The sequence below is a fragment of the Ruditapes philippinarum genome, unplaced genomic scaffold (genome assembly GCF_026571515.1).
Source record: "Ruditapes philippinarum isolate M1 unplaced genomic scaffold, ASM2657151v2 ctg183_1_1_1_1, whole genome shotgun sequence".
Lineage (NCBI taxonomy): Eukaryota > Metazoa > Mollusca > Bivalvia > Venerida > Veneridae > Ruditapes > Ruditapes philippinarum.
In genome coordinates this window covers 1-111752 of record NW_026859131.1, presented here as the reverse complement: position 1 = coordinate 111752, position 111752 = coordinate 1, and the positions used below count along the sequence as shown (strand labels likewise).

At 32.4% G+C, this 111752-nt stretch overlaps 6 protein-coding genes across 8 annotated transcripts; 2 read left to right on the top strand and 4 right to left on the bottom strand.

The window, feature by feature from the left end:
• Window positions 1-324: 324 nt before the first annotated feature.
• LOC132755360 (cingulin-like) lies at window positions 325-5643 on the bottom strand. Of its 3 annotated transcripts, none has more exons than XM_060746229.1 (11): window positions 5497-5643; window positions 5151-5296; window positions 4724-4831; window positions 4441-4535; window positions 3650-3835; window positions 3318-3413; window positions 2547-2714; window positions 2191-2380; window positions 1520-1615; window positions 1297-1386; window positions 325-747 (listed from the first exon to the last, which is right to left on the bottom strand). In XM_060746229.1, the coding sequence occupies exons 2-11, from the start codon at window positions 5274-5276 to the stop codon at window positions 454-456; spliced, it is 1449 nt and encodes a 482-aa protein (XP_060602212.1). In that variant the 5' UTR covers window positions 5277-5296; window positions 5497-5643; the 3' UTR covers window positions 325-453. The 3 variants fall into 3 exon arrangements, with proteins under 3 accessions (XP_060602212.1, XP_060602213.1, XP_060602214.1); XM_060746230.1 differs by having other exon boundaries at window positions 5151-5287; window positions 5497-5588; XM_060746231.1 differs by having other exon boundaries at window positions 5151-5280; window positions 5497-5556.
• Window positions 5644-7579: 1936 nt separating this feature from the next.
• On the top strand, window positions 7580-10792 carry LOC132755358 (uncharacterized). Its single transcript, XM_060746228.1, has 2 exons — window positions 7580-8205; window positions 9896-10792. The coding sequence occupies exons 1-2, from the start codon at window positions 8184-8186 to the stop codon at window positions 10258-10260; spliced, it is 387 nt and encodes a 128-aa protein (XP_060602211.1). The 5' UTR covers window positions 7580-8183; the 3' UTR covers window positions 10261-10792.
• Window positions 10793-22912: 12120 nt separating this feature from the next.
• Window positions 22913-32711, top strand: LOC132755368 (uncharacterized). The gene is made up of 16 exons (XM_060746240.1): window positions 22913-23250; window positions 23568-23724; window positions 24032-24144; window positions 24489-24617; window positions 24991-25164; window positions 25992-26107; window positions 26396-26510; window positions 26808-26816; window positions 27102-27265; window positions 27759-27914; window positions 28769-28819; window positions 29039-29216; window positions 29456-29631; window positions 29939-30070; window positions 31061-31397; window positions 31551-32711. Exons 1-16 carry the CDS (start codon window positions 23190-23192, stop codon window positions 32150-32152), a joined length of 2670 nt encoding a protein of 889 aa, XP_060602223.1. The 5' UTR covers window positions 22913-23189; the 3' UTR covers window positions 32153-32711.
• Window positions 32712-56647: 23936 nt separating this feature from the next.
• On the bottom strand, window positions 56648-78439 carry LOC132755367 (uncharacterized). The gene is made up of 24 exons (XM_060746239.1): window positions 78082-78439; window positions 77580-77680; window positions 77229-77357; window positions 76862-77026; window positions 74721-74833; window positions 74196-74313; window positions 73350-73693; window positions 72210-73172; window positions 69448-70313; window positions 67972-68146; window positions 67604-67678; window positions 66836-67330; window positions 65069-65256; window positions 64691-64794; window positions 64249-64383; window positions 63082-63264; window positions 62725-62840; window positions 62283-62400; window positions 61974-61982; window positions 60498-61459; window positions 59456-59549; window positions 58234-58355; window positions 57820-57975; window positions 56648-57436 (listed from the first exon to the last, which is right to left on the bottom strand). The coding sequence occupies exons 1-24, from the start codon at window positions 78300-78302 to the stop codon at window positions 57239-57241; spliced, it is 6150 nt and encodes a 2049-aa protein (XP_060602222.1). The 5' UTR covers window positions 78303-78439; the 3' UTR covers window positions 56648-57238.
• Window positions 66069-68786, bottom strand: LOC132755357 (uncharacterized). The gene is made up of 4 exons (XM_060746227.1): window positions 68635-68786; window positions 67972-68146; window positions 67604-67678; window positions 66069-67330 (listed from the first exon to the last, which is right to left on the bottom strand). Exons 2-4 carry the CDS (start codon window positions 68140-68142, stop codon window positions 66758-66760), a joined length of 819 nt encoding a protein of 272 aa, XP_060602210.1. The 5' UTR covers window positions 68143-68146; window positions 68635-68786; the 3' UTR covers window positions 66069-66757.
• A 5320-nt stretch (window positions 78440-83759) lies between the features above and the next one.
• LOC132755356 (uncharacterized) lies at window positions 83760-101982 on the bottom strand. The gene is made up of 9 exons (XM_060746226.1): window positions 101518-101982; window positions 89737-89917; window positions 89513-89616; window positions 88994-89119; window positions 88236-88424; window positions 87809-87927; window positions 85435-85555; window positions 84997-85023; window positions 83760-84728 (listed from the first exon to the last, which is right to left on the bottom strand). The coding sequence occupies exons 1-9, from the start codon at window positions 101573-101575 to the stop codon at window positions 84244-84246; spliced, it is 1410 nt and encodes a 469-aa protein (XP_060602209.1). The 5' UTR covers window positions 101576-101982; the 3' UTR covers window positions 83760-84243.
• Window positions 101983-111752: the final 9770 nt, after the last annotated feature.

The following is a 111752-nucleotide window of genomic DNA, read 5'->3' as shown; positions in this document are numbered from 1 at the left end:
ATGATTATAATACATGTGTGATGCAATTTGTGATGTAATTACTTATGTGCAATAATTGATATAAGAATATAAGCAACTTGTGAGTGCAATATTTGATAATAGTAATTAATTTGACTTTCTGGTGTCATATGATAAATTCTAAGGACCACAATGGAAATAAGTCGGCTTTATGCCTTCTTTTTGTGTCATCCTTGGTATTGAATATATGGCAAAGTAGTTTTATAAAGTAATTCTCTTCATAAAGATACTGATGTCTTACTGCACTGTGAAGTATCAAGTAAATCCTCTACATACTTGTGACATGACGTGAAATTTGAGAGGCAAAATAAATCTACGTTAAAGCAATAAAATCAATAACACATTTTATCAAAGTCGAGGCATATTAATAATATGCAGCAGTAGAAGTTGTGGATATAGGTTTAAACTAACTACACACATACAGAATGTGATAGGTTATTTCGTTTTGATACATCCTTTGGACATTAGTTGCCCGTCTTGAGATCTATATAATGGTGGCCACATCACAATGTCAACTTTAACTCCTTTTCCGGAAGTTATTTCATATTTGGTTTTATCAACAGCGATGTCTTGCAAGGCGTTATCCTCGAAGCCTATATGCATAGGTGGTGTTTGAACATTAAGAAACCAACATATCTCTACAGAACTCTCTATATAAGGCATACAGACTGTCAGTTCATCGAACGTATATGTTTCTCCATTAGCAGATTCCAGTTTTGTCACAAATGACTGAAACACAATAAATTCATAAGCATGTTTTACTATTATATCACTTTCTTACTGAGGTAAAGTTATCAATCTAGTGTCATTTTTTGTTTTGGTTTTACGTTGCAGCAACACAGTATAGTTTATATGGAGACTTTTCAGCTTTACTGATTGAGGAAGACCTTTATACATTATTTCAGGCATTGACCAGCACCTAAATAGAACCACCGACTCTCCGTGAGCTAGCTGGATAGCTTTCTCACATGAAAGAATCCGAATATGTTAGCGGGGCTCGAACCTACAGCGGTAAGAGGCAAGTGGTTTGGAGTGAACAACCTTGACCACCTAGTCACAGACGCCCCTTATCTACTGTCTTAGCAGCTGATATAAAATTAACAGTTGTCAATTAAATTTGTATGTTCTTTACGAGTTGATTAAAACATTTTATTTTTGGAAATAAATGATAGAATCTCCTTAGAAATGTCTTCAATTTGCAGGGTTATTAAACGCTACTGGCTACATTTAACAGAAAATGCCGAACGTCATCAACAACATGTACATGTACACACTTACATTTTTCACAAATTCACATGACAATCGGCATGTCTGTTTACGTAAATTATGCATCTGTTTTACATCTGACTCTTCCACTTTCGACAAATCCTAAAAGAACAATTCTCCGTAAATACATGTTTTGTATAAGAATGCAAGAATCTTCTAAAAGGTTTACAAAAGCAAACATTACATTGTAGGAGTAAAATTGATGTTAATTAATCAATAATTTGAAATAGCTTACATGCATTGCTTCAGGAGTGTCGCCAGGATAAATAAATTCACTCATTACTTTCTGCATTTGATTGACACTGAATTCCGTGCAAAATAAACAAGCGTCCTGTAAAAGAAAAGTCTATTGAAATTATCTCGAATGCCAGATATTTCCACATCATTTAAAACTATATATGAGCCGTGTCATGACAAAACCAACATAGTGCGTTTGCGACCAGCATGGATCCAGACCAGCCTGCGCATCCGCGCAGTCTGATCAGGATCCATGCTGTTCGCTTACAAACCCTATAGTAAGTAGAGAAACTGATAGCGAACAGCATGGATCCTGATCAGACTGCGCGGATGCGCAGGCTGGTCTGGATCCATGCTGGTCGCAAACCCATTATGTTGGTTTTGTCGTGACACGGCTCATATATACATTTGTATATATATATTCTTTTAATCTGATGGTAAGAATTCCTTCAACATTGAGATCAGCAAATCTAAAAGCATTTCTCGATTCTACCTTCCTATCTGTACTGAATTCTTATCACCCTTCTTTAAGATTATTTCAGTTCCTTAGTTGTGTTTGCTTGACATCAATATCATTAAGCAGTTTCAAGTAGTAGATGGATACAGAAATACATGTACAAATGTATTCATTAAAATGTCCTTTCAATTTTTAATAGGGTAATATATTACGTAAAGAATTTGGAGAAGTCTTCCAGCGGCATCCTTCTCGGTTTTCTTCAGTTTTGTTTTGTAAAACTCAAAAGATTCTTTGTATGCTGTGTTGAATAGATCTTTGAATTGTTCAGCTAGTTTTTCTGGAGGAAATGGATTATATAAATCTGCCAGTTCTGACCCTTTTTCGTCCATTATTTCGTTTATCCTTAAATACAAAAAGTAATTAAGATTTAGACTCACGAATACCAATGCGCTTAAACAAAATATAACCGTTTTTCGAATATTAACTTAGTAAGGTACATTCAATGTATTTACTTTCCAAAACGGCATGAGCAAATCAATAAAACTGCAAGAAAGAATTTCATCAATACCTTTTCTTTAAGTTTTCATTTTCTTGTTTAAGTTCGTACATTTCTGTATCTTTAAGCAAAACCTGACGTTCCAGACTTTTTACTTTCAGCTGTTCTTTCATATTGTCCTGTTTACTTTCCTTGATGCTACTGTGCTTTTTCTCTAGAAGGTCTACAGTTTGTGTCATTCTGTTGTCATATAGAAAAGCGAGGCAACTTTATCGTTAGCAAATTGAATGAAAAACGAAATAAAATAAAAAAAAATAATAAAAAAGCAAATTTTATGTCAACTCAAAGAGTATGCAAACTGGTTTATGACTATCTAAAAAACCTTACTATAAGTTCAATACAACATGATGAATATCGCTTCGTCACTGTAATTTTCTTTAACATTAACTCTCTCCTGCATACTCGAAAACTACTGCGAAAGTAAAAATTAAATGCATATTTGATAAAAGGTTTTGTGGGAGGATGTATTTTAAACAGAACTTATATATCTTAGCAATGTAACTAGACAGTTAAAGAACTATCCTGTTCATTTTATTTTAGAACTATCCTTAATTTTTTTTAAATGGCAAGAACGGTAGTATTTTAGAATGGCCAATGAGATTTTGAGATTTCGAGATTTCATTTTGTAATTTCAAAAATGATCAATGTAAATTTTTTCTTATATTCAGTTCTGAAAAATTTACATGAAGGCATTTGGCCGAAAAAAATAATGTTTGAAACATTGAAATTGTTAACTTAAAATGTAGGAATTGATTTTGGAAGTACAATTATAATGGAATTTACTGATTTATTTCTTTTTCTTTTTCGTCTATTTTCTTTTCCATTTCTTTATGACGTGTTTCTATGGACTCGATTCGTTTCTTCAACTGCTCGTTTTCTCTGAAAAAGATGTCACAATGTGTAACATAGATAAATTCAAATCAAAGATGGATTATTATAACCTTTGGTAACTAATAAGGTTTTCCTCATTCTATTTGCATCAATAATGTCATTACGTAGACACAAAGTGTCATTACTTAAAATCTTAGGCTAAAAACTAGCTAGTAAAGTACGTTTCTTAAAAAGTAGGTGTTTAACATGTACATAGTTACATTTAGGAAGTTCGTTGTTGATACCTTAAAGTCTTTTTGCATTTCTCACAAATGAAAATGAGTGATCTGTAGCTATCTTTTATGTTTTCATTTGCACCCGAAGGGACATTAATTTTTCCAGGAACATCATTGTCTTTCTCTAGCGCGTCTTTTACTATCTTTAAACATGCACATAGGCCATCACTATCTTCTCTTGCATTTTTAAGGTCGCTGAAAAAAAGAGTTTAATTACTGATTTCGGTTTGATACAACTTCATTACGATAACAATAAATTATGTAAACTTCCCACATATTTTTGTTCGTATTATTATTACAGGATACTAAAATATTTTGATATTTTTATATCAACATTGTTCTACTATCTACTAGTATTGGGTTTATTACCTATGGTATTTCCAGTCTTATAGCGCCCTTAGTCAGTTCTTCAAATGTGACGATTTGTATTTCAAGTACTGGCCTGTTCTCAGTCCAGAAATTTAAAAAAACCAAAGTACAGTGAAAAGCGAAATATCACAGTGGAAGGCGAAATATCACTGATAAAATTTATAAGGATTTCAAACTCAATGTATCCGGGGTTTGCAAACTTACTTATCCATTAATTAAGTTGACTTAATAACTAAAACATTCTAGTAATGGAAAAATGAAGATAATATTTTGAACGACTTGTCTACAAAAGATCAATATGCCAACATAAATGTGTTTCTTTGCATGTTTCCATGAAACTACACTAGCTACAGTTGTATATTTCTTTGGGAGGAATGCAAAGGTCAGTGGCAAAGGTTTAAAAAAAAACTCAAGAAGAATGAAGTTCTGACTTTGCTATCTGCAACGATTCTCGTTTGTCGTCTCTTGGAGTATCTTTTGCACTGTGGAAGTCATTTTCCTCTACCATTTCATCTGGTGTCTTAATCTGAAAGTGAGATGATTAGTTATTACTGAGTTCTCATTTGGTAAACGTATTTTTATTTCGTTTCAGAAAATTGAGATGTGAGAATAAATTCAAACGTTTGTTATACTATAAGAGATATCAAATGTTACTTTCTTTAGGTAAATTAAAACGACTGCGGAAATATATAATGTGTCGAACGTCAAACTTACCGCTGATTTAAGTTTACTGAATGTACCTGTCATTGACTTTAACATATTGATCTTTTGTAGATTGTCAGATAACTCCTTTAAAACGTTTTCCGCATCTTTCCATTCTCTCTATAAATGCGGAAAAAAATCATTTTGTAGATCTGTTACAGATAATTGTAACCTACATTTGTTATCACCGTGTATTTATGAGTCCATTCAATTAGTTTAAATCGGCAAATCATCATCACTGAATTTAATCAGTGTGGTTATTAATGGTGGAACGCTGTTTATTAATTTGAAAAAAGACTGTTTCCATATTTTCACAAGCAGAATAATTCCACCTTTATAGAAATGAAAGCAATCACCAACTTGATTATTTGAAATTACAAATTAATACAAATAATTAATTTACATGCACGCCATATAAATATATGATATATGAAGTTACCACGTCGATGTTTTGTCTAAGTCTCTGCCATGCATCTTTAACAGCGACATTTCGAAGCGCACCATTTGAGTCGAGTTTGTCCTCAACACTAATGGTTACCAAGTCTATCAATTTTTTCTTTCCCATTGATCTGAAGTCTGAAACTTCTAGAATAAAATTGTTTAAACCTAAACAAATAACTGTTACCTAGTTTTAAATCATATGTTGTTTATAAGATTTAAATGAAAATGTTTAACTTATGACATATTACTTCGGAATCATTAAATAATACTTAATACAGTGTATGTATATAAACAATATAACATTGATATCAATGAAAATAGTTCAAATACTGGTACAAACTTACCAACTAGTTTAAATTCCTTTATGTGTACAAATACAATGAAATATACGAAATCAGAAGTAATATACCATTTCCCTCAATGTTAACTGAGCCTTTTCATAATCGTTGTTCCGCACAGGGGAAAACAATACAACTATAGACGGTACTATTGATTTTTATATACAAAAATAATGATATATCCGTGATTATTTTGTAAGCAAATGGAAGATAAAATTACGTCTAATATTTATTGATACACTTTTCTTTTTTAACCAAGGAGGGAGATAGACAGAAAGTAGTCCGAACTCCTTGAAGCGGTTACTTCCCTTAATAAGTACACTTACGCCGAAAAATTAAGGGGAGATCACTGCTTAAAGATTGTCAAATGGCAGGCGCATTAATTTTCTAGCCTTTTCGGGGAAGAAAAAATAGTTCTCGATTTCTAATATTGTGTTTTCAGGGCGGATGGACCCTCATTAGGCCTAGAATACATACATACAATTTAGAATAATGTGGTTTTCTTCAATATGTTATCTTATCATTTCCCCGTGGTCGAGGGGTTACACGCTCGTTTAGGAAGCGAGATGTCTGGAGTTCAAAACCCAGGCAACTCATGTACTTTTTATTTTTCATTTTCATTTTTTAAAAATTGTTTCAGCCAAATAAACATTGAATTAAATATCAGTGTTGCAATTAGCCTTATAGCCAATTTACTACATTTATAACACTGGAAACAGCATTCCTGGCACTATACAAAAACAAATTGGTTTATAATCTCACAACCTTCACTTTTCTGACATTCTGAAACAGCGCCTTCTGTGCTTTGATTTTTAGTAGCAACCACTGACTTCTTTAGTAACTAAAGTAGTTACTTAGTAATAGCAGTATTTCATAATTCTTGTCTGTAAAGTTTCGGAAAAATACGTTTTTATGCTTTATTAAATTTTGATATTTCTTCAAATATTTTCTTTTTGTGATGATATATGTTCATTGATTATTTTTGAAAACAAGATCGCTTTGATTGTTTTGCCACTATGAAAGTATTAAAAGGATATGACGTAAACATTACGGGAATATTACACAATTACGTAGTTTAAAAAAATAACACGTGTTTAAATGTGCATTATTTCATATGCAAATATGAACTTTGTGAGACTAGTTCAAGATTGAGACTTTGCATGTATGTATGTATCTGTTTTTCGTTTATAGTTATAATACGATAATACTTGGTCCTTGCCATTAAAAGCAAATATAATCAGGTGAGCGATTTTAGGGTCATTATGGCCATCTTGTTTAATTTCAAAGTAACCAAAAGCAGCATATTATTTTCATTAGATTTTATCAATACACGTGTCACCACTATCGACTGATGATATTGATTGTCTTGTCCATGTTACATCAATATAATTGTAATTGAATTGATATGATTCATCTGTGTCTAATGTCATCCAGAAAATTATCTCATAAAAAGAAGTTTGTTGATGCTTATTAATCAAGGAAATATCAATATTAATAATAAATCAATAAGATAGCTGAAAGTCTTGGTAAAAGTATAAAATCTAATTCTATATCGAACGATATTTTTTCTGATCGGTCATGTACTGTAATTTGTATAAGATACGCAGAATTGTTTGTATTATCATAATAATTGATGCAATCAATACAAAATGCGAGACATCATGAAAACCGGAAATTACAATCAATCCGCAAATTTAATAATTAAAATTTATAAGCATTTTTTTTTCTGTAACATCAATTTGCTATTATAATAGTTCATTATAATAGTTGTCTTTTCTCGAATTTAAGGATTGACTTATTTTCTAAATCTAAAACGATATTATTCAGTAAATTTTACACAAATCTAATGATAAATTTGTGTTTGACTTTATACTTCTTGAATTGTCTGTAAAGTTTCGGAAAAAACACGACTTCTTGATGTTTTATCAAATTTTGATATTTCTTTAAATATTTTCTTTTCATGATGATATATATTCATTAAACAGGATCGCTTTTGATTTTTTTGGCATTATGAAAGTATATAAAAGGATATGACGTATACATAACGGGCATATTAACACAATTACGTAGTTTAAACAAATAACACTGTATACATACAGGGACATTTTTATGAATATTTCAGGGAATAACTAATTATAAATCGTATTGAAATGTCACACATCACTTCAACTGAAGTAGGCTGCTCTTTCTTATCTACTTTATTATAATCATGAAAGGACCTTTATTCTTCTTGGTGTAGTTTATATGACAATATTTGTCATCAATGTTGACAAATACACCAACATTTTGCGGATCGAATGCTCGAGCAAATATCTTTTGAAGAGGTGTACAAACTCCATTGAAAGTGTTTTCGTCGATAAAACGTTGTGCTGTCAATTTTAAATGAGAAATTAACGAAGCGCCAGGACGGTTCTATTTGTGCTTAATTGATTAAATTTAGATATCAGTAGTGGTGATTGAACGTATCGTAGTAACAGAATCTGGCGGATAGTTATTTATCATCATGTTACCATCTGTTAGGATAATATTATTCTTAGCTTCATATATGCGACATTAAATAATTAGAGTAGGAACTAGAATACTTGATTTCTCATTACACTATGGTTTTTAAATGTGGTAGACTAAGTGGCACCAACGGAATAATATTGAGGAATTTTTGAACAGCTTCATGTGATAAATATGCTTTTACCGGAATGACAACAACGACTGATTCAAGTATGTTCTCTCTATATACATGTATATATCTTTATTAATCTTATACACTGTTGAAGAGTTAAAAACAGATGGTGTCACAACTTATTTACACTAATCAATGTATTAAAATATATTCAAAAGAAGTCAAATTTTCTTTAAAAGTGGGTTAAACATTTGATAAATAAAAACCTTTTATTAGAAGCAACGAAGTTACTTCTTGTGTTAAGGAACTTTATATTATGTTTTGTTTGATAAACGCTTGAATTTAATTAAAAACAAGATTAAGTTAAACGCTCTCTACAAATGAAAGCTTTACGGTCGATTTGATTACAATCACATGTTATAATCGTTATTAACAAATTTGCTGTTCATTTGATCGGTTAAACGTGGTATAAATATGGTGGCTGATTTGTGCCATTCGTGTTTTCGCCCCGCGACCACGCCAAACGAAAAATTGAGAATTTACAAGTTAAAATGGCGGGGACGCGGAGCGAAAACACGCTAATAAGCGAGGGCGCGGGGCAAAGTTAGATAAATAAAACTTCGTCCTGCGGGGACGCGGAGCGAGATTTAAGAAATAAAAGGCGGGGTTGCTGGACGAATATATGCTGATTTGCGCGGGCGCGAGGCGAATTTTAATAGAATAAACCTTCGCCGTGCGCCCCCGCTAATTAGCGTGTTTTCGTCCCGCAACCCCGCCAAGCGAAAAGTCGTTAATTAACAAGTTAAGGGCGCGAAGCGAAAACACGCTTATTAGCGGGACGCTATAATGAGCGTGTTTTCGTCCCGCGATCCCGCCGTTTTAACTTGTTAATTCTCGACTTTTTACTTGGCGGGGTCGCGGGGCGAAAACACGAATGGCACATATCAGCCACCATGTATAAGCGAATTGAAACTATCAATATTTTTTTCTCTTCATAAAAGCAGTAAAAAAGATGGTTAATTTTATTTATCCTTTTAAAATAAGTAATAGAAAGAGCATCGAAACACAAGGCTATCTGATTTGTACGAGGGGGGCGTAGCCCCCGAGTATTAATCAGATTGCCGAGTGTTTTGATGTTCTTTCTCTTTTGTATCATAGTCAAACATATAAACAGGTTTCCTGTTGTCACAATATGAAACCCCGGAAAAAGAAACCAATGAACGAGCATCTGAATATGATATTTCTGTCGCTTTCCCTTTATCTTCCGCCACAATAAGTTAACCCCAGCAAAAATGAGCCAATCAATCGGCATGCTCTGGAGGGTAACTAATACATGCACTCCAGTTAACGCACTGTGCACGTATATGTATACGATTTAACTTTGACATATTTTCAACAGAAAGGTCCTCAAACTATGATACAATTACTTTTTTTCATGATAGTCAATTTATCAATATCTTCTTAAAAATAGTCAACATTACTAACTTATTATTTCTTAAATGTCTAAATTAAATTTCCATTTTAATAGAGAGAGCCTATGGCTTGAATAAATATTTTTCATACACATGTTGAATTGATATCGGAAAATAATTTAATTTAACAATAATAATAATAATAATAATAATAATAATAATAATAATAATTATTATTATTATTATTATTATTATTATTATTATTATTATTATTATTATTTTATTATTATAATAAATAATAATAATAATAATGATAATCAATTAATACGCAATTTTGTAAAAATAATAAGTCTATTTATTCCATTTTTTATTTCAGCAATTGAGATCGTTAAACCGATCGAGTTTGGAGCGATAAATTACGTACTGACGTTTTTAAGTGGGATTCTAGGTGTGGCATTCCTTATTGGTGTCGTTGCACTTATCTATAAGGAATATTTACGTTCTGTTGAGGCTAGAGTAGCGGACTTTAAACAAAAGTTGAACATCAGACGTAAAGGTTTTAGTGGTAAATCTATGCAAAATGGAACATCAAGTGAAAGTATCACAACGTCAGAGGCAACGTCATATATACAACTTACAGAGACGCCGACGTCAATACGATGTAACTCAGCATGGACGCCAAGTCCGGTGACAAGGAATTCTTTCAGCGAAACACCGAACTCAGCAGACTTTAATTTCTAGCAATCGGGTTTAAGTTCAAATTCGGTGGTCAAATATATTAGTTAAAACATTATTATTTTTAATATGTTATATATAAAGTATTTACATTTAAACTGTGTTTAAAGAAGTGATCATTCAAAAATATACACTCCCATATTCAAGGATGAAAGCCAAACATTGCTGTCAGACAATACTGAATTTTATGCATAGGTAGCTAAATTTTTGTGTGACGTATTATGCAAAAATGTATCCACATGCAAAAATATTTATGGCATAGTAGAGTTCTGAAGTATATTATTGGGGAGTAAACTATAAACTTGTTTATTGTCTGAAGTTTTATAATGTTTTTCATACAGACTGACATGAACAGTATGCAACATTGTTAAGCGCCTAATACCTCATTTTGTTCTAGTGCCATTTGATTTTATTGTCAATATTTGAAATGTTTTTGAAAGTGATATATAAGGGATAGACACGCAGTGACAACATGATGACAGTGAACAATGTCTGATTGATAGTTCATTGAGTAAAATATATTAAACGTTAAAATGAGCGAGTGATTTATAGTTTCATTCGATTCTTGTTATTTTCTCGAGTTATGGTATTTGGCACCATATAAATGCAGCATTGTATTATAAAAATGTTCTTCTTTTCTTATTTACTTGATTTAGTATTTGTTTAAGATAATGGATAGCACATTATAATCACATGTACAAAGAAACCAAGTTCTAAGTGCCTCTTAACAGTAAAGTGACCGCAATCATTTGATGTAGTGGACTTACTGGAGCGTCACTACAATGCTGAGGTCCACGGTTGTTTCTTGTATTATACTGTACGATCGATACTGTAATTGTTCCCCAGGGAGAGAAATCATGTTGCTGTTAAATAAAATGTACTGAAAACTTTCAACAGTGAGCTTCATCACTAATTTACTAAGTACATACGAGATAGCTAAGTCGTGGCCACGAGATAGCTAAGTCGTGGCCACGAGTAACAATGTGGTGGCCACAAGATAGCTAAGTCGTGGCCACGAGATACTTTGTCGTGGCCACGAGTTACTAAGTCGTGGCCACGAGATATCTAAGTAGTGGCCACGAGATACTATGTCGTGGCCACGAGTTACTAACTCGTGGTCACGAGATAGTTTAGTCGTGGCCACGAGATAAATAACCAATCAGATTACACCATTTATATGAATTTCCCTAATTAACAAGACATGTGCAATAGTACAAGGATGCCCCTACTTCACCAGCCTCTAAAAGTGCCATTTATACAACTTATTGCTTGGTCAATAATTTTACATTTTGCGTCACTGTGACCCTGAATTGTGACCCAATGACCTCGAAATTATTAGATGTCATCTACTGATCAGGTGCAATGATCTTTCTGGGTTATATAAACCATGGCTTATCCCTTCTAAATTATTCATCAGACAAGGATTTTATCTTATAGGCTATCTACTGTCCATGGGCAATGTCCCTTCCAAATAAACAAGGTTTACAGGCCGTAGTACATAAGAACTGACCAATTCGATCACAAAATTGTCCTAACAAAGAGCTATAGTCATAATTAATGTCTGATGGGCCTTGAAAGGTGACTTTCAAATATGATCCTAAAGACAAGATCAAAGTGAATATCTTCAGTATTTTCAAAGATTAATGTTGCTAGTAAAAGTAAGTTGTTAAGTTTAAAAAAAATCATAATATATATAGTGTATTTTGATTGGTTAATTATCTCGTGGCCACGACATAGTATCTCGTGACCACGACTTAGCTATCTCGTGACCAAGACATAATATCTCGTGGCCACGACTTAGCTATTTCGTGGCCACGACTTAGTAACTCGTAGCCACGACATAGTATCTCGTGGCCACGACTTAGTGTGACTTTTCTATGTCACCAGAAGTTTTAGTAATTGTCATTTTCTAACCAAAATCGAAATTAACGATATTTTGTGCATTCTTGCAAAATCACAACTTCATTATCATCACAATAAGTACATCTTAATCATCATCAGGGCATCATCGTCACTAATATATCAGCACCATCATCGGTACTATAATCATTATTATCATCACCAGAACACCGACACGACAATGATAATCATCATCATCGTCTTCATCTCCCCGCCATCATCTTTATTATCATCCTCATTACTATTAATTCAAAATATTAAAAAGCATTCCCTCCTGGGGTCTCATATTTCAGTAATTCATGTAAAACATATTAATGTCATTTTATTACAATTAAAACACAATAAAACGGACATCAGACTTCATATAATTTAGCGATGATAACGATAATGATGATGGAGATGTTGATAAACATTATTTCAATTATGGTAATTTTGATAATTGATGCGATTATAATAATGAATTTAATGATGTAAGTGATGATGATGATATAGTTGACAAGTTTGAGCTTGGTGATGATGGATGTGATAAATATTTAATGATGATATTGGGAATGTTATAGGTGATGTTAATTATAATTTGCAAGATGGGTGTGATGATGATTTTGATGAAGAATTTCACGATGATGTACGTAATGATATTATGATAAATATGATTATTATGATATGATGACGATGATGGTGATCATGATTTTAATAAAGATCACCATGGAGGTGTTTTTTGAAGTTTATGGACGTGACGATGATTAATTTTATAATGCTGATGAAGGTGATGATGATTTTGATGAAGATGATGATAGACGTAATGATGATTTTGATGATGATTACGGGGATGATAAAAGTGATGATTATTATCATCACGATCAAAATGATGATAATGGTGATAAAAATTGTGAATTTGATGATAAGTATGATGAAGATGATGATGATGATGATTAAGGTGATGATGATTTTCATGTCGATGGACGTTATACAGAATTTAACTATGGTGATGATTGTTATGACTTTGATGATTATAATGGTGGTGACATTGTTTTTTAATTGATCAGCTTGAAGACAGGGAGTTTTGATCTATTCGATTTCTTGACCTGCGAAATTGATAAGATAATCATAAAAACATGTTAATCTGGGACCTACCCATTAATTCTTTTACGTTTTTGTTTAACAGTTATTTTGTTGTTGTTTTTGTTGTTGTTTTGGTGATATAATCAATAGACGTAAATAATTACAGTACAGTGATTTAGATGATATGTCAGTATAAACATTGTCAACATGTCTGATAAATTACATTTAAAAAACCTCTATGATATAGATATACATGTATAATTGAAAAAATATTAGTGAATATGTTAATCGACTATACTGACCAAGGTTTCTGCACATAACAAGAATATCGCTTTCCGAACCTGTACATTTATCAATGTGTTTAATGCATTGCTTTAGTAAATAAGCAATGGCAGTTTGAGTAAAAGTGTAAAAGTCTTTTTAAGCACCAATGACTTGACCCCAATAAAAGAAAGTTAGGGGACAACCAAAGGTATGCTACAAAATATAAAACTCGCTCAAGGGCCTACATAAAAGAAAAGCCCTACGGTTTGAAATAGGGGTTGGACTTAATCGGGCCCGGGGTTTGATTCCCAGCACGCGGTCCTTTTTGTATTATCTTAAGCTTTTCACCTTTCCCCTGTGCTTTGGGGTTTTGAAGTTTAGCGGGTGGGGGGGGGGGGGGGGGGGGGGGGGGGGGGGGGGGGGGGGGGGGGGGGGTAAAACTGTAAGCTGCTCAATGAGTAAAATTGAAAATTGCTATTTAGCTGACAGTGATGACGCTTCTAGCAAAGTGATCCATCTGTATTTGAAACTAAGCGTTGACCCCCAAGGTTTGTCCTCAAATTGAAGCAAACTATACTGGTATGTACGCTGCATTTAATTGCTTCTGGAAATTAATGGGCTTATTCTGATAAGTAAAACGCATTGGCTCTAAGAGCTATGAATTTTGTTGTGAATGAATGGACTGTTGAAGTAATTAGACATTGAATTGCCAAAACAAATTCTGAACTTGAAAGTTTTTGTATGATAATGTTAAAGCAGTATTGTCATTTTTTTCCCGAAATCTTTCTCCAACTTTATATAGAATTTATATTTTACATTGCTTTGTATATATAAGTATTTTACTTTTGAAAATGAATACTATTTTGTAAACTGTTCTAATAGAAGAATAATGTGGGGAATTCATTTTTCACAAGTAACTTCATTCATGTACTAAGATAAACACATTTATTATGAATTCATAAAACTTAATTAAGAAAAGAACATAGTTGTGTATATAAACAAAAAACTCAAAAAATGTCCGGTATAAGTTCATGTATGTATACTATTTGAAATATAGAGTATACAATACAAACACAAAGATGATGAATCTCATGACTTGGTGTAACAACAAATACAGGTGCACTCACTCACACAAAATATACAATCAAACATGTGTCCTCCTCTGAATAGTGACCATCTTACTCTAAAAAACTGTAACATATATTCCGGATGGCCACTTTAATTTCTGCTTTATGCTAACCGTTGAACAAAAAAATGATTTTTTGTTCGAATTGGTTGTCGTAAATGTTATACGGCTTTGACAACACCTATGTATCTAAACTGAGTACCTCTATTGAACGTTAGCAATGCTGTAATTGGTGCAACTCTATTTCCGATAACTTTTTTGAAAATTCACTGTACAGTTTTTACAACATCCTGTTTCAGATCATAGGAAGTGTTTAGTGTTAGTATCTTAAACATTTGATTTATAAAGTCAAGTATATAAATAATTGATTTTTCAGGCAAAACTGTGCATTAAACAAACATAATTTTAAGTATATAATTCATCATATTTATAAAAGGTTTCAGTAAAAATATTATAAGGCGACATTCATCATCTAACTACAACTTTAAAATGTCTTTTGGGCCCGTATTATATAAAAAATTTAAAAGTTTTTTTAACTTTTATGTTTTTTTTTATTGTCCCAATGATTTTTAAAGATCTTTGCTTTCAATAAAAAATTGATTTATGTGAAACCCTTTACAAACCCGTCCAAATTTAAGGGGAAAAACTTACATTTTCAATAAATGAAAAAATGAACATTTCTGAAAATGGAAGGGGACGTCCGCGATTCACTATAAAGTGCCATTTTTTTATTTTAAACCAATTTTTTAAAGGGTTACGTCATTTACTTCACCATTTTCTCTTGGTGAATGAACTTCTCCATTTGGCCTGTTTTCCGGGGTTTGAAGTGGTGAAACTCGTGTTTCTTCAGGAATGTTCATAGTGGCACGTGTCATTGTAAATGGCGTCGGATCAGCAATATTGACCTCAGAAATTTCACTCATCCTAGTATGAACCTCGCTAAGCCTCGTAGGTTCCGGTGTGTCTCCACCAACTTCACTGTACATAGGTAAACTAGCTTGCGACTCCCTCTCAACATCTTTCCCGTACATCGTTCTCCTTCCGTCTGTAAACCCTGGAGTAGTTGCTTCAAGAGTCATGCCACCATCGTCGTCGTCAATTTCCGATGGACCAAATCGACCGACAGCCAATTCACTGACCGTTGGATACGGTGAGAATGGTGAAACTCTACCGTCTAGATTTTTCTCTTTTGTGTCTAATGGTGGAGATTTGGAAGGTATCATGTCTGGGTTGACCTTTTTGAACCTATATACTTTAATATAATACCAGATACCGACGACGATGGCGGCACCAATGAGAATTAGAAGTGCGAGAACAATGGCTGTTGCAGCACCAGCACTCAATGTTGTCGATGTTTCGTCGTCATTTGTCTTACAAGTTGCTGTTTAAAACACAAAATACACATAATTTAGCGATAAATACATGTTATGACATATAATTCATTTGTTTATGTATAAAATATGCATTTTCACTTGGCATAAAGTTATAACATACAATTTTATTTTTAAAAAGGCAAAGTTTTTCCCCTACTTTTTTTATTCAAAATATAAAGTGAATAAGCTAATATTAATATGTTTTCCTACAAAAAGTAAATATTTTTCTTTTTAAATTCCTTTTTTGGAAAAGAAATCGTGAAAAAGAATTTCGTCAACAAAATTTTAAAAAAAATTTTAAAAAGAAATTTTTAATTTGAGAAAATAAAATCGGGGACCTTAAATTAAAGGCCCGTATACAAAAAAAGTCCCTTACAGTTGCCCCATAAAAAATCCCTTTTCCAGGCGGCCAATGAGGTGACGTTCTGTTTGGGTTAAAACGCTTGCGGAAAGTTTCACTTGTCCCAGCTGACTCTATTGATGCCTGAAACAATTGATTGTAGTTGTTTAAAATGTTTTTTTAAAATTTTAAAAAGTATTAAATTTGAAAAGGTTTTCCTTTCAGGAAATTGAAATAGTTTCAGTTAGCGAATGTTAATTTCTGCAAAACTAACTGTTTAATACTTTTTGAAATTTGGTTTTTTATAAAAATACCCAAAGAAAAAAAAATTTTTAAAAAATAAAATTTTTTCGAAAAAAAGAAGTAAGAAAATCGTGAAAAAGTAAATCACTTGGGGGGTAGTTTTTACCCCTGCAAAAAAATCTATAAGTAGAACTTTCGTTGTTTGCCATCTTGATTATAGATAGTGTAGGTTACACAACCTGATCCGTGTTGTTCATACACAGAGTGACCTACAGCTAAAACACAATGTAAAATCCATGATTACAACTTTTAACGCAATAATTAATATATAACGGTAATTTTGAAATAATATCACACTTTATGAACAATGTATACAATCATATTGACAAGGAATGCAAATAAAAATGTTGATATATAAATAAAATCTATGAATAGAAAAAGTAGGATCTTAGAGTAAATGTCATTTATTTTGACATATACTAGAGGGGTTTAGGAAATTATTTTAAACGTAGCTAGTGGCGAGCCATATAACATTACTTGGATGAGTATAATGTAAGTCAATGTTGTTACGATGGTAAGAAACGTCAAAAATGAAAAAAAAACCGTTTCCCAAGCCTATTTGAATAATTAACAAATAAAGAAATAGGTTAATGTTTTTACATTTCCTGTATAATCATTCTCATATTCGCTTGACTATTTTAATTGATCATTTCCATTTCTTCCGTTTGCAAATACAAAATGATATACATATCGTTCTACATGTATATACAGATAGTTAAAACCTTTTAGTAGTAAAAGAATAAAATGTTTCAAATAAACTGTCAACTCACACGAATATGCCATAACATCAGGACATAGTGTATAGTTAAATACAAGTTCACTTTTGTCTGAGCATCCATCAAGGTATGTCGTTGTGCACGAGCTTGAACTCGCATTGTACGTGTATATACCAGATATTGCGTTACCACAGTCTAACGCAGACTCATTGGCATGACCTGAAATAAGTCATGTACTGAGCATAATTATGATTATAAGTAATGAATCCTTACCACACCAAATATCTTTAGACTTTTTAGTAGTTCAAACACAACAATCTTGACAAGGCAGGTTTAATAACGTGCCTGTCTATATTCTGTTTTTCAGTTTTACCGCCCGGTAAGGCACAAAAGTAGTAAGAGACTTCCGGTCTAAGGTCGGTCTAAAATCTATTTGAATTCCTGTAAAATTTGCAGGGATGAACTGAATATAAGAAGAATAATCATTTGGCATTTCAAAATTACAAATTGACATCTGAGAATCTCAATGGCCTTTCTAAAATAAAATGTAAAGAATAGTTCTTGCCATTCTAAAATAATGTTTTAAGGATAGTTCTTTCAATTATAAATAAAATGTTAAGGACAGTACTAAAATAAATGTACGGGCTACTTCTTTAAATCTCTAGTTAATTTGCTAAGATATTTAAGTTCTGTTTAACTTTAGTCTTACAACAAAACATTTTACACTGTGTTTAGATCTCATTACATTTTCTAGTACTTAAAAACTTAGTGAGTTTATTTCTTACAAAAACTTATTGGGTTATAAATTTTGACCACCAATAATGTTGTTCACAATCCTGTAAGTTTACTCATGCATATGAAAATATCGAAAAACACAAAACAAGAAGTATTTTTTTAAAAAGATACTCGGCCGAGGTAAATCTGCCTTTTCTTTAAAATGTTATTAGGGAATTTTGTATTCATAGATTATGTTAGCAGTGCCTGTTTGATAATGTAAAAAGTAAAGGTATTTCTTGTGTAATTCAGGACTTCATTAAGGTTAGTTCGGTAGTCCAATAAACTGTACTACGAGCTGATGTGTTATTTTATGTATGGACAACATTGACCTAGAATGTTGAAATATTTTAACTACATGTACGAAAAGAAGGTTCTGAATCACACGAGTAATTACTCTTTGACCAAAGTTTTCATGAGGTAAATCAGTTTTGTTTTTTTCATAGATACATGGATCTCAGCAGTCATCGGTTTTTGTTATACATGTATATTTTGATATACCGTAATGCTTTACTTTTGAAAGTAATAGAATGATAATTATAAAACTATTATTTGTATTTTGAAACCATATTAACGTATCAAAAATAAGGATACGAATAATCGCACACAATTCCACTATTATACCAAAGATGCAACCACGTATAAAACTTACACTGATTCTAATAAGTTTTTTCGTTTCAATTCGTTTTTTACCCTCGTGTATGTCGGTTTAGATTGGAACAGAAATTATTTAGCAATATGTATGCTTCTGAATTTCAAATTTAAAGAGAATCAATTAAGCAATTAAATTTTAATCAATTCAAACTTTAATATCAAGTGTATTCCCGACAAAAATACCGAAAGACATTTAAAATCCGGAGGAATATAAACATTCTAAGTAATCTGTGTCATCTAAAAAAACTTTTGGAAACCTTTTACAATGACAAATCATCGGTGGCGGTTATATAAATATTTTAGAATTATGCAAACAAAATAAACTACATGTATATATCAATTGAACACATCAATCACTTATTGGACATAAATAACTGAGAGTTTCGAATAAATTCGTGTGTTGTGTGTTTTTCGATGTTTTCATGCATGATCGTCAACGTTATTGGTGGTCAAAAATTATAACTCAATAATGATGTAAAATAATTTGTAAGAGGAAACATGGTTTAACAGAACTTACTCCACATCCCCTCATCACATTTAAACTATTACTAATTTGGAGCAGAAAGTAGGTGACTATTTAGAGGTTTATAAACACCTAAACGTATAACGACGATAAGATGAGGAAGCCCTTTATTGAAATCGACAGCTAGCCCTCATGATATAAGTTAAATGTCCCAAGCTCTTCAAATCTTCCACCGATGTCACTGGCCTCTCAATGACGTACACGTACCGAGTGGAAGAGAGAGAGCAGGTTTAAGGTGACATTGCATAGTAGGGGGAAATTATTAAAAACATGTTATAATGGTGTCGGAATAAAAACTATACGTGTGTGTAAAGATACCTGATTTAACAAGAAGTCTGATTTGGTCCACATCAAAGGACACATCGTTACAGGTTTCTGTCCGACTGAAGGAATGAGTAGCTTGATTGAATGTTACTCTGTTTATGTTTGTATTTGCTAAAATAGCTGAAATGTTTTAAAAGAATATAAGCATGTTCATTTTTGATTGAAGCCACCAACACTTTAGAAACACTTACATTGCGGTATATACTTGCGTATGAACACTCAAAGATGTCGTTATGTAATCCTTGCTAGTTGTCGGTACTTTCAATGCTTTGTTTATTAACAATGTGGTAAATGGGGCATATAAATATATATCAAAAGTTCTTGTTATTGCCTAATCGTGTAAAAACTAAAGCTATTTTAAAATAGTAAGATATATAAGCATAAATTATGTAGATGTATATTTTTTTAATTTCTAGTATGTCTCTAAATCTAATAGATATATTACTAAGATAAATGTAACGTACTAGTTTGAGGATAATATATATATTTCGTAGACGACTGTCTGCTAAGCTCGAAACATAATGCAACTTTAAATGGATCTGTTATTCCCAGATATTGGAAGGAATTCGATCTGTAAAAAATAGAAACCGAAATTGCTTTTATATGGATATTATGAAATAATTATGCTTAATATTAAAAAAATTGAGCGTTCTGTTGCGCAGTTCTGTAATATATGTCTAGATTAATGTGACTATTACCTATAAATGGCATATAAGCATAAATCAGTTGCAACAAGTATCAAACAGTACTACAAGAAGGATAAAGCAAAGATTTACTTACTGTAAAAATGTATTTAGTTGCCTGTCATATGCCCGCATTATGAAAGACTTTTTTGGGGGCAATTTATAAAGTGTTATTTAAATATGAAGTGTATATGATATAGTACTTACAAGCTGTAGTACCTCCCACTGCCCAGTGAAACACATTCGAAAGTTAGAGACCCAAAATCAACAATCCCTGAAACTGTGAAGTGGGTCGAGTTGAATGTAACAGTTCCCATATCACTAGAGTGCCACGTGCCATCTTGGAGTTCAGATGGGTATGTGCAGGAACTTCCTATTGAAATTGAAGGAGACAGGAATTTCTTTGAAGCAGTTATTACTGATTTTGTGTTGAATAAAAACACATAGGTTGAATAGATGTACTTCTATATTCTAAGATTTATTTCTTCCTTCTTTATCATTCATCCATTGGCAAAGTGAGTCCTTCATTTTTAAAAAGATCCTATTTTAGTTTCGCCAGTATAAAGCACCACATTTACTACAGTATATAAAAAACGGAACAACAAAAAACGTGGACATGAAGGCAAGAGATAATATTTGTTTCATTTGTTTACAGAGTCTGTCCTTATTTCAAGATCTCCAAATTGTTTCACTAGAAGTCGCCACTATGGACGATTTGTTCCATCTTTTTAAAACTCCATCACGAAAAAAAATAATATGATTGAAATCTATTATTCGTAAATCATATTAAAGAGAATTAAAAAAGGATTTACATACCTGATAAATGAAATCCAAAATAAGCCAAAATCAAAAGATTTAAGACATGTTTAGCCGATGTTTTCATCTTCAAAGCGTATTCTTGCTCGCTAGTTTCTTTTATGTAATAGCTGCATCTTTTTGCTTAAACCATCCTTATGTGCTAATTTAAGCGTTCCTCCATTTTCTTTTGTTCCATTCACAGACGCTATGGAGATTAATCCTTGACCGGAAGTGCCGCTTTGATCTTTTATTTTTTTACAAAGTTTTTTTTATAGATATGATAGTAACAAAATAGAATTTGTAGAAGAAATATTGCAGTGTTCGTAAAATTGTTTTATAGATGCATTTTTCAATTAAAGTTTTTAACTGTATAAATTTAATTTATAACTTAGATTTCAAACTTTTAAGAAGTACATGTATTAATTTAATCCTTAATATTACAGGTTATAACCCTTTAACCAGATTTGCTAGATTTACGTACTAATGGTATACAGTTATAACATGACGGAAAGTACAATAACATTCTGAACTCTGAATACGTTCACTTGTTTTAGACATATGTTAATATCTCTTTTTAGTATAATCTTTAGCAGCATGCAAACACACGGGTCATTGTTAGTTTATTGAAATATTCTTGAATGGGGAGTTTTTTCGAGAAATATAAAAGGAAACAGAAACAGAATTGTAATGATTCATTAAGCCTCAAACTACTACTTTTATTTATTTTGTGTGTCCTGTGACAGTTTCCTGTAACTCATTTGCCATATAGCTTAATTATATTTTGCTTTTTTGCGTTTGACATTTAGTATAGTTATAGTGATTTATTATTTTGTGTGGAAGCCAAAATACCAAGTTGTTTACATATTGCTACCTCTCTAACAAAGTATCTCACATTTAATGCTAATTTCTTAAAGATCCTGTATGTTTAGTGATTGATATTGTTACTGTGTGTTATACCACTTGTAATTACATATGTTTAATTAGGTCCTTTCAACTCGTAAGGACAAAAATGTGTTCCTGCAAGTACGGCCCAGGATATTAATCAAAATTAATGCCCTTATTGGAAATTGTAATTATAGAAATAAAGTGCTATACCTATTTGATTGGAATTCGTAATTCATGAATAAGCCAACTAAAATGCAAATGTTAAGAATTTTTATTAAATAAATAAAACATGGTAGGATCAATTGAGAACTCCATGTTTTTGTCATTCATTTACTTAGAAAAATTTTCTGTCTAAAAAGATAATGAGAAGGGCTAGGAACGGTTTAAGTTTTCCTGACGTTCGTGTATCGTGCGACATTTTAATCTTTGCATCAGTATTTGAACTTTTGTCCTGTGTTTTTGTTCGGGGTATCATAGTGTTTTATTTTCATTTGTGTATAAGTCATGTTATCGTATAAAAAACAATATTCTTCAGTAACGTCGCTAATTAATGACTTGTTTTTGGTGCTTAATGTATCAGTGAAATGTAAATTAATCAGTCTAAACAACCCTTATAATATTCAAAAGTACTAGTATTTCATGATTATCAGTTGTGCAAGTACGACATTTCTTAAAAACTAAATGCGTTCCTCTCAAACTAATCCTTTGATCTATCACGACTTCCTAATTTATTGGTAACTTTACATATTCAAAATTATTCAACATACAGACATGTATAGATTTAAATGACCCTACGTAACGGGGATCAAATTCATAACAATGTCGGCTGTTGCAGCTAAACAAAACTTTAACAGTGATTAATATGCCGCTAATCCTATAAGTTTTATATATTTGAACTCGGATTAGCGAATGTCAATTTTTAATCGCTAAGTTACTGCAATTTATTTTCAATATAGTAAACGCGTTCGAAAATTAAATTTATTTCTTAACAACAATATTTTAAATATCACTTTAAATAATAAAAAAAGAGAAAATGGTATCTAAATGTTAATGAAAATTAGGAATTTTGATTTGAATTTTTCTTGCAGCAATCGGTATATATTTAAAACCTACTTCCGGCGATTGATGTATCCATAGTTACATTAAACCGAAAATGGCGGATCTACATTTGGTTCAATAAGAAATGGCTTCTAGTGTCGTCTTGGCTGAAGATGGCAAGCTTTTTTATCACTAGGAGTGTTTTTTTCTGCTGCATTATTGCTTTTTGTTCAGGTAAACAGTTACTTTTATTTATGTTCTTTCATATTTGATAAACTTTTCAAGGCATTGTCTATCTTAAATATAGGCAGGTTTTCAACATTTAAATATAGTCAGTGAGATTTTACTTTTAAAAATTTAAATTGTCGTAAGATGATTGATAGTTTGCCTTTCTTCAACTTATAACCGAGCACATTGAACATTACTGCTTGTAAGTATCATACTTAAAGTTAGTAAAGTTCACAGTAGTGTTAAAATTATTGTCTATGTTAGTCTTCATTTCATCGTACTCGACTTTTACGTTAAAACATTTAGCTATTTGCCTTATATAGGCTGTACGTTTCCTACATACTTGCGTGGGTCGTGGCTTAGCAGTGAAAAAGATGCCCTCGTGTTTGCTGATTCATCCCTATCGGGTTTCAAGGTGGCAACATTTTCCACTGACAGTTTTACGTGCATTGAGGAATACTCTGGCAAATATGTATTGAAGTGTGTATATTATTTCGTTTTAGTACTTTTATGTATTGTAAGAAAGGCTTTTATTTAGTTTATACGAATTTATTTGATCTCGATTGTGCTGGAAGCTACACACTTATTGAAACTCTCTCGAATCCGTTTGATTGATGTTTTTGTTTTGTTTTCATGTTTTGATGACAAGTTATCACGGAAACTTTAAAATATCTTTATATTATTTTATTATATGTCTCTCTAACACGTTCTGAAAGTATTTTATTTGTTTTGTCTTTTTATGAAACCAAGGTATATTAATTATAGTAATTTTCATATGTTTTTCCAGATCTGAATCATTTAAGCGTTTTGGTTTATCATTCTATGCCTACCTTTGCATTGACCTTCAGCAAGTTACTGACATCACCACAGGCGATCTGTATAAATATTATAGAGCTACACGTAAGTTAAATTTCTAAAACGTTGACAATAATAATCAAATGACAATAACAACACAAAGCAAAAGACACCGGGTATCTTCCTGTTCTAGGCTGTCATTTCAAGTTTCCTAACGCTTCTGTAATTCACTATAAAAAAACATTCTATAAGATAAATATTAAGTTCATTAGACAAAGAGCTTTTAATTAAATGATTTAACCTAATGATAATGATATCGGTAAAAATCAAATTTTGTACATATCTATCTAATAATGCATGTGATCGGTAGTGGACGGATCATAACTCGTAGAATGCACGATTAATATTGTATGAGCGCGTTGTTTCATCTGTTTATATACTTATTACAGCTCAACAGTCAGATGCAAATAATGAGCGGGTTTTGTTTAAATTGGCTTCCTTCCCTCAAGCTACTGGCTCTGAAGTGTGTACAGTCACAGACTACACCGACGTACCATACAGTGTCTTGATGAAAAATGGTTAACTCAGTGTTTAAACTTCTAAGCAGAAGTGTTTTGTGTTATATTTATGTTTTCAATAGACAGTTACAGAAAACCCAGAATAAGTATCGTATAAAATAACAAGTAACAACATATGCATAGTACCTCAACGCACATATTTCGTAATTTAATGGATATAATGAAAAGATTCGTTATCCAATACAAATTGTCAACACATTTTCCCCTTTAATTAGCTTCAATAGTAATGAAAAAAATAAACACGCACAAAACTAAAAATGGCGGTAACAAGTCAGAGATATCGAAATGTTTTCATGTCAATACTTTTTGAATTACAGCTTGTTTTGTCCTCCAGAAAGAAAGTAATAAAGTTATTTCGACTAACATGTTTCAGGTACGATAGAAAATGTGAAGAGTAATTGCGGAATCCCATTTCTGGGAAACTTTGCGTACACTTACGATACCGGCTCCGGTAACTTGTGCAATAACTCCGCAGTGACAGTTTGCACGGATAAAACCACGATGACCTGGGACTACACACAATGTTCACAAATTCAAGCTTACTCAGGTTCGGTTTTTAGTTCATGAATAAAATAATTTTGGCAGTTAGGTGAACGCTGTTCATAAATCTGACAGAAGGGAAAAAATCAAAATATTTGATTTGTTGTTTACCTTTACCGACCATGAACGTTGCTGCCCTTTTCGTCATAATTATATTGAGAAATTTTATCAAAGATGTAAATTATTAGAATGAGTATAATTTTCGTTGAATAACTAATAGTTATTTTATCTTTTCGCAGTTAAGGCGTTTAACTAAAATATATTAAAAAAGATAATAAAATAGAAGATGAAAAACACTTTTTAGTCCAATGTCCCTTTTACAACAACATCAGAGTAGACATTTTTAGTGAACAATTTATGAATGAAGATTTTATGAACATGAACGATGATATGAAAATGAAATATCTTGTTGTAAGTTTTCCACGAAAAGTAGCTAAATACCTTGTTAATGCTTATCTTAAAAGAAAGAAATCCTTGTTTAATCGTTGAAATATTTATCCTGTAATAATTATGATGTGTACAGTATAATAATTTCATGTGAACTATTTATAATGTATATATGTTTCAGGTGACTTATTGGTCCATTGGGCCGGGTGTTATGTTAAATTATTTAATTTCGTTATTTGTAAACTGTCATACACATGTCACTATAATAAAATATTTACTTACTTACTTACTTACTTATATTAGTGTATGCCAAATGTATAAAATTGTTAGATATATACAGAAAGAGAGATATCAAAAACGAGAATATCATATCAGAATAAACAGAATTGTTTCAAATAACCTAACTTTAAAAAAAATATTGTCAATGAAATTTTAAATTTATTCTAGCTGGTGGCGTAACAAACTGCATATACTCAACGGAGGTTAACAGTGTTTATACTATACATGTATATAACCAAGATACGACAACTGATCAAAGTACTACGTACAGATTTACATGCTATGTAAGTAGTTAAATAATATATCTAAACGTTTACATATAAACTATTTTTTTTTAAAAAAACAAATGAAGGGTCGTTCAAATGAAAAATTCTCTATATTAAGTTTGAAAATCTGATTTTGTAAAGTCTTCTACTTTAATTTTTTTTTGTTAATTTGTATTTAAAGTTGAATTATTATTATATTTTATGTGTTTATATATCATTGTGTGAGCATTGCCAAATGGTAATAACATTAAACTGATTCAATTTATAAAATATCAATGATAAATTTCATTTTTCGTTGTTATACAGAGGGCAAGGGGTTATGGTACAGTTTATGCTACCCAGTATCCAGGTGACTGTCCATCCACTATGAATGAAACTAATGTCGCATCTCCTGGGGCTACCCTGGTTATGACCTCTAGTCGTATGTTTACATTTAAAATTACTTATATATTCCAGATACTATATAAAAGACATATATTACTACAGCCAGTCATAATATTTTTTGTCTGATTCAAAGAGTATACATATATATCTCGGACAAAGATTCATAATAAAATATTTAAGTTTCAGTTAAAAAATAAAATTCGAGTATGTAAAATATAATTGGTTTCTTATCTAAAGTGTTAAGACGTTAATGATGTATAACTTACATGTATATTCTCGTATTTCGATTAAATCAGAATGATAAACATTTCATTTTTTATATTTTCTTTTTCAGTTCTTTGCGGTAAGTATATCAACTCCTTTAAACAATGAGTTCAATTGGTCAAGTGAGCGATTTAGAGCCATCTTGGCCATCTTGTTTATAATAAGTTGTTAAATTGCCTTTAAGATTTTACAGAAGAGATGTCTTTCTCCATGGTATTTACTTTCCTGGTACAGGGAAAACAAGTCTGCGGGAAAAGTCGTAGTATTTCATATCCCCTATCAATTTTGTAATGATGTGTAATTGATCCAAATGATTTATTTTATGTGCTCTTATAACTTTTATTACGTTTACTTTATATATTAGCTTATGATGAATCAAGTTCTTCGGCGTTGTCAGCTGGTGTAATAGCAGCTATTGTTATTATTGTTGTGCTAATATTGGCGCTGATAGCTGCCGGAATCATCTACTATCTGTATCAGAAGAGGAAGAAGAAAAAACAAGCTGAATGGGAAGCTGCAAATAGAAAGGTACCTGGGTTTTTATTGTAGAATCATCCTAATACATTACCTTGACTTGACAAATTTTCAAATAGGCTACAAATACTCAAAAGTACATTGAAACTGAGGGTCGTAGATTCAGATCCCATTAGGGTCAACTCTATATGTCCCAGCTTTAGTTCAGAAATATGTCCATAAGTTATATTTTTTTAATTTTGTATATAGCTGTCTTTTATGGTATACAGTCAAATTTTTCAGTTCCTTATAATGCCGAGCGCAGACATATCACAATAGCTAATAAAAAGGATTTTCAATTTAGTCTTGCTACTGGTTGAATTTTCTTCACTGTTCTTCCATTTCATTACTGTTCTACAGTATTACTAATATTCACACATGAGGCGTATTTAAAAGTATGACCGGTGCCTACTTTCAGGATAGTAAATGTTTATAGGAGAGCTGTGATTTAATATTATAAAGTCAACAAGAATACTGCAAATTTACATATTTTCATATAAAATGACAGGTTGATCCAGATGAATTGTCGCCGAATATGCGGCTTGGTTTACCTGACGAGACAAGATATGACCTTGACCGCTTGATGTACTCTCCCGACAACATGAAAAATGGTCTCATCAAGAGGTCACAAAGAAAAGATATGATGGGTTTGGAGGGTCTCGAAGTATGTACACGTCTTTTCATTCAATCTTTTCTTCATAATTTAAATAGAGGATATTTGTTTGTTTCAGTGTAAGATCGAAAAATATTTCACCGAGTGAACACCAGATGCAATATTTTCCACGAGTGGCGTAGCCACGAGTGAAAATATAATAGCTGGGGTTCACGAGTGAAATATTATTTGATCTTACATGTAAAACAAACAAATTTTCTGTTTATTTCATGATTTTTTAACGATTTTTACACCATTTTACTGATTTTTGCCGCGTAACGTCATGCTCATCAAATAATGACGTCACAATGTTGAAGCAAAATATAATTCCATGATTATTTTTAGATTTTAGAAGTTTTTCAGCACAACGTTCGTAAATATTTACGAACTACAGTTATCACGTACATTTTTTGTTATGATTGACTACATTTCCGCTGAAAAAAACATTCATTAATTATAAATATTTTATTTTTACGCCAAATATAGTTCGGCTACTGTGAAATTATATTTGGTAATCATTACTGTGAAATTATCAGAATATAATTAACCGTTATAATTCAGTAATCTACTGCAAAACATGTAATAAGAAACGTTTAATAAGAGATTTAAGGATAGATAACACTCATAAGTATTTTTGTTTAAACTCGCTATTCTCTTGTAATTTCGATAGATTGCTCACTAACAAAGAAATTAACTTTAAATCCAAAATTTGAAAGTTAAAAAGGTTCGTCTTGCAAGGAGGCATGTACAATGGTGAATATATATATATTATCAATTAATTTTCGGAAATCATTTTGATAGTAAAACTTTATTATTTCTTATTGATAAATAGGCTTAGTTTATTATTATTATTATATATTTTCTAGGGTTACAATGAAGGTCAGCTGTACATGGATGAGGATCAAAGGCAGACTGCAGTAAGTAATGATTAGAAAAAGCTGAAATTTGAAATGGAATGTTGACATATGAAAAGGAAACAAAATTACAAGTGCAATTTAATGATTTTCATCAGGATAATGTTAGTTTAACGTTCAAAATGTTTTTGTTAAATAGTTAGTCAATTTGGAATAGGTCTGAGACGTGACTTAATGTCACATCTTTAATTAAACGAGTAATTCATGGAAGATTTTTTTCAGCTTGAAGCTCATATGTATGCGGAGAAAAGGAAAAGAAAAGATAATAAAGACGAGTTCAAGGCAGCAGAGAAAACAAACAAAGTCTTCTCTGACAGAATCAAAGATCTTGCTAAAGGACGAAAGAGGCCGTTAAAAGCACTTGCATTAGCCAAGCTCAAATTTCGACCAAAGGCAAAACGTTAGTGTTGTCATTTACATCTTTGAATATTAAGAACTCAGTATATTGTATATTATTATTATTTCTTAGAAATAAATATATACAAAATGTAGTATAATCATTTTCTACATTTTAGTTTGAATCTAAGTCAATGATTATTTCAGAAGAGAATTTTTTTTATGTAATGTTGGTTAAATATTAAGTAAAAAATATTAATTTAAATTACAACCCCACCAATATTCGTCTTAATGAAAATACAGCAAAGGCAGACACTGGTTCCGAAGATGGCAGAGGAACAACTGCAAAGGATATAGTAATACAAGTTGAAGAAGCTGATAAACTAGGGCCAGCAGAAAGTAAAAGAAAGACAAGGTTTGCAGACGAAGACCAGGATAAGAAACTTGGTGAAGATAAAACAGATTCAAAGAAGGCAAAGGTTAGAATTGTAAATGTTTCTGCTGTCAAAAAATAAAGTGAAAATTGTGTATTGTTAGTCTTAACTAAATTGTAATTTTGTTTTATTGAAATCAGTTGAAAGCTGTGTATGAGTGCTCTGTGTTTGTCTTGTGATAACTTTTAGATAAATTTTTGACAGCTAGAATTTCTAACTATAATTATGATTTATGTATACAATGACTTGCTTCTGTCGTTCTGATAGTTTTTAAGCAACCACAGAGCATTTAGAGCAGGCTTTAATTCATTATATGACACCTTCAGATTCAAGCATTTTTTGTATTTCATAGAAATTGGAAGATGTAGAAACTCTAAGTGATATTGCTGACAATGAAAATGCAGTTGATGATTTGTCAGATGACGAAACCAAAGAGCCACGACTCATTTTGCCTAACCTAAATCCTAAAAAGGATAAACGCAAAGTAAGTCCAAAAGCAAAGATTACATATGACTTTCTGTAAACTGAATGCTCTGTGGTAACTTGTTACATTATGAATTGAATTATGATTTAAGGGGTAACGTTCCAGCTGAATTATACTTTAAAAATTATTTTCACACTTGAGTATGACGTTACCACAGACATACACTTTTCAGGGAAAAGTCATATTTTAATTAGTTTTATTTTGTTAAATATTTGCACAATTTCAGAGAAGGAATAATAATATTGGAAAGCAAAAGAGAAAGAAACTCGTTGTTTCTAGATATATACCATACCAAAATACTCCATTTGTAAGAAAAGTTGTTCTTTTTCGGCCTACATCTGGTTCCCCGAAAAAGAAGAAAACATCATGGCATACACCACCAAAACTTAGACCAAGATCAAAGCCGTGGTCGGCAATGATCCGACGATTACGCAATGCTAGGGCAAACACAGTTTCACCAATGCCGTCTGTGCCAACACTAAGACATAAACTTCATGGTAATAATTCGAGAAGAGGGTTACTTACATGATTGAATTATAATTAAAGGCTCCTGTCATTGTTTATCACTGTAACAGTCATGTATCAACCACATTATATGAATTGCTGTTCTGTCAAATATTGTCTCATTCTATTACAACAAACTTGAAATGATATAATACTTTACAGAATATGTTTATGATTTTTTTGTTTTAAGCTATAAACAAACCTTTCTTTTAGCACATCAATCAATACCTAAGAATCACTTCGCAATGATTAATGTAAAGCACTCTACATAATTATGATATTGTTAAATTAACTTTATATTAGAATTGTGTAATAATCAATCAATACTTAGATGAAAAAATATATTATCTTACAATTTTATGAACGAATTAAAGTATAATGTAAATACAACCCAATTTTGAATCATTTTTTCATTTGCAATGTGTATCTCTGTATACCTCAATGTTCTATGCGGATTCTTACAGTCAAATTTGTTGTAAATTTCAGCGTCCGAAAGATCGGTTCTCACTTGGGCCGAACCCGCAAACACCCGGTATGCCTCACAACACGAGGTACATGCCACCTAAATCAAGACAAAAATCACCGCAAGAATTCACCGAACCACTAGTTATATCAAGAAATGCTAACCATGCTTCGCTACCCCCTCTTGCACGTATTCATAGGAAAGATAACCCACGTGCTTGGAAGGAAGCGTTCGGGGATAAAACTAATGGGATGGAGAGTATTGATATTGAATCACTGAAGAAACGACTTCCAGAGAACAGATGGAAAAAGTTGCTCGAAGAACTGTACAGAGACAAGAAATACTTCGACTACGTAAAAAGTAAGTTTTGATTATTCATATATGTAAAGGAAATATTTAAGCAAACAAATTTACGAAAGGTTGTCTTATAAAACGATTTCGCTTAAACATACATTGTGTGTATGTACAAATGTGCTTGTATATTTCAATCTAACTGGTGTCTTAAACTTTTAGAATCAACAACAACGTCTGAGAAAGACTTGATGAGTTCTGCTGATGAGAGTCTTCAGTATTTATATGGAAGGGCTTTATTTTGGGAATTACAAGAACCTATTCCGGCACGACCTCCATCTCATGTAAAAAGAATGTATTCAAGATACGAATCTCCTAAAACTAGCGGATTACAGCGCAGTTCTACAACACTTTCAAGAAGTGGGCATAAACGTGTACCCCGAACACCTTCAACCCAAGTAAGCAGATTAAAGAAACGGGACAATTTGAACAAAAAGAAGAAAGACAATTTGAACAAATTAGAATCCCAGAAATCGCCATTACCCGAATTTTTTGAGGACGGCACGCAGACTGATTTCTCTCCAATTCCAATGACACCAGTTATGATATCAGATATAAACAACATCGACAATGATGATAGTAGACTATCCTTACAAGGTTCCGTAGCTCTAGAACGTTTTGAAACACCTGTTATACCGTTTACAAAAGAAGTTACAAAGAGTGATATAAAATTAGAAGAGTTTGATACAAATATGTTTGACGAAGAGGATCCAAACTATATGTATCAACCGTACCAAGAAGAAGAGGTGAAAGTTGCTGTATAACAATTAATTTACATACAAATTTTGAAACATCAGAAACGTTGCATTATATCTATGTTTCCTGGTTTTCAGAACTACAAGTGTGTCTTTTCGGTTCACTCATCACTTTTGATGTCATGTGCAACATCAGTTATATGTATAATTGATTTATGTTTTGTTTTTCGGTATAAACAATCTTTAAAATATATGGAAGATAGGGTGACAATTTAGACAATCGCTGCGATGATAGTTTCATGATATAATTATTGGTTTGGCAAATATCATTTCATTACTCAAAATCGCTAATAATATATATATATGTATAATGTCTTAACGAAAGCTGATAAGTCTTATTTACCAGTTGTATATAATGTATACATAGATACATTTATTAAACTTAGCGTGAAAGAATAGTTATATACATGTATGTTTGCTTGATAGAATGCATAAATGAATATATATGAATGATTAAAGTTAGGGATTGACTCCCTTTCAACTCAATTTCTTCCAGATTTTATTGTTCATTTGTTTATAATATGTTATAGCTCACATGCTATGATAACTTACTCACACTCACTCAGGCATTTAACCGTTGAAAATGGAATACAATACTTTAACGTAGTATTCTCCCCTGTGTTGTTTTGTGAGTTAACTGACTCTCTAATATGTTTTTGCGACGGACGCGCCCTCAGGCGCGTTCAGAGCTAAGTCATCTTCATGGGAATTCGTTGGCTACAATCGCGCAGTGTGTCCTAAACCGATTAACATCCCAAAAAATAGTACATGAATTTGATCCTTCAAAACTCCCATACTTTGTCTTGATATCTTAAAATCTTCCATATTTAGCCTTTTCAATTTCAAATTAAGTTATCCAAGTTAAAATATGAACGTATATTATTGATAAAAACGTTGTAGTCCCGTAGTATTATTGCGCAATATGCAAATTACTGCCGAAACGATTTACCGCTGTCGAAAAAGTAGGACAGCAAATTATACTACAATAAAGGTGTAACCTCTGAGTTCCAAGACATTATTAGTAGGAAATAAATATTTCTTCATTATACAAAACATTATTATTAACAAATCGAAAGTTAATCAAAAGTTTTTCGTGACTCTAGGATAACTCGCGCAATAATAAAAGAAGAACTATTTTCATGACTCATACCGCGGGTTTAGCTGAATATTCAGCAGTTATTAATATCTTAGATACAGTACAATGGTTAGTATAAATATCTATTTTTGAAAATGCATGTAAGGAGAGAGTTTTTCAACACTTGACCGCCATGTAGTCTTTCATGGTAAGGAAGTTATAATATCAGTTCTACTTCCGATTCTTGTGGTTTGTTAATATATTTTTCTAGGTCATGATATGAGTTAACCTTCGCTATTCTAAAAATAGATTCTGCTTCGCCTGTTCTGATTTTTGGACAGGCGATTAGGGAGTACACATTATACATGTAATAAACCAATACTTTTAGAAATTCTATACAATTGTAAGAAGCAAACAAGTTGAAAATGGAATTTAGTGTGAAATTGAAAAGGACAACTAAACACTGTAGTGCTTAAGTGACATTTAAAATAAAATAAAAACGATGTGCTCTGGCCTCTACATCTTTACCTTGTAAATAAAAAAAATCTAAAAAATACACTATTAATTGCTGATGATTTTAACCAAATTGTTTTTTAATGGGACATAAAAAAATACAAATGACTTATATTTTATTGTCTATATGCTCACTATGATATAACACGAAGCAATTCTAAATAGCATTCTCAAATGTATAATGTACTAATTTATGTTTGAAGTTTATTTGCCTGGTTTTATTTTAGAAATATTTCGTTGACGGTTTTTTTTCTATTTACATATCATTTCATGGAATAAATCGATAAGGACACTGATTTACAAGTTTGACCAGAGTTTTTAGGCATAAATTTCATTCTGTATTTAAGTGCTCGAGAGTAGAAAATCTGAATTATATCAGTTTGGGACACAAAATATATTGCTCTACAAATCTCGAATGGAACGAATTTCTCTTTTATATTTTTTATGTTTTGTTTTTGCTATGTTTTTTCTAAAAGAAGCCTTAATGTCTCTCCGGTTGCATGTCCGTCGCATTCAGTGCTGCAGCACTTTGATTTTATTTGTGCAAGTAATAAACAAAATACACTCGCAATAGCGTTTGCCTGAAATAAAAGAAATATACGCCAAATAATGTTCATTCACGTAAAGCTGCAAATAATATGTGAAATACACCCAACCATACCAAGAATAAGATGCGAAAAGATGCTGTATAATAATGAATTTACATCATAAACTTTGCATTATATCTATGTTTCCTTGTTTTCAGAACCACAATTAATTAATCATAGTTCAGACGCAAGTTATCAATTAACGCACTCCCCTGTTAACATGCAACTTTTATATATTATATATACCGTGCATCAATCAACAAGTTGCGGCCTTATAGTAAAAAGAATCTAAAAAAAAATAAACCTGATATATTTGCTCTTAATGGAGAATAATTTTTATTAACAAGTTCAAGAAATAACAAGTTTGCAAGTAAAATACTGTCAAACTAGAACAAATGACTAATTTCTTTCTTACGACATGGCTGAATTTATTTGCTGGGCCATATCAAATAGAGAACTCAAACAAAACGAAAGTACTATCAAAGATTTACCGTTCTTGTTTGGGGTTTCCCTTTCAAATGTATTTATAAAAGTAATTTCTTAAAAAGGTTTTACATAAAGATGTTTAAATCTATTTACATAGAATAATTTGTATAAAAGTTTAATCCATACATGTTATTTTTTGGAACTTATTAAAAATAATTTTAATAAATATTATTATCCTCGAATTAAAATCCAGTGACGTCACGGAATGGAGTCGGCGACAAACTCAGATCGCGGGAAAAAATCAGAAAATGTTGAATTATTCCTACACAGCTACGCGATTTCAAAAAGTTATCGGTGGTATTTGATACATTTATTTATTGTTTATCGAAATTGCCGGATAGATTATTTTGATCAGTTGTTTTGTTGATTTGTTCGGCGTAAATTATGTTGGCGTTTCATTCCTTGTGTTTATTTATACTGTATAGGGGGTATATTTTGGATATTATCATTAATATTGATAGAATTTCAAGTTCCTGTGGTTCAACGCTAACATTTAGCGCGTCTTTACATTATGTTTGTATAACGCTAATGACGTCACGTCAAAATATATGCACGGCCGTGCAATACCATATTTACGGAGTCGCAAAATCGGCACGGGTGTGTGATAAATTTCAATCTTACATGCAAAACAAACAAATTCCCTCTATATACTGTAGGCGCGTCAATGATTAATGACTTTATTTCACTTTAAATAGAGGATATTTGTTTGTTTTGCATGTAAGATTGAAATATAATTTCACTGAGTGAACACCAGATGCAATATTTTTACGAGTGGCGTAGCCACGAGTGAAAATATAAAAGCTGGTGTTCACGAATGAAATATATTTCAATCTTATATGTAAAATAAATAAATTTTCTTTTTATTTCATGCTTTTTAAGTGATTTTAAGTATTTTTTACTGATTTTGCCGCGTAACGTCGTGCATTCTCCTTTGTGACGTCATCACATCATGACGTCACATCATCAATTTTGAAATATAGTTTTGTTAAATTTCTCTAATTTTGTTACATCTTTAACATGATGTACGGCAACATCAACTTTCTTTTCCTAAAGAAGCAAAATTTACATATGGCGGCATTTATTTCTGCCTGTTATTCCATTTGGTTTGGTTTTCTTTTCATCCGCAATCAGACATAGTCCGGCTACAGTGAAAATTATATTTTATAAATTTCACTTGTGGTTTATCAGAATATAATCATCTGATATATTACAATAAAACACTGGAAAGCATGAAATAAACGGTCTTTATTTTTGGTATGTGATAATAAAGAATAAGTTCATTACTATGGTGGCTGATTTGTGCCATTCGTGAAATGGCGAAATTTAAGAAATAAAACGGCGGGGGAGCGGAGCAAAAAAACGCTAATTAGCGAGGCCCTGCGACCCCGCCGTTTTATTTCTTAAATATCGCTCGGCGCTCCCGCGGGGCGAAGTTTTATTTATTAAACTTCGCCCCGCGCCCTCGCTAATTTGCGTGTTTTCGCTCCGCGCCCCCGCCATTTTAACTTGTTAATTTTCGACTTTTTGCTTGGCGGGGTCGCGGGGCGAAAACACGAATGGCACAAATCAGCCACCATACGTTACTAAATTTATTGAACTCGTTGAATAATAAAATATTATGTTCGTCAGAGGCTTGCATTATATAATTTTATTCAACTCGTTCAATAAATTCAGTATTGAACTCACACTCATTCAATATCCTCTATTTCATCCGGCATTCATGAATTTATTTCTCGACAGCTACATTTCATCTGCTGAAATTACTAAATGAAGTGAAGTATATTTTTTTACTTAAGACAAAAAGGTATATAATAAAAGGAGAAATTATGTTGTAGCAGCTTTTTGAGCTTATGTATTTTGCTACTCGCATCGCTTGAAATTTGATATCAATCTTCCAACGCTGCTTGCAGCAAAATACAAGACTTCAGAAAGCTACTACAACATAATATTCCGTATATATATTCATGTGACTTTCTGTTTCGCATCACAGTCAAATCGGATGAAGGATAAATTAAAGAAGATTGGAAGTTACAAATGCATTAGTTACACGTGTAATTTCAGAATGATAATTAACCTCGATTTCATATGTTATAAAATTTCTTGAGTTCTATATGAACTATTTAAACAACAATTAAGTTAACCTCATTATTTGCTAATAAATATATTTCCACATCTTTTACAACAATTATTCCCTTATGATCGTAAGGAAGGGGGGGGGGGGGTATCTAAAACAATCATCTTTTCCATGCCTTTTTATGGTAATCTTGGCCACAAAAGCTATAAAGCAACTTTTGTGTTTTTGTTAAAAGCTATTTTATATATTTTTCCACTTTAACATTAAACTAACTCGGAATTGTCTATGAACTTCTACTTCATTTCTCTGTCGGGCGATGTATTTTTTGCCCTATGCAGTTTGCACATGCGCGGGAAAATACTACTTCCGGTCGATTTTTCCGCATCGTAAATAAGTCTATTCATTCGACGCAGACGCAATGAATTTAAATATGGATTTCAAACAACCATATATTATATGTTATTTTGGTTTTGGAGTGATATATGTGGATATTTTCTTGTCAAGATTTTATATCACCCGAGCCGTCAGGCGAGGGTGATATTTTATCTTGGCAGGTAATATATCCACATATATCACTCCAAAACCAAAATAATAATTTTATTACCCTTCCCCTGCCAAGTTAATTAAGACTATTTTGAAACAAATCATTGCTACTTCAAATGAAACGTCGAAATAAGACTCCCTTTAGGGTACCCCTTCACCACAACATGACGTCACATAAATACATGACGTATTTTCTTTCGAACCTAACGAATGTAAACAAGAAAAAAGGAGTAGTCTGTTGAAATCACTTTTTTTTGGAATTAATATCAAGCTTTCACAAGGTCATATTTGTTTTCAATACTGATGAGAATATGTATCATTACTCTATTTTGGTAAATATTTATCATTTGACAGTTAAAAAGTGCTTGTAAATCGGAATTTACATCGCGTAAAATCAAACCGTACGCGCATCGCCACGGCGCATGTTGTTTACAACGTTTGGTACCCAACAGGGAAATTTAGTGTGTATATTACCCGTCTGGCTCGGTAATATCAGTTTCTTTCGGGTGATCAATATCCAATAAAAAAGGCGGAAAAAATCTAGAAGGATAATAAATATACATATGTACAAATAAGTTTTTAACTATTTATTTTCACTCTCCGTTCATCTCTAATCACGACAGTATAAGCAGGTTACACTGATTTCCATGCAAAGCCCGCGTGTCAAGCAGCACCCTGAAATGTTTAAGCCTGAAAATAAACCAAATTACTTGGTATTGTAATAGATGACCAAATTTACTTTATATAAGTACTATATTTCTATTTAATTCTGATATCTTAATTTCCATTATGCTAGTACTGATACTTTACAATCACCTTTGAAACACTATACGATCACTTTTGAAACACTATACGATCACTTTTCTTGTTTAAAGTTAGGCAATATTATTACGCTGCTAAACAATAAGTATTTGGAATCATTTGGCACTTTTGCCAACTTAAATTTATCACATTCTGTATGTTAATTGCTATTAACAAGTGTCCTGTTAATTAACATGTTTATGACGTCACTTTATGACGTCAAACTTGAACGAACACTTGGACGTGAAGGTTTGACGTCATAAAAGAAGAGAAGCGCTCTGACCACCATTGCGGTAAGCCGTTGTTTTCATTTCTCGGAAGTTTTCCGATTTTCTTTTATTTCCCCTACCTTATTTATTTTATATGCATGTTTATTATGAAATATAATGACTTAAATATTTAATACAATTCATAAAACTTACATTTGCCTTTATTATCATTTCTTTTGTTTAATTTACACAAACGGTCCTGTGATATCGAACCGAAAGACTGTTCCCCGTTTACACTGGTGGCACCGTGACCAGGATCGTTTTGTGGCATTTATATATATTATTATCATAGTAGTGTACTGTTCATATAAATTTACCATCAGTATTTTTCCGTATTTATTTTACTAGTCTGTAGATCTACTTCAATAATTATGTTCAAAAGTTTGCTTGACTTTCTCACGCCATGGAGAGGTAACTCCAGTAAATCCGTAATGCAAACACCAAAAAGAAAATTAGATTTTAATGAAACAGAGCAAACCTTGCCGGATATTTATGGGCACGATGCCTCTACAATCCCACAAAACAGCAATGTCCATGAATAGTACATCTAGCTGTCAAAATGGCTACGACACTAATGTAAACAGTAAAACGTCATCATTGTGACGTAATAAACCAAAATCAATCGATAGATTTTAATGACGGTATAACGCCACTAAATCTTGGCTATCGCCAATTTGAGAACTTGCCTCGTCGTAGAGAAAAGAGAGCCCGAATAAATTCAATGGCGAATCTGACTTTGGCTTGTTTATTAGCCATTTTGAACAGGTCGCAAATTACAAACAGGTGGTTCTGAACTTTGACAAAGCCTCCAAAACTTTAGCCAATTCTGCCTCAGGGCCTCTTGCAACGCAATGTGTTTTGGAAGAATGTCTCAAAACAGAGTTGCAGTCATTGTATTCTTGTCTGAGAGAAGCTCTCAATAAACGTTTCAACCCAAGTGAAAGAACCTCGAGTTATAAGTTTGAATTTTAGGAATAAGAGACGAAAATAAGCAAGAAATCCCCTGCTGAATAATGGTTATCATTTAAAGCGTCTCGGTATAAAAGCTTACCCCCGACATGCCGCACAAAACATTAGAAACCTTAATTGTAGATCAACTTTATAGTAGGGATTAAATATAGTCATAGATCCCGAACCTCAGGCGCCATACGAATTGCAATTCGGTACACCCGTCTTTCATATAGAAGATAGTGCCATTTTCTCTTGCAACAGAATTTGAGGCATTTTGACTCATTTACGACTTTGTAAGCCTATAATGAAGAATATATCCGTCCACGTTACAAAATTTCAAGAGAGATGTAAATACGCAAACTGTCGCTAGCAGAAACTTGTCTCTTCTCTAAATGATAAAATTTGATTTACTTTCAGATCAATTAAAATTGATGCCAGTAATAATAACAAGACAGGGCAATAGATCTGACTTCGCACCGTCAAAAAGAGTATGTGTATAATTGTCGCGAAGCAGTCGTCACAAGTACCGTACTGTCCGTTAAAACAGAATAGATCTGTTTACAAACCAAGATAATTTACAACCTTGGCAGATTGCGCCATCCGCAGTCGTACATAAAATGCATCTACTCTAATGAAATTTAAATACCACAAATCAAAAATTCGTTGTTAAACTAGAACGGGCTAGAGTTGAGGCGGAAAGCCCAGTCCTTTCCAAAAAGTGATTCAAACATAAGGCCTTCTGTTAATTGACCATATTCACAAGGTTGTTTGGTTTCTACCCTGTGTTATTGATGGTAGGAAAAAGATATTTAATTGATTTTCTGGTGCGTCGTGTTAGATTTGACGTGCGTATGACTGTTATTAAATCCTGGCTAGTGCCAACGCTTTAATAAAAATCCAATGTTTGCTTAAAGGTCGCTGACGTACTCATTGGAATATTTTGGACAAATGTAAACTCAAGCTTAAAATTAACGTCGGATGTTTGAAACACAATTTGGGGTGTTGCCAGTTAGATAGTAAATTGGATGGTATTAATATTGTGGCCAAGGACTTTCTAGAAAATTTGATGTTACTACTAAGTTGGGGCCAAGGTATTCTTAAAATAAGAATTTCAAAGGTGCAGTTGAAAAGAGAAAAATACAAATGTATGCACTCGCGTTTCAGTTTCGGGGAAACGATCAGCATTCCTGCAAATGTGAATTGTTATTAAAGGGTAAATTTACTTGATTCATGGGAAAATGGTACTTTTGGTATCGTAGAACCTAATGATAAAAAATTTTGCAGCGTAAAGATCTATTTGTCAGCCAGGTCTCTTGTAGAAAGCAACAAACAAAGAAGTTGTATTCTCTTATTTTTGAATTTAAAATTCAGAGCCTGTAAAGCTGAAACAAGGTTATGAAATAGCAAAAATTATCTCAAATTTCGTCAGCAGAAGTTAGTTTCACACAGTACAAATTTCAACGTTTCTATGGAAAATGATGTACTTCCGGAGCATTTAATGCCCATGTATGAAAAGTCTTGCGAAAAAATCTTTCGAAATCACAATCTGAACGATTGCGTAATTTTCTGATAAATTACCAAGATATTTTTGTAGCGGCCTTGATGGGAAACTTGGTTTACTTGATGTAGTAAAACATACCATAGACACCGGTGATAATCGTCCAAATTAAGCTTCCTCCAAGACGTTTGCCTATTGCGCAACGTGAAATTGCCGATAAAGAAATAAATGACATTGTTTAGAAAATGGTATTAATTTTCCGAAAGGCAATTCTGCTTTTTGCTAGTCCTATTGTCTTAGTACGAAAGAAAGATAAATTCAGTTAGATTCTGTGTAGATTATTAGAAAGTTGAATGGATATTACGCGTAAAGATGGCCTATCCTTTGCCTAAATATTTCTGATTCTTCTTGGACCAATTGGCGGGTTCTTCTTGGGTTTAGTTACTGCTTGGAACCTAGCTAGTGGGTATTTTGCAAAGTTGCCATGGATAACTGATGATCAAATATCATAAAACTGCATTTTGCGACGCACAGGGCTTGTTCATTTTAATTTTTATGACCCATTTGGGCTAGCAAACAGTCCAGGCCACAATTCAACGATCTATGGAACTACCATTTCTTCTGTACTAAGGTCTCGAGCCCTGACTGCATTCAGTGAATCGTCTGATCTGCGTATTATTTTGGACGACATAATTGTGTATGGCGACACATTTGAAAAAGCATTAGGATAACTTAACGCTTGTCTTCGACAGATATAAAAGTGTGCAAATTAAAAATTGAAACCAAAGAAATGTCATAGTATTATTTCAGAGGGAGGTCGCTTATCATAGGCCATGTAGTTATCTGGGTGCCTGGGGTGGCTTGTGATCCATGCTAAAAAATATGCTGTTATTCCAAAATTGGTCCAAAACCTCGATGTCTGTTTCTGATTGTTAAAAGTTTTCTGGACTTGCAAAATTATTTTCAAGAAATATGTTATGAAAATTTTTAGCACAATTTGCATTATCCCATACACAACTTACGCATAAAAATAAGCCGTCGTTTCATATGGTCACCGAGGCCATGTGAATAATTCAATTTACAACATTTTGAAGTCAAAGTTAATTTGAGACGTCCTCAATTTTTAGCGCGATTTATCCTACAACAACAGGACGCATTTATTCTGGATACAGATTGTTCTAATTTCTGTATGGGCGTCCATCTTTTATCACAAGTTCATAAAGTGGTGTATGGACCAGGTAATTGCGTACGGGATAGTAAAGAGTCTTAAAAAAATCTCAGAGTCGCAAATACTGTACTATCTTTATAAGGAATTGACTAACGTTTGTTCAATATTTTGTCCGTCATTTTAAACATCTTAGTTTATGAAGGTTGTAGACCTTTTTCTAGTACGTAACAAGATCATAGTTTCACTTAAATGGTTTAACCTCATTTCAAAGAGCCTAAAGACGGTATGGTTTGCGCGCTGCGCTAGCCTATTTAGTATTCACATTATGTGAAATTTGGAAATATGATGCACACAGCAAAAGGGCATAGTCTTGCACTTTAGGGAATGCTGATTTTCCCTTAGTAGGGAATTGCACAACACTCAAAATGCAAGCGCGAAAATTTGTACTGACTTGTCTCACCGATTAAAGAGAGCAAATCATATTATTTCTGTTTGTACTAGAAACCAAGCAAAGAAAAAGTAACATTATCAACTTGATAATTGTTCAAGGTTGCGGAATTCGGGAACCCGTGACTATCTGATAATTATATTCTAGAATCAAATCAAGTATAATGCACGAAAAAGCAAAATAAATGACAGATTCATAATCCAGAATATTAGTTTTATTTTTCAGCCACTGAAAAATTTTGTTAATTATACAATGGATGACACTTGGTCAAATGATCAGCTAGAGATTTCCAATTAAATAGACCCTACATTACTGCCCTTGATACTTATTGACAATGCAATCGACAGGAAAAAGCCATCCTTACAATCTATTTCGAAAATATAAGCCATCAATGAGGTTACTAAAGTTTTATTCATAGTATATTTTGGCTCATGATATTACCCTAGGTAATGAGTTGTTTAAATTAAAATTCTGTCATCAAGGAATATCGGAAGGTAAAAAGTCTCTAAATTCTTTTGGTCCTCTATTCCCTACAATATCCGCAGATATAATTTTTGACCAATTAACATAGTTAAGTAGAGATTGCTAGGACACTTTTTGGTTAGAGACAAGACTGTGAACGCCATTAAATACAAGGTTTTACTGGGCCTGGTCTTACTAGTGATGTCTCTTAGTGGTGCAATGAATGTGATCTATGTTCTAGGCGAAACTGGCCCAGGTCGAGGAAAGCCCCCAATGGAGAAAAATGTGCAATCCGGTTTCCCATTGGACGCTATTGGCCATAGATATTCTTTGGCTTTACCAAACTTCTGTGACACCGTGGTCATTCATTATATAATGTCTCTGTAGAGAACTATTTCAACAAAAATGGACAGATCTTATGCTATGCAGAATAACCATACAGCACAAAACTAGGCTGATACTTTAGATGAACGCAGATTATATATAGTCAGTGATGGGATGCTCCCATATTGATATACATACGGATCAAAGGTCGAGGAATTCGAATCAAATTTGTATTCAAAGCCTTATGCAAATTATTAAAGATTATAGACAAGACCCCAAACTACCCCTTACACCTCGTCTGATGGAATGATTGAGCGTTTTAATTCGTACATTGCAACAAATGTTGGCAATGTTTGCCAATTCAACCGAAAATGACTGGATGACCATCTTCCTTTATGTTTGTTTGCATATAGAACTAAGTGCAGATAGCACAAAATGTACACCATCTTTTTAATGTTTGGTAGAGAAATAAAACCAATGATATTTTGGTCGGAGACCAAAATCAAATTGTATGTGTCTATAGAATATGTACATTGGGTTCAAGCTTGCCAGTGAGCAGGCTTTTGGAATTTGCACAACAAAAACTTGACTGGCTCTTTCAAGAGACAAAAGATTATCATGACCAAAATATGATGAAAACTTAAAAGTATTGAGGTAAACTCATGGGTATGGAGATGGTATCCACCTATGCCAAATGTCAAATTAGTTTAGGCTGGACCGGACCATAACTTGGTTATAGGTAAACCAAGTGAATTGACAGTAAAAAATACAAAAAAAAAAAAAGGCTCTTGATCCCAATGATTACTGTACACATTAATGACCTTAAACCATACCTTAGGAGATACTTCCAGACTTACATCTTGGATACACAGATGACCCAAATTAGGAATTGGTAAACCATTACCAAGTCAAATTGGTTATCAAATTTAAGATAATGATTGTAAACCGAAAGTCCACCCAGATTCAATGAAAATTATTCGTAAGACTCTTACACAGATATAACTTTTAAAAGTTATGAACATAATCATATAAACAATTAAATTTACCTCAAAACATGGACGTGCTGACTAAACACCTATACGTTTATTGAGCCGAAGAATCTAAGAGCTGTTTATTTTTTTTAAGAAAGATAATTGCATTGAAATGCTTAAAAATAAATTGTTATGTTAGAGAAATATGTTACTAATTAGTTTCATGCATTTAATTAATGAATCATTATCTCAATCAATCTTTACATAGATGGATATTACTAAATAAAACATGCTTAATAAAATTTTGCATACGTCTAAAGCTATGTATAATTGCAATGACTTTATATATCTGTTAAATCCTTGTACTCTTACATAAAAAAAAAAAATGAAAAAACAAAAAATTGTAATTTAAAATAAAGTTTATAAAGTTATGTTTACTGATGTTATTAATGCCAAAGTGTTTATTACAATGAAATAAAACAATTATAAGAATTTAAATAGTGCACTTTACAGTTTAAGATATATATTGTGAACAATTCCGAGTGAAATCTTGGAATGCTCATTCTTTCCAGTTGTTTCACAGCCTTGGAAAATTGTTCCAAAAACTGTCGACCAATACTAATTAAAGTTTTACAAATTTTATTTTGAACACTTTGTGTGCCTGTATTATCTTAATGTTTTTTTATAGATAATGATACACGCTGCGGGATTTTATAAAGAAACGAACCCTGTGAGGATCAAAGGATGCTTCTTTAAGCAAAAGAGTAAAACAAATAAGAAGTTATCAGACGCCACTATCAGGAGAAGCATAGGCCGACATGCTCGCAGATTTAAGATGTTGTTAACTGTGTGTTTGAGAGTTCCCCTCCTTCCCGAAAACCTCTCACTTTTCTCCATCTCATTCTCAGTCACAAGCCACTCCATGACCTCTCTCGTCTCACAACCTCACATTCTCTTTCTATACCACAAGCTCTCCCATCCGAGTGCTCTCTTACATTTGCTAATTTGCTCTCTTTGTCCATTTACTACTCTTGTCTCTTTCTCATCTTTTCCTTTTAACACTCGAGTCCAGTTCTCCTCCTCTCTCTCTTCCCCAAGCGTCCCCATACTCTCCCTTCTTGACCCCTCCGCCCACGTGGAGTCCTTACAACACCTATTTCCTCTTTCGACCTCCTCTTCTCTCCCATTGCCTTCTCCCTCCTTTTCCTACATTTGTCATTACTTTTCTTCCCCTTTTTTACTTCAAATTTTCTCCCCTGTTTTCTTCTCCCACACTAACAGACATGATTCAACCCCCCTCCTCCTCTTTTCCTGTTTTCCCTCACCTCTCCCTCCCCCCTTCTTCTCTCCTTCCTCCTCCTTTTCTTTCTCTCATCTTTTCCATTCCCAGTCCCCCCCCGCTCCCGCCTACGTTTTTACTCTTCACTTTGTTACTCTTCTATATTCCTCACCTCTCCTTCATCTAGCTCTCCATTGTTTCCCATGATCCAGTCTTCACTCCCCTCCTTCCACAGTCTCCTTCCATCACCTCCTACATTTATCCATCTAAACAACTCTACCTCTTCTTATTTCATCAGCAGCCCTCCACTCTCCTCTCAATTTCTCCTCTCTTCCCTTCTACGATTCTTCTCTTCCTCCCCTCTCTCAGCGCTCCTCACTCATCTCCTTCCTTCCTTTCTCTCTCCCACATATCTCCCTCTCTTATTCCCTCCACCTTTCGCCTCTTCCATTCCTTCTCAGACACCCTTCCCATCTCCCAGGCACAGGTAACCCTAATGTCTTGCTAACTCTGACTTCCCCTGTCACCCCCTTTCCTTCTATCGTCTCTCAAACTATTCGCCCAGTCCCACCCGTTTTTCTGTTTCCTGCCATCAACATATTCGCATACCCGTCCATTTTTTTCCTTTCCATTCCTTCCAGAGCTTCTCTTCACTTCATCGGCGTTCCCCCCCTCTCTCTTTCTCGCTCTCCCTTCTCCACCAGCTCTGGCTTCTTCGCTCTTCTTATTTCAATTCGTCTTCCCATCTCTTCATTCTTCATGGGTCCCTTTACCCTACCTCAAGATTACTTTCAGTGTTTTAGCCCTGTTACGACTTTTCACTCATTTTGTTATATTTTTTTACCCTCCACTTCCATCTCTTTTTCCCCCTCCATAGCTCTCACCCACACCCTTCTAACATAACTCCCCCCTTTACATCATACTACTTTAGTTCGTTCCTTTTTCTTTCAAATCCTTCTTCCCCTCTACCCCCTCCCCCTCCCTCTTTCTCACCTCTTCTCTTTACTTTTCCTCTCTTCATCCTTCTCCAAGTCTCTCCTTCTTCTTTCCCCAGCCTTCCCTCCTCCTCCTCATCTTCCATCTCCCTCTCCCTTCCTCCCCCTCTTCCTCCCTTTTCTTCCCCCCACTTTCCGTCTCTTTCTTCCCATCTCCTTCCCCGCACTATTTTTTCCCCTCTCCCTATTCCATGTTTCTGAGAAGGGATAGTTTCGTCAAATATTATCATCTCAGGGGAGTTCATTTTCTTTCTGGTTCTGCCCTTTCTTATCATCTGTCACTTAATAAAACCTTTCAAAATTATTTAATCCATTGTATATTCCTCCTGGAGATGGTTCTTCCTCCTTCTCTTGGAGCTGGTCTCCAGCCATTCTTATATGTTAATATGAAGGAAGACTCTTCACGGACAATTACTGCCCTTGAAGACCTAGAGATTTGCCAAGGACTACCTGATCCTCAAAGTAGGTAGTCCTTCTGACTACCCCTTTAGTGTCAAGCCCTGCTGATAAGTTACAAGAGTCATCAGGTTCTGCTAGTCCCACATGTACATTTTGATCATGTCGAACAAACATATCCAGTTTTCTGTCTGCACCTGCTATGCCCGAACACTTGAAGGGCTCTATAATTTCACTTCGTTTTGTTCTGATGTTATTGTTGAGTACAGTGCTGCCTTGGGAAGAATGCACAAACTGGAATCTTTATCTGAAGAAGATAAATTAAAACTTAAAGCACTGGATGAAAAAAAGAATCAGTCAAACAAGTAAAACAAGTTGTTCTTTTAACAACTGTATTTTATGTGTTACCATACCATGTTGTTTATTTTCATTATCAGGTTGGAACACCGCAGTCAATTGTAATGTATATAGTTTATTTATTTTGTGTAAATAAACTACATAACTTCTATTTGTATATTTACATATTATTAAATGGATTATTAAAAATAAATGGTTCTATGCTTGGGCCTCGATGAATTTTTGCTATTTGCTTTGATCATAATACAAAAAGTTACATTTAGTACAGTAAAGTTCTTTTATTTGAAAGTGTGTACATGTAATTTAAATTTAAAATAAATTGATTATTCATTGATTGTAACAACTTGAATTGTTTTAATGTTAATGTTACTCTCTTTTAAGGAGATGTGGTTACAATCTAATTATTAGTAACTTACATGATGTTTACGTATTGTAGAGTTGACATGGTAGCTTTGTATGTAATTGTCCAAATTGGCAAATACCAGGACCAGATTAACAGAAGGAAGTTGTTTCACACTGCACTGGATAACGTTTTTTTTTTGCATATATGTATAATTAAATTTCATTCATTTCAAGGTGTCTGGTTACTTCTTGGATATAATCGTCAATTCCAGCATGTTTATAATTGTTATCGGTATTCTTCTCCAAATGTCTAAACAATATTTCATATGTTTCAGAGCGTAATCCTGCCAATTCTTATCTGGTACACTTGCGAATTGTTCAACTTTGGAAGTCTTCCATACTATACCACGTTCGGAACAAGATAAAAGAAAGACAAACACACCCACAGAGAAAAAGACGGCTTAAAACTTATAAACATTCTAACTTTTTTTAATCGCGACACATGGAACTGTTCCTCCTTTGTGAAGAGTCAATTTAATTAATAAACCCAAAGTCACTTAAACTACAGACAAGAACTTTAATAGGCATGATCGAACATTTACTTACGTTAAATTTTAATTGATCTTGTATATATGTGATGTTGTTAATATAGACGTTTTAGATGTTGCGAAACGTTAATGTATTAAGCTGCAATATTTTATGAATGTTTACTTGTATGCTTGTTGAATTTTATTTGTGTACTTGGATTTATTGTTAATTGTTAGCCAGTCTCTAATAAGGTGTGTTGCATAACTGTTATTTATTTAACTTACACATTATTTGGTCATTTTGACCAATGTACATTGATCTAAGGTAGGGGGAGTGTAATAGATGACCAAATTTACTTTATATAAGTACTATATTTCTATTTAATTCTGATATCTTAATTTCCATTATGCTAGTACTGATACTTTACAATCACCTTTGAAACACTATACGATCACTTTTGAAACACTATACGATCACTTTTCTTGTTTAAAGTTAGGCAATATTATTACGCTGCTAAACAATAAGTATTTGGAATCATTTGGCACTTTTGCCAACTTAAATTTATCACATTCTGTATGTTAATTGCTATTAACAAGTGTCCTGTTAATTAACATGTTTATGACGTCACTTTATGACGTCAAACTTGAACGAACACTTGGACGTGAAGGTTTGACGTCATAAAAGAAGAGAAGCGCTCTGACCACCATTGCGGTAAGCCGTTGTTTTCATTTCTCGGAAGTTTTCCGATTTTCTTTTATTTCCCCTACCTTATTTATTTTATATGCATGTTTATTATGAAATATAATGACTTAAATATTTAATACAATTCATAAAACTTACATTTGCCTTTATTATCATTTCTTTTGTTTAATTTACACAAACGGTCCTGTGATATCGAACCGAAAGACTGTTCCCCGTTTACAGTATTATAATCAATCAGACCGAACAAACTGTGCAAAATATTTTCTTGCCCTCACCTGGAATAACCGGAAAAATGTGATTTTGAAATATCATGTGTTAAAAGATTTATGTCTGTTATTGTGAGCCAATTGTTGATAAAATATCAATCACGTGATTATTCAAGTTTCTAACATATGGTTAAAACATAACCGCTTATCTGGTGGCTGATTTGGTACACTTTGCGCGATGTGTTGTCACAGTGTCGTCTTCTCGTCATGTCGCTAGCGAAGCACGCCAAACGGTGCGTTGTCGTGCGGCACGTTGATTTGCGTTTTGTCGTGTTGTCGCTAGCCATCATACTTATCCATTTAGGCTAATCATTTTAACAATCAAATGAAACTCTGATTGATCATGTCATTATGATATTTGATTCTATGACTTTGCCAATTTTATTATATATATCATACATTTGGATTTATATGAGCCGCGTCACAACAAAACCAACATAGTGCGTTTGCGACCAGCATGGATCCAGACTAGCCTGCGCATCCGCGCAGTCTGATCAGGATCCATGCTGTTCGCAATCAGTTTCTTTACTTGTAATAGGGTTGGTAAGCGAACAGCATGGATCCTGATCAGACTTCGCGGAAGCGCAGGCTGGTCTGGATCCATACTGGTCGCAAACCCATTATGTTGGTTTTGTCGTGACGCGGCTCATATAAGACAAATTACATCTTATTTCTGTACATATGTTCTTGTTTTAGCTAACTAACAATGGTGCAGTTTTGGGAATATTAGGTCGATTACCTCTCACCGTAATTATGTAAAGATCGTTGAAATATTGGTGTGAAGTAATGAATAATCAAAATATGCCCAGGTATAGAATTTGCATTGAGCAATACAATATTCGAACGTATAATGATTGGTCACATTCCAAGAAATCGTATTATATAAGATAGGCTTTGGAAATGTTTGGATAAATAACGACCAGAATATCAGTTATTTTCCTTTATTCAGACAAAGAATACATGATATGTATATTCAAAACTAGCATGTTTTAGATAACTCGCTAAAACTAAGATACCATTAGCATTTTAAACAACTTTTTTGTTTTGAACCATATTTAGATTTTGGACGAAAACAAATATAAGAATGCAGTATAATAAATTAAGGTAATCAGCGCTTAAACTGGAAATAGAAGCTGGAAGATTTGCTGGCATTGAAAGACAACATCGCATTTGTAAATTATGTAATATGAATATAACTGAATCAGAGTATCATTTTCTGGATATCCGGAAATATTACTTAGTCCAACTTTCAAAAATTCAATACTTTAACGTCAACAAAAAATAAAAGATCATTGTCCAGAATCACTAAATTTGTAGATTAGGCATTTAAGCTAAGAAATATAACCCTTGAAGTTATTACAATTAAATTGCATGTATTGAAATTGTGTGCTTCATATATGTATTAACTTTGTGTAATAGTATGATCTTTTCCATGTTATTTTTATATGCCATATCTGTGTCATAATTGTCATGTTCTGTATACAGTCAAAAGTATTTAGTGTATTATCATATTGATAATAAACGAATGAATGTTATTTATGTGCTGTAATTAATTAGCAACGCTCTAATCTTTGTGTTACAGTATTCAAGTATTTAAAGTCTGTAATTGAAACTGCAATAGGATTATTATTTCAACAACTAACAAAGAGTTCTGCCAGTTTGCTTTTTTAAGATCTTAAGTCTGATTTCGTGAAAGAGAATTTGTCTTATATATTGTTATAAAAGAGCTTAGACATGTCCTTTGTGATCAAACTTAAATACGTCAGCAATGTTAACCAATTTGAACAACCATTTGGTGCAGTGCCCGAATATTAAATGGATCAATATTTTCGTTGTGCCGAATAAAAGCAATATTTCTTTCAATTAAGTTAATGGTGTTGTCTCGTATTAAACGCTAAAAATTATTAATTTTTTATCATATCCTTGCTAGGTCAAAATATGATTGGTTTAAACAATATTTATTGCTTACATAATGGTTCATACAAAGTACACATTAATATTACAGACAGATTCAAAATTAAAGCATACAGAAATGTGTACTTAACATGTTATCTATCAGAATAGAGTAGAAAGCTAAAAGCTTATGCTAAACCTTGCTTCTCACTATCATGCTAAGCTGCCATGATGGTGTAATAATCAATACGTAACAATATTTTTTGAGAAAACGACAGATTGTGAGTTGGTAGAATGTAATTAAGTTAAAGTGTCAGGGGAGTATACAGTTCAGAAGTTAATATTTAAGTAACGTATAAAGACAAAGAATTTATGAAAGAAAGGAAGAATAGTTTATGCAAGGGTCAAGGGTCAAGTCCATGTCAGAGTGGGGTATTTATCAGTTGAAACGCCCTGTACGTGAAATGTAATTCTGTGCCTGTGTAAAAATAAATGAGTTAGTGACATTGTCCAAGGATTCATTGTCAAATAGAAGGATATCTAAAGTAACCGGGTGGATATGTGAAATATTACTGAGAAGATCGACTCTCTGGTTTGTGTAATTCGGACAGTGTAAGAGAAAGTGATCTGTATACTCTAGTCCACCACAAGCACAAGCTGCTGAGTCTATAATGTTTTTGAGTACAGATGTACAGGCAGTACTAAAAATATCATAAACTATTTAAGTAGTCACGCATTAAGAATAATGTAAAGTTCTCATTGGGGGTATAGAGAGGATGTTGGGGTGTCATCCCCCCCCCCCCGAGATTGTAAAGATAACGTTTTAAAGGCCCATTATGCTTTTATTTGTATTTCTTAAAACCTTTTTAATTTTGGTGTAATCCTATAGTACCCAAAAAGTACTCATTGGCCAATAAACTGAACCATCTTTTTTTGGCAATTCGTACGGTTATAGTGAATTAGTACTTTAAATGGAAGTACAATATTACATGCTTCTAACATTTCTCTGATACCATTATTTAAACAATATAAAATTCATGTTTGGCTTTTCTAAAGAAGTATGTTCACATGAAAGAAGCCTCTGGCGAACGGTTGTTACGGGGCTTACAAAAAAACTTAAGTTTGTTGATCAGCTTAAAATTAAGTAAAATAAATGAATCTTTTATCACTTAAGCATCAAACAAAGTATCGACCGTCATCTTGAACTGTACCTCAAATATTGCAATGTCGCAGATCGGAAATTAGTCAGTACTAAGTATTTAAGCAGAACTCAGTTGACACATTCAAAAGTCTGGAACCCAAATTGCGTTGATATGTAGCATATTAACACACTTTGGAGTCAATTTCTCGATTTTGACCCCAAAGTGCGTTGGTCTCTAAAGTGCGATGCGAAGTGTAACTCACTTTTATAAAGAAGAATAAGTTTGTGTCGCTCAGAGGTTCAAGAGAAGATTCTTTGTAGAGTTTTGCGAATGAAACCAATTGTGTTGCTCCTGTGATCATTTTTGCTGCCTCTATTTGTATGCTCTCAAGTTCCTCAGGCTCTGCTACAGTGATATTTTCCCACATACATCCGTGTATTCAAGAATCGGGCGAATGAAGGACATATATAAAAACAATTTTAGTGATTTTCGATCAAGAGTAAATTTGAATGATCTTAAAATGTTAACTCTTTTCCAAGCTTTGTGTTTGACATCCATTATATGGGCACTCCATGAGCCATCGTTAGAAAATGTAATACGAAGATGCTTATGGTTTGTAACATTCATTATTCGTGTGTTGTTGAAAACAATTGAGGGTGCGCAGGTTTAATTCTCTTACGTGAAATAATCAGGGATTCTGTTTTTAACAGTAATATGGTTGTTCCAGATCCTAGGAAATCAGGAAATATCGTTTGAATTAAAGTATTTGAAAGATGTTACATTTACATTTCATTGACAATAAAGGATTTGTCCTGAGGCTGTAGACCTTACAAGTGACAGGGTAAACATTAGTTTCTTGATCATATATCTTACGAATATTTAATAATGAAAAGAAATGAATTTTAAACACATTTTCAGGTAAACCTGAATAAAATTAATATTATTTGGGAAATGATTGTTTAAATAATTATTGGTGATTTCAACCACAGAAGCTTCGAATTATGTCAATAATAAGAATTAAAGTCAAATATATACCCCACCTAACTAATGCTATATATAATAAATACCACAAGGAATGCAACGCCTTTTCACTGACCAATACACAACACTAAAATGTACACAAACAAACGATATTAATATATTATCAAATCAAACCATTGTACATAAATTCTTCATTGACATTTACTAATGTCCACCAAAGTAATCCACGTCAAAAATCACAGATTCGGGCCGAATTTTTGTTGTTGTTTTTTTTTCTTTTTTACTATTTAAATTTTTCTGTGAAATTTTTTTTTTAATAAAGTTATAAGTACCATTATATACCATATTTGATATAGTCTTGTTCTTATTACTAAATATTAAAATAAACAATTATCATAGAATTGCAAGCAATACAAGAGTCTCCTACCGGTTAGAACCCCAGCAACATTCTGAGGGGTATTCAATTACGCCATAAATGTTGTGGAAGACATGAATGAACTTAAATCTTTTGAGTTTTTACTTTGTATCATAGTAATATGTTAAGTTTCCCTGCCTATTAGTAAATTATGTTTATACAACAGATAATCAAAAGATCCAATTTTCTCAGAATGAATATGTATAACTAATGTTTCAATTTTTCATCATTTTAAGTAAACTTGTTGGCATAGTTCCAAGTTCTGTATAAGTGATTTTCAGGATTTACTTTTTGGACGGACAGACAGACACTCTGAGGATAAATCTTTAAACATTCCTGGTTGTTACCAGAATATAACATTTTTAAAAGCAAAATTCTTAAACTAAAGAAGAAATAACTTTTAAAACTAATGAACATTGTCATACATGATGTGAGTGATGACAAAATACAATTAACTAAACTTTAAAGTAGATACCATGTATAGAAAAGTAGAAAAAAATGGAAGAATAGCAATTTTCAAACACACTAAGTTTAAGGAGATGGACGCTAGATTTATAAACCTTGTCATATTATTATGATGTGGGAGTTTTAAGTAAATCATATAAGAAAGGAGGAAGTTTGAGAAAATAATAATAATTTCTAGAAAAAATCTTAGTTCAAGGGAAATAGTCAAGCTAGACTATCGTATCTTCTAACAATGATATGAATAATAATAAGTAACATATTCTTAAAATTTGAAGTAGATAACTAAGAAATAAAGAAGTTATAAAAACAACGACATATTTTATGAAAATTTAAGTTCAATGGGGTAATCCTGATAATTTTGAGTTGTGAACCTTGTCACATATGACGTGGTTGATAATCAGAATATATACATACATATATTTGATGTTTTAAAAAGATATCTTAAGAAATAAAGGACTTATAGTGAAAAGAATTTTACTGCGTAAATCTTCAATTTGCGGTTGTCTCAGTATACTCCCTATGGTTGAGCTTAAAATGATGTGTATAATCTTCAGACTGCCATCTATCTATATTTCAAGTTTCATAAAAATAGTTTCAGTACTTTTTGAGATATCGCAAATTATGTTTTATTTGCCATATTTTAACTTTGTTTGTTGCCTTAGCAACCAAAATTTTCAACATTGGAAGGAAAAAAAGACATGCATAATCTCCAGACTGCCATCAACCCATATTTCAAGTTTTGGAGGCCCTATTGTGAATACATATCCATAACAGAAAACCTTGTATCCACTGCTGGGACATTATCTTAGTTGGTTCTTTCATTGAATTTGCCACTATTTTCAGTATTTTCATAGCATTCATGCTAGTGGTACCACAGAAGTTGTGGGGACACTAATAATATAAATACATATATTATGTTTTTTACCATTGCATTTTTATATTCAGGCCTATCGCTGAAAGATTTTCTAAAACAAACAAAGAAAATGGTAATGAAATGTAATAGCAAATAATACTTTTTGAGGTAAATGTCACTTTAAAGTATGATTAATCTTTGAACAATTTTTTTGGAGAATGTGCCCTGTCCTGTATGTAAAGTGAAAGCTCTATACTAGTACAGTATATAACATTTGTTTGCAATGTTCTTTGAAAATATAATTTCTAGTTTATTAAAACAGATTTTTGAAAGTAGTTGAAATAATGGAACGATGTAGACTTTAATTTATCATTAACAGACCATTGTATTTCATTTAATCTTGACAAAATGTTTTTGTCATTCAATACTTAAAAATGGTTATAAAATCGTTCCATATCTAAGACAATACCTCTATAACACACAATAGTAAAATTGGTGTAAACCTTTTTGAGCACACATTTGGTAAACATTTGATATATGCTGTTCATACTCATAATATAAGTTATACTTTTATCAATATATACATTTTGCTAAACATTTTACTATTCACTGTTAGCTTAATTTTATCTACACTGATCATTATAACTGTTAAATTTATATATCATTACCAATAAAAATCCATAGGACCTTATAATATGCTTTAGTGAACTTGTTACGGCATTCCTTTAATTTTAAAGCTACATTAAATAAATATGTAACATATTTTCCATCGGCTAAAAATCCAAGAATTCTTTAGTTTTGAAAACATCTTTAAAAACAGTATTGTTGCCAAATCTTACTAAATATTGTACATAAGTTATGATCTTAAAAGGAAATCCCCGCGGTAACACTAAAGTTCGTATACGAATTTTAACATACAAATGAAGACTATAGTATGGAAAGCCATGGCTGTCTGATATTGTTCTTTTTCAATTTATGTAACCATTTGGATAATATATGAGTTCACTTCGACTATATATGAATTGAAAACACCTTCTTATTTAACAGGAATCCATTATATTAATCCACAGTTACAATATATGAAACCATACTGTCAGTGTATGAAACCGAGTTAGCAATATATAAGTTGATTTTCTCAATATATGATTCCAATTCTTCAATATATGGTACCAAAGTAGCTATGTATGGAACCAGATATCCTTATATGAATTATATGAAACCGAATTATCAATATATTAATTCATTTTTACAATATATGAAACCATTTTATCAATGTATGGAGCCGAATTTTCAATATATAAGTTGATTATCACAATATATGATACCAATTATTCAATATATGGAACCAATTGTTTGGATGTTTGACTGTGATGACTACGTTTTATGTTCAATTGTTCGAATTATAAATGTAATACCTGGCCCGAGTTTATTTTAATTAGACATTATCCGCTTATAGATCTATCTTCAGTTACGTTAAATGCATTTATATCAATACTTTACTTAATTGAGTAGAATCGTCATATACGTACATGCAGTGTCATAATTCTGGAAGGTATCCAACATTTGTTAAAGGAAGCCGATTACTGCATTTTGTCTCCATTTAAACATGGATTATAACGTAGTGACGAACATACCAGATCTAGTCACATAAAACCTGATCGAGTATGCCAACAACCAGACAGTACACTTGTAAACAACAATAGCAGAAAGAAACATGAATATGTCCAAATGCTTTATTTAGATGTATCTAAACTGATAAGGAGATAACACGAAACATTGATACATAAACAACATCAAAAATATTTGGCTAAAACGAAACATTTTATTGGCAAACGCAGTCAAACATCAAAATCATTACATGTAATACCGTTATTCTTTCCAATTGAAAAAATAAAATAATTGGCTAATATACCTTCTGATATCAATTATCAATAAATGTGAATTCTATTTGTTAAATACACATATATCATAAAGCAAAACAAAAATCTAAATCATATAACATGTAGAATTCATTATTTGAATGTATTTATACTGCAATTAAGACAGTTGAAATAACGACTGACACTAGCTTTCTTGTAGCTTTTACAACACATTTAAAGAAAATAGATACTTTCTACTTAAATGAAATTTATTGTAACAATTAATACAAACAAATGCTTTTGATAGAATAGAAGTAGCATTTTCAAAAATGTTCGGGCCAGTTAAAGAAGACAGTGTCATTCAAATACATGTTACAAGAAGATGAGATATTGAAAGAAATAGAATTATTCTCACTTAAACGTCAGACGAAAAAAGTGCGTGCAGTAGAAAATCAATGATGTGCCAAATTATTATAAGTATTCCTAAAACTGTTGCCATGGTGCCATAAATTTGAAGCTCGTTGCCAAAGGTTATCATCGTGTGCAGCGTCTTTAACTGGATCAATAAAAGCCGAGTTTTCTCGCTCCATTCTTAAACCATAGGCAGACTTTCCACTTCTGGCTTGAGAGACAGCGGATGTTCCATGAGGCTGAAAACATTAATATTCAAATGTTTTTCATCAACGAAAGTACAATATAATAAAATGTCAGAATACATTGGTTTGAGTAATTGTAGATCTAGTGCAAGCCTGTTTAAGAAAGTAAATGTTCACTCATTCTCACCAGAAGAAATAAGAAAGTAGTTTTATGATGAAACATAAAAAAAATAGATATGGATAAAAAAGCCACAGAATAAAGTCAAAAAGTGGCAAACATATCCTACAGAACAGTACATTTATTATAAACACCAAGCTTCTGTATACCTGTATATCATCCATCAAGTTGAATATAAAGCAGAACAGTGCCAAAGTATGTAGATAAGACAGATACGTTTATTTTTATCTATTTAAAAGCAATTGACAATGTGCAATACCTTGTCGTCCTTGTGGTCGAATGGGTCCTCCTTAACTGAGGGGATTGTGAATGCTTCAGGATGTTCTCTCCGCCGGCCGCTTCTCGCCCTTTTTTCGTCTTTCCAGAACTCTTCGGCTTTTTTGAATGCTTCTTTTTGGTCTTGAACTTCTTCACTCTTAAATGCAGAATCATTTCAAAGTATTTTTAAAAAGCAAAGATGAGTGTTTTCAAATAAGTTATTAATCTATTCTCGAAATGTTTTGAAAAATGCATGTTTTTGTCATACGATTTCAGAAGGAAAAAGAAACAATGAAAAATAAATAAAGTTCTTGACTAGTCAACACAAACAAGACATCTCTTTACATCACTATGTCTGACCCAAGACATGTTTAAGTGTGTGTTAAACATGCATAAGAGTACATATTAAACCTACATCTCCTTGTACTTCCATAGGATGTCGGATCCTTGGTGTTCTTTTACGGTTCTTTCGGGTATTTTCGGATGGGGGGTCTCCAAAACGGCGGCGCTCTCCTGTCGCCGATGTACCTGAAGATCCTGAAGGTATAGTTCAAACTTTGTTTCAAACTGACATTATATAAATGAAGTGTGAACCTGTATTAATGCAATACTTTTTCTATAAAATAAAACTAAAGTAGTAAGTTTTAAACATTTAGACTTTGTTTTATATCCTAATTATGTAAATTTCTTGTCATATAGTTACATTCGATTATAACATGCAAGCATTATATTAGTCATCAAAATTAAAATAATTTGAAAAAATATTTTCTACTTGAGATCACTTTACATAGACAGACTAGACATTATACATACATAGCGCATTGCCTATGCTTTCAGTGTATATAGCATAGACTGACTAGACATTATACATACATAGCGCATTGTTTATGCTTTCAGCGTATATAGCATAGACAGACTAGACATTATACATACATAGCGCATTGCTTATGCTTTCAGCGTATATAGCATAGACAGACTAGAAATTATACATACATAGCGCATTGTTTATGCTTTCAGCGTATATAGCATAGACAGACTAGAAATTATACATACATAGCGCATTGCTTATGCTTTCAGCGTATATAGCATAGACAGACTAAAATTATACATACATAGCGCATTGCCTATGCTTTCAGCGTATATAGCATAGACAGACTAGAAATTATACATACATAGCGCATTGTTTATGCTTTCAGCGTATATAGCATAGACAGACTAGAAATTATACATACATAGCGCATTGCTTATGCTTTCAGCGTATATAGCATAGACAGACTAAAATTATACATACATAGCGCATTGCCTATGCTTTCAGCGTATATAGCATAGACTGACTAGAAATTATACATACATAGCGCATTGCCTATGCTTTCAAAGTATATAGCATAGACAGACTAGAAATTATACATACATAGCGCATTGTTTATGCTTTCAGCGTATATAGCATAGACAGACTAGAAATTATACATACATAGCGCATTGCCTATGCTTTCAGCGTATATAGCATAGACAGACTAGACCCTATACATGTTTATGGTATCAGAGTATATATCATGAACGTAAAGCATATGAACTTCAAAGTCATTGAAATACTGTCAATCTATAAATATAGGATTTTGTACTTATTATCAATCTACCTTTATCTGGTCGTTGAATGCTTTCACTTCCTTTTCTGTCCACCATGTATTTATCACTGGGTGCGGTCCGTGCGGTCTTGGCGTTCTTTGCGAGCTGAAAAAGATATATCGAAAATGTGTTTTCAAGATGTGTTTCAATGACGTCATGATGAATATACATGTATATAAAAAGAAGAAGAATTTAATTAACAGACTTTTTAAACGAAATAATTGACACAATACTATACTAGTAATCATATCGCTTCTGATATTAAAGATCATCTATTTTCATCTTTAAAGATATTAAATGTTACTTTATATATGTGCAGTCTATATATGTATATTTAATTGTGACTAGAAATTCTTGGCACATGCTTTAATATTGTCCGTCTGTCCGAAAGCTGTACATGCATCAACGTTTCCGTTCAAAGACAAAATAAGAAAACGACGTAGAATGCTGGTCAAAAGCAAGGGTAAGTTTTGACAAATTTGATACAGTATTAAAGGATGCGCCATAATTTCTCTTTTTTAAATGTATGTGCTCCATTGTGAGGTAAGGGAATCACTCTATTTCATAAAAAATACTTCCTCTTCTTCACGTTCATTTATTGGAATATTACAAAAAGTGATCTTCGTGAATATACATTGGTATTATGAGAGTGACTATATATATATATATCAAGCACTCAGATATAATGAGGTCATAAAATAACGAAATTGTTTGAGATATAATGAGGGTTTGTTTTTTTGTTGTTGTTTTTTTCTTCATCTTTTTTTTATTTTGCGAAACAGAGTGATTTCCGTATTACGTTTTTGGTTGTAGTTTACCTTTGACCATACATTCATTCAATAGAAAATATTTATTGGTGAAATATGATTATTTTTTTCTACAGTCGAAACGTTTTTGTTTTTTTTAATTCCACATCTTAACCAAATATCGACAAATTAAAATAAAATAAAGATAATCTACAACATTGTGAATTAGCAGAAATGAATCCTTGTCAATTAGTTTCAATCACCTTCTAGACTTATTGGTAGCAGGAGTAGAATATCCCTGGCTTACCCTTGCTTTTATGACCTCATTTTCAATCTCTTTCATTTCTCTTTCTAATTTTTCCCTATGCTCTTTTTCTGCATTTTCTGATTCTTGTTTTTTTATCCGTTCTAAAAATGGAGTTTCTCTCATACTAATGGTTCGGCTCTTAGTACCGGAGTTTACTCGAGCACCCTTTATATTCTCTTTTGCTGACCTGACACGCTTCTTCTTTTTGTGCTTTTTCAGCTTAACTTTCTTGATACCGTCTGCTCGTTTCTCGTCATCAGATTCTGTTTCAGTTTCTATCTTTTTTTTATATGCTATGCTTGGTAAAGTTGCCTCTTCTGGTTGAATTACAGGTGTGAAAGCCCTTGATAATCTCGGAAGGCCCAACTCGTCATCAATATCATCCATGTCAAAACCGCTATCTTTATCTTCTTTTTTATTTTCTGCGCTTTTTCGTTCAATAGCTTTAATTTCTTCATCCGTGAAATGAAGCTCATTTTTCTCGTCTGTAGATATTGGAAGAAACGTTGATGCAAGTGTAGCTTCGTTTTCGCTTTCAATAATTACGTCATCAGATATATAATTTACCTCGGGTTCCTCAACAGGCGCAACTCCACTCCTTCGTTCAATGCCATCAAGACCACCTAAGCCACTTCCACCTCGTGACGTCATTGATATATGAATGGAATTTTCTCTGCGGATGCCCATTTCATCTTCCATATTCAATCTAGCATCTCCGTTCATGGCACGTGGAGTTTTAGAGCCAGCAATTTTACCATCTCTATATAAATCTCCATTGACAAGTCTTTTATTTGCTGGCTGTGTTTTCTGTAAGGGCATTTTGTCGATTTCTTGTTGCTTTCTCTTTTTATAATAATGCCAAATCAATGCTGCACAAACAATTATGATTATAAGAAGAATCAATCCTACTGCAAGTCCAGCAGCCGATGCCATTGAAAGAACGTTCGACGAAGTATCGTAAGCTAGGAAACAACACAAAAAAGTAACACATTAAAATGTTCCTGATTGGAACGACAAGAAACTGAAGTTGAATTATTGTATCTACAATATACTTTGTGTTGCATACTATATTAATTTCATATTATGAACAGAACAGAACATATTATGATAGGACCGTTATTCATTTCAACATTAGCGGAAGGGATACATTAGTTATTTAAAGTACCTTAGAGAAATTAAAATACAGTTCGGGCTTCATTACCTTTTGTAACAAAAATTGTAGACCATTATAGGTATATGGCAGAGATATACAAATTAAAATCACAAAATAAAAAGAATATATTGCAGCAATTGTAAAGATAAAAAGGATAATTAATATCGATTTAGCTTTTTTAGGGAGAACAGTAGTTTCCATTTACTTAATGAAAATAATAAAGATGTCTTATAACATATCTTTGTAAAATGTTTGAAAAACTGTCCAACATATTATACACATGGACCGACGTATCTTAATAATGATATATAACATGTACTTACGACACGAAGCTGAAAGCACGAAAACATAAAATAAATATAACTTGCTGAAAGGCAATGTAATATTTTTTAAGTTAAAACTTATATGCTTGCTGAAGGAAGAAGTTAAGAATGCGATTGTTTGATGTTGTTGATGCAAAATGTTTAAAAAAAGGTGTAAAACGTGCCAGACATGACACTCGACTGTCTACGCCTTTTTATATAGATACTATATAGACATAAATTGTTTGTTTAGCTTCACTTTATCAATGGCATAAATTAAAAAAGAGTATGGTGTGACTATGATATCGAATGTAGAAATGACTGAGTTACCTGTCCGTGAGAAGACAAGGACTGCCCCAGGGGATGAGACAGATGTTGTATTCTGGGTAGACGCGCATTCCTGTGGGTACTGAGTGGCATACGCTATTGTGTCCGATTTTGAATAGACCTAAAATATCAAAATATGGATGAACATCCGTAAGTTATACATATTTTCATTTGAAAATGTATCACAGGGATCAGTCAAATGTTAAGTTTGTTTTCTCCTTGTGCAGTATGTGTTTTTTATTGTTTCATGTTGGTATGTTCACTGTTTATACGGAAATTTCACATAGATATGATCAAACTACTTTTTCATATATACGTATGCATGTGCCATGGATAACCACTCCCACTCTTGTTATCTCTTCTGTTCTCATTTATAGATAAAGAAAAAGACTGACATCTTCAAGAACATATTACTTAATTTAATTATCAAGTATCGTATACTCACATAACAAGTAAATCTGTACGTCGTGCTTTCATCTGTTGATGTATCAGTATTGTACACATACATATATGTAAAATCGGTGTCACTTGTGTAGTGAATGCACTTCAAAACACCGGTTGCTGAAAACATTAAATTTCTTTTATAACGTTACAAGATCCTAAATGAGTTACACTTGTATAGTTTGTAGTTTTACCGTTTAATATTATTTAAGAGTAGGTACAGCTTGTTTTCAAAGTATGAACTCATGTTTAGGATGTCACCTGTAAGTCATTGAAATCAAACATATTTGACGTTTCTTTGCCACATAAAATATTTTCAATGGCAGTTATTAAACTAGAATTTGGAGAATTTAAAACATACCTGAATATGCTTGTATCGTTGAACAAGCAGTGTAGTTATACGTCATCGATGTGGCGTCACCGCCTTGACATATATCGACATAACTTCCGGTTGTACAGGAAGTCGTCCCGCTGCTCGTGTGGTTGTATGACCATTCTCCGCGAATATCAAACGGAAATTGTATCATAGAATTCAGTTCATTTCCTTTCAAAGTATACAAGAATTAACAGGTTACCACATATATCAATTATTTAAACATGTCTGGTGATTCTGTCCCGATACACAAAGAAAAAAAAAACCGGTGTTTAACTGCTAGGGGCTGTACATGTATATGAAGCTGTTCTTTTTAATGTGTACATGTTCTCCCTTCAATGATAGGGATAAAAACCTTTTAAGGCAACACTAATAACGCATTTTAGTGATACTTTCTTGTTATGTTTTCTTTTAGTATTGTGCTAAATTGACAATTCACATACAGATTTTATTATACAGCAAGATTATATATTAGAAAAAAATACGGAAATCGTAAGCAACATAATGACATCATCTTAAGCATGCAACTAATTCATAAAGGCACCAGAATGACGTTATAGTGGGGGTTAATAATGATTATTCGACTACCGATGTAAACAAAACACAATCCAGTCTGACAACCTAATTTGATAAAATCATTCTCCAATAATAAGATGAAACATTTTTTCTTATTATTATTTGTTGTTGTTTAATATTCGTTATTTGTTTAAACCTTAGCGTAAGTCGTCTCCCATATTTTGTCATGTTAGAATTGAAATAATATTTATCTAAGCGGTGTTCATTGGGCATTTAACACCTATTTGTCGTTTTGATTCTAACAATTTAACCACTCGTGGTCTCTTCCTAAGTACCAAAACTTCGAACCGGTGTTAAATAGCTGATAAACACCGCTCACATCGATATTATTTCTTAAAAAATAATTTAAGATTCTCTCGATTATTTATAAAAGAATGTAAAGTCATTTTATTTTCATATTTGTTGTGTTTTGATATATTGACTACGAAGGCCTATCTTACATGTACAATAAATTAGGAACTTATCTAAATAGACTTGCAGCTATATGTACATTTTCTAAATGTTTTTGTAGTTTTGCACAACTGTCATTGCTTTCATTACATTTGAATTCTAATAGCAAATGTCAAATAAAAAATATACCATCGTTTTTTAGAAAAATATTTTCTGATCCGGTTGCATAGGTTGTCCTATCACATACTGTGGCAACAGTTGGTGTTGTAGCTGAAGTCACCAATGCTGACTTAAGTCTTTCATTGTTAGCATCTGTGTTTTCCACTGTAATTAATAATTAAACAATAGACAGTATCTTTTTTCTGTTTGTAATCATATTTCTTTAATTCATTGTCTATCTTTTTTATATCTTTGCTAAAAATATTTAGACGTTTATGAATGTATATATGTAAACTATTTAGACGTTTATGAATATATATAAAAAATATGTTAAATATTTAGACGTCGTTTATGAATGTATATATGTATTCCTTAACTATTATTTATCATACATTCTAAATTTGTCTCTTGAGCAGTTCTTGTAAATGTTCACAAGTAATACGTATTAAATATTAAAATGCTAATCACTTACCTGAGCCTAGATAATATATGTAAAAACTGTCAGATTTTCTCTCAGATATCTGTATACATGTGAACACTTCAAATTCAAGACCATAGTAAGTGAAAGTAGAGGATCTAAAAATCAGACCGTAAAATATTTATTTGATATAGATCTCTGACTGGATCATCTAAAGCATGATTATTTCAATGAAAATAAGTCAGTATTCTTTAAGTGTAAAACTTACATTGTAATATTGTTTAATATGTTACCTACAAATTATGATTATAGGTGGTTGCAGACAGAAAGAACTTACAGTTTTATATCAAGATCGTTAATTGAAACGTATAATTATGTACCATAATTCTTTGACTTTACAGCCATTAAAATGACATGACAATAAAAACGTACTTGAAGACATATTTATCCCCTTCAGAAACATAACATGATAAAGACAGACTTCCAAATTTGCTCGTTTTGTAGGATGGTATAGTACTAACGCCTGATGTTGTTGTAAAAGTGATGGAGCCCTTGGTACTGCTGTACCAAGCTCCGCTCAGGTCACTTGGTAGTACACAAGTGTCTGAAATAGGTGTAGCCTAGGTAATTCAGAGACATAAATATACAAGTTACTAGTTTTACATCAGTTTTGAAACAAGGAGAAGCTGAATTATACAATGTTTATCTATCTAACATTTGAATGAAAAAATAAGATTTTATAAATGTACTGAAGCGTAACTATGAAATGCTGTTGTCTTTTGAACATTATGATAACAATTGAAAATAATGTTCTTGGTTACATCAGTTTAAGAAAAAAACAAAACGTTATGATAAAACCCATTTCCGTTGAATGATACAAAATTAGTTACATACCTGCATAATGCACGAGGAGGAAAATCACTAATGAAATGGATGCAACCCAAATTTTCTTCATTCTTCTACCATTTTGAATGGTAAAATAAACTCAAATTCTAAAACATTTCCAATCCGCCATTGCAAGAACGACTGTATCTACGGTATTCGACGCATGCGCAAAATAAACATGCATATATTTACTTACTCTAACAATTGAGATCTACAAAAATGAAGTAAACTTACTACAAAAGAACACCCTATATCATAATACATGTAGGATTTAATCATTTGAACTTTTTAATCGTTTAAATCTGTAATCTAGCATGCCATAGAGAATGAACCGGGGTTAATCTGATAATCCGTTACGTTTGTGTCTCTTTAAAACATGTATATATTTAATGTAGAGCTGACAAATGTGAATTCGAAAGTCTTTATAGGTCCGAAGTGCATTTATATCAGTGTCGTACATTAGTTAACGTGTGAACATATTATTGTGAGTTTCTTTGACGATGATTTCAAATATCACAAAACAAATTAACTCGGTATATTACTTCTGTCAAAATATTTATTCATTAGATACATCTTTGTTTTCATATCATTTCCTATTTTCATTCATTTAACAGACAAGTCCTAATACGGCAGTTTATATAAACATGATATTTTTGTCGCTTCTGTTCAGTGGAAGCAACAAGGAAAACATTATAAAATGCTTCTTAGTGTGAATATAATAGAGGTTGACACACAGACAAGACTAATTTGAATGTAAATATTCCAGTTTGAAATAAAAACATTCATTAAAATTATTAAATTTCGTAAATTATTTTCAGACTTACAAGTCATTCATGAAAAGAGCTCCCTTAGATATCACCAAATTGAAGAAAGTTTTATGTCTTATATTTTATTATTAAAAAAACAACAAAAACAATAAAACAACGACAAAAACAAAATACTAGTAAAGATTCAAGTATAAAGCAAACTGAATAGGCATTTTAATTTTGTAATTTCCGCTATTTACATTTTAAGACGATGTTGATACATCATTGATACATTAGTGTGTAACTCCAGTTTATCTCAATATAATCTTCTAACATATCTATTCTAAATGTAACGTACCTATAAACTATTGTTCATATACATTCTGAAAAAAGTTGACCAAAATATGGATGAATATTTGTTATTGTCCCAATGGGGATGAAGGGAAATAACTTATTTCAATATAAACGTATAATCAGTCTCTAATAAGAGTTATTCCTCTTCAATTATTGTTGCATGTGTTGCAACTACAACCGGTTCAGGTTTGTTCTTATTATGTTCGACTCTTACCGCTGAACGAACTAAATTGACGAAAGTTGTGAAAGGTTTACTCTGCCTGGGCATATTTTCAAAACTAACAGTGTGCTCTTGTTGATTTTTATGTTGGTTATCAGGTCCTAGGAACCATGCTTTGTTCTGCTTCTTTGGTTCGTAGTGCCAAAGTTGTGCTGTAAGATTCAAAGCTATCTGGGTTCTGTCATATGATTTATGTAACATTTTACGCTCATCGACTTTAAACGAGGCAATACTTTGAACATCGAATTTATCCGGTTCTTCTACAGATGGCATTGCACCAGAAGTTCTTCCATACGTACCACGCCTTTCTCGAGATCGACCTCTTTTACTTTTTCTGCTGTTTGATGGCCGTTTGCCAGATGATACTTTACTTGTTGCACTTGCCCTTTCAGAAGTCGGTAAGGGCATGCTCTTCCAAGTACGTAAAGGATTCAAATATTCTTTACTTGGATCAGGTCTCATATCTATTTCCCATTTGCTTTGCCATCTCTGAAAGAAAGAAAGGTACCGTGTACATTCGGGTTCAATGGCTAAATCAATACGTGATTGTGGTTTTCTAGCACATTTCTAACTAAATAGTGTAAAATAGTTTTAACAAGCTTAACAAAATTCTAGATGGTCATTATTTAAAAATAAGCATGTTACAGTTTTGACATTCAAAAATATATACTTTGATTGATAGAGAACTTTATTAAAACAACAAACGTTTATTTCTAAGAAATGTCTTTTTATCAAAATTCAAATAATATAAGTTTAACTTACAGGAATCGGTTTGTTAATTACAGTAGTTTCCGTTGGTTCCTTGTTCAGGTCAGCCATTGTAACACTTCTACCTTGCTAAAACATATATATCGAAGTATTGCTCATTTTTAATGATTAGAAATATGGAGAACAATAAAAAAGATGTAAAAGTATGTTAATATTAAGCAGTTAAAGCATTTTCTTTTGTTTATTTTTCTTTGCAATAAAACTCTGAACTTTTTATGACATGGAATTACTGTGTATATCTTTCGACAATAAGAGCGTATTCTCTATTTGATATCATTCTATCACTTTACAATAACAATTAACTTTAATTTCATTTTGTTTGATGATAAATCGTGCATTTTGTCTTAAATATAAAAATTTACCTGTCCAAGAGTTGCTATAAACTTCGCATCTCTTAAACTTTGAGATGTTCTTGGTCTTTTTCGTATGGGTTCAAGTAAGTAGTCATTCACTTTTCCGTATTTTCGTGGACGTTTCTGCTTTTCTGCAGGCTTTTTCTTCCTACTGAATTTTGCACCCATTCTGTCTACCATTAAACTGACAAAAATGGTGAACTAAATCAACTGTTTATTTATAAAGAATGATAACACGAGCTTTTTTATGTATTTTAATATATTCATCCGTGTCAAAAGACAATTGCATTTAGTTGACTGTGTACATGCCCATGTAAAATAATGGACTAGGAGAACAAATAAAAAAATTGACCGACTTAAAGATAAACTATGCTCAAATCTTATATTTAAAAATATTGATAATTGCTTCACAGTCTTTTTGTACATATAAGATATACATGTTACTTTTACAATTCATAAAACCTTATAAAATATGGTTTCACATTCATTTTACGCAGAGTTCATATACATAAAAAAGTTGGGTAAAAAGTCATTATTCCTAACGAGCTCTTATTTCGCAATGCTCTGTGTTCAGTGTTGCAATCGATCCGATTCAAAGTGACACCTATTATTATTTGTTATCGAGCAATAAAATTTAAAATTAAAAGCATTATTATTTTAAAGTATACTTACAGTTTATGTTAGTCTGAAAATTTTCTCTTCGAATATCTTTGTTATTCTGTTTGAAACAATTTAATGTGTGAATGCGAAATAATTCACTTTTTCTTACGCCTTAAATGTATTATGTACTAACCTTAGTTCAAAATTTTAAAAAACAAAAGCTAGACATGTACTGAATTAATTATTAAAACCTTCGTATTAACAAAAGATAAAAACAATAGCGACGCAATCAACGGGTTGTAATGTGTTTGTTTTACTATTGTACATGGTGTCGTCTTACTTGTATTGTGGTCTCGATTGATTACTATTGTTTTATCGATATTTAAAAGACATTCTTCAAGTTTTGGGCTCATTGAGCTTTTTCTTTCTTTTGATTTTAAAGGCGATAGGTCATATAATATACATGCATTTGCTATTTACTTCAATATTTCGTATTAAGAAAATGTTCGACTTGTTTCTTTAATCTTACTCTCCTGCGTATCGGTCGAATGTTTCATTTCCGCTTACTTCCAGTACTTATACAAAATATTTTAGCATTTATAACTAAATAAAAACACAATCATGTAGTAAAGTCTCAGCTTTAGTTTTTATTCAATAATCTGTTTATAAATAAATATGTTGTTAATCAGAATTATAAATGTATTACATCCTTACATATACGAGTAAATTTCACTCGAATAAGGTTATATAGATAATGATAATACATTCTTAACAAAAATATATATATGGCATTATAAATTATTTTAAGTTATCTTTTAGTTCTATAGATAGAAATCGTATGAAATGACTGAACATACTCAAATGTCAGTTTTTATTTTCTTAAACGGACTGATTTCTTTTTTCTGAACCATATCATCATTAACTTCAACATAACTTTTATATTCTCTTTTTCTCTTGCTTGATGTCCATTTAGTTCCTTTCTTCCATAGTTTATCTAATTCCGAATCATTATCGTACAGCCAATCTTCTGGAAAGAATAGTTCTGTATGTAAGCTTATAATGTCATACTCAACATGTTCTAACGTTTTTACACTTTCACTCTTAGTTGTTTCAGACTTAAAATCTGTATAGTCATTGCAATAATCAGTCATTGAGATGGACACATCATTATCATCTGTATTATGCAGTATGTCATTACATATTAAGTGTTTATTATCATTTGTGATGCTTGCTGTTGATTCACCCTTCTCATTATTTAAGATGTTTACAGAAGTATTGTCCATAGAAGATTGTGCGCACGAAAGAATTTGAAGCTGCTGGACTCTATCGTCAACAGGTGCAACTTTTCTCTTATTTGTTAATATACTTTCAAAAATATTAGAGGGCTTGACTTTCAACAAAGAGTCACAATCTTTTTTATTTTCAGAAGTAAATTCGTCCTTATAATCAACCTTAAGTGGCGCAATATCAATTTGTTTTCTCAAATCATCAACATTGATGTATGAACAATTCACCGAGTTCCCCACATCATCAAATCTATCAACGCTATTTGTTTCACTTAGACTTTTAGATGATACAAGTTCATTTTCCTGCTCGATAGTCACTTTATTTTCATTTGCTTTGCAGCTGGGTTCTTCCATAATTATATTTTGAAATAATTTAACAGGCGTCTGCGATCTTTGAATGTTTAGTTTTATTGTGGACATAGTTAACTTCGGCCGCATGACTGCCTCCCATTTGTACTGCCATCCCTAAAATATACATCGAAAAAATATATCTCTTTAATAGCAACTTCAAGGTTAAAGTAATGGTATCTTTTTTATAACATAATAATCTAACTTTTATTAGCATTAAATGATGAAAATAAATTTTAAAAAACGACAAATATAAAAATTAAGATATCAAAAAAAAAAAAAAAAATAGAATTGCAGCATTGTTGTAAATATAATTTTGTTATATATTTCAAATAAATGAAATTTTAGCTAAAATGTACATATTCCGAGGTCTGAATATTCAAAAAGAAAAAAACACAATAGCCCCATATTTATATACAAACAAAACCCCACGCTAAAACTGTTAAACCATCACAAGAAGCTACTAGACATAAATACATCCCAAAGACGATAGGAAAGTTGAATAATGAATAGTCAGAGCATGGTTGTTGTAGTCTTGTTTGTTGTGTGTGACAGGGTATTAAATGTACAAAAAGAACAAAGAAAGCAAAAAGGGTAAGTATTTTGTGTCAGATTTAGAAAAAAAACATGAGTCCCGCTAAGGCGGGGCAATATACGCCCGAATAAAAATTTGTTCGAAGAATCAAATTTTTTCTTTCAATTACAGAAAAGACGCTTTCTCAAAACTTGACCGAAAATGTTGTCAATACTAATAGGAGCATTTTGACTTAATGTACTTAATTTTTTAAAGTTTTGATAATGTCTATACCAGGCAATGCTTCATGACAAATATATGAGATCTGGGCATTATTGTTTTTGCACAAAAAGACTGCATGTATTTTCTTATACATTAGTCTACATAAAGCATATGGCATTAATTTTTTAGAATAATAACGTTATTTCTTTTCATGCAATTTAAGATAAATATCTTAAGTTTAAGTTTTCAGATCATTCGTTCACACTTTTTCCCAGAAAAAATATTCTTATTGAGAAAAATGACCTATAAATGGGGTTTGCAATTTTTTTTTTTATAAACTTCAAGATATGTTTATCATAGAAAGTTACATAAACTAAGTGACCCCAGGACGGGGCAAAATTCTATCCGATGGTTTTCATTTACATTACGTTTTTATAGAGGCCCAAAAGTCAATGCTATATGAAAAATATCTAAGCTCTGGGCATAGTAGTTTCACACAATAAGACTTTAATGTATTTCTCTATATAAGTCTATTAAACAAGTCAATAAATATTTACCCAAGGGCAATTACTTACATGAGTTTTGAAGAAGTCCACAAGATAATGGCATATGTAAAATACCTTAAAGCTGGTAATTGTAGTTTCACACAAAAGGCGGTATTTCCCTACATAAATATAATTAAATCAAATGACCCCCGGGACGAGACGGCCATTATTCACCCATGAGGCATGACTTCCACTTATTTTGTACAGGTCAAGGAAATGCTTAATGTCAAGTATCTTAGATATGGGCATTGTACTTTCATACGATATGACTTGATAGTCTATATAAATTCTATATAAATCAAGTGAGCCCCGGGGCGGGGTCAGTTATAATCTGAGGAAACTCGAACAAACGTTTTGCTCATCGTCTCACTATAAGTTACATTTCTGCCAAATAGTTTTAATTTCCTTCCATCGGTACAAAAGATACAGAGCTGACACAAAATTTTGTAATTAACAAATAAATGTTAAGTGTGACCTTGATCTCAAGAAGATCAAACCTACGTGCTACAATTTTTCTCACTATAATAAACATTTCTCCCGGGTAGTTGTAATTTCCTTCCATCGTTTCAAAAGATACCAGTGGGACACGGAACAGACGGATGGATGCAGGTGGATGGATGACCAGGTGCATAAACATATTCGCAAAATGACTTTCAGGCGTGTAAAAGTCGGAACATTTGAATGAATTTGCAGCAAACATATCGTGTTTAAATTGTACCATGGATACATTTAATCTTCAAAATGTGGTGACGTTGGGCGAACTAACTGTGGCTTATCTCTTTTACTGGTCTTTGGTTTTCTTTTCATCTTTTCACGTTCAATAATGTCTAAACTACTAGAACTTCCTTTTCCTACACCGTTCAATCCTACATAGAATTTATTTCTATTTTTGAAATACTCCATGTCTTCTCTTGAACTATCAGGAATCTTTGGTGTTTTTGTGAACCATTTTGGGTCCCTTTCTTTTTCCCTTTCTTTTGGAATAGAAGCAATCAGATTCTTTATGACTAGAAAAGCATCATCTCCTTTCGGTGATTTCTTGTTCTCCATTAGCCAAGCAGGGTCGTCAAAAATGCTTGCATTAGATGCACTTAAATAACTATTTCTACTACTTGTGTTTTGCAAAGAGCCCTGAAAGCGAATATCACCTACCGATGCGGTACTGTGAGATGTAAAAACTGTTGACAGGGCTGTAACGTCACCACCGCTCAAAATTCGGGTTTGATTTGGATGTTCCTTTGGCTTTTTAGATGGGCTAACTCTACCTTTATGTGACAATAAGGTATTTTCTCTAGACAGTGGATTTTCTTTAATTGTGTCTAATTTAGATTCATTACCAGGCATTGGTATTGACTCAATTGACCTCATTCTAGGAGAGCCTCCAAATTTTCCTGTGCTTGCAGGAATACTTGGTGTGGCGTGTGACTTTTCAGTATACTTTGGTGTAACGGGGCTTCCTGATTGTTCTTCCATTTTATCCAGTTTGTTAAATATTCGAGGACTGTCCTTGAATGGAATATCTATGCTCTCAGGTAAGGATGTTGATAGAGTATAAGCTTTGTCTAAATCGGATAATTCATCAAAACGAGAAATTCCACTATCACTTGGGAAAGACTGTCGCATTCGCTTTAACATTTCTTGTGTCAGTCTGGGAGAAGTTTCACATTGATCGGTTTCCCACTTCTTCTGCCATGCCTGGAACATAATATGATAGTAGAATTAAAGTAATAATTTTTTTCATTGCCATTTTACGCACATGACATTTATTTTGACTGTAAAATATGGACAATGTTATCACAATGAAAGTTCTAGAAGATCAAAGTCATAAAAATTGAGTTCAACTATTTCAGCGGAATAAAATACAAATATTACTTCTTTCTTTGGAGGAACGTAAGTCTGTCCATTCACTATAACGATTTTATCTTTCTCCTCTTTATGAAGTCCTGATATAATTTCCTCAGTACTTTTCTTTTTGATATCGCCCTTATCTAACTTTTCAACAGACGATGCTCTTCCAAGCGATCGTGGAGTATATTCAGTTATGGAAAGTTGTTTCTTTCTCTTCCGAATCTTAGGAGGAGGTACTGGCGAAGGTTTTCTCCACACTTTTATGTATAAAATAACCACTACTATAATGATGATGATAATAATGCCTATTACAACACAAACAACTATGATTATTGTAGTGTAATCCCTTTCTTCTGGTGGTGTATACACTGAAATAATAATAAATCATGTATCATATTTCAAATTCAAAATGTTTTTTTTTCTGTAATTATAAGCATGTAGGTAAAAAACTAATAATAGGTTAGCCTAGCTTGATAAAAATATCAGCTTCTTGTACATATTTTAAAAGATTCTAAAGTTGTAAAGTATTTCGCAGATGTTGGTGGTATATTGGACTGGAAAGTCTTATAATGACTTTATTTTATCTTGATTGTGGGGAAAACTTTACCTTATGTGAACAAGTTTCAAGTTCGCTTCCTGGCACTTACCAGTACTCGCACCATAGGAGAACAAATAATAATGAACCAAATAACGCTCGAACATTCGACCCTTTCGTGGAGTGGCAGACACCTTAACCGGTAGGTGACTCTTGTTAAGTTTATACATGTTACACTTGTCTGAATAGTGATAATATTCGATAATTTTGGTATTCTGTTGTTTCGTTTCTGTATATGTTAAGTTAAATATAGAATCATTGTTCACAGCACTTACACAGATCAATCATAACATATGTGACTCCCGTTGAATTTACGGTAGATGGCGTCTGAGAAAAATGACAACTCTGGGGATTCTCAGTAACTCTTAGTGTTTCTGCATCCTTTTCAAATGTCTGACATGTAAATATATACATGTATTGACAACATTCGATACATCAATGAAAATATTTTTATGTTTTCGAAAAGAGCACGAATGAATAACTATTTTGTTATTTTCATGTAAAATTTGTTAGGACATACATCCGCTGAAGTAATTCTTTTATGAGAAATCAAAAATATTAAAAAAGATCTTTGTTAAATTATTGTTCATCATTTTTACTATGTATGTTTTCTTTATTTTAATAATATGTAAAATATTGAAAAGAACCGTGTAAGGGTTACTTACAAAACAAGATGAGAAATCAAAAATATTAAAAAAGGTCTTTGTTAAACTATTGTTCGTCATTTTTTTTACTATGTATGTTTTCTTTATTTTAATAATATGTAAAATATTGAAAAGAACCGTTTAAGGGTTACTTACAAAACAAGAGAACAAAAATGTAGAAGTCTCGTCCGTGTTGGTATCATTATTATACAGTGTAACATAATTGTATCCGTCTGTTTTACTGTAGATACACTGTAAATAGCCTCCACCTACAGCATGATCACTTCATGTAGTTTTAAAGTATGTCAGTGTATGTACCAGTGTATTTTAAAAAGCATATTAATTTCAATCTGATATAAATTATGAACTAATAATATCATTTTGTATAAAAGTCATTCAAAACAATGAGTGTGTTTTTATCTACGCACGAGATACTTAGTCGTTTACGCCGTAGGACCGAGATACTATGTCGTGGCGACGAGTAACTAAGTCGTGAGAACGAGATACCTAAACCCTGCGTGCGAGATAATCAGATTACACTATAATATATATTTTAATTTTTTAAATTTAGAAAATATTCTGTTTAAAGTTTTACATAATCTTTGAAAATACTGAAAAAAATAAACTTGAAACATGTCTTTAGGATCATTTCCAAGGCCCATAATTCAGACATTGATTTTGACTAACTTATAGCCCTTTGTGGGGTCAATTCTGTGATAGAATTTGTCAGTTTGTATGTACAACGGCCTACGATACCTAGAGGGTTTATTTTATTTGGTAGGTAAGGACATTGCCCATGGACAGTAGATAGCCTATAAGGATGTTTGAGGTCCATGGGCAAGGTAACCATGACGCTTCATGTATTAAAATCCTTGTCTGATGAATAATTTAGGAGGAATAAGCCATGGTTTATATAACCTAGAAAGATCCTTGCACCTTATCAGTAGATGGCACCTAATAATTTTGAGGTCATTCGGTTAAAATCAGAGTCACAATGACCATAAATGTAACATTATTGACCAATCAATAACGTGTATAAATGGCACTTTTAAAGGCAGGTGAAGTAGGGGCATCCTTGTTCTATAGCACATGTCTAGGTTATTCGGAAAATTCATATAAATAGTGTCATATGATTGGTCATTTATCTCGTTCCCACGACATAGTATCTCGTTCCCACGACGTTAATTATCTCGTACCCACGACTTAGTAACTCGTGGACACGATTTGGTATCTCATTTTCAATTTTGTCGTGTTGGGCTGTCTTTAGGGATTCTTATTTTCTTTATTTTATCGCCACCTCAGCGTTGTTTGTGCCGTGTGGAGGCTGTAAAATGTCGCCCCGTACATTCAATCAGAGATGTTATATTTCCGATCCTTAAAGATCGTTCAGCACGATATCATTGTCGTGCTTGTGGTAATTTAGTTCTTTCTATTCGGCTTTTTTCTTGTTGGGTGGTTCCAATATTCTTCACTTGAATACCGTTGAATCACCCTTAAGATATGTGGCCTGCCTTTTAAATTTGTCTTTTGACGTTTTATATGTGATATGCAGGCTTCATAACCTCTGATCCCCTTTCAAAATTCCATTCTATTTAGTTCCGCCCATTGTTTTCTCGTTTAGGGCACACGCATATTTTTTACTTGGGGACCATATGCCGCTTTTCATGGAATGGCACTTATGTGTCACATTGTCGGTTCCATGATAACCGCCATATGAACACATCTGGGGATGTTTCAAAATTCAAAATTGTACCAGTTCATGTTAAATGTTGAATTCTGATTAAGCAGGTGCTAGGGGACGTGGACGGTAGTTGAACTTGACAGTACCGTCTATGAACAAGCTCAATCAAACCGAGCCTACAACATTTTTAATTTTGTCGTGTTGGGCTGTCTTCAGGGATTCTTATTTCCTCTGTTTTATCTCGCGCCCACGACTTAGTAACTCTTGGCCAAAACATAATATCTTATGGCTACGACATAGTATCTCGACTAATTATCTCGAGGGCATGCCTTAGTAACTCGTGGCCATGACAAAGTATCTCGTGCGCACGAGATATATAAAAACACACACACACATGTCACCTTTGTACCACAGTAGTTAGATAATATTTACATGCTAAGATAAAAACTGCTAAAGGATGGTGAGTTGCGAGTAAGTCTTATTGACTTATTCGTTGACCTTCTTTAATTATAGACTCGATCAGTGATTATAGAAATAGACAGAAATCAGACATTTCCAATTTAGGCCTTCTCACAGGAGCGAAGACTCAAAAAAAACATTTTAATGGTTTACTTACTATTAAGGTGGCCAGTTACACAAGCTGAGTAATTAAACACGAGAGCACCACTTGATCCCTCCATTTGTGATCCTTTACACTCGGTTACACTCCTAGTTGTCATGGTGACATTAAATGTTGATTGTAGATCACTGGGACATGATGTCAATGCATTCATCACCTCGTCTGTTTTGTGAATTTAATGAGTTACGAATGTGAGAAAAACAAAATATTATTTCAATTCTTCTGAAATATTTAAATGCCGAATATCTAGAAATTATTCATCCATTGATGAGTAAGAACTTGATCTCACTGAAAAAGTGTAAAGGTGTACTTAGTTTCAAACTTAAAACGCAGAAAAATAATCATGGAAAGATTTAACATCTACCTTGCTTGATCAGAAGCTCATACTCTCCGGCAGTGCGGGAATCGCTACGACTACATGCTTGTGACAGACTCACAGTGTCACCTGAAGCAGCTGGAGAGTAAAATCTCACACCGGACCCAGAATCTAGATCTACAACACAACAAATGTAAATATCATCTATATCAATTTTATACGTCAATCATTTTACCATTAGTCTGTGGAAAACATTTTATTAGTTTAAACAGGTTCTGTTAATAGTTTTGTTTTTCAATTTTTTAAAGGTTATTTTCAAAGTTAAATGTCTGAATAATAGCTTAACGTATTAACTAATTTAAATGACATGGATAGTTGATAATGACTATAATAACTCACTGCTATCCAAAGTAAAGTAGTATTTGATTGATGAGATTTGCTGCAAATTCATACATAGATAAACATCTACAACAATATTCGCCAACAAGTTGTAGGATGTCCTGAAACATAAACATTCGTGAAAAACATAGGAACATACACTACAGTCATAACTATGATTCAATGATTAGAAAGGCTGAATGCGTTTGTGGTAAGCTGTCCGTATATAAAACGATAACAAAAAGTTGAATATTCACAAAATTGAGTGCACAAACAAAGAAATAGAAATAGTTTCTATCTTTACATCAGTATTAACATGGCGACTTTTTTTTTATATCTCTTCCTTTTTTTATTTCAGAAAGAAACAAAAATTCTGATACAAAGTGTACCATAAAAAGGCTAGATTGATTGACAGCACTTAAGAATTTAAATACACAATTTTGATTTGAATATATAGCCATCAATCATATTTACATGTAATTGCTTAGAATATATCTCTGAGTAACAAATAAAATATACTTACATGGACACATATTGGGATCCTGATGAATCAAAACAGGTGAATGTTAATGGTGTTGCAGACAGATCCGATGTAAAACCTGTAAATGTTTGGTTATTTATAAAATTGAGTGTCCCAAAGCTTGTGCTGTACCATTCACCAGTCAAATCGCTAGGAAAAGTGCACACACCTAGGCAGTAGGAATAGCTTCCGAAAATAACCATAAATTGTAATACTAAACTCATCTTATATATCACTACTTCCTAACTTTTATATTGCTTTTATTATATCATTATAAAATACTATTCAGTAATAAAGACTGTTAATATATGTATTTAAATGTCAACATATATGGTTTCTCTTACGACCGATTACTCGTGGATCTAAATTGACCAAAGATCTTCCAATTTGAAATTAATTAGTATCAACTTTCGCCGTTTTAACGCGATTTTCTTTTGATCAGCCAGTCGAGATTTTTCAACACAATGAATAAAAACAAAAGATCATAATGCATTTGTTCATAATTTTGAATAGTGAGCGGTATGTTATTTGTACTTTTACTTAGTTTTCATTGGATATGTGAAATACAATCTTTTGTCAAAAGTTAAATATAGATATTTTAATTCTATTTGGTCATTGAAGATGAAAGTTAAAGTTAAGATAGAAATTTCTTTTTTTAACTACGGGGGGGGGGGAGGTGTTGGGTATCAACTTACTTAAATTAATTATTACCCTTTAACTAGAGCTATCCCTGTAAAGACGGACTAGGTGAAAAGGAAACGTCGTCTATTCATTTAAACTACAGTTGCATGTATTTATTGCCAAAAGGGCGAAAGTATTTCAGGCGAGTATGTTTTCTTAAAGATCATAAATCAATTCTACAAAACATACAAATATTTTCTTTTGATGTTATGAACGTATTTCATTTTCATAATTGAATACAACATGCGCAACTTTTCTCAGTACTGGATAATATGGTACAAGCAAAGTAGAAAGACGTGGGTAGGGGTGTTGGGCTAATTCTGCATAACAGCTTGGTCAATTCACCTGCGCTTGCGTTTTTCAAGACTTAAGTGAATATTTGTGATGTTGTTAGAAAGGTTCGGAATATATGTATATTCTGATTTAAAAAATGAAATAATTAAGCTCTCCGATAGTTTTTGAGATATGAACTATAATGGAATAAAAAATTTAACCCGTGCAAAAGGGACATTACTCTAATTTAGAATAAATCCCCTTCTAATACTGCGGTATATTGTGCACGCACGCACGCACGCACACACACACACACACACACACACACAAACGGCGACAAAACCGTCATCACAATAGTTCCATTTTATTTCTTCGAAAAGTCTAGCCAACCAATAAAAAATTATCTCAATTGAATACAAGTTCTATAATAAGAAATTACACCGTTGCAGTAGGTCTTATGCACAACCTTGTTGGTATTTTTTGTTGTTGACAGAGGACAGTCACCATTTCCGTGTGTTTTGGAGTCCAATTGTTAATGATATACAGTCATACACTTCATCCGTTATTTCAGGGGTTTGCCTTGAACAATTTGTAATTTCATCGTTCTTTTGGCATGTTTTACTGGCGTCCGCGCCGAAGCGCGACGCCCCTTATGGATCGAAATCAGATTTTGTGAAAGGGCGGCAGCAACTTCTTGGGCCTTTCTTCGGTCATAATAGCCGATCATTCCGATTGGTATGAGGGTGTTTGATTATCAAAAATGAAATGTCGCGAAAAATGAATAGCGAACTGGAGACTTTCGCAATGCAAACATATTCAAATGAAATTATCTTATCCGTCAATTAATCGCGGTCTTCGGGGGTTTTTTATTAATCATTTTGTAGTACAAACAGTGGGTTATTGTGTATTACTGTACCGATAAATAGAATGATGACCTTAACATTGTGAAAGTCCGAAAATCTATTTATAGAAGTAGTTTTAGTTTAATGAAACGGTCATTCGTGTCGCGCTATGGTTATAAATAATGAACAGGATAATTTTGCAGGAAATGAAATATGAAAAAATGAAACATATTCAAACAACTAATTGCACTTTGGATGTTATAGACCTGTATATTTTGGATATTATCGTTAATATTGATAGAATTCAAGTTCCTGTGGAAAATAAATATTCTTATTTCTAGCATGCCTACCAAAGTTCATGATGAACAATGTCTTTCGTCCGCCCATTCAAAAATATTTTACAATTCTGGTAAAAACCAATTATCCATTGAAAAGTTTATAAGAATATCTGGTCATCAGATGTCTACTAGTTCATCTTCACTTGCTGTATTTTTGCATGGACGCCCTTTGATGCTTTGCATCAATGCTTTTCTTGGTTATATATAGTATAGCGACGATATGTATAGCAGGATATCAACCGAGTAAGTGTATTTTACGGTGGCACAAAGGTGACATGTGTAGATACTATGTCGTGGCCACGAGTTACTCACTCTTGGCCACTAGATAGGTAAGTCGTGACCACAATATACTATGTCGTGGCCACGAGTTTCTAAGTCGTGGGAACGAGATAATTAAGTCGTGGGCACGAGATACTTGTAGTGCCAACGAGAAACTATGTCGTGGCCACGAGATAGCTAAGTCGTGGGAACGAAATAAATAAGTCGTGAGAACGAGATAAATAAGTCGTGATAACGAGATACAATGTCGTGGTCACGAGTTATTAAGTAATGGGCACGATATAATTAAGTCTCTCAGTATCTCGTGCCCACGACTTAATTATCTCTTTCCCCTGACTTAGTAACTCGTGGCCACGACATAGTATCTCGTTCCCACGACTTATTATACTCGTTCCCACGACTTATTTATCACGTTCCCACGACTTAATTATCTCGTTCCCACGACTAAGTAACTCGTGGCCACGACATAACATTTTGTGGTCACGACTTAACTATCTAGTGGCCACGAGTCAGTAACTCGTGGCCACGACATAGTATCTCATGCGCACGAGATAAATAGAAAAAAAACACACGTCACCTTTGTACTATGTCGTGGGGACGAGATACTATGTCGTCGCCACAACTTAGTAACTCGGGCCACGACATAGTATCTCGTTCCCACGACTTATCTCGTTGCCCGTGGCCACGACTAAGTAACTCGTGGCCACGACATAGTATCTTGTGCGCACGAGATATGAGACAAATGTCATCTTTGTGCCACCGTAGTATTAGCTCTCGAGGTGTTTCATGAAATTCGTGACCAGGTCTTTAAATAGATATTTCCTAAATTGAAATATCGATGTACGAGACCGATATGCAACTTACACATCGTCATAGTACTTGCTTGAGCAATGGCTGCTGATAACGACACAGACAAGCGCTTGATATAATACACAAAAATTATTGTTATTTGCTCGGGGACTTGACATTGATAATATTGCGACTATTTCTATTCATGAAAAGGTTTGTCCAGGCAGTATCTCCTAGCACCAAATTACATTCTGGAAAAGACTTTAAAGGTTTATAGACAAGTACGTTCATGTCCCAGACAAAACAATTCTGAACTGAAAGACTTATCTCAAGTTCCCCATTATAATGCATTTCTTATACCCAATCTGAATATATTCCGTTTCTCCAGCCTAAATTTTAGTACAATCCAGTAACCCTTGTTTTTTTTGTCTACGTGAACCAAGTGTACTTGCATAACTGTTCTTTATTTGAAATAACCCCTTTTTCTAAACAAGTGTGTATCACACTATGCGTTATTATCAATATAGCATGTTACTGGTGTATATATAACAGCTGAGGAACGTCAAATCACCGAACCTTGCGATAACAAAATACTAAGCATACCATTTTCTTAAATTTTATTTATACATGCAAAACAAAAACACTGGTAAATATTTAATATCACAGATAGCATAATAAAATCAAAATACATAAAACACAATGTTTTATATATATATATATACACACACACCACTACACCAGTACATACTTATGTCAGTATGTAGGATAGGTGAATGTTTCATGTCTCGGGCCAATATTGCCATTGTTGTAGAAAATGTGTTGACGATGCAAGTTAAGTTCTTAGAACTACTGGTGTATCACTCGCCGACAAAAGAACATTGCGAGTACGATACTGAACGTTAATGGTTCGGGTACTGCTCAGACATTAAATATATCGCAGTTCATTTTAGTATGATCAATATATTTGAATATGTTCATGTAAATCACAAGACTCGCCATTTTTCGGAATATTTGTATAATAATTATGAGGATCAATTCACTAATCAACTCTACACAGTAATAAATGTCTTGTACATGTTTATGAAGTAATAAGAGAAATTGTACAAATTTTCCACCGTACCACACACGAATGCTACAATTATCCAAAAAGAAATCTTGAAGAATAATAAAACTATTTATTACAAAAAATACCAGTAGGCAGCTAGCTAGGCAGCTAGGTTATTATCATGCAAGCTGTATTCAATTTATGAAATACATTAAAAAACATTTAAACCAATAAAACAATAAGTAAAAACCTAGCGAAGTTTAATCAATATTTGGTCAATAAAACCATGCCATATATAATCAGTCTGTCTGTCTGTCTGTCTGACATTATTATAAACTTTTTGTGAGTATTTACCAATAAAAAAGTTACTTTACATTCAATTATTTCAAACACCAACATGTATGTGCAACAAAAAACAGATTGAATTTGTAAACCTTTTCACGAAGTTACTATGTAGCGATACCACGTGACCGTACATATTATTTCAATCCATTAAAAGCTGACCTGGATGGAAGATTTTGATAAAAACAATAGAAAACAATGCCACAGGCATAAAAGCATAATGCTTTTTTTAAGATCATATGTTGGGGTAGGTTTTTTATAATAATTGACCAGCCTCCTGGACATGTGAGCGGATAGGGATTGGGAGTGTGTTCCCTGCCATAGACTTTGGACAAAAATATTTGTCCCAACTGAGAAATTTTTTAAAAAATCTGTCGTTAAAAATTGTGTCGTTTCTTTGACATTTGGCAGCTTCTATTTAACAACCCTATTATATATTTTGTTCGTTTATAATTTACCTCATCCAGTTATATTATTAATCAATCAATGAATCTATTTTAGATATTTGACAGGACAGATTTAAATTCATTCAAAGCAAATTTATGCAGTAGCCATATATAAACGATTATTAAAACAAGTGATCGATCATTTTATTTTAAAATCTGTACAAATGATTTTTAGTAAACCAACTTAAAGGGAACTAATAGTAGAAAAAATGCTTGAATTCTGTCACGTCATCTTAACATTTTTAAGGAACTTATAAAGAAAACCCCCAAGTTATTAGTAAAACAAGTTATTAAAATGCAATTCCTTTAACATTTTCTTTTTAAAACTCTTCCCTTTTTCAGTTATTTTAAATCACAATTTCCAAATTCTTATTAACAGCTTTAGTACAGAATAGAAAAGAAAAATATAGATAATGAAATATATTGTACTGTGTAAGGCACATATTCGCCACATTTTCATTATATGTTTGGAAAGTAACAAGCTAATCAAATATGCCGTCTTGGCAAATTGATCGATCTATGTGGATGATTATATGAGAGTACACTACGGCTAATAACGCATGAAACTAACACGAAAATACCCCAGCCTAGCCCGTCAAAATATCTTTGGGCCAAGCTGGGGCTTGGGGTGGGGGATTTCCAGTCCTGAAGCCCGGACCCGTAAAATTAATTTTTATTTAAGTATTAAAACATTAGCTAAACGAATTAAAACTTTGAAGAAGCTCACCTTTTATTATGTGTCGTGATGGAGGCGATATTTCTGCTTGCATGTATGAATTGCAGAGGATTGTGCAATAAAATAGTTAAAATACAAATAAGGCATGCAAGGATTATGTTAACCAAACATCTCGAATAAAAGATTCAAAATATACTGAAAGACATTGGATGGATGTCATCCAACGAACGATGTATTTTCCTACTGGAATTCTTATTTACAAAGCTTTTAATAACATAGTCCCTCCATACATATCGAAATTTTGAATTTTTCCAGGGATGAAATTCACGACATCGGGAAATTGGGTTAGCTGCAATAAGCAGTCATGTACAAAGACAAAATAGTCAAAGGATTATATGCTTTGTGTATTGGGTTTATTCAATAGTAAAATGATATATAATATTTAATGAACATTTCATATATCTAAAACGGAAACTGTATTATCAGTTTTTTTATTACTGCTGTTGTTTACATTAGTTTCCTCTTCTTTATATCTCAAACTAAGCTGGCTAAGAAAAACAGATGTCCTAAACATCAGTCTGCTACTGGTTGGTCTTGGTTCTACGTCATATAATAGCTCCACCTTCGGTGGCGGTTCCAGATATGGTTCTATGATTGGTCCAAGCTTAATGGGTTTCCTAGCAACAAACACGCCCGGTGATTGATTAATACGCCTCGCAGCGCGCAAATATGGTTCCATGCCGTCTTCTATTGATGACGTCAAAGATGATTCGGAGTGGCCTATTTTTGACTTTCTGCACAGTTTTGTTAAACAGCGACACTTTGTCTTACAAATTATGCAGATAATAAGAACAAGTAAGATGATAAACGCAAAAGCACCTAAAATTATTGCAACGTAGTACAAAGTTTGAGGCCCACTTTCAACCGTATCTTCTGAAATGGTTTATAAGAAGATCGTGAATGAACGATAAAACATCACTGTGACATGTTAAAATTACATCTTTAGAAAGTTATAGAAAAAATAAAATAAATAGAGTGTCTTGATTGTTTTATCCTCCTGCTATTTATTTACTTGAAAACACAAATTTATGTACATGCATCTACAAACCATTCGCCATTTTATTGAACAGTATATTGAAAGATTATGTTAATTTTATTAGGATAACACATATGTATATGGTATATCACCTAGAATATGTTGTTTATAATTCGTCTTTATACTTACGGCATGTTCCTGTAAATAGATGACAAATAAAACAATCAAATCATATACATATAATTGAATAAGTAGGTTAAACAAATCATTTAGCTGTTCAGCGGAGGAATTGAGCATTTTACACTAGTAATAATGTCAGCTCATAAACTAAATGCAATGTATCACATAGATCTATATAAAAGTAAACAGATATGAACTTTTATAGCAACATAAATCTTGATAGAGCTAATGCACAGATATCCAGATTTCAAATTCTATTTTATTATATACCTACAACGTATGTCAAATTAATCCAAAAACAAAAATGTTGAATCAGATGAACGTTCATACAAATTGTCTGATTAATTGTGAAAAAGTATACAATTAACCTACAGACTGCATAAAAATATAAATTCAACTGCAACAGAAACCCTGCATAAATACACTCACTTGTGATAGTGTTGTACTGGACGTTTATACCCGGGTCAGACACTTCCGTTGATGTTTGTTCAGGTAGACAAGCTCCCGGATATAACGTTGCTGTCAAAACGTTTCCTGACTTCTCAAATGCCTAAAACATGTTATTGTTATAGTATAGCGATGAGACGTGGAAATATCATGGCATCCCAGGTTTTCTCTACAGCAGAAAATGATCTCGGCCTTACTGCCTCAAAGTCAAGATTGACGTGATATAAATGTATTGTCGCATGATAAGCAGATATGAAAATTGGATTAGACACACAATTTTAATGTGTATTTCTTTACCCATAATGAATCGAAATAACGGTTTCCTTTGGTATAACCTATATGTAAATAACCATTTATTTATTTATTTATTTTTTGATAGGGCGACCACTAAGACACATACATTATTGTAATAAACTGAGACGCACAAGTAATATGCTCCCCGTCGAATGATCAGATTTTAAAATCTTTTTCTATGAAAATGAATACAGTGAAAGTTGAGAAAACCGTACGGCTTTCGGACCAAGGGTTTTGTCCGGTTTTCTCAGCGGTCCGGTATTCTCAATGTCCCCTTCAGCTGTTCAGAATCATATAAACTGAGCAATGACTTACAAAGGATGCTGAACGTATATTTGCATTTTCATGATTATGAGTAAGTATATTGCTAAATAAAGAAATGATAAAAATTCTATACAATATGTTTTAATTGTTTTTGTCCCATTATTGCATATAAATACAATAAAATTTTGGATTAAACTAACAGCAGTTATCTCATAACGATAAAGTCCGATTACACCCGCATATATTTATATTTGGGTAATGGATAATGATTTAACGAACATACATGTGGTTTACTTTGTTTGCTTATAATAATTCCTCAATTGTAAATATTGCCTATACCATATTTGTCAGATAACGATTTTTAAAGTAGGTATTGGCAAAGTTTCAATGTTTTTAATTAATTTAGATTTGTCACTTATAGACAGCTCTCGTCAACTGATTTTAACTTATCAATTCCTTGTGCATTTTGGCATTTATATAAAACAGTAACATCTAAACCAACTGTGAAATGAGACATAATTAACAAATCAGACAATCATTGTTCCGTTACCGCTCTATTAGCGTATTAGACACAACCAATTGATAAGTACACAAGGTTATTCACACCTTCGTCGTCCGGTATTGTCAGGGTAATTGTCTATATAATTGACTTTGTAGTCCCCTATCAACCGTCCGATATTCGGTTTTTACAGATTCCGGTATTGTCAATGTTTAATACAATAGTTTAAAGAAGGGAAAATTTGGGACTGAATTGTTCGTCCGGTATTTAGAGAGTTCCGATTTTCTCAGCGTCCGGTTTTATCAAATTTCACTGTATTTGTTATTATCCTAGGAACTTGAAAGTGATAAAATTGCGAGTATTGCTTCTCTGGAACATGTTGGTATTTCAGTCTAACCTACGCAAGTAAACAAATAGTATGCTTGGAGTGTATTCCAATATATCGAGTAAAAGTCCACCATTAATAGATATAAAAGTGAACAGTACATTATTTATTAATTCATTGTTGTAGAAAACGAAAGTACATACTGTCTACCCGTTGACAATAATTCAGATTTGGTTATAATTGTACACCAGAGGGTAAATTTATATTGATTATGAATGTCACACATATTTCCAATCACAATCTTACCAAACTAGATTTTATTTTCCCTTCGATGCCAAATATAGGCCGATTTGAAAAACCAAAGCCGATGACGACAAAGGAATGTTATGTTTGAAAATAAAACAAAAATATAATTTGCTGTATGGCGAGAATGGGAGCAGAACCGTATAAACAACCACATAAACCAACCAGTATTGAGCAATGAGTGAAAAGTTTCTTGCTTTGCCCCTGAACCCTCGCAACTAGAGATCCTTAGATTGCTAGTCCGTCATGTAAACCACTCGGACATGCCGTCGCATCAATTTTCACATTTGGGACCAGCATTTACATGTTCATTTTATGTTTTCAGATTATACTGTATGTTATTTCACCTAATTTGCAGAACTCCGCGTTAGAACGACATGTCACGCGCTGTAAGTATCACTGTCACTTATTCTTCTTACAAAACATTACATATTGGATATATTATAAATTTAATTGAAATTTGCCTCTCTAACTGGAGCAAACTATACAGCATGCTACTGGCATCATGTAATTGCTGAGATATGTCATAAACCAGTACTTTGAGACGTAATCGATAAACGTTGATGTGATTGATGGGATGGAAGACATACTGACAAGTTGAAAGTTTACAATTAATCGTCAGAGTCAAAATTAATTATATCAAAAACTGAAGGAACAGCAAATATTCTTACATAACAGTTTATCCGCATGATGTCGGCAGACAATGTTGTGTCATTGTTCCACACGTGCAAATACGTCACACCGGAAGTGTCATTAGTCTGTTCCAACAAACAAATATTCATTCCTTCACCTTTTGACAGAAAGAAACATAAAATATATAAATACAATGTTTGTTTAAACAAACCACAAAAGTTATCATTTGAATGATTCAACACTGCTTACACAACAAGGACCATATATACAATTAAGTGATTTTTATCGACTCATTTTAATAAATATAAAAACGAAATCTTTTAAAATCTAATATATTCATCATTAACCTATTGACTGTTTTGAAACACATACATTTTTGGTATTTTTGTATGTTCTTTAAAGCGAAATGAGCATATCTTATAATGTATAATTCCCGTGTCATAGGACAATATAAGAAAAACCAACCAGAGATTTTAAGTGAGGCATCACATGACTGATCGTAGGTTAACCGCATCTGTGTTCTGTCTGTGCATACGTCCAGCGTTGTATTAGTACATGATTTCGTACCATCTGATGACGCCAAGGTTCCATCCGAAAACGTATGAAATATTTCAAATGGACATGTTGCCTCAACAAGCCCATCTTGTAATGCACCTTTACATTAAAATGAATGGTTCATCAGGGCGAGAGAAAAAAAAAACAATCATAGCGGAAATATATTAATCACAATTAGTATTGAACGGTCATCGCGTATGTTCGATGATTAAATATATTGCCAAGACAGCATACAATATCATATAACCTTACTAACCGCTAAATATAATACATAGAGGATATTGAATGAGTATAAGTTCAATACTGAATTTATTGAAATCGATGAATAAAATAATATCATGTTCGCCTCTAAAAATGAACTTACACGAATTTAATATTCTATTAATTAAATACCGTTTAAAGTGAAAAAGAGTCATCTTCATTGACGCGCTATTAGCGGGTTTTCACACGACGTTTGTATATAACGCAAATGATAAAAAAATCTTATCACATGCCCGTGCCGTTAAATATGGTATACCGCCGTGCATATATTTTGACGTGACGTCATTTGTGTTATATAGACGTGACGTCATTTGTGTAGAAAAAACTTAATTGCATTAAATAACTTGTTATTATAGATACACACGTCCCACAAATATTTCCCTTAAACACAAGCCAAATTAACTCACCTTCCTTCACTAATGTGTTGTATGTTGAGGTTTCGTACGGTACATCTCTGTTACATGCTGTGGCTATATCAGCAGTAAAAGATTCCAGGGCGACATATACTCTCAGATGAGTTGATGGTTCGATGCCTAAAATACATACCAATGATGATATTAACATCATTATATACCTAGTTACCATAGCTGAGTGCATCTTTGAGTGTACATGTATTCACTTAATGAACTTCTCGGGCTAGGTTACAGGGGTTTTGTACCGGATCATGTACAAAAAATTGCTACCACTTTCATGTATCGACAATATCTTATTTATTGGTTATGGATATTTCCTGATTCTAATACATATTGTACAATACTAAAGTGTGAAGATTAATAAATAAACACCGTACATCGGTAGAGTTATCAACATATTATCAAATTTCGTTACTTATTAATTTTGTTTCGGTGTTGTTGCACTTCTGGCATTTCATATTTTCCACTAAACGCAGAGCGTGTGTATCATAAAACCAACAAAAAGATACATACTGTTAGCTACATGGTACCAATACTTGTAACTCGATATTGGATGAAGATCTAGACAAATATAAGCGAAGAAGTTGTAACCAAACAGAACAAAGGTTCTCTGAGATCTGAAATGTCAAATAAATGGACATAACTACCATTACTTATTCCAACATGAACTTGTCATTGTTTCTCAATAAACAAAATTGCTTTTATTTATCAATTTATAGATTATGATATTGACGTACTTCAGCATGTATATGTCACCACTCTTCTCCTCACACACAAAATCTGTTTCTTGAACATTTACAGTGACCGGAAATGGATAGTTCCAGATTGTGTCCGAGGTGAAGTTAAGAGTACCCTTGTCTGAACTTATCCAGTTACCTCGTAACTCCGCGGGAAATGTACACGCTCCGATTACACTACCTGAAAGGGGGACATAGAAGGAAATTTACATTATTCAATGAAACAAATAATGACGCATGTCTTAGTAAAGAGTAAAAACTGTTATAAAATGATATATCTGTTTCCATTTTTTTTGCCTTTGTTTCTTAAATAAAATAAAATATAAGCGTACTGTGTTACAGTAATCTAATATGTATTTAAGAGCTATTTTACAGTAAATATTTCTTAAATATCTATATTATTCAAAAGTAATGTAATCGTCTAAACAAATTCCTATGCAATACTACAGTAGTGTAATAAAAATATCTTAAGCTTTTTGATAGATAAATTGTTTGATTTTTCATCGTATTATCACGTGAAAAATCTCGCTTTAAACTTTAGGTGTTCATGAGTATTTGCGCTAAATATACATGTATAAATGTTATACCAATTTAACATGATAAAAAAAGGAATGAATATGCAAATTATATACATTTGTATAGGTATGTTGACACGACCTCATTAAAGAGGCACATTTATTTTTCATTTATTTTATCTTTTCTTTCTTACTACATGTTTTCAAAAAATAAGCGTTGCTAATTAGACATTTTACACGGTATTTTAAATAGGCCCAGATATGTGATCCATTTGTCAATAATCAATACTAGCTGTATACATTGTACATGTATATCAAATTTCCATTCAGTTTCAGCGACGCAAAAAAAATGAAACATAAATTTGTTAAGTAATGAAATATGCCATTTTATATAGCTGCATTTAAATCAATCAGTATCGTATATAATATGTTTTCAATTGATTGAGTTTAAACAAGAGCCTGTTTGTATCTTGTATATTAAATTTCAATATTTAAACCAATCATTTATATGATAAATACTATCCATTGTGCGTATTAATAAATGACCGTACATAATTCATGGCAACATGCAACAATTTCTGTCTGTTGTACACTACAGACATTGACTTTAGCAGTATACTACACACATTGACTTTTACAGTACAGACATTGACTTTAGCAGTACAGATATTGACTTAAGCATACAGACACTGACTTGTACAGTACAGACATTGATTTTAGCAGAACAGATTTTGACTTTAGCAGAACAGAAATTGACTTTAGCAGAACAGACATTGACTTTAGCAGACAGACAATGACTTGTGAAAAATAACATTGACTTTAGCAGAATAGACATTGACTTTACAGTATTGACATTGACTTTAGCAGAACAGAATTGACTTAAAAGAACATACATTGACTTAACAGAATAGACATTGACTTAAGCAGAACATACATTGACTTTACAGAACAAACACTGTCTTGAGCAGGACAGATAATGACTTTAGCAGAACAGACATTGACTTTACAGAACAAACACTGTCTTGAGCAGGACAGATAATGACTTTAGCAGAACAGACATTGACTTTTATTTGACATTTATTTGCTGAGAACAAACACGGCCTTAGACAGAACAAAAAGTGACATGAAGAGAAAGACACAACAAACATTGACTTTAGCAGAACAGACATTGACTTTACAGAACAGACATTGACTTTAGCAGAACATACATTGACTTTACAGAAAATAAATTGACTTTAGCAGAACGACATTGAGTTGTAAAGATATGACAGTGACTTGCAGAGGTCGAAAAAAGACATTGAGTTGTAAAGATATGACAGTGACTTGCAGAGGTTAAAAAAAGACATTGAGATGTAAAGATATGACAGTGACTTGTAGAGGTCGAAAAAAGACATTGAGTTGTAAAGATATGACAGTGACTTGCAGAGGTTAAAAAAAGACATTGAGTTGCAAAGATATGACAGTGACTTGCAGAGGTTAAAAAGACATTGAGTTGTAAAGATATGACAGTGACTTGCAGAGGTTAAAAAAACATTGAGTTGTAAAGATATGACAGTGACTTACAGAGGTTAAATAAAGACATTGAGATGTAAAAATATGACAGTGACTTGCTGAGGTTAAAAAGACATTGAGTTGTAAAGATATGACAGTGACTTGCATAGGTTAAAAAAACATTGAGTTGTAAAGATATGACAGTGACTTGCAGAGGTTAAATAAAGACATTGAGATGTAAAAATACGATTGTGACTTGAAGATAAAAGAAAGTGACATGCTAAAACATACGATGTGCCACAGAAAATAACTGGCGGAGAAGAAATGGTGACTTGTGAAAATCACATCATGACTTTAAAAAAAACATGCAATAACCAAAAGTGATTAGATGAACGACAGATTTTATCTTGCAGAGTATACAATAATATGAAAAGTAAAGAATATGTGTATGTGGTAGACAGCTAGAGTTAAACCAACGTAGACAAGAGTTACATCCCTTACACTCAACATATGAATTTTATTTATTTATTTATTTATTTATTTATTTATTTATTTATTTATTTATTTATTTATTTATTTATTTATTTATTTATTTATTTATTTATTTTATGTTATTTTTACTTTCATTTACCCTAGTTTCGCATCAATTTTGTGTGTATGTTTGTCCTCAATTTTGACGTAAGAGTTTAAATGGATTAAATGTAACAGTTATAATAACCATAATTGGAATCTACAGAAAAAAATTATAATAAAAATTTAAAAGTATTATATGTAGTTGTTAGATAGCAACTAATTATACATGATATTATGATATTAGAACTAAAAGGAAATAATCTGTACATGTCGTCGTATTAAGGTGCGTTAACTCGGATCACAAATAAGTAAAAATATAATAGAAATCAATTATTGAATATGGGCAAGTTACAGTATAAATTTAATATTTAAGTGGTGGGTTATTTGATATGTTCATTTTGATTAATATTTATTGTAAACATGTTGTATCATGTCCTGTATAATGTCAGTGTACAAATCAATCCAATAGTGAATATACCTCATACGTATTCATGCATTTGCATGCGAATTGTATTTTACATATTTCGTGATATTTGTTTGTTTGCATGTTGTTGTTTATTTGTGTGTGTGTGTGTTGTTTTTGTGTGTGTTGTTTTTTTGTGTTTTTGTTTGTTTTTGTTGTTTTTTTTTTGTTGTTGTTGTTGTTTTTTTTTTTGTTTGTTTTGTTTTTTTTTTTGTTGTTTTTTTTTTTTTTTTTTTTGGGGGGGGGTTTTTTGTTGTTGTGTTTTTTTTAATATGAGAAGAATTTAAAATCTTCAAGTTAGGTTAGTACATATTGTCCGGATAAACGGTGACATTTTGTCTTTATCAGCATAAAACAGAATATATACATGTATTAGATAATGCAATATGGTAAATTATTCGCGGTAACAATCTTTTAAAAAATAAATAAATACTAGTGTTTAGTGTCTAGAAACATTTTTTTTAATATATGAGAACTTTGTTCAGTTATAAAACATTTATTTCTATATTTTACATTAAAACAATATAATTGTCAGTAGGTTTTTATAGCACTGAAATTGATGTTTTGAATAGACAACTTTCGTGTAATTCTTATTTGAAACTTATTTGATTTACTGTTTTCAACACTTATGATAATTATGTTAGTAACACTAGAAACTTTAAAGAGATCTTTTGCTTCAAATAACTCAAGTCTGGAATGCGTTCCAAATTGATAGTTACAAAATGAATAGAGAATCTTTATACCAAAAAAGGAAAAGTTGCATATTGTGTCATATTGACAATGCGTGTCACATTAAAAATACTAAAATAAACAAGTGTGTCACGCTTATATAAACTTTGTCACGTTGACAGTGATAAAATATATAAATGCGTCACACTTAAATGAACATGTGTCGCATTGCTTAAATATACAAATGTATCACATTAACAATGTATGCCATATCGACACAAATGTATCACATTAACAATGTATGCCATATCGACACAAATGTATCACATTAACAATGTATGCCATATCGACACAAATGTGCCACATTAACAATTTATGCCATATTGACAATGCTAAAGTATACACATGTCACATTAACAAGGTAGGTCATATTGACACAAATGTGCCACATTGACAATGCTAGAATACGTATCTGTGGCACACCGACTTCATTTATGGTTCTACCGCACAAAAATGATTATACATTTTTTGAAACAGAATTTCACTGAATGAATAAATGCTAGTTTACATAAATCGATCGATTGAATTAAAACTTTCAGTGAACATGTATATAATCTATAATTATGAACGCACAGTCATTAATAAGTTTGTATACAATGAGACAAAGTTTAATCAGTTTAACCTCATTTATATATCAATCTTAATTTTACCCCAGATTTTAACACTCATGTACATTTATTTTTATAACGTAATACTATGTAAAAAAATCGAACAGATGTTTTAAATAAACAGATTTTAAAGCAGCACGCCTCCAGCTTCATGTTAAATTTCATGAAAATTTTGATAATGTATTTGACAGTAAAATATTGTTAGGTGAACAAATAAAGTTATTTACATATTGCAATTGGCAATTACAATCCATGCAAATAACCAAAAATAGGTCAAAATGTGCAAAAAGCCCTTACTGCGTTAGTAACGCAGTAGAAATATGGTGATAAAATACTGCAAAATCAGTTTTAAATCGCAAATAACATGTAAACTTTAACATTGATCTTGATTGTTTTTACCTTTCTTGAAATATTAGTACATTTTTCTCAATTTTCATTTTCTTGAAATATTTTGGCTCATCTGGAGGCGTGCAGCTTTAAGAAAACGCATATTTTCCCTTTTCACAAACCTTTTATACCGCCAAACCTTGAACATTTATGAATGGCACTAAATACAATATATTGTATTGATATATATGAATATTCTTCCTAATCATCTTCTCAAGTGAAAGTATTTAAGTCATTGAAAGTTCTCATAACTTTATCAAAAAAAGTCGAAAGAAAGATTTTAACAATTATATCAACAATCGGACGAGTTGAATTTCAAAAGAAACATTTTCTTACACTTCCCACCGTTTATACAATAAAGAATCCGTGTATGTTGTACAAATGCACGCTTCCCTTTTAATTGAATTGTATCTTTACCATTTGTAACTGAAATAGCTATCTATGATAAAGAACAAGATCACGAGATTAAATCACATAAATATATGTGACGTATCACTAGAGGGAATCTTTGTTTACATACCATTTTCTTATTTGCAAAAACCTAATATGCTAAAAATGTGTGAAATGGTAAATTTAATGTCTTATACTAATAGGAACGTTTTCACGTGTCAACAATTGATTAACTGATGAGTGATTGTACCATATACAGTTTCAGTATATGTTTGATGGTTTCACATTTCAGTATATGTTTGATGGTTTCACATTTCAGTATATGTTTGATGGTTTCACATTTCAGTATATGTTTGATGGTTTCATACTTTAGTATATGTTTGATGGTTTCATACTTCAGTATATTTTTATGGTTTCATACTTCAGTATACACATGTATGTTTGATGGTTTCATACTTCAGTGTATGTTTGATGGTTTCAAACTTCAGTGTATGTTTGATGATTTCATACTTCAGTATATGTTTGATGGTTTCATATTTCAGTATATGTTTGATGATTTCATACTTCAGTGTATGTTTGATGTTTTCATATTTCAGTATATGTTTGATGATTTCATACTTCAGTATATGTTTGATGATTTCATATTTCAGTATATGTTTGATGATTTCATACTTCAGTGTATGTTTGATGATTTCATACTTCAGTATATGTTTGATGGTTTCATATTTCAGTATATGTTTGATGATTTCATACTTCAGTATATGTTTGATGATTTCATACTTCAGTGTATGTTTGATGATTTCATACTTCAGTATATGTTTTGATGGTTTCATACTTCAGTATATGTTTGATGATTTCATACTTCAGTGTATGTTTGATGATTTCATACTTCAGTATATGTTTGATGGTTTCATATTTCAGTATATGTTTGATGATTTCATACTTCAGTATATGTTTGATGAATTTCATACTTCAGTGTATGTTTGATGATTTCATACTTCAGTGTATGTTTGATGTTTTCATACTTCAGTATATGTTTGATGGTTTCATACTTCAGTATATATTGTTAGATGGTTTTCATATTTCAGTGTATGTTTGATGGTTTCATACTTCAGTGTATGTTTGATGATTTCAATACTTCAGTATATGTTTGATGGTTTCATATTTCAGTATATGTTTGATGGTTTCATACTTCAGTATATGTTAGATGGTTTCATACTTCAGTATATGTTTTGATGTTTCATACTTCAGTATATGTTTGATGGTTTCATATTTCAGTGTATGTTTGATGGTTTCATACTTCAGTATATGTTTGATGGTTTCATATTTCAGTATTGTTTTGATGGTTTCATATTTCAGTATATGTTTGATGGTTTCATACTTCAGTATATGTTAGATGGTTTCATACTTCAGTGTATGTTTGATGGTTTCATACTTCAGTATATGTTTGATGGTTTCATATTTCAGTGTATGTTTGATGGTTTCATACTTCAGTATATGTTTGATGGTTTCATATTTTCAGTATATGTTTGATGGTTTCATACTTCAGTGTATGTTTGATGGTTTCATACTTCAGTATATGTTTGATGGTTTCATATTTCAGTGTATGTTTGATGGTTTCATACTTCAGTATATGTTTGATGATTTCATACTTCAGTAATATGTTTGATGGTTTCATATTTCAGTATATGTTTGATGGTTTCATACTTCAGTATATGTTAGATGGTTTCATACTTCAGTATATGTTTGTGGTTTCATACTTCAGTATATGTTTGATGTTTTCATACTTCAGTATATGTTTGATGGTTTCATATTTCAGTATATGTTTGATGGTTTCATATTTCAGTATATGTTAGATGGTTTCATATTTCAGTATATGTTTGATGTTTTCATACTTCAGTATATGTTGATGGTTTCATATTTCAGTGTATGTTTGATGTTTCATACTTCAGTATATGTTTGATGGTTTCATATTTCAGTATATTGTTTGATGGTTTCATACTTCAGTATATGTTAGATGGTTTCATACTTCAGTATATGTTTGATGGTTTCATACTTCAGTATATGTTTTGATGTTTTCATACTTCAGTGTATGTTTTGATGGTTTCATACTTCAGTATATGTTAGATGGTTTCATACTTCAGTATATGTTTGATGGTTTCATACTTCAGTATATGTTTGATGTTTTCATACTTCAGTGTATGTTTGATGATTTTCATACTTCAGTATATGTTTGATGGTTTCATATTTCAGTATATGTTTGATGGTTTCATACTTCAGTATATGTTAGATGGTTTTCATACTTCAGTATATGTTTGATGGTTTCATACTTCAGTATATGTTTGATGGTTTCATATTTCAGTGTATGTTTGATGGTTTCATACTTCAGTATATGTTTGATGGTTTCATATTTCAGTATATGTTTGATGGTTTTCATACTTCAGTGTATGTTTGATGGTTTCATACTTCAGTATATGTTTGATGGTTTCATATTTCAGTGTATGTTTGATGGTTTCATACTTTCAGTATATGTTTGATGATTTCATACTTCAGTATATGTTTGATGGTTTCATATTTCAGTATATGTTTGATGGTTTCATACTTCAGTATATGTTAGATGGTTTCATACTTCAGTATATGTTTGATGGTTTCATACTTCAGTATATGTTTGATGTTTTCATACTTCAGTGTATGTTTGATGGTTTCAATACTTCAGTGTATGTTTGATGATTTCATACTTCAGTATATGTTTGATGGTTTCATATTTCAGTATATGTTTTGATGGTTTCATACTTCAGTATATGTTAGATGGTTTCATACTTCAGTATATGTTGATGGTTTCATACTTCAGTATATGTTTGATGGTTTCATATTTCAGTGTATGTTTGATGGTTTCATACTTCAGTATATGTTTGATGGTTTCATATTTCAGTATATGTTTGATGGTTTCATACTTCAGTATATGTTTGATGGTTTCATATTTCAGTATATGTTTGATGGTTTCATATTTCAGTATATGTTTGATGGTTTCATACTTCAGTGTATGTTTGATGATTTCATACTTCAGTGTATGTTTGATGTTTTCATACTTCAGTATATGTTTGATGGTTTCATATTTCAGTATATGTTTGATGGTTTCATACTTCAGTATATGTTTGATGGTTTTATATTTCAGTATATGTTTGTTGATGTAAAGATTTCATGTGTGCTTAATGGTGTCATGAGTGTTATTTGATGGTGACATGGGTGTGTGTTTGACGGTGTCATAATCTTTAGTGTGTTTGATAGTGTCATAATTAAATGTGTGTTGGATGGTGTCATGACTTACTATGACTGATTTGTGTCATGATTTAGAGTGGGTTTTTTATGTCATGAGTGTGTGTTTGACGGTGTCATTATTAAATGTGTTTGATGGTGTCATGACTTACTGTATTTGATTGTGTCATTAATTAGAGTGTGATTGTGTCATAACTTCAGATATGTTTGACGGTTACATAAAATAGAGTGTGTTTATTGGTGTCATGATTAAATTGTTTGGTGGTATCATGTCTTACTATGATTGATTTTGTCATGAATAAGAGTGTGCTTGACGTCATGAGTGTGTGTTTGATATTGTAATCATTAAATGTGTTTAATGGTGTCAGATCTTACTGTATTTAATTTTGTCAGGATTTAGAGTGTGTTTGATGTCATGAGAGTGTGTTTGAGGGTTTCATAATAGTGTGTTTGTTGGTGTTATGATTAAATGTGTTTAATGACGGTGTCATGACTTACTATGTTTGATTATGTCATGAGTAAGTGTGTGTGTTTAATGGTATCACGATTTAATGTGTGTTTGAACGATATCATGATTAAATGTGTGTTTCATGGTTAAATGTGTGTTGAACGGTGTCATGCTTTGATGTGTGTTTAATAACGGTGCCATGTTTGGCAGCGTGTTTAACGGTGTCATGATATAATGTGTGTTTAACGGTGTCATGATATAATGTGTGTTTAACGGTGTCATGATATAATGTGTGTTCAACGGTGTCGTGATATAATGTCGGTTTAACGGAGTCATGAATTGCAGCGTGTTTAACGGTGTCATGATATAATGTGTGTTTAACGGTGTCATGATATTATGTGTGTTTAACGGTGTCATGATATAATGTGTGTTCAACGGTGTCGTGATAGAATGTGGGTTTAACGGAGTCATAAATTGCAGCGTGTTTAACGGTGTCGTGAATTGCAGCGTATTTAACGGAGTCATGAATTGCAGCGTGTTTAACGGTGTCGTGATATAATGTGTGTTTAACGGTGTCATGATATAATGTGTGTTTAACGGTGTCATGATATAATGTGTGTTTAATGTTTAATGGTGTCATGATATAATGTGTGTTTAACGGTGTCATGATATAATGTGTGTTTAACGGTGTCGTGATATAATGTGTGTTTAACGGTGTCATGATATAATGTGTGTTCAACGGTGTCGTGATATAATGTCGGTTTAACGGAGTCATGAATTGCAGCGTGTTTAACGGTGTCGTGATATAATGTGTGTTTAACGGTGTCATGATATTATGTGTGTTTAACGGTGTCATGATATAATGTGTGTTCAACGGTGTCGTGATAGGATGTGGGTTTAACGGAATCATAAATTGCAGCGTGTTTAACAGTGTCGTGAATTGCAGCGTATTTAACGGAGTCATGAATTGCAGCGTGTTTAACGGTGTCGTGATATAATGTGTGTTTAACGGTGTCATGATATAATGTGTGTTTAACGGTGTCATGATATAATGTGTGTTTAACGGTATCATGATATAATGTGTGTTTAACAGTGTCATTATATAATGAGTGTTTAACGGTATCATGATTTCATGCGTGTTGAATGGTGAGATGCTTTGATGACGTTCATTATATTATTTACTAATGTTCACAGAAAGACTGTTGTACTTTGCATTGGATTTGCATACTTTTTATTATATATCTTTTAATTTGATGATAATTAAAGTTTATAAAGTTATTCATCAATATATTACTAAACAAGAGCCATGTCAACATGGCCATCCCTCGCCGAATGTGTTTGCTCATTGGAAGAATGTGTATGTAGTAGAGCAGATAATTCAATTTTAAGAGGTCTTTTGGTAATGAAAACTGATGGCTGAAGTGATTACAGATTTGAAACCTATATGAATACTGATGGTTGAAAAAAAACAAAGGGCAATAACTGAAAAAATAATGCAGGGTAGGTTATCATTCTTGTGTGTTGCACCCCTCCTCAGTAAAATCTATCCACCTATGAAGTTTCAAGTTGATACCTCGATAAGCTCCAGACAAAATAGTATGAAAAAAAAACCAAAGGGCAATAACTCAAATATTTTATAGGGAGGAGTTATCATTCTTGTGCACAGTATTCCTCCTCAATAAGATCTATCCACCTATGACATTTCATGTTGACATCTCAAACACTTTTGAGTTATGCTCCACTCAGGTGAAAAATTAAGTATGAAAAATAACAAAGGGCAATAACTTGAAAAAAATATGAAAGGTAGAGTTATCATTCTTGTGCACTGCACACCCCCTGAGTGAGACCTATGCACCTATGAAGTTTCATGTTGATATCTCAAAGGCTTTTTGAGTTATGCTCTGGACAAAAATTAATTTTGAAAAATAACAAAGGGCAATAACTCAAAAATTATGCAGGGTAGAGTTATCATTCTTGTGCACTGCACTCCTCCTCAATGAGGTCTATCCACCTATGAAGTTTCAAGTTGATACCTCAAATACTTTTTGAGATATGCTCCGGACAAAAATGTCGGACGGAAGGACGGACGGACGGAAGGACAGACGGACGGAGACTATTTCTATATCCCCCGCCGCCTTTCGGCGGGGGATAATGAGTTATGTTATAAACAGTCTGATAATTATTCATTTATCCATATCAACTCAGTAACAAAACACTTCAATATAATAACATAGCTACACTTAATGTGCACGCTTATGGAATTTGCACCACATTCTCTTGTCTTTTCAACTGGTTTCTGGTTTTAGTAATTATGTAGTCTTTTTACTATAGTTTGTGTATTTACTCATTCATATCTGTCATATGTCTATATGTATCTGTAGCACATCTTTTATTCTGGACGAATAACATAATAATCGTATGCTTCTTGACATGCATTGATACAATACTTATGTACCGCATGTAACTCTTTACAGAAGCTATTAAAAGCGAATCCAGTATGGCATCCTCGCTCTACCCCGTATCACATATATGTACTAAATGTCTTGTCAGAAATATAAACAACGTTGAAAACTGGGATAAAATATGAGCGAACTCAATTACTATAATAATTTAAACATGATAAGAGTGAATATCAAGTTGATTGTTTTACAGAATGACACGTATATGTAATTGTAAAGTATAAATTGATAACAGTATATAACACATTAACTACATGTGATTAAATAATGTACTAGTTATTTGTTATGATAATATCCTATCTTAATTAACCACCATTATATGAGAGGACTATTCATGTGTACATGTTTAATTTAACATACAAATACACGAGTATATCAAACCATATATCGCTTTGATTAAATGACATTCATTCAATTTCTTTGAGTGAAAAGTTACACTTACCAATGCCGAGGACAATCACTGTAAGTGAAAGATATATATCTATCCATCCATTCTTCATAGTAAATCCGATTCAAGAAAAATATTCCCTCATAACGAAAAATAAATAAATACACGCACCGTATATTATAATAAATAATAATAATACAAAAGAATCTTACGCAGATTCAATTAAATACATGCTTTAAGATTTTTTGTTGGTAATTTCTCCAAGCGGCTATTATGCAAAATTGAAAAGATGCGTAGACAAACATTGAAAAGACAGAAAGAAGAAATTATTCTTTTATAAGCTCAGTATAAAAGCATAAATCATTGTTCGTTTATAGTTGATAATAGAGCGGTATTCATGTTACGTTATATTTTGAAAGAAGAAATAACTGTCCCTTTTCGATAGCAGTCGATATAGTAATGCGATCACGTTGTGTCGGGTTTAAATACTTAGAAACCATCCAACATCGGCCGAAACAATGTAAACATTTGTTTGTTAGATTGGTGAACCCACTTATAATTTCTGATAAAATGAGGTTCTTCCATTTATTAATGGTGTTCATATTTACGAATTGAAATTCTAATTAAAAATATGGAGGACAAAGAAAGGGCATGAAATTACATGCATTAGAGAAAAATGATATTTCAATTTTGAAGATGTATTTCGTAGACTTTAAGAAATGAAAGGAAAAGTCTGATACACTTGATAAAATAGTCTTTTCAATTATACATGTACATGTTTATAGCATGGTATTCTAAGTCAGCGCTATCAATTGGCGTGAATTCTGCTATAATGTGATACCGACCGACGAGAGTCCGGCCGGTAATGTTTATCAACGCGAGTTCGGCACGTTATTTGGTATCAGACGACGAAAGTTCGAACTTTAATGTGGTATCGACAGAGTGTTATATCGACCGATGTGATTTCGACCTGTAATTTGGTAATTACATAATGTTAAACCTATATAATATGGTATTGATCGATATGAATTTGACATGTAACATGAAACTGAAAAGCATGAGCTCGACCTGTAATTTGGTATTGACCGACTGGAGCTCGACCTGAAATTTGCTATTGATCCACTGGAGTTCGACTTAAATTTGGTATTGACCGACACGAGTTCGCCCGGTAACTTACTACTGACCGACTGGAGTTCGACCTGTAATTTGGTATTGACCGACGTGAGTTCGACCAGAATTTGATATTGATCGACTGGAATTCGACACGTTATTTGGTTACAGGTATTGATCGACGGGAGTGCGATCAGTTAGTTGATATTGACCGACATGAGTTCGACCTGTAATTTGGTATTGATTGACTGGAATTCGACCTGTTATTTGGATTGACCGACTGAAGTACGACCTGTAATTTTGTATTGACCGACGTGAATTCGACCTGTAATTTGGTATTGACCGACTGGAGTTCGACCTGTAATTAGGTATTAACCGACGTGAGTTCGACCTATAATTTAGTATTGACCGACTGGAGTTCGACCTGTAATTTGGTATTGACCGACTGGAGTCCGACATGTTATTTGGTATTGACCGGCATGAAATTGGGTATTGACCGACGTGAGTTCGACCTGTTATTTGGTATTGACCGACTGGAGTTCGACCTGTAATTAGGTATTGACCGACGTGAGTTCGGCCTGTAATTTGGTATTGACCGACGTGAGTTCGACCAGAATTAGATATTGATCGACTGGAATTCGACACGTTATTTGGTTACAGGTATTGATCGACGGGAGTTCGATCAGTTAGTTGATATTGACCGACATGAGTTCGACCTGTAATTTGGTATTGATTGACTGGAATTCGACCTGTAATTTGTATTGACCAACTGGAGTTCGACTTATTATGTGGTGACGACTGGTATGGGGAGTTCAGAATGAAATGAGGTATTGACCGTCACTGGTAATTTCACGACAATCACATGAACTAGACTAACCAGTAATGTCGAGTTCAAATAAACATATTGAAGCTTGGAGACTAAACAGCAATGTGAAGCTAAAATAAACAAAGTTTGAATTGTTTCAGCTGGATTCAATTCGAGTTTATCACTTGAGATGATATACATACGTAGGATTAAATATACTTCAGTTTAAGTAAGCCAGATATAACATTCAAAGTTTACTATTTTTGGAACTCTGATGGGGCCTCAGATGTCCAGCATCGCTTGGTAAACAAAAAAAAAGTAAAATCACTTGGTGAATTATTCACGCATGCCTATGAATGAACAATAAGGCGAGGTAAACTCGTTAAACGTGGAGTATCAATTAAACTATTGTTCCTTATTGAAATAAGATGCAATAAAATATGGTAAAATGTTATCGACCCGTGATTACGATTGATTTAATGATTTTAAATTTTGTACTTTCGCACAATTAAAAAATAAACTATGAAATTAATCAATACATACATTTTGAATTCAAATTTGAATTGATAGCATTTTTTCTAATTTGTTTCAAATGACATTTTGTTTCGGGGATTTTTTTTTAAATTTGATCTATCGGGCTTTGTGAAAGTTTAATATCGATACACGATCGAATAATGTTCAAGTATAAATAGTTTTTATACAAGACAATACCGCAAGTTGTCATGCATTGTTTTTAAAATGTAAATAGTCTGTTTTAAAAATCCATCTAATAATTATGACTGAGTTTAATTCAAACAAAGTTTGACAAACTATAAAATCCGACAGTCTATACAAGGAGGTAGGTTGCCGGTTCGATCATCGACAGGGCCAGGCCGTACATAAATCATTTCACAATTTATTTTTATGGGTACTCATCTTGATTCAAGGAATAGTTTTTAAACTGGGACTGTCGTCTGCCGTGTTTGTCCAAACAGACTTATTTTTTTCTTTACAGAATGGATTTCAAATCTACAAAAATGCTGTTCTGTTAAATAATCAGAAGGTCTATAATTGTGTTTTATAATGAGTGTGGCGCCGTTATATGTCGCAACGCCGCTAAATGTCGCACTTACCGCTAAATGTCGCACCATTGCCGCTAAATGTCGCAACCACCGCTAAATGTCCCAAAATCATTTGCCGCTAAATGTCGCAATGTTAACGTTAAATGTCGTACGAATTTCCCCTACCGTTAAATGTCGCAACAATGCCGTTTAATGTCGCAAGATGTAAATTCATGTTAAAATAATGATTAAAAGTAGTATTATTTTACTTTTTACCGCTCTCATAGTTATTTTTTACTGTAATTGCCATTTAACAAAAAATATCTTTGTTTTAATTGTTTTCTTTTATGAACCTAAATATCGAGGTTTTGAGCTGCTATATAATGTAATCTTTCAATTCTCAATAGATAAGTATTTTTCTTTTGTCTCCCTTTTTCATTTATAACCCTGATTGGCAACATCTTAAAGGTATTATGATATTGTCGCTATCAGAATTCGGTTTAAGTCATTTCATTGATTTGAAGACCTTTTTTGTTGCTAGTGCTAATAGTTATACAGTCGTAAACGGGCGGTTTAAGCCCCATTTACACAGTCCCGGTTTGGTGTCCCGGTTTGCCACGGTTTAGTCAACCGGGATCAACCGTGGTAAACCGGCGATGCGATGGGCCGTTGCGATTCCGTGAAGTAAAGGGACAATCCATGGTGAACCGGAACAAACTGAGAGATCGCCACGGTTGTATTTAAATGTTTAATACAACCGGGGCTCACCGGGATACACCGGGAGGAAGCCCAAAACCGTGTTCTATCGGCTTGGAACAGGGAATTGCCGGGAAACCACCGTATCTATACCGCATCCATACCGTGACAAATCATAGTAAACCGGGATGCGTGTCAATCAATGTCCAAACGGCAAAGCCTCGGTGATGATACGATGTTGCCACGGTGAAACAGGCAGAGCTACGGTAGAGCCAGTGTACATTGAGGTCATAGGCAACAACGCTCCGGTTTGAGCCGGTAATGTCCCGGATATTGCCGACAAGTATGGTTATACAACGGTGATAGACGGTGGTGTAACGACCTCATGCCGATAACAGGAAATTTAAAGAACAGGAATATATAAACTTGAAGTGTATGTTAAACGTTGCAATATTTAATAAATTTATTTTTTGGTCTATATCCAATATTTATATTGTATAACTCTAATTTTATATGCTTTACCATTATATTTATTATATTCTATCCTACTAAAAATATTTGTTCATCCAAAAATATTTGTGTGCGATAATTTTCTATATATATATGTTCTATATTTGAAAATATATATTGTATAATTTAAAAAATTTATTGGATACAGTACTGAAAAATATTTATTCGATAATTTGAATCATAGGATAGAACACTTAGCCTATAAAATAAGCACGAATGTCTAATAAAGCGTTATCATCCTGATTGACTATAGTGTAGTGGAAATGACCAGTGTCCCTGTGAAGGTCAATGTAAATAGTGCATATGCTTAATCCTCCTTATAAATATATATGTATGTCTAAAAATGGAAAAATATTTTACAGTCTTCAGGACATACGAAAGGTGATAAAAAATAAACCGGACTGGGGCTGTCAATTGAAGAATTTTCAAACTATCACTTATTGCTATATATCACAATGAATCGGAAAACTATTTACCTAGATCGCTTAACAGACTTGTCTGCAAATATATACCGACCTGTTATTGTTCTATTGTTCTATATACAATAGAAAATATGTGAAGTCGAGAAACTCGTGCATTACACAATACTCACCGTAAACGAAGAAATTTTGAAAATAACGCTGAATTGTGCAAATTTATATGGGGGGGGGGGGGGGGGTAATGACCAATTCGAATAGGAAGAAGGGTCGATATATATTTTAAAGTACATTTCATCAAATTAATAGAAATAAATTAGCGCATACGGCTGTAAGGACCCTCATAACATATATTCCAGATTATTTGTGAGAAAAAGGAACTGGCTACTGTTTTAGCGTTGAAGTTTGTGTTTCACTTATTAATGAGTACAATAACGCACATTTAACCTTTTTTTATAGTTTGCTTTTCGGTATACCTAACACATTTGCCGAACTATATAGCTTCATAAGATACTAGTTTTCGGCATTTATTTCCACAACTATGTCTGACTTTGCACAATCCAGCATAATTTTAACAATTCTGCATTACGGGATATATACGCCGATTATATTATTGGTGCATATCGAATCAAAGTCAACTTCTGTATATACTACTTTCAGTGAGAGTATAGTTCATCTTAAGTATAAGACCGTTTTTTTCAGCTTTTTTACATTACAATTTGGATTTTGTATACCAGTACTCGCCTGTTCTTCGCAAGAATACGACTTGCGTTTCTATTCTAGACTGCGTGCTTACATGCGGTCTTAATCAAACATATGAATAACGGATGATGCTAATTAAGAATACACCGAAAGAAAATTCTTCCAAATATGAATGAAATTCTTAGAATAATTAAAATCAGCCATCATGAAAAACAACAACAACAACAAAAAAAACCCAAATTACATGACGGTATATCTACATGTATTACTAATATTTATTCATAGAACCCTGTCTTTTACGTTCCTTTGACAAAATCGTATATTTTAGTTATATTAGAAATAGCCGGATCATTTATTTATCATGAAATTTATTACATATAAAGATAAAGTGTTCCGTTTTTATGATTAGAAAATTTTATGATTAGAAAACATTTTTTATCTTCCTCAATATTAATATATATTATTAATATGTTATGTATTCATATATCAAAAAGATGATCTTACCTTTGCCTTCTCGACAAGTTCTGTCAACTTAACAAGTACATTACCTGACCTTATTACATAATGAAACCCCAAGAAAAACACGAGAACATTCAAATAACACCTGATTTGTGAACGAATGAATTACAAGAGCGTAGCGGATGGTATCTTTGCATGACTTTAAAATGCTTTCTTAAACATGATATAGTACATAAATAATATGTTTCTTGTGAGTAATATATTAATAAATACTGAGTTAAAAACTGATGTATGGATAGAAAAACAAAAGAGCATGTAGGTAAGATAGTTACCGCACTCGGAATAGGTCTGCATAGTATTTACAGACCCTGTGGCCTTTTAAAAACCTCGATCGCTACGCTCTCTCGGTCTTCAAATCGCCACCGGGTCAGTAAATACTATGCAGACCTATTCCTCGTACGGTAACTATTACATACCATATCTAATTTGATATTGTACGTAACAGCGATTTAAAAAAAACATGGCAACGCACACCGGCGCAGTATAAATTTGCACTGACAATAGGCGCTTTATGAAGCGTATATTTTTTACAATATGACACAATTAGATTTCAAAATACGCCGAAACGTCATGAGCCATATTTGACGTTGTCAGAAAAATGACTTTAGTTATATCACATTTATCTGTGCAATCACAATTCATATGTCACTTGTAAAAGAAAAACTCGCGTTAAGGTTAAGGTTAAGGTAGCCACAGCACAGTTTTTGATTAAAATAACTGATTAAGAAAGGGTAATTGAGAAATTGAAAAAAAGAAAAATAAGGGAGAGGCAGAAAGAAGAAATTTGCAAGGACGTTGGTGACGTCAATCGCCGAGAGAGACGTTGAAAAGTGACAGGCGATTGACTGAGGACATTATAAACTATGTTCGACAGTAGCTACGGGACTGTGTAAGGAATTTAAAAAATAAATATTAATGCAATTATTATCACACTGGCCATAGCTTTTGCAGAATCGGTCGCGATGGAGATTTCGTCGCTGAAGCGGTGGATAAAATATGGTCGTTTGCTGCTGTCATTCCCTGCGGTCTGGAGACCGCAGGGTATTGGTACGCGTTTAACTTTTGAGGCATGGAGGAGCACGTGACCTGCTTTCGGTACATGGAGGAGATTGTGATCTGTAAACCGTACATGATTGGTTAATTGACCTTTTCGATAACCTGGCTAAATACCGTTTGCCGGTACGTTACGGATACTCCTCTAGGGAATTAGTCAGAATTACACCTAATTAAGAACAAAAAACTATTACGTGATATTTCTAATTTTCTATAATTATGTTACCGTTTAAGGTGGAAAAATGTCTCCAAAATTTTACAAACAATAAATTGTTTATACTGAAAATCTACAAAATTAAAATATTCGTAGTGGCACCTGCCATAATAAATAGAGATATTTTCTGCGTAAACTTGTGTGTTTACTTTCCTTTTTTTATTTATTTATTTTGCTCGGAATTATTCATAAAATGGTAGGCCTATTTAATCATTTTCTTAAAAAAAGAAATAATTGTTTTATGTTCGACCTTTTCCGGTCATCAACGGTCACCAGTTTCCGAAGAACTTCTCCTATATTGATCTATATTCCTGATACAAACGATTATTTATCCCCCCCCCCCCCCCAAAAAAAAAAAAAAAAATGTTGAAATAGTTAAATGAAATATCTTAATATCATTAAAAATGTTCCCCGCAGGAAACCATTTTACTTGTAGATGTATATGGTTTACGAAATAGTGTGGTCTCAAAGACTACTAATCAAGGAATAATTAGCCTAGAACATTTTTGGCATACTTTTAAAGATAAAGCATAGTGTTTTATGTGACATAAATCAATTCAACTTAAAAGACAAAATGTTCTCAGTCACATTGAACACTTTGATTTTAACAATTTTTGAAAAAAGTTACAAAGACTGTTCTCTCTCCAAATGTTTTCTTAGGTTTTTAAGCAAGGAAATATTAAAATCCACATATCTTTAACGATATTGAGTTGTTCTCCCGACACCACGTTTAGTAGTTTTTAAATTTTCAAAATCCGACAATAAATAAAAAAAATATGCAAAATCTTTTCAATTTTTTTTTCTCAAAAACAACAAAATGGCACTTAGAACAAAACGTTTAAAAAAAATCTTCTTGTTGGTATTTTTCGTTTCATATAGGGGATATATTCCGATTTATGTTCCATGTATTTTTATGTAAATGCATCTTACATGATATCCTAACATAGGTTCATATCGTGGTTAAATTATTAGGCATATGAAAAACCATTATTATACGAAGACTTTAAAATCTATTTCCATTTTTGCGACGGACGCGCCCTCAGGCGCGTTCAGAGCTAAGTCATCTACATGGAATTTCGTCTGCTACACTCGCGCAAAGTGTCCTCAACCCTTAAAAAACCCCAAAAAATAAAATACATTTTTAAATTTTATTTCCTTTTTAAAAATCCCAATTTCTTTTTTCGGGATATCTTTAAAAAACTTCCATATTTTGCCCTTTTTAATTTTCCCAAAATTTAAATTATTTCCCAAATTAAAAAAATGAAAAGTATAAAGATTTGATAGAAAACGGGTTGTAGTCCCGTAATATTATTTGCGCCCAATATGCAATTTACTGCCGAAACGATTTTACCGCTGTCGAAAAATTAGGACAAGCCAAATTATACTACAATTTAAAGGTTGTAAAGCTCTGCGTTCCAAAGAAATTATTAGTAGGGGAAATAATATTTCTACATTATAACAAAACATTATTATTTTAACAAATCAAAAGTTTTTCGTGACTCTAGAATAACTCGCGCATTAATAAAAGAAGAACTATTTTTTTCGTGACTCATACCGCGGGTTTAAGCTGAATATTCAGCAGTTATTAATAAATTAGATACAGTACCATGGTTAGTTTATAAATATCTATTTTTTGAAAATGCATGTAACAATATGAGAGTTTTTTGAACCACTTTACCACCATGTAGTCTTTCATGGTAATCTTTATTGAAGGAAGTTATAATATCAGTTCTACTTCCGATTCTTGTGGTTTGTTTACATATTTTTCTAGGTCACGATATGAGTTAACCTTCGCTATTCTAAAAATAGATTCTGCTTCACCTGTGCTGATTTTCGGACAGGCGATTAGGGGGTACACATTATACATGTAATAAACCTTGTTTACATGCAATACTTTTAGAAATTCTATAGCAAACAAGTTGAAAATGGAATTTAGTGTGAAAAGGAACAACTAAACACTGTAGTGCTTAAGTGACATTTAAATTAAAAATAAAAACGATGTGCTCTGGCCCTTGTAAATAAAAAAAAAAAATCTAAAAAATACACTTTATTAACTGCTGATTATTTTAACCAAAAAATATTTTTTAATGAGACATATCCAAGAGAAATACAAATGACTTATATTTTATTGTCTATATGCCCACTATGATATAACACGAAGCAATTCTAAATAAACTTTCTCACATGTATAACGTATTATGCTTTGAAGTTTATTTGCATGGTTTTATTTTAGAAATATTTCGTTGACAGTTTTTTTTTCTATTTTACATATCATTTCTTGGAATAAATCGATAAGGACACTGATCTACGAGTTTAACCAGAGTTTTTAGGCATAAATTTCATTCTGTATTTAAATGCTTGAAAGTAGAAAATCTGAATTATAATCAGATCGGGACACAAAATATATTGCTCTACAAATCTCGAACTTGTATTGGAACAAATTTTACTCTGTTTATATATTTGTGTTTTGTTTTTTTTGTTTTGTTTTTTTTTCTAAAAAAAAGCCTAAATGTCTCTCCGGTTGCATGTCCGTCGCATTCAGTGCTGCAGCACTTTGATTACATATACATTTATAAGGAGGATAAAGCATATGCACTATTTACAAGGGACGCTGATCATTTCCACTACACTATAGTTTAGTTAAATCGTGCTTACTTTATAGGCGGGGCTTAGTATGCTAAGTGGTCTATCCCCATGATTCAAATTATCGAATAAATATTTTCAGCTAGATCTATACAATAAAATTATTTTTAATTATTACAAAATTTTTTTTCAAATATAGAACATACATTAAAAATTATCGACACAAAAATTTTAATATGAATAAATATTATGGATGAATATAAAAAAAATTATACAAATTTATTTTAGGAAAAAAATTTTTTAAAAATTCAACGTTTTAAAATGCCATATTACTTAAACCCAAAAAAAATTCTTTGACTCCCTATTTGTTTAGAAATCCATATCATATATAAAAACGCACAAATTTCGGTTTACTTTCATAAATTTAACCTCATTTTTAAAAAAAACTATTATCCAAAATAACACATTTTCACACGACTTAATAACATAAATGTCCATATAAAAGAGATAAAACCCTTTTGTTGAAAGGCATTTTAAAATACGAAATGGGGGAAGGCCCCTTTTTTATTTTATTTTTTACTCGGGTTTTCTGCATTTATTTCCCCTTTTACGCCGTCATGCATTAATTAATTCAATTTTTC

What these genes read in the sequence shown, in the direction of transcription:
- LOC132755357 (XM_060746227.1), bottom strand. Translation starts at nt 68,142, where the DNA reads ATGGTAGACAGAATGGGTGCAAAATTCAGTAGGAAGAAAAAGCCTGCA. An exon ending in TTATAGCAACTCTTGGACAG is followed by an intron (nt 67,679 to 67,971) that starts GTAAATTTTTAT and finishes TATATGTTTTAG; the next exon opens with CAAGGTAGAAGTGTTACAAT. An exon ending in TAATTAACAAACCGATTCCT is followed by an intron (nt 67,331 to 67,603) that starts GTAAGTTAAACT and finishes TCTTTCTTTCAG; the next exon opens with AGATGGCAAAGCAAATGGGA.
- LOC132755358 (XM_060746228.1), top strand. Translation starts at nt 8,184, where the DNA reads ATGACAACAACGACTGATTCAA. An exon ending in GACAACAACGACTGATTCAA is followed by an intron (nt 8,206 to 9,895) that starts GTATGTTCTCTC and finishes TTTTTATTTCAG; the next exon opens with CAATTGAGATCGTTAAACCG.
- LOC132755356 (XM_060746226.1), bottom strand. Translation starts at nt 101,575, where the DNA reads ATGAAGAATGGATGGATAGATATATATCTTTCACTTACAGTGATTGTC. An exon ending in CCAGTACAACACTATCACAA is followed by an intron (nt 85,024 to 85,434) that starts GTGAGTGTATTT and finishes ATCTATTTACAG; the next exon opens with GAACATGCCGTAAGTATAAA. An exon ending in CCGTAAGTATAAAGACGAAT is followed by an intron (nt 84,729 to 84,996) that starts TATAAACAACAT and finishes TCTTATAAACCA; the next exon opens with TTTCAGAAGATACGGTTGAA.
- LOC132755367 (XM_060746239.1), bottom strand. Translation starts at nt 78,302, where the DNA reads ATGAGTTTAGTATTACAATTTATGGTTATTTTCGGAAGCTATTCCTAC. An exon ending in CTACTTTACTTTGGATAGCA is followed by an intron (nt 77,358 to 77,579) that starts GTGAGTTATTAT and finishes GTTGTGTTGTAG; the next exon opens with ATCTAGATTCTGGGTCCGGT. An exon ending in TCGACCACAAGGACGACAAG is followed by an intron (nt 57,437 to 57,819) that starts GTATTGCACATT and finishes TAATGTTTTCAG; the next exon opens with CCTCATGGAACATCCGCTGT.
- LOC132755368 (XM_060746240.1), top strand. Translation starts at nt 23,190, where the DNA reads ATGGCAAGCTTTTTTATCACTAGGAGTGTTTTTTTCTGCTGCATTATT. An exon ending in CATTATTGCTTTTTGTTCAG is followed by an intron (nt 23,251 to 23,567) that starts GTAAACAGTTAC and finishes TGCCTTATATAG; the next exon opens with GCTGTACGTTTCCTACATAC. An exon ending in TGGGTTTGGAGGGTCTCGAA is followed by an intron (nt 27,915 to 28,768) that starts GTATGTACACGT and finishes TATATTTTCTAG; the next exon opens with GGTTACAATGAAGGTCAGCT.
- LOC132755360 (XM_060746229.1), bottom strand. Translation starts at nt 5,276, where the DNA reads ATGGGAAAGAAAAAATTGATAGACTTGGTAACCATTAGTGTTGAGGAC. An exon ending in GAATCGTTGCAGATAGCAAA is followed by an intron (nt 3,836 to 4,440) that starts GTCAGAACTTCA and finishes TCTTTTTTTCAG; the next exon opens with CGACCTTAAAAATGCAAGAG. An exon ending in GACTTCTCCAAATTCTTTAC is followed by an intron (nt 1,616 to 2,190) that starts GTAATATATTAC and finishes TTTCTTTTACAG; the next exon opens with GACGCTTGTTTATTTTGCAC.